Genomic DNA, 144179 nt, shown 5'->3' with positions numbered 1-144179 from the left:
CCTTGTTAGGAAAACTGTTTAGTTGAGAGACTGTAGCTCTTGATAAGACTGTAATAATAGACAATGATAAATGAAACTATTAAAGCTTAAAATGGGATTAAGAATTTTAGAATATCCTGTTTTTGAATTTAACTAGTCTTGCTTATGATAGCAAGGAAGCTGACTGAAAGATTTGGACTACACCAGTGAGTTTAAATTTTAGTCATGTGTTTGAGATTGTATCGCTAATCCATTTGTATTAATATTATATAAATCCCTGTTTCATTTCACAAAGACGTGTTAATACAATTACATGTTTGATAGAACAAAGGGACAATGAGCTGCATAATATGACCTAAAACTGAGAGTGGGAGAAGCCGCCTGAAACATGAATTTGAGATCCCTTGACCAAATTCCTTCTAAAGTCTCTTCCTGATCTAAGATTATAAGAGTCAGTGATTCTAGCTAAGCTTTCGTAGTGTGATCAGACATACATAAATCTGGTCATGTCTCCCCTATACACAAAATCCTCTATGGCTCCCAATATCTTACAGCAAAGATTAAATCACATGTTTGACGTAGAAGAGCTTCCACAAGCTAGCACTACCTTATCTTTCTAAATGATCTTTAAGAACAACAAATAAAACCATATTTAACAAATTTCCAAGGGGAAAGAATTTTTGGTTATCATTTCTAGTTCTGATATCATTTTTCCCCTAAGAAAATATAGTGCCTATTTTATAATTTGTTACTATTCCAAATAAAACAAATTAGTTCTTTTTAAAGAATGAAAAAAGGGGCAGCTAGGTGGCACAGTAAGTAGAGCACTGGCCCTGGAGTGAGAAGGACCTGAGTTCAAATGCTGCCTCAGACACTTGACACACTCACTAGCTATGTTACCTTGGGCAAGTCACTTAAACCCAATTGCCCTGCCTTACCCCCTCCAAAAAAAAATGAATGAAAACCCCTTCTAATTCTATGTGGAATGTTTCTTAATTGAAAAAAAATATTTTTTCTAAAATTAATTAAAAAGAAAAATTGAAGAATTGATTACCTAATTTTAATATGTGCCCTGATCTTCTAATTCTTTCCAGTAAGTTAGATTCCAATTAAAATAACTTTTATATTAAGGTTGTTTAGCTTTGATTTTGTATCATTAGTTTAATACTAAAACACAAACCATGTCATTATTAATAATTACATTAGATCTGTCAACTTGGGCTTAGAAAGCTATTCTATGCAAATAAATTAGCATAGAAAACTATAGTTGGAAAGTTCTACAGCACACAAAAGTAGGGAATATATTAGTATAAAGGAATTACATCTTTGTTATATTACCATCTTTGTTATATACCAAGAGCATAATGCATGATATGTTCAAAGATAGAATGTCCTAGGCTTGCACCTTCTTATTAGTGAACAACTTTGCACAATATAAGCTTTCTCTGTAGGCCTTTACCAAATACTGACTGACAACTACCAGGTCCCTTTTTTATACAGTTACCAATAATATGCCCTCCCAAAACCTGTGCCTCATGACTCCACTATTTCCTCTCATTGGCATCATTCTTACCTGGTCTCCCATGTTTGAAACCTTAAGAATAGTTTTTGTTCGTCTCTTTCCTTCCTCTCTCATAGCTGATCACTTACAAAGTCTGTCCACTCTACCTTAACCCCAACTCCCATTTATCACTTCCTCTTTATTCTCACAGCTGCCATGCTGGTACAAGCTCTCATTACCACCCACCCTGACTACCACAGTCATCTACTAAAAGGCATTCTCTCATTCATCTTTCCCTAATTCTAATTCCATTCTTCATGTCATTGGTAGCTTTTTTTCTATCACATAGATTTGGTCATGACATTCCTTTGATGAAAACCATTCAAATAGCCTCAAAGTACATACCAAATAAAGTTTAAATTGCTTTACTTGGCGTTTAAAGCCCTTCACGATCTGGTATCACCTGTCTCGTCTAGTTTTATTCTGTTGCCGTGTTTGAGCTAAGCTGGACTATGTCATGCCTTCTGTGATCTCACATCCTCTCTCTTCTCTATCATTTTGCTCTTGTTAGGCAAAAGGATGAGGTTTGGAAATGGATGCAATGAATATTTATGGAGTGACTGCTTAATTTCTATGCCTTCCCTTCATCTCCACTTATCAAAATCCTACTCATCTTCGAAGTCCATTCTTATTCCCAGTCATCCTCCCCTTATCCCTCCCATCAGTAATGACTCTCCCCCTACCCAGGCTTCCCACAAACCTTTGTGTGCAGTCTTCTTTTTTTGGAGGGGGAGGCAGGGCAATTGGGGTGTGCAGTCTTCTTAGACACTCATCAAATATTATTCAAGAGGGACACTGGACTATCATGGATTGTATTATCTACATTACTGAAGGAAACACCCACATAAATGAAAGCACAGATCCATCAGAGTATCAGTACTACAATTGCATAGGTTGTTGTGTTTTACCTTTTTGGGCTAAAAGCTTCATGAGGATAGTGCCCTATTTAAACTTAAAAAAGTAGCTCCCCCAGTATCTAGCAAAATTGTCTATACATAGTACCCACTTTATAAATATTTATTGAATTTCATTTATAAACCTCATTCCATTGTCTATTTTCAAAGTCTATTTTAAAGTCCTTCCTTCCCCCCTTTAAATTGAGACTATGTTGGAAAAACCCAAGATGTGGAGTTGTCAAGTTTGCTTTAGAACATTTGAAAAAATTAATTAAATAAAGGAAACCTTCCCTGGATTGATGTGAATTAAGTTTTTTTTTTCCCCATCTCAACCCATTTTCTTGGTAGAATCCATTAGAAAGATTCAGACTAGAATTTTCCAACTTCTCAGTGATTTAAAAGTAATAAGTGAAAGCATTAACTTGACTACCTATTCATCGCAATATTCTAACAAGAAAAAAATCTCAGATGCCATACAATTTTTGAACTGAGAGGGATGTAAGAAGTCATCTACTCTCGTTCTACTTATGAGGAAATTGGGAGCTTGGTAACAGTGCATAGAACACTGAGTCTGTAGTCAGAAAGACTCTAATTCAAATCCAGCCTCAGATGCTTACTATCTATTTGACCCTGGGCAAATCACTTAACCTGTCTGCCTCAGTTTCCTCAGCTGTAAAATGGGGATAGTAATAGCACCTACCTCATAGGGTTTGTTGTAAGGATCACATGAGATAACATATGTCAAGTGATTAGCATAATGCTTTGGCACATAGTAGGTGCTATATAGATGCATACCCCCTTCCCTTTCTCCTGGAACCAAGAGGAGAGTAATGTGCTAAGATCACCCAAGATACTCATGGTAGAACTAATACATTTTATATTGCTAATAGTTGCTATGGTACTTATGACCAGCGGCTCCTCTGATTTAGTTTTCTGTGTCTCTAGCCAGTAGCAACACGGCAATAGAGACAGCTGGTCACATGCCTCCTCTTTTCCCTAGACTTCCTCTCAATAAGCTGATCCCTGAACATGAAGAAATGAAATAATAGGAGAAATAACAGCACACCAAAATATCATGTGACTTCATAGCTTAGATTATTTTGCACATTCATTCCAAACATCTCAACATGTTTTGATTTATCTCCATCTCTATAGATGCAAAATCCCATTACGTCAAATCTCATTGCTATTACCAAGAATAGTTCTATATACAAAGTGGTTTTCACATCCCAGCTGATGGTTCATGCAGACACACTTTGATGATCTGTTTACCATGAATTGTAGACACCATAATCCTATACAAGTGTTTCTTCTGGTCCCTGCCCTTGAAATAGTCATGCTTGGTAAAGAAAGAGCTTGATTATGCCCTGTTTGCATTCAGGGAGAGAATGAAGATGAACACATCTTCCCAGATGTTCAGTCCAGAGAACAAAGGACTTGGAGAGACTTGATAGCTATCTTCAAGTAGTTGGAGGGCTGTCATATGGAAGAGGGATTGGGTTTGCTCTGATTGACCCCTGTGAGTAAGGCTAAGAACAATGAATGGAAATTGAGGAAAGGTGGGTTGATTTGGGCTTGATAGAAGGAAACATCTCTCAACAATTTTAGCTGTCTTAAAATGAAATGAAAAACTCAGGAAGTTGTGGGTTTTCCTTCACTAAAGTTTGTCCAGAAATGGCTAGATCACTACATTAGGGTAAATTTGATAAGCTGGCCTCTGAAGGTCCTTACAACTCTGAAATTCTGTAATTTTCTGAAGTGGAAATTTAATTTGTTGTCTTTATTTTATTCTAATCTCTCTTTATATTTAAGAAACTATCCTTTAAAATTTTCCTAACACTTTATTACTTCAAATATTCTGATTGCCTTAAGCAAAACCTTCCTAAACTGGGCTTGGTGGCACAATGGATAGAGTGCTGGTCAAGATAGCACTTAGTAGCTATGGGCAAGTTGGTCCACTTCTGTCTCAGTTCCCTCATCTGTAAAAGGGACATAATCATAGCAATCATTTTCTAGTGTTGAAAACAAAGAGAGATAATATTTGTAAAGCACTTTGAAAACCTTAAAGTGTTACATAAATGCTAGCTGTTGTTGTTATTATTATTATAATTTCTGTTTATATCAAAACAACCTAGAAAAATTCCAGGATTTGGGGAAAGAAATGGAAAAGGATAAAAGTTTAAATCTGATGCACTGTGGAAAAAATATAAAGTAAACTTCAAGTCAAAGGAGCCAGACTCCTTACTGTTGTGATCTGTAAAATAAAATGATTGAGCAATATGATCTTTGAGGTCCCTTCTGGTTCTAAGTTTCAGATTCTATTCAATTTCAGTTCAGCAGGCATTTCTATATGTGTCAGATATATATTTAATTGGGATACAAAGACAAAAACCAGCCCCTATACTCAAGGAGCTGACATTTTTTTTTTGGGGGGGTTAAACAATATATTCACATATAAGTAAATAATATAGATCTACATCTATATGTATGCAAAACAATTTCTGGGAAAGACCCAGATGAAATGTGTGGGAATATTTATTAACAATAGAACAGGGGTTCCAAACAGTTCAGTGGAGTAGAGGATAGTGCAGCGGGACATCAGAGGGATAGGATTGACATGGAGCAGCATTCTGGAGTAGAGAGAAGTCAGAGAATGAAGGCTATGCTTCCCAAATACTTCTAAGCTTTGGGCATTCTACCATGCTCCTACACTCCAGGCTGCCCTTAAGTAATTATGCATTCAAAATCTATGCAGGGTAGATGGGAGATCGTTTCAGAAAAGGAGGCATTAGCAATTGGTAGGACTGGGAAAGACCTCCTACAAGAGATTAGATTTGAGCATAATCTTTATAAAGCCAGGGGAACCAAGAAGCAGAGGCTGGGAAGCAGAGCATGCCAGGAATAGCCAGTGAAAAGCCATGGAGATGGGAGATGGAATGTCCTGTACAAAGAATAGCAAATTAGCCAGCCTAACTGTAGAGTGCATGGAGGGAAATGAAGTATTAGAAGACTAAACAGAAAGCTGCCTAGTTTTAGACAGCTTTAAATGCCAAACAATGAACTTCATAGTTGATTCTGGAGCTAAAAGGAAGTCACTAGAGTTTATTGAGTTGAGGAAGTGGGGTGGGAAACAGGTGATGACATGTTGTATTGTTAATGTATTATTAATGCAATTTGAAGATCTTCCCAGCCATTAATAGGCCCATGTGACCTGTCTGAGTTGAATGAGTTTGAGTCACATGGAAGCCTGAGTCACATGAGTCTGGTGGGAGGAGCTTGCTGAATGAGTGGAGCTGGGAGAGAGATGGTGGGAGTTGCAGCTTGAGGAGAGAGAGAGGAGGCAGTCAGACAACAGAGCCACTAGCGTGGGTGAGAGAGGGGCATTTTTGCCTAAGGGAGCTTGGTTTGTGGGAAGGCTGGAGGAGGGAACACTTGGGGATATTGGTGCCCCCTGCATTGATAATGTGTATGGATTTCTTTGCTGCTGTGATGGATTTGACTTTCTGGTGTTTGAATAAATGTCCTGGTTCTGTCTTCCACGTGGAGAGTCAGTTATATTTTGTGATTGAGAGCTATGCCAGCATATTCATAGCAGCCATAGCTGCTATGGGTTTCACATTGGTGCTACACATTTAGGAAGATCACTTTGTCAGCTGAGTGGACAGTGGATTGGGACATAGGGTGAGACCTGAGCAGGGAAACCAATCGGGAGGCTATTACAATAATCCAGGTCACGAGGGCCTGAACAAGGGTAGTTGGTACCTGTGTAATAAGAGAATAGATTATACATACGGAAAGTGTTGTGAAGGTGGCAAAAAGGTTTGGCAGCAGATTGGATATGTGGGGTGTGAAAGTGATTCATTCATTCATTCCATTCAGAATCACAGTGATTCTAAGAGCAGTAGATTGTCACATCCAGCACAGTAGCAAAGGTAATGTTTGATTATAATCCTTTAATAAAATTGGGGACAGGGTATATATTGAAAGGACAGATGTCCAGGCAGGGTGATCATGCCTGATGGTGGAGTCTGGAGTCAGTGGAGCCCTGGGAGCAGGATGGCTAAGGTATGCTTTATCAGCACAAGCAACTTAGTCACAGGTCTCACTGGTAATGTTAAGTAGATTATTAAAGAGATTTTTCTCTGCCACTTTACTTCAAATATTCTGATTACTTAAACAAAACTCACCTAAGCATACTTGTCAGTTGATAAACTAAGAAGCAAGATATGCAGTTTTTTTAGAATGTCTGTGTAAGAAGCAGGGCTTGAACCTAAGTGTAGGTTCAAACTCTCAATCCATTATGCACACTGCTTCTCAGAGAGTTTGTGTGCACAAGAATATGTGTGTGCGTGTATGTATGTGTGTGTCTGTGTGTGTGTGTGAGTGTGTATATGGTCCAGGGAGAATAGGAAATGGACCTGTGACTTTATGGGTATGGGGAATGCCAAGATGATGGAACACTCTATCAATACAGGTTAGCACCTTTGCTTCAGTCTAGAGTACTAAGGGATGAGATGATTTGCTTAGGGTTACATAGCCAGAATTTGCTAGAGTCAGGACTTGAACCCACATCTTTCTGTTTCCAAGCTAAGATATCTATTTGCTATGCTACTCCACCTCCTACAATAAGGTCATGTCCTGTAAGAAAGGGAAAGCCTTTTATAGGAGCCAGAATAGTCAGTGATAGGGCAAATATGGGAGAGAATTGAATGAAAAACAAAATTGTCAGTATAGCAGTTAAAGAGGGAGAATAAAGAAAAGCTACTATAGCTCAGGTATGTGTAAAGAGCTCTTGTTTCTGAATTGCGAGAGAGAGTAGGTTAGAAGTAGCGTGCATTGGAAAAGACAGCTGCATAGAGACAGCAATTGGAGGGAAGTGAAGAGCTCCCTTGAGACCCTAGGAGGCTTCTTGCCAAGAAACACAAGATTGTATTTCTTGGCACCCTGGTTTCTCAACCTCCACAAAGCAGGTTATGACTGCTTCTAGAATGCTGCAATGCATGCTATTCATTTTCAATAATCAAGCCTGTTTGAAGCCTTAACATACTATATCAATGGCAGTTTGAGGATAATTAATTTGGTGCTGGTGGTGTGAATGGAAGCAACCTGAGGGTCAGTTCTCCTTATGTCCTCTCAAAGGACCAATCATTATTTGCTGAATGGAATTAAACAGATAGCCAGGATCTCCAGTTAGTAGAAATGAACTAGGGTAGTATCTCAAGAGAAAAACATTCCCCAAGAGCTAAGCAAGAGATAAATTCACATCTTCCAGTTTTCAAGCCCAAGTTTTGTAACTCCATTTTCTATTTGGTAAAATATAGTTGATGCAATAGCGTATTTGCCAGTGTACCCAGGAACTCCAGGAGTATATGAAGAAAACCATATTTACTTATGACTCTCCTTATCTAACCTTTGAACTGTATTCCTTTCCTGACTACCCTCATGTTGCCCTATGCATGTCCTAGCAAAAAAAATCTCTAAAGACCCAAGGTTAACTATACATTCTACTGTACCCACAGACTGTTTTCAGTGTCTAGAATGATCTTAAACTTGTGCAGCAGAATTGAATTCAGAGGTTGAGCAAGCAACTCCAACTCTCACACAAATTCATTCAATAAATATTTGTTAACCCTGGAGAAGAGATGAGAAAATACCCCTCCTTCCCTTCTCTGCCAAAACAAAGGTGGGGAGGAGGGTTGGGGCGGGGAGGGGGCAAGGAGGAAATGTGTGCAGAACATTGCATGTGCTATCAAATGTGGCCAATGTACTCGTTTTGCTGAACTGTCTTTTGTATTTCTTTTTTTTTTTTATTTTTATAAGAGATGGCTAACTGGTTAGGGAACATAGGATAGATTCAGAAATAACGTGGGTATTAAAAAGACATTTAGAATTACGTGCAAACACATGCACGTGCATGTACGCATACATACTCTTTTCAAGCATCTGTAATGTGCAAAGCACAGTGCCACGCACAATAAAGAGCTACCAAGGCAAATAAGACATGCACCCTGCATTGCAGTAGTTTATTGTGTGTGGCACAATGCAATGGAAAGAGCAGGTTTTATGTCAGAAGACCTGAGTTGAAATCCCAGCTGGCAATTTGTATAACCCCTCTGGGCCTCAATTTCCTCCTCTATGATTCTATAAACTTCTAGGACCAGTTCCTAGAAGGCAAATTAATTAAGTTTGTCTTATGTAAAAATTCCTTATTCCACCCTTCTCTCCAGATATTGGGAACTCACTTTATATTCCTCCAATGTGGATATCTCTTGCAAGAAAATTTTCAATATAACCCCAAAACAGTCTATTAATTGATCTCCTTACATCAAGTCTCTCAGCACTCCCATGCATCATATACCTTGCTACTAAGGTGCATTTCTGTAAGCACAAATCTGACCATGTGACTTAACCAACTCCAGGAGTTTCCTACTGTCTCTAGGATAAAATCTAAACTTTTTTTTAGATTTTAAAGCCCTATACAGCCTGGTTCCAATCTATCTTTGAACCTCCTTGGATCTTAGCCCCAACCAACACTCAGCACTCTGTGATATAAATATACTGGCCTTCTCTCTGGTCCTCACATACAATACCATTTATTTTTGGCCTTGATGCTTTTGCACTGGCTGTCCCATATTACTGAAATGCACTCTCACCTTTCTTCTCCATCTTTGAGTCTTCAAAAACATGCAAGAAGTCTTTCTTGATATCTCCATCTGGTAGCACCCTCCATCCCAAGTTGTCTTATATTTAACTACTTTGTACATATTTGTATTTATTCACTTTATATTTATGTTAAGTGTGGATATGTATGGGATATGTGTGTGTTGATACTTGTATCTCCCCCTCCTTTAGAATGTAAACTCTGTGCAAATAGGAGTTATCTCACTCTATGTATGTGTATGACTAAGACCTAGAACAGTTCTTGACATATAAGAAAATGCTTAATAAATGCATGCTAATTGAAAGATTGATTCCTTCCCTCTCCCCCATTACTTTTCAAGTTGACTAGTCTCCTTGAGACTAAAAATGTCATCTAAGAAATCTGAAAAACAAATACTGCTAACGTGTTCATAGAAGAAGGGGTAAAGGCTGTTTGCAAGTTGTGGAATCACAGAGTTTAGACCTAAAATGGATTTTAAGAATCTTCTAGTGACCAGAATATTATCTAATTTACAAATAAGGAATCTGAGTCTCAGAGAGGTAATGTGATTTATCCAAGGTTATAAGAACTCTAAGTAGCCCAGCTAGGATTTGAACCCAGGTCAATTCTCCGATTTCAGAGGCATTAATCTTTCAATTACACCATGCTGTCTCATTGTGCATTTGTCCTTAGGGATAAGATTGTGAAATATGGACTTGAGAGTACTATTAAGTGGATTGGCAGCTGGGTGAATAATAATATTCAAAGAGTATTGTTCTCGGAATAGTGTTGACTTGCAAGGAAGTTTCTATTGAGGAATCAGAAGACTCTGACCTTGACCCTGCTTTTCCTGCTCAAAGTCTTTATCAATCTCATGGAGGAAGAAATTATAATAATAGCTTTTATGTAGTTTTTACAGATGATACAAACCTGTAAAGGATGGTTAATACAGTAGATAATAGAATCAAAATCCAAAATTGTCTTGCTAGGCTGAAACCTTTAAAACTTAGCAGGGATAATAAATGTGCAGTTGACAGAAACCTTAGGGATTATCTGATCCAACTCCCCCCACCCCATTTTAAAGATCAAATAACTAAAGCCTCAAAAAATGGAATGACTTTTCAAGGTAACAGCAGAACGTGTCAAAACTGGAGATTTAACAGAAGTGTTCAGGCACAAAAACCCAGTTTTCCCTCCACTAATCTGTATAAGTGCATAATTTAGTATCAAAAAATAAATTCTATAGGTATATTTTGGAGAGACCTCACTTCAAAAAATTATCTGGGGGATTTTGTGGGCATTAATATGAATATGAATTAATACTATGATGTAGCTACTGTTTTTAGAAAAAAGCTATGTAAATTAGGTTCTATTAATAGAATATAGTACCCAGATTATGGATCTTAATACTCCCACTGTACATTATGCTAGTTTGAGAATAGCTAAATAGGGATTGTGACTGGACCTGTGAAATCATTAGTATATGGAACTCCCAGATGAGGAATCCCTCTCGACCACTGCATGTTGGTCTGCAATTTATAATCTTAGGTAATTACCTAAGGCACTGAGAGGTAATGACTTACCCAGAAGCACACAGCCAATAGATGACAGAGATGGCAATTAAACCCAGGTCTTCCAGGCTCAAAGGACAGTGCTCTCACTTCATAATGTCTTCTTACTGCTAGATATAGATATTTAAATAATTTCTTTTAATTCCAGGTGCCACATTTAAATATAAATATGCAAATAGCCAAAATTGCAGCTTTTTTCTTCCACAGAAGTAATATAGTCAGTTCACATCAGGATGAGGTAGATAAATGGTTATCTTAAATCAACCAGCAGGTGGCGATAATACTCTATGATGCATATCTAACATCCTTTCCCATTTGCCAGAATGTCTTTTGCCAATCAATATTTTTGATCCAGCCAGCTATTGGCAACTTGGGAGGGGAAAAAAAGCCAAAATGTCATGATACCAATATGTATGTGCAACATCTTAAACAAATTCCAAACAATCATAGTTTCTTGCAATTGTAGAAATGGGCTAAAATATAAAAGCTTTGGGAAATTGGCTATATCTTTCTAAGTTCTAGGTTAGCAAAAACAGAAGTTTGCATGTCATTGCATCCAGCTCTTACCTAGGAAATACTCAAGCTTAAATTGTTTTGTGCATTCAACTTTATGAGATGTCATTGTACTTTTCCTTACCATAAGTTGAGTTAATTCCTCATTACCTAGTTTTATCTTACTGAGTTATCTTTCTCAACAGATTTAAGCCTTTCTATTTATCCCTAATGTTTTCAACAGCTTTCTTTCCTTTAGGGTATGAAAGAAAGGTGTTGCATATGCCTGTGAATTCCTTAGCAGTACATCTAACATGAAATTCTTTAGGGAAGGGGTGGGAAACGAAACGTTTTGTGAACTGCTTTTATTAATCCAAATAATATTGGAGCCAACTGCTTTCCATTATCTTTACATTAAGTGACTGAATATAACTCCTCTTCACTTCATTTCAGCAATGGCAAAAGTAAAGCTTCTCCTGGTCATTTCTTCTTTGTGACACAATTTTCCAAAAGTGAAGAAAGAAAAGCCCCTTATAGCAATACTTAATAAAATAGAAATTTCAAGTTACGCTGTAATCAACTAATTATAGGATATGGTCAGTATTTTATTTTTCAAGGCTTATTTGCCTATCTCATTTGCCTAATTCAAATCATAAAATAGTTCTTAGGGAAGGAGAGAGAAAGGGAAAAAGAGAAAGAGAGATAGTAAGAGGGAGGGTAAAGGGAAAGAATGGAAAAGCAAGAAAAAGCTGATGGAGATTTATAGATATATATTCCATGTTTTAGATATATTCATAGTTATATGTGTATGTACACATACTATATGTGCCATCTATAAACATAGATACATATGCATAATTATATATATAACTGTGAATACATCCACACATACTATGTATATACACATATTTGTTTATACTCAAATTATGCCTATGAAATATATCAATTTCCGTTTCCTCAGAGACTGTAGTGCAGTTGTATGGAAAACTTACATGTATCTTTGACAGAAACTGCAAATGGACAAAGAACTGAGCCCAGATTTTCAAAGAAGTGTGAGCAAATTGACCTTTGGAAAATGGGCATTCCTTTTATTAACACCAAGCTACGTTCTGAAGCAAAAGCCTTATCTGTATATAATAACAAAGTACATATAGTTATTCTGTATGACTGCAAGTGATGGCATAGCACAGTGTTGGAGGAACTAAAGTTTGAATCTGCTATAAAAACAATGAAGAGATGTATGTATGGCATGTATAGGCTATAATGTATTATATATCAAGAATTGTGCAGGAGAAACAGTGTAAAAGATTTCATCAAGGAAACGCATGAACAAAAAAACGAGGGACCAGTCATATAGAGAAAGAAAGAGGGGTACCTAATGATCAATTTGCCTACCCTGTTGGATTACATACAATTTAAAGAAAATTGGATAAAGGCTGCAATCATATGGGGTGTATGCATTGTTAATAATAAGTCACATCAAAAGAGAACACTTAGATGGATTATTATCTGCCTTGTTTGAAGAATTCGCATCAGTGATCCACCCAATTAGATCTCAGATCCACTGAAGTACTTCAATATACATTTTTATGAAACCAAGAAAGAGTATCCACAATTTCCAAGATAATATTGCTATTAATGATAGTAATAGCTAGACTTTAATATAGCACTTCATTTATTTTCAAAGTGTTATTATGTCATTTGAATCTCACAATATCCTGGGAGGTAGGTGCTATTATATCCCAATTTTACATATAAGGAAACTGAGTCAAACATAAATTAATGACTACGTCACACAAATTTTAATCTCAGTTGTCTGAGATAAGATTTCAATTCAAATCTTCCAGTGTTCTATTCACTATTCTGCCTCCTTCTTTAAAGATAATTCATGTGAGGATGACCTCTGATATCATTTATAAAACTACTTAATTGTGACTTTACAAATGGCATACAAACTATTCCACTTTTTGGGCAAACCGCCAAAATATTCAGGCACAACTCCAAATGAACTATTTTAAAATAGTTTCAGAATTTAACAAGAGGATAGCACATCCATCACAGAATGAGTTGATAGCAATACCAATGGCAGTAACTCACATTTTAGAGAGGGGTGGAGAGGAGAGGGAAAGAGACCTCCTATTTCATTGGTATTGAAAACCTCAACTAAGGACATTTCCTCTACCAATGAAGATCAGCAACTACTCTGAGGCACTTAGAGGGAACTTCTGCCTTGAGGAAGCTTTCTCTGCCAATGTAAATTGGCATCCTTCTGAAACTTATACTTCTGCAACTTATATAATTATTAGTCTTAGAAAATTGCATAGAATAGTGATGTCAAAGTCAAATAGAAACAGGGAGCTACTAAATGTACATAAGGACACCTGAGAGTACATATTGACTTAGAAAACCGCATATTAACATTAACATAAATCGGTGATGTGTTGTATTTTTATTTATTTTGTTATATATTTTGCAGTTATATTTCAGTCTGGTTCAGACTTCACTTGGGAATGTTGGGGGCTCCATGTGGCATGTTTGACACCTCTAGCCTGGGAAGCACAGTGCCTAGATTTAGTCAGCAAGCATGTATGGGTTTCCTGACTCTGAGGCCAAGGCTCTCTAGCTTACAGAGTATTTTTCTCATTACAACCCAGTGAAGCAAATAGTACAAGTATTAATATCCTTGGTTTACAAATGTAGAAAATGAAGCTCAGAAAGGATATGTGAATTGCCCTAGAACATATAAGGAATAACTATCAGGTATAGGATACAACTCATGGAGGCCTTCTGACTCCAGGCATGACCATTAACAGGGGAAAAAAGTAATATGGCCCTGATATATATGGAACCAAAAATTCAGGCAGCCAGATTCACCAAGGATGTCTTAACAATACATTGCTGATGAACTCTGATTTCAGTCCCAGTAGCAAAATGTATTCATTTTTTAAGCTTCCCCTGCAGCTTCCAGTCAGAGGTGGTTGGAGTGGGGGTGGAAATAAATATGCACCTATATTAAATACTGAGGACTCAGTAGATGGTGACATCATCATGGACACAAATGATGATGTCATTATTTGCATTACCTCTTCCACATTTTGACACTGCTTAGTGTTTTAGTTTTAGGCACTGGGATTGGCAGAAGCTGTCCCTGTGCCCTCAATCCAGCCTCTGCCATCTTTTTTGCAAACTATATTCAAGGCTACTGCTCACCATGTCCATCCCTGGGCACAGCACCATGCAGCTCCACTCAGCACCCAAGCAGCAATGAGAAAAGCCAGTGGCCACCTGCCATAGCTCTCACTTAGCTTGTCACTCAGAAACTATGCCAGGGAAAATAAGTGGAAACTATAGCAATTCTCTAGATAATTCAGACATCATTTTAAAAACCCACTTTCATTATAAATAACCTGATAACTGAGACAGAGGGGATTTGCAACCAAAATTATCTCAAATCTTGCCCATTTATGCAATCTTTGTGTAGATTGTATTTCCATTCTTGAGAAATGTAAGAAAAAACTATACTTAAAGCAGGTTAACACCTGAGTATTTTTACAAATGGAGTATTGGTGTTAAGCTCACAGTCAAGAATGTCTTCATTCAGACCTCACTTCTAACACTAAGCCACATGGCCACAGGCAGGTCCCTAAGCCTCTGGGCCCCAATTTCTTCATCCGTAAAACAGGGAAAATAATACCTGCAGCACCACAACATTGTTGTAAACCTCATGCGAGATAACATGCATAAAGCCCTTTGAAAATTTTAGATTGCTATACAGATTCCTATTGTTATTATGCATTATGACTACAAATTTCCCATAACAAATTAAACTTTTGTCAAAATTGAAGTATTTAATAATGCAATATACAAACAGGGATTTTTTTGTCTAGACTTCTGCCAATTCATCAACTGTTCTGCAACTTTTAGTCTTAGTTGATCAAAGGCAACTGAGGGGTTAAGTGAATTGCCTGGAGTCACAAAATCCGTATGTGTCAGATACAGGACTTAAACCCAGGCCAAAGCCAATTCTCTATCTTCTGTCTCCTACGTTTATGAAATGCTTTCTAGCTGATAAAGTATTTTCCTCAAAACCCAGTGAAACTGGTAGCATAAGTATTATCATTCCCATTGTACAAATAAAATAACTGAGGCTCAAAGATAAGTGAGTCGGCCCAGGACAAACAGGGATAATTATCAGTGCTAGGATAGAACTCTGGCCTCCTGACTCCACACTTGACTATTAGCAAGAGAAAAGGTAAGAAAACCTTGACAAACATAGGACCAATACTCTTTCATTTGACATGAGATGATGGGAAAGAATCACATGCTATGTTTCACTCTTGAATGTTTAGGGATATACCTCAAATACCTGTAACTTTCCAGTAATAATGCATCATGGATTCATCATGCATGATCTCTAATCTTATATATAAATACATATATCTGCATGTATCCCCCACATACTATTTTGAGGGACTTAAGAAAAAGGAAATGGAAGAATCAGTAGCAAAAAATGGGATTAACAAAGAGAAACTAGGTCATTAGCATACTTTCCATACATATGTCTCTTTGATTTCAGCTTTCTTCCCTCAAAGTTTTCAGGGATAGGCAAACTATACAAAATATATGAATATTACAGTGACAACTTGAAACAGAAATAAGAATAAGATGTATCGGTTAAAAATGAAAATTTAATAATTATAATAATTTAACCTCCATGTGGATTAGAATCACCTAATTATAGGATTTAGAACTGAAGTGGTCCTTAGAGATGGAATTAGTGAATGAATAAATGGATGAATGATCATTTATTAAGTTCTTAGTAGTCTTACACCCTCATTTATAGATGAAGACTGTGTGGCTGAAGGAAGTTATCTCAAGATTCAAAGAATTTTGTATTGTAAGAGGCCTCAGCAGCCATCTAGTCCAACCCATTAATGAAAGGAATCACCACTATGTAACATACCCAACAAGTGGCCATCCAACCTCTACATGAAGACCTCTAGTTAGAGGAAACCACTCACCCCTCAAGACTGTTCGTTCCACTTTGCTGTATCTAAAGTTGATAAGGAGTTATTCCTTATACCAAACCTAAATGCATCACTTTCTAGCACCTGCATATCACACCTGGTTCTCCCCATAGGGTCTAAAAAGAACAAATTAGATTCCTTTGAAACATGGTAATTCTTCAAATACTTGCACTTAGCTATCATATACGAATTGAATCTTCTTTCCTCCAAGCTAACCATCCCCATTTTCTTCAGCAGATTCTCAAGAGACATGGACCCAAGGCCCTTCATCATTGTGGTTACCCTCCCCTATATGCTTATCATCTAATGTGGTATCCAGAATGTGGTACCTAAAATGTGGTACTCACATTTGGTGAATATGGTGTACATGATACACCATATTCAGTCTGATAGGAACAAAGTCCAGAGGGAGTATTAATTCCTTATTCCTGGAAGCTATGCCTCTTTTATTGCAGCCCAAGATTTTATTGTGTTTTTTTGTTTGTTCATCAAATCACATTGCTAACTCATATTGAGTAAGTGACTCGCTTAAGGTCATGTAGCAAATCTGTGATCTAGTTAGGACTAGAAGCCACCCCTAATTGCCAGTCCAGACTACCCACTAAAACATAGTTATGCAGAAAATTACAAATAAATCACAATTCACAGAAGCATTCTGGAATGACTGTCTGATAGAGAACTGAACATGTCAAGAATATGTTGCTGGAGTACAAACGTTATCCATTTAACTCCTCAGCCTGTATTAAGAGCATTCCATTTCTGTCTTAGAAGATTTGTCCCATCTTCCATCTTATTTCTGCCCCACACAGGAGAATGTGGTCATTTCCTTATATAAAGCAGCTGGGCATCACAATCCAAGTACATTCTATATTGTTTCTCTGCTTAGAGAATCCATTCTATTTATGCCAAAAAACACTGAATTAAAAACTTGAACTTAGAAATAAAAGTCATCAAAAATTTTACTGTACAAAAAATAGCCCCCAAAAGATTATTTTTTCCAAGGTGAATTTTTTAGTGTTTACAAATCTTTACTTTTGCTATTAGTAGTTCCTAACATGAAGAAAGCAGTCAATTAATTAAAAAGATAAAGTGACATTCTATATCATGATAATATCAAGCCTAGTAAGATTTTAACAGAAATATATTTAATGGGCTTAGCTCATTCTTGAATGAATAGTGCTCCACTGAATTTGATAGCATGTGACTGGGGGAAAGATTAATAGGAAGACAGATAACGTTCTTTTGTAAAAGATATTTGCAAGAAACCATTAGAAGCTGAATAGGTACAGAAAATCAATAACACTCCAGTACCAATTTCAGCAACATTAAAATTATGGTGCTTTTTGATATTTATGATGATATAGGTACCAAATCATTTCATTTTATCTCCCATTGCATAGTCATTTTTCTTTGTTATCCAGGAGCCATTGGAAACCTTGATCAGTTCCTTGTACAAGTATTTTATCGGTGCTCTGGGTTTCAAAACAGCTGTTCTCAAAGAAGATCTTTAACTTTAACAGCCTATTCCTGCCAGTTTAATATGCAGATGGATTAGTAAAGCCCTTTCCTTTTGGAAAAGACATAATCACTGCAAAAGATTAGGACATTCAAAAGCTACTTAGAGACATCCAGGTAAATACGACAATCTTTGCTAGGCTTTTTTTTTTTCATTAAAAAAAATCATGTGTAAATCTCATCATTTTAAATATGCTTCAGAGGAAAGAGTGAGGCTGGAAACTGCACAGACCTACCTCACTTAAATCTAATTTACTTGCAAATCATGGCATCACTTTGCCGATTTCATGGTCCTCTTCGAGAACAAAGGACAAACAACAACAACAAATATGCTAGGTTCAAAAGGTAGTTTCATCAAAGTAAAAAGGTCATTATAGGATGAAGGGATGAGGCTGTTTCAGGTCGCAATTTCTTTACTTTTTGTCAGATATGATCATCTGGGCTCTTATCCAAGGTTACCCCACTTATCACAGGTACAAGGTTAGAGATCTTGGCTTCTAAAATAATCCTCCAGTTTCTGTTTTAATCTGCTTTTTAAATTATGCAATTTTTTAAAAAAAATTATTGATATATATATTATTTTAACAAAGAAAAGGAGGCAGGTAGGAGTGGTTGAAAGAGACCTTTGTTGAAAGTCACAGGGCCTGGGTTTGAATTCTAGGTTTGTTTTTTACTCCCATATATAAGGGAGTAAAGTATATTTATTCTCATATATATGTATATATACACATACATACATATATATGAGTATAATCTTTCACCTCATAATCTTTCACCATCTATAAACTGAGGAGGTTGAACTAAATGACTTCTAAAGTACATTCCTCTCCAAATTTATGGACTTACGATGACACACTATATGATTTCCAACAAATACCCTCACAAACCCCTCCTACCAAGTACATTTTTCCAAAAGTTTTCAAGTTCCTAACAGGAAGGCATGTCTTATAATGCTAAGATGGTACTACCATTGACCAAAGTAATTGACCAGAATTATGTCATTTCTCCATGCCGACTTTATTTGATAGTCATTGTGCCTATTGTCCTTTTGCCTCTCGTCTCTTCATTTTCATCACTTCTTACAAATCTTCCCATGTATGGATTTCTTTTATTTTTTCACATATGTCCTTTTTTAAGAACAAATTCATCCCATTTTATTCATATATCATCACTTACTCAGATATTCTTCAGTCGTTGGGCGCTAATTCTGTTTCTATCTTTCTTTGACACCACAAATAATCTGCAGTTAAATTTAAATAAAAACACAGAGTTAGAAAGAAAAATAGTATTGCTAGAATAGAACTTATTTCCCCTGTATTTGCTAAAGTAGCTTTCTCTACAAACATAAGAGAGAAGTTTAGAAGATTAAAAGTCTCAATTATCAACAAATAAAGCTTTTCCCAGAAGAGGAGACTTCTAAGGTGTATCATCAAAGGTTTGTCCACAAATAAACTGTATTTAATATTGAAATAGATAAGAAGTTTAATAACTTCCTAAATAGATAAGAGGTACCAAAATGGCAGCTATCCATGGCAAAGGTTACTTGTTACCGTACATACACACATGCATGTATGTTTATATATGTATATATGTGAAAATATGTATGTATATACACACACACCATAACAAAAGACGAGAAGCTAAAAGAAACCTTTCAGCTATTTAAACTAGGCTAAAGCTCCATGCCAATCCCTCATTTTCTATAGAAATCAATCTGGTACCCTTCTTAAACACTAACACAGCAAAATGAAAAAGACAGAGAATATTCCCACCAGGCCCAGGAAGCCTTGGTAAAGAATGAACATACTGGCTACAGAAATTTTTAGCAACTTATATTGATTTCTGTGGGACTTGATTTTTAGACAGCTGAATAAATTTAGTTGTATCCCTATTACCTCTCCAATTTAGTTTTTAGGGCAAAAGACTATATCCTTATTCAAAGCCTGCTAGGAGCAGGCTTTCTTGCTCTCATCATTCAGGCAAAACTTCAGCCAAATATAATTCTGAAGAACACATGCAGTAGAAATACATGCATACAAACCAGCTGAATTATTCATATTTGACCCTGCTTTGAATTTTTGTTTTTATTCATCTCCTCTGATTGGATTTTAGTAAATTAGGCACTGACAATCTTTCCAAAATGGGCCATTGGCCAATAGGCAATGATAGGTAAACAATTGTCACCAGTTTCCCCCTTCCTCACTATCATCACCAGCCTCAAATTGAGTTTCCTACTTGAGAGGACAATGTTAGGTCAAGGGAATAAACAGAAGCAGCATTCATTACATCTCATTATTGCTACCAGCCTTCCTTGCCTCACCCCAGAATGCCAAAAGAAAAGGGAGAAGATTCCTGGGATCATAGATCTAGAAAAAGAAGGGATATCAAAGGCCATATAGTCCAACCCCCTTCATGTTATAGATAAACTGTGACCTAGGGGTTTGTCACATAGGTGAGAGTCTTCAGAGGTATTTGAACCCAGGACCTCCCACTCCAGTACTATTTTTCCCCACTATATCACACTGCCTTCTTGGCTCACCCTTTTGAAAATGGTGACATTGTATATGACAGACCTTACATATGACTCCGTGAACCCCTTTAAGTGAGACTCGTTAGATTTCCCATTTAATTCTACTTTCCTTCATTTTCTAATGCTTAGATTCTTTTTGTTCAATTTTGATACAAAGAACTATTATACCTTTTAATTTGATTTATCAAAATTGTTGAAAATGATATTCTGCACTTCTGCTAAAAGTTGGCTCTTGCGTTTCTTTGATAAAAAACATGGATTCTAGCATCAGCAGAAAAGGCCCACAGCGGCAACAAAGGAAAAAGAACAAACCACCAAAAACATGGTTAATTAGGTGAATCTTATACTCATGTTTATCAGTGCTGCCTCCTCCCTGAGGTCTAGGTCTTAAGGAGATCATAATATAGCAAATGTTTCCTAAATACTGTATTATTTGAATCAGTCTTTAATAACCTAGCATTTTCAAAGCTTTCCCACATGTCTTCCCTTATTTTATTTAATTATCTGGAAATCAAGGAGCTATGTATCTCACATAAGTCTAGATGCTTTTGTAACTATATTTTTTCTTACTCATCAACATCAAACATTTATTCAGTTGCCTATTTTGTGGAAGGCCCTTGAAGGCATTATTTCCTATGCTGGATTCTAGATTTTCTTTTCCCCATTGTCAAACTTGTTTCTGACCTTTTGTTTGGGTCCTATTTTTCTACTTTTGGGTCCCATTTTTATTACCTTTGCAGAGGCCATTTCATTTGAATGATTGCGATATACCATGGGTCCAGGATATAAAATCCCGATAGGACCTTGGGGGCCATCTAGCCTAAGCCCTTCACTTTTTACAGAAGACTATCTTGACTTTTTCCATAGTCTCACCTCCAGTGACTCAACTCCATTCTGCAGATTACTGATGCCTGGTTTCAAAGGGATAAATCACCAAAGCCATGTTGAGGTTTTTACAAATGAAGGAATGACTTAGCAGACTGATAAATGTTCGGTTCTGATGCTTATGCTTGATTACTTATTTGCCCTCTCAATAAACAATTGCAGCCATGATTTCATTTGATTTAGGTGATGTAGCATACACTGACCCAAAGGTCATTGGAACCTAATACATAGTATCCCAAATGTCTTGGTGCAACATTAAATTATTAGAGCTGAATTAATACTGCACTAAGACTTGGCACTCACGCTGTATCACTCACCCTTCACATCTATTCTAACGGATTCCAAATCTAGAAAGGACCTCAGAGACCATCTAGTCTAAACCCTACCTAAACAGGAAGACATTCCATAACACTTCAAATCGCTTTCTTCAGGTATAGATCAGAAGACGTTATGGAATATATTCCTGCCAAAATTTTCCTATTTGTAGTTTTCACTCATTGTTCCTGGTGCTGGCCTCCGAATCCAAGAAGTGTGAATGTAGTCTCTCTTTCATAAGACAGTCCTTCTAATACTTGAATTCACCTATAACGTCTCCTCTAAGCCTCTTCTCCAGAATAAATTTCCAATTATTTCAACCAGCCCTCATCTGGCATGAGCTGGCAGCTTTCCTTCACACTGGGTACCCCTCTCTGGACACTCCTGAGTGTTAAAGTCTTTTCTAAAATATGATGTTCAGAACTGGACATAGTACTTAAGATGTGGTCTAACTGGTGCAGCTGCATTCAGACCATCACTTTCTAAGTCCTTGATGCTCTGTCTCCTATCCTAATAAATTCCTTTAAAGGCCCAATCTGCATCACTTGATGAACTAACGCCATCAAAAATAGATATTTTACTAATTAACTTGTGATTAATAAGATGGCTATTTCTTTATCTTTTATCACTTGAAAAAATGTTGACAACATTTCGTATCACCTTTCCACAATTAATTTTAAGGAAAAAACAAGGGTTTTTTTCTGCCCTTTCACCACAAAAGCCTTTCCTCCTTGTTGACCTTTCTTCAGCACAACTTTTTACCTACCCCATTTCTTCAAACCTCTCAACAAATCACTCAACAAATTCCTATCTATCTAGCTATTTAGAATCAATATAAAGTGTTCAATTGTATTCACACCACTGAGGCTCAGTAACTTCCAGACTCTCTAAAGTTTTCATGCTTATTGACTCTTCACTGTTCTCCAGTGGCTGGTACATGTGTACCATCAGCATATGCCAGCAGAATTGATGGATGAAAAAAGAATGAATGGTACGGAGGCTGCCCATTAAGGACTCTAATTTACTACTTCCTTCTTAGGACACTGTGCATGTAACTGAGACTAGGAAAATCAGAGAGGGAAAATATCAGAGTTTGACTTTCGATTTTTCCATTCTAGAATAGATTATGTATGGTTCTTTGTTCAACTTTTTTTCTTGATCTCTTCCTTCCATTTTCACAAGTAAATTTTTTCATTATTTTCTGTAAACCCATTTGGATGATTTCATGGCACTCAATTGCTGTCCTTTTACTTTTCCCCTGATTCCCAACTTTCTTGTCTCTGGTATCATTAGATTTAACTTCAGTGACTGTGGTTATTAGATATCTTTGAATGGTGTGGGTTGTTATCCTTTCTTGGTTGAAGAGGTGCCCCAAATTATTCTCTCTTTTTTTCCTTAGCCGTATTGTCTAATTAGATAGATAGGTAGATAGATAGATAGATAGATAGATGTATAAACAAATATACACATATATAAATACTGCTGTAATTTAGAAAATGTAGTCAGATAAAGTAGAGCTATGCAGACGTCAAGATCCCTAGCTACAAAAAATGAATGGACTAGGTCAAGGTTCATAATGTTTTTTTTGTGTGAGTCATGGGCCCCTTTGCTTAAGAATCCCTGAACTAGACAATTACTAAGATCCCTTCCAGCCCTGAAACAATGACTCTGTTATCTTATACACAGACCTGGGCACAAGTCATTTTCATTTGTCATTCAAAACAAGTTGACTTAGTAATAGTAAGAGAAAAATGGGTGCCACTTTAAAGGCCATCAAGAAATTTGTCACTGGGAAAAAGTGAAGCTGAAATCCATTACAGAAAATGCTGCACAGCCTGCCTACACAATAGAGAACTCATATTTGACAACAGTGATGAGGAAACGTAATAGTTGCCTAATCATCTAAACTTACCTGATATAAATAAATAGCTCCCTGGCTGTTAGGTAGAATATACTTCCAATATAAACTCAGACTAATAATGCCTTAAAATTTTTCAAATATAGTCTAATTTATTTGAAAAATGACTTTCTTTAAAATATTAAAAATTAATTAAGAAATGAAAGATAGCAAGGATCTTGATTATGAGCATGTATTTCTTCTGTGAGTATCAATAAATCTGTTTGCTGTGGTAACCTGGCTTGTTTTATATTTTCTTACAACCTTTTCCTTCTCTCCTGCCTGGCTGTTTCAAAATACTCAAAAACATAAGCTTTTACAAATGTGCTAGTTTAGTGATACTGGGATGAATATGAGACATGCCTAGGAGCCAGCTAAAAAAAGATTTTGGGAAAAGGGGCAATCTAGTCAAACAATAAAGGTTTCTAAAGCACAGAGGCAGGAGCAGCTTGCTATGAAATCCTGACTAATAAAATTTGTCCTCCTGAAATTCTGATTTTTTTTAAAAGTCACTAGAATAGAGAACCTTTGTTGGGAGAGTTGGGAGACAAAGAGTCTAGACCTATCATTTCATTAGTTTAGAGAACATGTTGCCTCCCTAACCTTCCATAAGATTCTACTCTCCCATCACTACCACCCGTAGAATACAAGTTTTTGAAGACAGGGACTCTTTTGTCTTTGTCTCTGTATCCCCACCACCTATGAATGCTTATTGTTTTGTAAATTCCTTTACCATTACAGATCTTACACTGTAGTTAATCATCATGGAGTTATGGTTCTTAACCTAGGGACTACTCACTCCCAAGGGTCCTTAATAGATTTTAGGGAGTCCATGAACTTGGATGGGGGAAAAAAGCATCTTTCCTTGAATTATAAAGATATGCACAAAAGTAGTGATGCCATCAGTACCTGTGACTTTGCCACAAAATCTTAGATATTTTCAGTTGTCATAGCTATTTCAAAATATTATTTTAACTCATCACTACTTTGAAATTACTGTGAGTACTAGACCTAAATCTAGCCCACTCATTATTGCATTATTCTAATTTAGAAATTATATTTCAATGTAATTGGTTTCCACTGTAATACTATGTGTTTTGTTTTATTCACTAAAAAATATTGTTCTGAGAAAGGGTCCATGGGCCTCACTAGACTGCCAAAAAAGTATATGACAGCAACCAAAATGTTTAAGAACCCTGGTCTCAGAAAGATATCAGAGGTACAAGAGATTAAGTGACTTGCCCTCACTCAGGTAGCTAGTATATGTCAGAAGCAGGATCTAAATCCACGTATTCTGACTCACAGGTCCCAGCTATAACACTACTTCCTGTCTAATCTTGGGCAATTCATAACCTCTCTGAGCATCAATTTTCCTCATCTGTAAAATGAGAGGGTTGGACTAAATGTTCTCTAAGGTCCCTTATGGTTCTAGATCAGGGCTTTCCAACCTTAGGTTTTTATTGAAACAATAGACAATATATTTTGATTTGCCATTTTAGTGATAGCTCTATGGTAGCTCAGCTTCATTTACTAAAGCATTTATGTAAATTTCTATGCTTGTAGGCAAGCCACATAAACCACACTGTGGGCTGCATTTTGCACAGCCCTGGTCTAGATAAGCCCTGGGTTCACTCTAGCACCTTTCTGAAGACGATATAATCAAGTAAAATAAAATGTTGACACTTCCATTCTGGGGACCACTGATTGATAGGTAGCAAAGCTTATAGGATTCAAGGCCAATGAGGAAAAAGAATGTCACTAATTGACTTGACCAGTCCTAAAGAATTATGAAAATTGGAAGATGAAAGTACCTAGGATTCTGGACTTAAGAAGCCCTAAGGGAAATTTGAAGCAAAGCAGAAGTTGCTTGAAAGGAGGGTATCTCTGGGACCAAATAGAATAATGAGACTGCAACTGGCACCAGGATGTCTGTAGCAGTAGAAACCAGATCCTAGGAAGAAAGTCAAAGTATTAGGAAGAAGCAGAAGACAAGGGCCAGAAATTTAACAAGGACTAGGAAGACACTGGATAAAATTTTTTAAAGATTAAAAAGAAGAAATTCACATTAGGGGGAATGGTCAAGTCTCTGTACAAAATCCACAGAGGCAGAATTAGCTATAACTGAAAAAAGTCTCCCCCCAGAAGGGAGAAGAGACAGGTTAATGGACTAAAATGATATCCATCTGCCCCCTCCTAAATATTGTTAGTCTAGGGGAATGTTTCCCCCTCCTCCCCTTAAGTGAAAGCCACTTACTTTCCTAGCTGCCTTTGCCTAAGGAAGATTTGACTCTTTTGCACCAAATGCTAGGTAGATAGACAGGAACATCTTGTTCCCACCCAAGAAAAATTACCTTAAAGTCTCTAGGGAGGCATGGTGGAAATCACTGACATTTTGAGGAACTAGCTTTCCCCTATATGTCTCCATCTCTCTCTCTCTCTCTCTCTCTCTCTCTCTCTCTCTCTCTGTCTCTCTCTGTCTCTCTGTCTCTGTCTCTGTCTCTGTCTCTCTTCAAAAAGAATGCCTTTCCTCTTTCAAACTTGTATTCCAACATGCCTCAGGTAGGCATGAAGCATCAAGTTATCTTTCTCTGTACCAATGGAGAGAGTCTTATACAAATGCTCCAGTTTTGAACCTAGGTTACTTTTAATTAATGAAGGGCCACTGAATGAAACTGTCTCTATTGTTTCATCTATCCAAGAATCTTATCTGTTCAACACATGCATGAAACATTTTTGGAGTAGTCATCATTGAAGTACTTCACAATCTCATATTCTCTGTACTATTTAATCACATGTCTGACTAGAATTAAATCTGTTAATTTTATCTATGAATGACCCACCTGTACACTCCTCAGACCTTTGTCAATGTCCTTAGTATGTATATAGATTATTCTCATAAAAAATTTATAGACAAGGTTAGGAAAGGACATGAGTTACAATGTAAGGATAATTTTTATTAGACTTTTCCATAATAATGTCCATGACTTTTCCAAGTCTTTGGTATGCTTCTCTCTTTAACATACAATGATAATCAATTTTCAATACCCTCACAATTATGTCACCTCCAAAATGATGTCTACATGATCTAGTCTAGTTGTTATCTCATCATACTTTTTATGATTAGAATCCAAATGTGGTAGATTCTGCTAGCAACTATAACCAAAAATGTTTGTGATATATATCTTTACCTGGCATTTTCCATTTATTTTTTGCCAGTTCATTATCTTCCTTCTAGTTTTATCCATAAATACTCTCTGGATGATCTGGCTTAATTGGATCTCTTGCCAAGCTTTCTTTAAGCTTATTTTTCTTTCTACTGCTTCTCACTGTTTTATGAGGCAATACTGCTCAAAATCTTCATTTTCAAGATTTTACAAAAAAAAATTGTATTCTGAATGGCTGGAGCCCATTGCTGCTCTACTTTTCCACTTGGCAAGGGAATCAATTGTTCCTGGGTAAAATTATGTCTAGACTTTTTTTTAAAAAAATCTCTTTATTGTGCTGATAAGTTTCAATGAGTTAAGCTTCCCTAGGAAATAGTGATTGTATCTATGTCTGCTTTATCCATTCTTCTTTTTCTTGTCATAGCCTGTTTAATTTGGTCAAGTGGATATTGCCACAATTTCTTACTGTTTTATTTGATTTCTATTATCTCTTTGAGTTTGGCATTGCTTTTTAGCTTTACTCCAATACGACACCAGGTACAGCAGAATAACTGTACAGGTCTCCACATTGGTGACCAGGCAGTTCCTATCTGGTAGAATATTATCAACGTCATTGTTTTGATGTTGCTCAGTGCTACCTTCATCTGATCAGTACATCTCAACTTTCTTCTTTACAAAGCATAGATGGCATTCATCATATGTATATATCATGACATTCATGATATTATGTTACTATTATTCTTTCTAGAGTCTTTGACCTTTCTCATTTCTTGTTCCCACCTAACAGTCGTAGAGAGTCACCTGAGTCACTGAAGTGTAAAATGATTTGCCGAGGGTGACATAGTCAGTATGTGACAGATGTGGACATATTCTGAAGCTAACTAGACTATGTTAGTAAACAATCCTAAGATCTTATATAAGTATGATATAAAATAGAACTAAAATTTTAGTGGAGAAATGCTAACCTCTTCTATAGCATAGTTATTATGGAAAGAAACTACAACATAAAGAAATTCTTCAATTACTAAGCTGGTAAATTTGTGTGCTGAAAGATTGTGTGTGTACACCACTGGGACAGTCTGTATATTTATAGCCAGTGTTATTTTAGGGTTCATGAAACCAATCAGCCGTCCATATCGTTTAATCAGTGTTCCATCTATATCCTTTACTTAGAACTCGATCATTAATTTGCGAGCCATTTTTGTCAAGTTGTCAGGGCAGTAGATGGTTTTAGTGAATTGAGACTGAAACTGATCTTCTACTCCATTTATGGAAAATATGCCTTATCTGAACAGAACACATGCACTCTGTTAGCATGGTCTATATTTAAACTTCATTATGAATCTCCAATATTAACTCTAAGGTGACTCCTAGTACAATTCTGACCTTCACCAGAACATCACTTTCATTTACACCAGCAACTAAATAAGGGCTATGTATTTTTTCATTTCCATCTCCATCTTCATGTGCACATTGAATTGGTTTCCCTTTTATAGCATAAGATTTGGTAATATAAAAATATGTATGACTTTTATTCCCTGGAGTACTCATTTGAAAAATGTAAATGTATCATTCTTCTTTTTCTATGAGAACTTACTGTGGGTATATAAGCCTAGATAGATACTTTATTTGAAATGGATATGAAGACATTTAAAATTGGATCCAATTTAAACCCCACTCAATATTTAAACTTTGTACTAGAACGATACCATTATCATTTGGTCTCCATTGGATATTAAGCCCGTGGGATGTGTTAAATGTCATATACAATCTATAGAAGGCATGGTCTATCCTGCAGTTACATAGCTTATAGAGCCAGCAATGTTTACATATTGGAATGTATTTTATGGTGTATATACTCTTCCATCTGGTAGCCTGCCCTGAGGCTTGGTTTTATCACTTTGCTTGTCCTGTAAAATTCCTTGAGATTTTTATTGAAAGGAACCATGAAAATGCTAATTAGCTTTATTTTCCATCATGATCTTTTTTTATTAACAGGAAGATTCCACTGCCTTTCTGTTCTTGCTTATCCACTTCTACTTCCAATGAGTTTCATTGCCCCAAAGCTACCATTTTCAGACTTCTAATATTTTTTTCTGTGCATTGGGTTTAATAACTATTTATTTTCCTAATGGATTCAGTTTACCTTTGAGGCAGGTATTTTGGAGAATTCAGCTTATATTAGGGCAGGATTAAAAACTTCAATGTGGCTTTGGGGTCTTCTTGCAGAAAATAAAATGGCTTGATCATTTGACTGAAAGAGGTATAGAAATAATTTCTTTTAAAATGAGAATCTTGGAATTGGAAGCGAAGCAAAGTAGGAAATTTCTTCCTTAATGGATTTAAGTGTATATTGTGCAACCTATAAAAAATGGTGTAGGTATCATTGGGTTAATAGTAAGGTTTTTGCTCAAATGTGGGCAGATACTTGATGTTCAACAAAAAGTAATAAAAATGATGGTTTGGGGGGTATATATCATTTAAGACTTTTTTCCTTAAAAATAAGCAAATATGAGGCCCTTGATTCTTTATGTGTTCATTCAAAGTCAAATACTTTGATTTAAATTAAATAGTTCGAAGATGACTGCCATATACCCAGGAGATGCTCAGTTCCTCCAACAAATATTAATTGAGTGCCTATAGTTTTTATAGCATTATACTAGGTATGTTGGAGATACCAAAACATCTAACCTCAGAACTCTTACAATCTATTAGGGAGATGGCATACACACAAAAAATTACTCTGTAACAATGCAATATTAACTACATAGGGCTAAGTAAGAGGTAGAGACAATAAGTAGAATTGTTTTTTTCACATCTCTATATTCTCCAAACCATTCTGAATACAGTTGCATTTCTTTATCAGTTCAAATCATTCCATTCCATTTCTCCCAGATGAAATAATCACCTTTTTCCATTAAGCCTTCTGTAAAACCCCCAGATTAAATTCATAGATGACATTTGTAATCTCTCATAACCTTCATTCAGTCATTGATTAGGTGCCTACTATGTGCCATGTAGGATATAACCCCGAGGCTTCCTAGCTGACTGCCTACTATACAATGCTGCCTGTGACACATGCTCCCTGGGCAAATCACTTAGCCTCTTACTGCTGTATGAAGCTCTCCAAGATTCTAAGTTGCAAAAAGGGTGCCAACCTGCCCTGAACTGGCAGAGACAGTTTCCTCACCAGGGAGTTCCCTTTACCAGTGAAACCACAGATCTAGTCCCTATAGCCCTTAATGCTAGTGCCTTCCCTCTGTTGATTATCTCCATATATTATGTATATGCGTGTGCGTTCATGTGTATGTGTCTTGTGTATATATTTTATTTGTTGGTATGTATGTATATCTACCTATATTAATTTCTATATATAGTACAAGTGTGCATGTGTATATACACATTCATATTGTTTTTACATAGATTTTTGCACTTTTATCTCCTCCATTAGACTGTGAGCTCTTGAGAGTAAGACTGCTTTTACGGCTGTTTTTGTTTTATTTTATTTTTGCCTTTCTTTGAATCCCTAGTGCTTAATACAGTGACTGGCATAGAGGTCTTTAATAAATGCTTGTTGCCTGACTGCCAGGCACTGGACTAGGCAATGAGAATAGAAAATCTAAAGAAAGACTAAAGCCTGCCTTCCAGGGGCTTACATTCTAGTGTTGGAGAAAAGAACATCTACTCAGATGGGTAAATATAGAGTACACGTAGAGTAATTGATGAGGAAATGCTAATAATTAAGGAGAAATGAGGAAAGGCTCATGTAGAAGATAGCCTGAGCTGAGCCATTAAGGAAACAAAGGATTCCAGGAAGCAGATGCAGGGAAGGAGATTATTTCAGGCATGAGAGACAGCCTATACAAAGGCACCTGGGCAGGAAATAGAATGGTATGTACCAGGATTCGGAGAGGTGAGATCAAGAAAAAAAAATGGTTTCCAGGTATGGGAAATATTGTGAATACAGCAGAGAGACAAAAGTAAAGTTCAAGAAACAGCTAGTAATCAAGTGTTGATAGATTAAAGAGTGCACACAACAAAATGATGTGACATAAGGGTGGAAAGATAGGTTACACCCAGAATTTGGAAAGTCTTAAATGCAAGGCTGAAGTGTTTGTATTTTATCCTCAAGGCAAGAGGAAATCATTGGAGGTTTTTAATCACAGGAGTTAAAGTCAGAGGTAATAAAATTATTTTGGCAACTGTATGCAGAATGGTTTGGAGAATGGAGAAACTAGAAACTGGGAAACCAACTAGGAGTCTATTACAATACTCCAAATGAAATCTATTAAGACCTGAACTGCAATTGTGATCATATGAATGGAGAAAAGGATAGAAATAAAGAAGGCATTACTCTAATTAGGCTTTGCAAAATATTAAAACTCAAGAATGAGAGAGAAGGAAGAAGCAAACATAACTCCAAGGTTACATATCTGAGTGATTGGGAATATGATATCACCCAAGGTAGAAATGGGGAAGTATGGGGGATATTAGGATTAAAGATAAAAATGATGAGTTTTATTCTGGAAGTGTCAAGTCTTATCAAACATCCAGGCTTGTATATACAACAGCCTGTTGGCAATCCTTAAGGTACCATGGTGCAATAAAAAGACTAGAGATGAATGAATAGATTTGAGGGTCATCCATATAGAAATGATGGTTGAACTCATAGGAGTTATTGTGATCAACAAGGGAGAAAGTGTAGAAGGAGAAGAGAAGAGGAAAAGAATAGAATCTTGAAGAGTATCCATGTTAAAGTGGTGATGATGGATTATAAACCAACAAAGGCACCTGACTGGTCAAAAGGACTAGTTAAATAGCTAGAAAGAGAACCTAGAAAGAGAAAAAAAAAGTATTACAGGAAGTATTAGATGGAGTGGTAAATAGTATGAAAAGCTTCAGAGGTCAAGGGGGTTGAGGATCGAGAAAAAGTCATTGGATTTAGCAGGTAAAGATTGTTGTTAACCATAAGGAGACTTATTTTAGGAGAGTGGTAAAGTCAGGAGTTGGTTGGTTGTTGTCCTTCATTCTCAAAGAGGACCGAAATTACATCACTATGTTACAATCAAGTTATAATGTGTCCGACTGTGGCTGATCAGATCAATATGAGCTCAGACTGTTCTGCCACAGGTCGGGCACAAGTAGTCCATGTGAACATTTTGGGTGAATTCTCTAAATCTGCACATCTCATGTTTCTTTTGAGCTCCTTCGATTCTGCCTTGCTCATAGAGCACAGCACCTTCTCTGATGAGGGCATGCCATGCTGGGCAGTCCTTTGCCAGTGTCTCCCATGTCACAAATCAATTCCAAAGTTCTCAAGAGAAATCTTGAAAGTGTCCTTGTATTGCTTCTTCTGACCATCATGTGAGCACTTGCCCTGTGTGAGTTCTCCATAAAATAGTCTTTCAGGCAAGTATATATTTGGCTCTTTGATACAGTTGGTTGAGTCAGGAGTTAATAAGGAAGTGAAGGCAGTGACAAGAGGGTAATGTATGGTGATGGAGTCCTATTAAATCTGCCCTCAGCCCCAATATTCCAACTTCTTTATAGGCAGCAGGCCCACTGTACCTATTCTGCCCCCCACCTCCACCAATGTCCTAACTTAATCTTCCCTGCTCACTAGAATAACAGGCGTGTCCCTGAACTCTTAGTTCCCACAGAAACAGAAACCCAGCACTGTCTCACAGACCCTTTCCCACGAAACAAGTGGGTGCAATCATAATCACATCATCTATCTTGACCAGACAGGACCACAATAGCTAGCCAATTGGAGGGCAGCATGACCAGAATGCTTGACCACTAAACCATAGAAGGGACCCACCCTACAACAGCACCTTCGAAGTTCCACTGAGGCTAGGACCCCTCCTCCATTACCTCCTGCCTTTTTGATATTAATCATATTCCTATATTCTATGTAAATTTTGATTTTGTGTAATCAGCATCATATTCTCTACAAAATTGTATGTCTTGCCTTACTGAAGTTGCTAGTTCCTCCGGGAGACTTAGCCACTTGCCAGAGTGTGAAATCTCAAAACTATAATAAATCCTTCCAAATGGCTTGGAGTTGACCTGAGTCTTTGTAATTTTTTAGAGATGTCCCACTGCGACTCTACCTGAACCTCATCATATGGGTCTCACAAAGTGCTTATAATTCTAATGATAAGAAATACCTGTAGAAAGTTTTACACATCAGAAGATATACGTGATAGGAGGGATAATTCCATAACCAAATAAATATCCCTAAGGACGATTTAGTTCAGACATGTTGTGAGGTTTTTCTTAGCAATTCACTAATTTAAAAAAATATGTCCGAAGACAAGGAAATCCACCACATAACAATGACATAGCCAATATTGGAGTCTTCATAGACTGTTGGAATTGGAATCAAAAGCCCATGGACCTCTTCTACAATTTTTATCCAAATAGCATATGCACAGGAGTATAATAACGGCAATAATAATTATTTGTCTTAAAATGCTTTGAAAGTTTTACAAAATGAGTTGCATACATCATTTAACATGTACGTAATATACAAACACATAGTGTACATGAACATATACACAATGGAATGTAGAGCTAGGACAGCCCTTAGGGAATGTGTCCTACCCTTTATTTCATAAATCAAAACATTAAGGGTCATGGAGGTTAAATAGCCGGCCCCACTTTACACAGGTTTTGATTTTAACTCAAGTCTTCTGATTCCAAATCCAGTACACTTTCCACTATAACACGCTATCTGATGTATGCACACCTTCAGAAAGAAGGTAGATCTGAAATCAGAAAACCTAGGTTCAAATCCTGATTCTGCTACTTTCTATCATGTGACCTTGAGCAAGTTTTTCATTCCTAGTCTCAGTATCTTCATTTATAAAATGGAGTGGAGAGAGGTTAAGTACGTGAGCTCTGAGGTCCCTTTCAGCTTTAAATGTGTGAACTATGATCCTCTGAATACATTACTAAGACTTTTCTTTTTCTTTCTTTTTGATACACCTTTACACTTTTGCTCCTTTCTTTCATTGCCTCAGTCATTGAAAGATATGAACCGCAAAGGAAAGAAAACTTAACATGCCAAAAACTCTAATCAGCAGAATAACAAATCCAAAACAATATATTAAATTAAAGGAAAGCAAGGTTTTTTTTTTCATATTGACAAGATTCTATGTTGCTGTACCACATAGATAGATTCATTGACTTTTCTTTTTTTTTTTAAAGACAATCAGGATTAAGTGACTTGCCCAGGGTGACACAGCTAGTAAGTGTCTGAGACCAGAGTCCTTCTGACTCCAGGGCCATTGCTCTATCTACTGCACCACCTAGTTACCCCAATGCATTGACTTTTAAGGTCCATTTGAAACTCTTTTTATTCAACATGAGCTTGACAGGTTTAACCAAAAAAATCTGATCCCAATATGAAGAAAATAAAATGAAACTGCCAAAAGATGTAGCTAAACTGTAAATGGATAAAAGCAGAATTGAAAAGAGAATGTCAAAAATCATATAAGACAAGCACACGTATGAATCTAAATTAGCTGAAATAATGGTTTATTGTCACAATTTCAGAAATAATACATATTAAACACACAAAAACAAGTTAACATAACTTGAGGCAACAAATATCTTTATTATTGTAAACTTCCTTTCTATTTTTTTTCAGAATTGTGTGACTTGAGGGTAATTTAGAGAATAATCTTTGTTTGGGGGAAGTGAGAAGTTATTTCTGTCAGAATAATACTCTTAGCAATGTAAAAAAAAGAATAAAAGACAATAGTAACAAACAGAAAAGTTAATATATCACTTGCTATAGAAATGACCTAATTTCCTAATTGGTATAATAATGAAATGGATTAAAAACTGTAAGGTTCTCTTTATTGCAAAGCAGAGAATTGCACATATTTCATATTTACTCATATCTGTATATATTGTTTCTCTGATCAATGGAAGGGCTTTCCTTAAGGGCTGTGTCATTTTTTGTCCTTGTATTCCCAGCGCTAGCACAATGCCTGGCACATAGTAGGCACTTAATAAATGGTCATTGATTAGTCACAGAACAGCCACAGATTTAGAGCTAGAAACTACTTTGGCACATCTAGTTAAATCCCTCATAATGAATCCTTGAGTTGCTGACTGGAAGCTGGACTAATGCAAACTCAAGTCATGACATTATTGATAGGATGATATAACTTAGATCCTTTAAACTACTGGTTTTTGTATAGAAAGGGGGTAATTTCTAAAAAAAAAGGGATTTAACTAGATGTTATGTGGCTTAAATGAGGTAATATGAAAAGCTATATAAGTATCAGTTATCATTATTATGATTTGTCCAAATAATTCATCAATAGGAAATGGAATTAAGGAAGAATTAGAAACTTCATGTTGGACAAATCTGTAAGATGCTAGTCAGAGGGAGGAAGGAAGGAAGGAAGGAAAGAAAGAAGGAAGGGAGAGGGGAAAAGAGAGAAGAAAAGAGAGAGGGGGAGGGGAGGAAGGAAAGAGGGAGGGAAAGAATTGAAAAATATTTGGAAAATTCTGACATTTTCTATGGTGAATCTGAACTTATTATTGGTAATTTGAATTACTCAAATAACAATCATAGCAGATATCTCTTTAAAAATATAAGATATGATTATGTATATCAGGATTAAGAAATATTATGCCAGAATTTTTTAAAAAGTTGATTACAAGATCTGAAAATTTCAGAAAGATGCTGCAATCATTGATTAGAGCAAATCTATAAGTTTATTTAAAAAACAGAGTGAATGTATAAAAACTTTAGGTGAACCCCTGCATGCTAAAATAGGGAAGACTAGAATTTCCAAAAATCTTTGAAGAGTTTAATTGCTTTTAAAGTTAAAAAAAAGCATACAAATAGCATTTCAGAAACCATTGGAGAGAAGTGTTTATAACTTGAATGCTAATAAGACAGATGAATAACAGGAATAACCCCGGAAATACTGATAACAATTCCAGAGAAGCTAATATCATTTCAGCCTCAAGTAGTTGCCAGAATGTCCTTTAGCTATGAATCTGACCTAGTCTGATGAGTCTATCTGGCTACCTGGGAAAAGTTAACAGTGACATAGAAAGGGGTGACTTCTAAAGAAAGAGTCCTTAACTGCATGTAAACTCATTTTCGGTAAAATACTATTTAGCAAATGTTCTAGCTAGCTCCCTTACCCTCCATGCCTCAAGACTTAGTGGTTCAGAAGGGCTGCTTGTAAGTAAAAGTTATTTTCAAGATAGCTGAGATACATCAAAAGGAAACACTGGAGGTGACAGTCCCAGAAAAACCAGATGTATTTTTCCTTCACAGATAGTAATTACTGTGGTGGCATGGATAATGTGCCACTAACCCTGAGTGTTGGCATCTGCTTTTGATATTCAAAGTTGTTGGAGGCTTATGCCATACAACCTGACATCAGGCTCTCTACAGCCTCCAGACTGAGACTGATCTGCCTTGGAGTCTCAAAAAGATCTTCAGGCAAAGATTGTAGAAAGCAGCTCGAGTATCTGTCCAGAAAGCAATAATGCTCCCTACCCCGCTAAACTGAGGCTAAAAAGTAATGGACTCCTGTCTCATGCTCAGCACCATTTTGGGATTAACGATTATTCTAGAATTGAATATTGTACATTGGGCTCATAACTAATCTCTGCCTCACACAGTGAGGATTAGAGTCTTTGATGTGATCAGGGCAAAGATGACCAATTTGTCTAATAATTTCACTCATGCATGCATTTATCCAGATCATTGGCAGATACTATTTTCTTACTATTAGATGTATCATGTTTCTCACCACTATGCTGCTGATAATAGGCAGCCTAGCACTACTTTTTTAGGCATGTGATGGTTATCAGTGTATCCGACACGCTCAGGAGCTCTTTAAAGATAGAGACAAGCGTAATGCATAATCCACTGGACTTAGCATCAGGAAGAATTCCATCTAAATGTCTCCTCAGTAACTTACTTCCTATGTGACTTTGGGTAAGGCACTTGATCTCTCTCTGCCTTGGTTATATCATCCATAAAATCAGAATAATAATAGAACCTATCTCACAATTATTATAAGATTCAAATTCAATGATATATATGGAATGCTTCAAAATCCTTAAAGCACTGTATAAATGTTGGCTATTAATGATTACCGTGGCAAGTGTCAGATTGTCCAGCTGACTCCTGACAGCTGCCATTCTCAAATGGAAAACATCCCCTAAAAGGAAGCAGAGGAAATAGCTATTTCTGTTAGAAAATATAGTTTCACTCTGTGGGACCATGCGAATCCCTATCTGCTGTCATGAAAACTATTCTGAAATGTTGTCCTGTTCAAAATAGTCTGTGATGTAAAAGATACAGGAAAAAAAAAAGAGTTTTTGAAGGACTTTCTCATTGAGTTCACTGAATTAGAACTCTCCTTTAGAAAGAACAAAGTGGAAAGTCAGCTCCTATTGATGAGAGACAATCTAGTCCTAGGTGATTTATTATTTCCTGAGGAAAAGACCTAGTGGGAAATTGTTTGGTGCCACACATGGGGAAAGGAAGCAAAAGTTCAGAGAGTTACAGCAGGAATACTGAGGAGGTTGAAAAGGTGAATTAAACTGATTTCTATGATTAGCAGAAAGGAATTATAAAGGCCTCTTTAACATAAGAAAAGACACTGTCAGGAACCAGATAGGATGGAAGCCTTGGGCCCAGTTATGAATGAGAAGTTTTTTTAAAAAAAAACTCTAATGTAAGGAGAACAGAATTTTAACATATGAAACAGATATGTAGATAAGGTCTAGAAGAGGGGTGGGGAATCTGCAGCCTTGAGGCCACATGTGGCCTTCTAGTTCCTTAAGTGCAGCCTTTTGACTGAATCCAAATTTTACAGAACAAAATCCTTAAGGATCTAGAAGGCCACATTGGACCTCAAAGCTACAGCTTCCCCGCCCTGGTCTAGAACAGAAATGATAACAGTTATAGGTTAAATTCATAAGGGTTTTATTTTTTAGTCTCGAAGGGAGCCTACAGATCAGATAATATATCCCTTTTCATTTCATCAGTGAGCAAATTGAGAGGGCTGAAGTTACTTACACAAAGTGATACCCAAATCTCTCAGTACTTTGTTTATTCCATTATATCACTCTATCTTCCTAAGTGAGAAAGTTGCTAAATAAAGCAATTGCGTTCTATTGTGGTTACCACATGCAATATACTATAATAAGTATATGTTTCACCAGTTAATATTGCTTAAATTCATCTGTTGTATATGCTTTGGTAATGTAATAAGTAGAAATAAATTCAAAGTTATAGCTCCAAGGAACTAAAGTTGAAGGTGGATGGATCTGAATCAACTAGGCTTACTGAGACATTGGCTGTTGGACATTGTAGTCTGACAGCTATCACCACCTACTGGCAGTCATATTGCAGGGTGACACAGAGTTTGAATCTGCAAAACTCCAACTAGGCACAACCATGAAAGGATTATACATAATGACTATCATGACACAGATGAAAATAACAAAGAAAATACTAAGACAAATCCAAATTGGATAGTTGTAATACGCAGTCATAGCTAGGGAAAAGAGATGAGGAAATGAGCCTCCCTACTTTCCTTGGCAATGAGGGAGACTATGGATGGGTATGGTATAATGTATATGCTAAAAGATATAGTAATAATATTAATTGCTTCTGTTTAGCTGTCTAACTTTGTAATAAGGTACAGCTTACTTAATTGATATATTTAGGTATATTTAGAAATGATATAAAAAAAAAAGTAACCAATAAAACCTTAATCTTAAAAAAAAACTTCCACCATGACATGACACCAAAAATCACCTTTATATAGTTTGTGTATAGTCATTGCCACTTTTCCCAGATCATTTTAGAGCCTATTGTCTTGTTGTGCAATGATGCTCTGATATATGGTGACAACTTTCTTTTAATAAGGTAGGTTTCCATCAAGATTTTGTCAAGGTGATAATTCCCAAGACAGTAAATATTAACATTATTTGGCTCCCTACTCTTTTGTTTGGCAGCCAATGATTAGAATACCTAAGTATTAAGTGGTTTACTCATTCTTAAGTGACATTACTGGCCTATCTGGTTTATCACATGCTTCCAGTTAGCTTGGGACATTACATTTGGGACTTCTAGCCACATATGGGAGAGATGCACAGTGGATTTCCAGAATGGATATTAAAACAGCCATCTTCTTTTACCACAGAATTGCAGGAACATTATTGGTCAATCTGTTGAACATATACTGCCAAAAGAATCCCCACTACAACAAACCTGATATGGTCATCCAGCCCCTGCTCAATGACCTCCAGTGAAGGGAACTCCAGTAGGTCATTGGGCAGTCCATTCTGCCTCCTAAAGTAATATATTTCACTTTTCAGTGATTATTGTTAGAAAATTTTCTTGACCTGAAGACTTCTGCCTCTGTCCCTACCCTTAAATGCCTCTGAAGGTTCCAATTATTACCCCTAGTTTTTCCTCTGGAGTAAACCCAACAAAACTCTTTTCCCCATGATACTTTGACAGATACTTTGACAGCTCTCAATCCCCTCTCCAACACACACACGCACACACACACGCACACACACACACACACAGAGTCATGTGAAAAAAGGGTGAGGGGGCTGTCTATCATCACAAAGAGTCTATATTTCCTCTCTCAACAAGAATGGAACTTTTTGATTCTACTTGTAGAGTGACTCTATCACAGTAATCAGGATAGTATGAGGAATTGTGTGTATGTGTAAGAGAGAGACAGACAGAGAGACAGACAGACAAACACAGATAGGGAGACAGAGAGAGAGAGAGAGAGAGAGAGAAATAGAGAGATAGAGAGAGAGAGAGAGAGAAATAGAGAGAGAGAGACTTTATTTTCAGCGAAAGAATCCATATCATCAACTGGTTGAAATAAAAGCCCAGTTACAGCAAACAGAAAAGAGAATTCTGAGACATATACATCTACAGGTTGACTAGGTATATTTCCTTCATGTCCAGGACTCTTAAAGATATTTTCTCTTATAAGCATCCCTATTCTCCTCCCACCCAAAATGGTAGTGACTTCTTTCCTCATTCAACCCAACAGTCAGATACTGAGATTTTTTTCTTTAAAGAGATATTTATTTTTGTTCACAGAATGTAAATTAATGAAAAAATTAGGGAAAAGATATTGTAATGTCAGTCCACTACACTAAACAATAACCAGGACTCTCTATGCTTTAAAATCTCCCTGATATTTTAGAGAGACTTACCATGGCTGATTAATAAAAATGAATATCACTATTTTACCAGTCAGAAGGAGAGCAATCTTGTCTTAAGAGGAATGAAACTATGTTCAGAGATTTATACAGTAGCTGGCAAAACGATAGTTTCTCTTGCCACGCAATACAATATTTTCACTCCAAGTAAAAGAAAAATGTAGCCCAAGCAACAAGAGCTGAAATATTTTGCAAGAACAGTATCTGGCTAGGAGGAGACAATTTGTTTCCAATTGCTATTCAGTTCCTAGTTTTGATTCATAGAGAATTTTAGAGCTCTGTAGATGAATGAACAGTGGGTTGAAAGTTAAGGCATCAGGGTTCTAGTCCAGGCTCTCAATTTCTGTGTAATGTCATGCATATCATATCATTGGTCTGGGTTTCAGGTTCCTCGTCTATAAAATGAAACACATGGAATAAGTTACAGTTAAGGTCTCTTTCTATGGCCTAGCATTTTATGTACTCATGACTACTAAAATATATGTCACATTATAATTTCCATTTTTATTCCTTAATCGTCACTATGATATGCCCCTTAAACACTACAAAAGTTTGGTAACACATTGTTTATCTTTAAACTCAAAAATTTCTAGTTCTGTAGTCTGTTTTCAGATTTTTTTTCTACATTGCTGTCCTTTTAAGAGGTAATTTAAGAGAGATAGATCAGGATAGATAAGATCCTAAGATCGTAGGTCTAGAGTTGAAAGAGATTCGGTGGCTACCTAATCCAACCCTGTCATTTTACAGATGAGGTAAGGGAGGCCTGGGAAAGAGGAGTTACTGACTTACACCCAGTCAGACAGGGAAGACCTAGGTTTGGATCCTGCCTCAGAGACATGCTTGATATCTGGCCACAGGCAAATCACTTACCCTAAAAATCCCAAATATTTCATATCTGATTAGACAAAGGAATTTATGTACTGGTAGCTCCACACACTAATGAAATCATAGGCTTAAGGAGAAAAATGGACAGTTATTACTCTAAATTTTACCATCTAAATAGTTGTACCCTAACATTTATTTGAAATGTACTTTAATAGAGAATCCACCCCAAATGTTCATATGGACTATTTATGTCTGACCTGTGGTAGAGTATTCTAAGCTCGTATTGGTCTTATCAGCTGGTTGGACCCATTGAAACTCGACTCTAGCATAGTGGTGTCATTTTGGTCCACTTCAAGAATGAAGAACAACAACCAACTTCAATATTAAACTCTCAAATCATAGTGCTTATGTCCTATGAGAGGTTTCCAAACTTTCTCTATTAACAAGGCTCTATGTGTCTTAGTAATATTTTAACAGGACTCCTAGACCAAAAGTAATGTCTAATAGCTGTATTAAGTAGTTAGGTTGAAATGTAAATACCCCAAGGAGCCCCTGTGAGTTCCCTTAGGTGCATCAGGGCACCACTGTGCATATAGTTTGGACATAGATTCTAGGTGGTCATACACATTGTCTTCACTAAAGGTCCAAATGAGATATATTACACCAAACAACCTTATTTTTGATAGTCAGAGTAATCATGAGATGCAACAGGATATAAGGGACATTGTACAACATTTGGAGTCATGATCCTTCATTTTAAACCCACTCTCAGACACTTTCAGTAGTATGTGATCTTGAGGAAATCAGTTAACATCTCAGAGCTTCCGTTTCCTCATCTATGAAATAGAAATAACTCTATTTGTACTACCTACCTCACAGGGTGGCTGTGAAGAAAGTTCTTTGTAAACCTTAAAGCACTAAATTATTACTATGGTTCTCTTCAGTCTTTGTTCATCCAACAGTCATTCATGGAATAAGGAGAAGGAAAGGGTGAGGAACATCTGATGTTGAATTATGTAGCATCACATAAGCACAAAGGGAGAAGTAAGAGCATCTGCTTAGTGCAACAGAAACCTCATTCCCCAGTTAGAGCTAACAGAGGAAACAAGAAATACAACCTTCCCAAATAGATTTCTTTAAGAAACCAGTGAACATAGGCAGGCACTCAAAATTCCGGCAGGGAACTAAGCTCCTGCAAGGTGAAACAAGATAAGAGAAAGATTATCCAATAAGAGAAAAAGTTTCTTGCTGTGTTTTAGCCACTGGCTCCTGCCTTCTGTCTTCTCAGTGGGAAGGGATGTTTTCTAGTCAGGAGTTACAGGGCTTTGGGCTCCCACTCTTCTCCCCCTACGTGGCATAGGGGGGCCCCATCACCCACTGGGGATTACCCACTGTGTAGTGGTCCTAGCGCTAATCATTACCACGAAATTCCTCTTCAAGAAAAGAAGTGTGCTTTTCCACTGAGTGCCTGTAATCGAATCAGACCTGTAGTTTCTGGGTGTCCTACTGTTTCAAATGCTGTACTTCATATTCCCCAAAGGAACAAAGGCATCCACTACTCACTTAATCAAAGGAACAGTAAGCTTGTAAAATACACTACTAAACAACCTTACAAAAACTGTGGATGAGAGCAGCAAACAATAGGCCTTATTGGGTTAGGTGAATGGTGAGCCTTTTTCTCTTGATTTTAAGTCTCAAAACACACACACACACACACACACTTTCAAGCCTCAATTCACAAGAAATACTTATTTTATAGAACAGTAAGAACACAATTAGAGATGCCAGTAATTTACGGAGAGGCAAGAAATGTGGCAGGGGGGAGGGGAGTTGTAAATATTTGAATTTAGAAAAAATTCTGCTTGTAATTATGATATCATTCTGTATAACTGGATTGTTCAGGGCCAGGAACCATCCATATACTGTACATGAAAATTCAAGGAGTCCAGGCAGACATTTCAAAACTCTTAGGAGAGAGCCTAGATATAATAGGGAATAGCAACAATAAAAATAATAATTTATATTTGTAGACTCTCTTACATTTACAAAATTCCTTCCTTACAACAACTCCTTCAGGTAGGTGTTATGCCCATTTAGCACTTGAGAAAACTAAGACACGGAGAGGTCCCCAGTCACGCAGTTAGTAAACACTGGGTCTGTAGTGCAACCCAAGTCCATTAGTCTTTCCACTAGAGTACACTGCTTCATGAGCAGACATCCTGGGACTTTACCACCAATCAGAGAGCTCCAGTATTAAGTCCCCTTTTCTAATCAAAGGGATGAAAGACATTCATCTAAATTCACATCTAAATATCTGCACTAAAGTAGTGCTGGGAATAAATTTCTCATTATTTAATTTTCCAGATATTTTAAATAATGACTTTCCCCCACAGAGGGCCTCTATTTTCCAAAAAGGAAGTCTCTGAAACTACAGAATAGGTGTTTCTAGAAGTCTGAAGCTTCTCTCTATATATATACACAGACCTAGATTATGCCTTTTCTCTGTATTCAGAGATTGGATGACATTGTTTTGAAATATGTTGCTTTTGTTCAACTGACACTTGATATTCAATCATCATTACTCAGGTACAGCAATAAAGTTTGTTTTCAGACATTGAAAAAGGATTAACAGGCAGATGAACTGATGTCATTGTAAAAGCTAGTATGCCTCTGAATATGTGTTTGACTTAAAATCAGGGGGGATTGAAATTTCTCTGATATTGATCTAGCCTGCCAAGATCACTAAATTTCACTGAATATGTAGCTCCAAAGCTCTAGGTTCTTCATGCATGCCTTTGGGTATACAAAAATGCATAAGTTGGATCCATTAAATCTGACCACACACCAATGTATTAGGAGGGCAGAGTTTATAATCTCAAAGAGGATCATAAACATGTCTGAAAGGTTCGGAACCGCCGGATATAAGAAACTCTCAAAGTAGAAGGCAGAAGAATCAAAACATTTATTTAGGCTCCACAGTAACCAACCCATGATCCAGCAACCCCATTTTGATATATTGATCAAAAGCTTCCAGGCCCAATAAGTACGCCTTGAAAGAGTAACCAGGAGGCTACAGAGAAGCATGATTGCGTAAAGCAAAATCATGTTTCCCCCTCTATGGTAATAAGATTACCCACTGGACTGAAGTCTTTGTTCAGCTTCCTCCCGTAGGTCAGCTCTGCTACTGGCAGCTCCTGCTTCAGCTGTGGCTGTGGCTGTAACTGTGACTGCAACTGTAACTGTCGCTGTAACTGTCGCTGTAACTGTCGCTGTAACTGTCGCTGTAACTGTCTCTGGCTCCAACCGGAAAAGGAAAAGAGGATCTTCAAGCTGTCCTCTCCCCTCTTATAGAGTTTTTGACATCATCAAGCACCGCCTGAACGACCAGGGCCAATTGGTTCTTGACTTGGCCCCTCCCCCTAGCATAGCCGTTAACACCTCCCCTCAGCCAGCCCCATGACTCATCACACAGGAAGTTGTCTGCTTCCTGGAATGCTCTTTGGGCTTCCTGCCCCGGAAGAGCAAGCCACAGTGTCCAGAGGCTCAATGAGGTAAGCTGAGTCATTCAAAGAAAACAAAGGCCATTCTGGCTACAACCATAAGATATGGTTTCCCCCCACGTGTAACCTATTGACTGTCCATGCAACTCATAATGAAAGGGTGATATAATGGAACATACCTACCTTAACTTCTCAAGGAGTTTGGTCTAAGTCCATTAATAGGAATATCCTGGCCTTTAAGTTAGTAGCATATTGTATATCTTAGATTATAAATTAACAAAAGGATAGCCCAGCTGGAAAAATGACCAAAGAAGTGGAGGCATGTATAGGAATGACTCAAGGCAAAAAAAATGCTATCTAGTAAGGCAGGGTGGGAAGAATGTTGAATTTGGTATGAGAAGATGTAGGTTTCAACCCCAGCAATACTAATTACCAACTCTTTGACCTTAGACCAGTCATTTAACCTCTGTGTATCTCCGTTTTGCATTTGTAAGGTGAAAGTCTTAGACTAGATCAGTTCTCTTTTAGATCTAAACCCTAGGATCCTAAGTCGGTCATTGATACCTCACCCTGCAAGTAGCTTTCACCTTGTCTCTTAGGTACTTCTGTATATCCTTGCTTTCTGCTGGTTCGTTACCCATGAGCTTCTTTTATTACAAAGCTCTTTCTGTCATGTTAGGGGATTGTAAATTAGGAATCAATAAGAACATGCAATAGTCTGAGATAGCCTATTTATTGCAAATGAGAAGGGTTCTGCATAGCATACGCCCATTTTAGCTATGCAAATTCATCTCCCACTTCTTTCCAGTATTCACCTTCCTCAGCTAAGACTGACCTTCACATCATCTTCAACATTTATCTTGATCATTCCCACCCATGTTCCTTTGTTCTTTTGTTCCTACTGTTCTGTGTACCAGAAATATCCCTGTTCTTCTTTCTACTTATCCAAATACTATTCATTCTTTAAGAGCCAGATTAAGTCCTGCCTCTTAGGTGAACCTTTCCTGAATAATTCAGCCTACGTTTGTTTTTCTATCTTCTGAACTTTTATTATATATGTTTTACCTAATTCATTATAAAAATGTCCTTTATTTTAATCTAACACTATCACCATAATAAGACTATAAGTTATTTGAGGGCACAGACTTTGTTTTATAGTTCTTTTATATCCTCCATTGTGCCCAACATATTGATCACATGTTTACTTTGATACTTCAAAATATTCCTGATTTCATCAGGGTGTGTACTCATTCCACCAAAGTAAATTATAGTTCTGCCTCTATAGATGGTCTTTGTGTGTTTCCATGGCCCCACTTTTCATCACCTAATGAAATTACACTGGAATTTATAGATTCCCTCCTTGGATCATGATGTGTATTTTGTGATGCCTGGAGTTTTCTAGCTATATCAAAGCTTCTATTCTGCTGAGAGACTTCAAGAAACTGGTCATCTCCATGTCACACTGAGTCATTAGAACTTAAATTTAGAAGAGATCTAAATAAATAGGTGTTCAATTTTAAAGCTTGTTGAGTTGAACTCAATACCACATTGCCACAATTCCCCTGTTTTTTGGTATTGTCTATGAGAAGAGGGACCAGGTCTTCTTGGGCACGTAGGGATCTAGGATACTAGAAGAAGATAAAGATTTTGATCCCTATGGGTATAGAGTAGTTTTCAAAGTAAAGCATGTTGAAAAACACAAAAATAAGATTATATCTGATTGTCAGGTCAGACCTATTTATGGAAGCTTAATACTAAGGGTAATATAAATAGGACTTAGAAGCCCCATTTTTTGCCAAAAAAGTGGACCTTAAGATCACAGTATGGGGAACAGATTCTTACCTGAGGCTAAATGAGAAAAAATAATGTAAGAGGTAGAGAAGATGAGATTACATCAATGGAATAAACGGAAGAGATTTTAAGATCTATTCCTAGCAGAAGGGATCTCCATGCGTTTGTGTATGCTAATGATTGATCACACAGAATCACAGTTTTAAACCTGAAAGAGAATTTAAAGGCCATCAAGTCCAGAACCCTAACTTTATAGATGAGAAAAATGAGACTCGGGTTAAGTGGTTTTGCCTAGAGTCACAAAGCTAAAGATGGAATTTGAACATGGGTGTCCCTAACTCTCAATCCAGTTCCCTAAACACTACACCATACTGCCTCCTTCACGCAAATGAAAAATTGTTCTACAGCATTGGGGTAGAATGTGGAGAAGAGGCTTAAGGAGAGTTACCAATATGTTTGTGACAGATCCCTGATAGTATATGATATCCCTCTTGCTACACAAAGAGTTGAGTTTTAGAGAAGAGTGGGTTCAAACCCACTCCATCAATAGGCTGTATACTAAGTTTCAACTAAAGGTGAACATAGTAGAAAGTGTTCACTAGGGTCATGGCTAAAGCTGAGGAGGCGAGAGAAAGAGAAGCAAGAGCTAACATCATCCATGGGAATAATGGAAGATTTTGCTAAGTAAGCAAACCATTTCAAATAGCAAATTTCCATAATGTTACATGTATTGTTCAGTTCCATTATGAAGAAACTAATATGAGTACCCAGAAAAGGGCTTTTACTTTCCCACAATAATGTTCACCTCATACTGACACACACTTTAGGCAAAAGACTTGACCAAAGTAAAATCACTGAGCCGTAAGAGTCCTTATTTTCTTCCTTTCCTGCAGTCAGAAAAAAGTGTTTTCTATATGCTTGATAAAACTTTCAAATTTATGTCAGACATTTTTTACAAAAACTGTGCCAGTGAATTGTCAAATTGGCTTATATTCCAGTGTGCTATCTACTGCTTTTTAAGTAGGCCAGGCATTGGACTAGAATTTCAATTAGCATGGTTTTTAGTAATTCATAAATTCCAATGCCTCCAAGTGAGACTGTAATGAAAAGAGCAGTAACGGGCCAAGAACATACAGAAACTTAACAAATACCATTTGATGATGATGATGATGGTGATGATGATGACAACGACAATGACAATGATGTTTTTAACATTGTAGTTCCTTGGACTTCTTTCCATACCCCTCCTATGAATGTCATGTCTCTGAGCTTTTGGCCTTTTAAATAAACATTATACTTTATTAAGCAAAGATGTCTTATCCTATTTATCTGAAACATGTTTTAGATAGAAACATGTTCAACAGTTTAAAAGAAATGGATTAGTGGACCTCAATGAGGTATATAGTATTTCAAAGAAAAGGTACAATTAAATGAGAAGGCAAATCAATGAGCCAACTAATCCTTACACAAGGGGTACTCTTGACTTGAATAGGATGTCACATCAGCCCTTTTATTTAATAATCTCACAGGGAACTGCAGCTAAGAACATCAAACCAGGCAGACAGCCAGAAGTATCACTAGCCCAGCCAACATTTCTGAAGCTTAAAGCCACCTAACTCAAACTGCAATTTATTTTTAGAAAAAGTACCTCTGTGATTCTTTCCTGCAACCTGATATAATACAAATCCCAATGGAAACAATATAGTAAAGATGAAAAAAATCTATTTTATGCTGAGTAGATAAACTATAAGGGTGCTATCTTTATGAAAACATTCTATTTTTTCCTTTTGTTTTCTTTCCCTAATAATGTAAGAAACCTAGGTAGGTGGGTGGCATGGTGGATAGAGTACTAGGCCTGGAGTCAGGAAGAGGAGTTCAAATAGAACCCTTGGCGTTTTCTACTTTGTGACCTCTGGTTGTCTTATTTTCCTCAACTGTAAAATAGGGATAATAATAGGGCTTGCCTCACTAGGTTGTTAGGATTACATGAGAGATAGTATTTGTAAAGTGCTTGTGCCTGGAACATAATAGACATTTAATAATGTTTGATTCCCTTGTTCCCTGCATGAAAAGATATTTTCTCAGTAAGAAAATTTTGACTTACCCTAAGGTCAAATTAGCAGTCTACCAGGAACCTGAGGGCCAAAATTCAATTAGCTACCTTTTTACTTATACTATGTTGTTGTAGGCCCCTGTTAGCCCTTCTCAGGGCATTTCATTCCAGCATTGACGTACATTGATGTCAATTTCCCTTGATCTAAGACCTTGTTCTCCACTATTGAGACCTTAGTTCTGGCTTTCTTACAGCCACTTAACATTCAACAAGCATTTATTAAGCAACTAATATGAGCCAGATACTTGAGACACACAAAAAAAAATCTATGCCTTTGAAAAGTTTACACTCTACTGGGATAGACGGGTGTGTACCTATATTGTTCTGTACAAAATAGTTACAATATGTATAACCTGGGAAATGATCAGTGGGAGACCAGTCAAAAAGGAAGTAAATATAATTATTGGGAAATTAGGCCATATAAACCCAGAAGTTTAGTTCTGGGCAAAGGACTATAGAAATCTGGGGTAGGCTACAAAGAACAATATAGGATATTTCTTTGAAAGAAGGATTTTATAAATTTAAGACAATCTTTGGCAGTACTAAAGACTGGATATCAAAAGGTTTATGGCTTTGTATGCCAAACTTAATGCATTAGATTGAATTTGTTCTGTCTGGTGGTGCTTTTAAATCAAGGCACCACCAATAATAATGTATGTAGATTATCAAGTAGCAAACCATCTTAATGTTGATAAAACAAAACAGAAGTAGGTTTGTTTGCAGCTAATTGCTTTACCAATTCAAATAAAATTGAGGACGTTGTACTTTACTCTCCTCTTGAATTGCTGAATCAGTGAAAGAAAGATTTACCATTTTTCACCTAGGAGAAGTATGTGATGAGGGGATCAATCTTCCCTGGGCACTGATAAATGAGTGAGCTCGCATTCTAATTACAAATATGGTTTATGTGTTTTCTATTTTCAAATGTGACAACTGGGAGATAAAGCAATCAGGGTATAACATTTTCTTCACTATAACCTGTGCTCTTTGCGTAACTAAGTTATACATCTTTTTTCCTGCAGATTTCTTTAATGATACTTTTAAAAGTTAATATTTATTCCTGCCTCCATAGGCAGGAATAAGTTCTTCCTTAGATTAATGTTGATCATCTTTAAGGGTTTTTTACAGTAATTTGTATCTGTTCTAGAAGTTGTCATTGAATTGGGGGTCTTTAAAAAGAACACAAAAATACAATAAAGAGATACCAGTCTGCTATGTTGAGTAACTTTATAAAATTTATAAAATTTTGCCATTTATTCTTAGTATCACAGTTGTACATGAGATGTTTTTACAGATTAATCCCTCTAGAGTGGTGTCATAGAAGTGTGTGAGAATATAAAATGTAGAAAAAGAGGGAAGAAGTAGGATGGTCATTTCATAGACCAATAAAAAAAGAATAAAAAGTCTATGTCAAGACACTGATGGAATGATAATGGTACCTACTACATTTAGAAAAATTTGGAAATATGGTTAAACTAGAAAAATTTAAATGGGTTTAGTGGTTCTAGGAACTTAATAATAGGTTTAGCATCACTTATCACTCAAATATTAGACTTTTAAATAATAGAGATTTTTGTTACTCATTCAACAATTGTATCTATCATTTCAATATTTCAAGGATCCATGATTTCAACAGTATAGATACTCCTTCCATCCATAAAGATTGCAGCCTTCTTTCTTTCTCAAGAGATCCTATAATTTAGATCAGAGGGATCAAACAGAGGCAGGCTGGATTGTGACAAGCAACACTCCCAAGTACAACCTAATAGATTCAAATGTAATTGGGAAATATTTAAGAAAATAATAAAAATACAATAGAATGTAGATAAGGTTAATATATGGTTTTCTAAGCCAATGTGTCATCCATATTGGTATTCTTATGTATGGTTTAGTGGCCCCCATTTGTATTCAAGTTTGACACCATCATCATAGATCTACATCTGAAAGATACCTTAGAGAACTTCCATCTCCCATATTACACATAAGGAAACCAAGGGGCAGGGAGCTTACGTGACTTGCCCAATGGGAAATAAGCATCAGAGGAGGGATTTTTTCTATTATGCTCTAATTCCAGACCCAGGGCTCATATTCATGAATTGTTGTGATTTTTTAAAAAATGAATCTGGAGGTGAGCCTTCTTTCAGTGACTTGCTATAGCTTGGTGAGGTTAACCCATCATATTTGTACTCAATGTCCTTCAAGCTTAGATGGATCTGCAAGAATATATGCCCCATGGGTATTGCATTCAAGAATCCAAGGTCATCTCCATGCCATGATAATTAAATTGACCCTTTAATGGAAGAACTGTGTCCAAGAGTGTTTAGAATAAAATAAAATGGTACAATAAACTTAAAAGATTGTATATTTGGCTTACAATATTTCCATATTTCAAGAAGATATGTTTGCTTAGAAAATTTTACATATTTGCTCACACATGTATTCCTCTGAATGTTTGAGGCCCTCTTTTTAACACCTTTGACCATCTTTGACCAGGAATCTTGACTTTGGCCAGGGGATTACTTACAGGTCCTGGTACAGGAACTAATTTTACTACCTGTAAGTAGGCCACATCATCATTGGTCTTTTCCATGTATTCCAGCACATCAATAAAATGAATAAGATATTAGCCTCTGTAAGTATAATCATTAAGCAATGCTTTTCTTTCCTAGAAAGACATTTTAGTGGGGGCCCCTTAGTTGGTGATGTATATCATAACTCTCCTGTGGAGGGACAAAGTGTGTTCTTTACAATCAAGAGATGGATCAACAAGAGAATAGTACTATAATTCTTATGGAGTGCAGTCTAACATCTACAAATTTGTTCATTTCTTTTCAAACTTAAGACTGCCAAGACGTTTGGGACATCCTGAAGTTAAAGAGAAATCTAGACTGGGAGGGAGATGATTGAGATCTAATAGATGTGAAACGTAGTGAGATTGAATTAAAGTCCATTTCATGAAGGTGGAAGGAAGATCTGCCAAATGTCTGCTTCCTTCACATACTTGTGAATCTGTGATGTTGTGGGTAATTTCTTTGCCCATGCAGATTACAAGGCTTCTACAAGAGCTGGTGTGATTGAAAGAATTAATCATCCAAGTAGACACCGTTCTAGTGATGAGACAAACTGCTCCTTGGATGACAGACAGCCCATTGCAGGGGGCTCATCCTAGAAGCCATTCTAACCCAATAGGACCCACCACAGCTTACTCTGCTGCCTGAGCCTTCAAGAATTCACAAGCAAGGAGGATCAGAGAAAGGCTTTAATGGAGGAAATACCTATATCAATTTTCATTAATTAGCTATTGAAAAAATAACTGTGGTGACATGTAACTGCATCCCCTTGAATGCCACTGAACACCATGGAATCATGCACAGTATCCTATCACAAACTGGATGGTTCCTTTTAAAAAGTAATTTATTAAAATATATTCTAGCAATCATGGGTATAGATATGATATGATTAATGTATTACCTCTTAGTTTGAAGTCAAGCTTCTGTGTAGATATGATCTGATGTGAGCTTACAACCATGGTGCTAATCCTAATTAAAATACAAACAAACCTCTGTGCAAGCAGAATTTCAAACACAAGAACTAGGAAAAGGGATTATGTTAAAGTCCTCCATTCCAGTTGAGACGACAGTTTCGATCAGTTTAGTACATTGAAAGGTGACCAAACAAATGTTGAACCCAATTTTCCCCATCCTTTGGTGAGGAAACAGCTGTCTGAATGATACTTTAAAAAAGATTAGGTGTCCTTCCAGAGTCTCACACAGGGAAGATAATAGCTTCACATACATGGAAATGAAGACTTCAGAATACTCCATTATAGTTCCATTCACAATGGAGCAATGTCAACCCCAGAAGCTCTGTTCCAGAGGCCTGAACTAGAAACTCTCTGGGCACTAAATCAGTAAAATGACTCCTTTTGATCACTGTGCCCTCCTTATATTAAAATATATAATTATATGAGGTGATAACACCCACCTCATTCTCCTGGTAGCCAACGTGATAGGCTGCCATCTGGCTGGAGGAGAGAATCAGAAGGCGAAACAGGAAAGAAGAGACATGAACTGGCTGATCTACATGCAGAGGGACATTTAGCTAATATTTCTTTGTACACAAAAGGAGGGCTCACACCATTTGAGATTCATTTCTTTGTAAGTGAATAATTGTCAAGCCAATTTTAGGAGATGTAATTGAGTAGATTTTATAATGGTACAATGTTTTTTTATATAAGTAGAAAATAATAAAACAGCCATATGAGAAATGGAAAATTGTATCCAATGCTCAGGAATATAATCTATACAATGCCAAATACCTAGGTCTGTGTTTTTTTACAAATATAACATACATTGGTGATTAAGAATTTGTTATTTGGAATATTTGGATATTTCGCATCATATAAGTATACCAAAAATGGTACAAGGGATTACGTTAACTGACAAATGGGCTAAGCACTTCAATCACTAAGATCCACGTCTAACAATATAAGAAAGCCATAATCAGCTACAAAGCATGTTTCTTCCCATGAGATCCTAAGGAAGGCATTAATCCATCCCACCCCCTCCACATTTCTTATCAACAGTCAACTAAAAATCAGCATATCAACACCTTGCTTACAACAAAAATAAATGCCTCTGAAGAAAAGGGGCTAGACCCTTGGAACCTAACTTCAAAACATTGCCAACCCATAATGCACTATGCACCTGAATATTGTACTCAATTTTTAAACTTCTATAATTTCAATATTTGGAAAAAGCAATAACCACTGGCATTTACATATCTTTTTATTGCAAAACATTTTACATATAACATTTCATTTTATTGTAATAAAAATCCTATTAGGTGAATGCTATGAATAATATTATACTCACTTTGCTGCTGGGGAAACTGAGCCTGAGAGAGGTTCATAGACTTGCCTAGGGTTAGACAACTATTAAGTGTCTAAGGGATAATTTGAACCTAGTTCTTCCTGACTTTGGGTCCAGGACAATAGCTATTCTACCATACTCTCTTCCCGAATATATTGGCTCAGCCTTTGAATATATTGGCTCAGCCTTTGACTGCTCCTGGTCCCAAGACTTCCAAAGGGACGATGCAGAGGGAATAGTACTATATCAATTGCTAAAAATCTTCTGGAAGATATTCATCATACAGCATCATGTCTTAAATGAAGGAAATTTGTGAAAGTGTGGGACAGTCTTTGGAGACAAAGAGTTGGTTCCCTGCAGGTGGCAACAGATATATGCTTGTTATAGCAGTGTGAAATAGGGCAATCTAGACTTCTACAGTAATGGACAAGGGCTTTGACTTTGCACACACAGTGCAATAGAAGACACAAGACATTTAATAATTAAAAATGCTTCCTATAACTATGTAGGACAAATTTTACAGCACTAATAAATCAAAATTAGTGATCTCAAAGATCAAATGATAAGATACCATGCCTACACACCTCCTTGAGGATGTCTGGTCGATTTTGCTACAGATGTTAGCCAAACTGTTTATCCCACCCCACTTACTTTCCCTTCTTAACAGATCAATAGAGTGGAAGAAAAAAATCTAGACAGAGAACATTACCTTTTATAGCCTCTAACTATTTATGCAAAAAGGACCAAACCTATGCCAATGTTATCACTGTCCAAGACAGAGCCAAGAAGTCATTTTTAAAAAGCAGCATTTTAATATGAGAATTTCACATAAAATCATGTTTTATTTTCAGAGTGCATATTATGCAGCTTGATAAACTTCTCAGAATGCTTTTTTCCCTGGAAGATTAAGTAAATCCTCAAAGTCCTTGAGCTACAAGCTAAAATTCAGCCAATGACTTTGAAGATCATACAGTTATGAATATCTTGATTGTTTCTCTGCTACTTTTTCTTTTCCTTAAATAGACACCCACTGCACATCAAGAAAAACCATACTAGACCCTCCAGTTGGTGCTTATGTTCTCTGATTTCTACCCAAGGAAAATCCATAAGATGTTGACCAGATGTTTTATCTCAAAAACAAACACTGATTATTTCATAGGGAGTAATGAAAGAGAACTGAGAGTTCAAGGAAATAGATGAAGTCATATATAAATGCCTAAAGCAGTTGGCATTTTTAAAAAATCAAGCCTCTTTAACATAATAAGCAAGTTTCTCTTTTTTAAATATATTACAAGAAGTTTTAAGAATATCTAACAAAACGTGTTCCAGTGTGTCGTGATTGCCTTTCGGGACTTCAAGTTTCCACAGAGAAAGCAAAATGGCCAGAGATGCTAAAAACAATAGGTCTTTATTTTGGTACGTTTTAAACCCACACAAAAGAAAGGGTTGTGGTTAATCTGAGGCCATGAATTGGTGGTCAAGGGAAGAGGAGACAAGGACACATTAGCATCTCTGTCACTGTAGCTCTGAAGAGGCAGGAAAGGTGGTGTGGGGGAATCCAAGTCTCAGGTGAGATGATCTTTCAGCCATGGCTGGATAAAAAAGGAAATCAGTTATTCAAACAAAGGCAACTCTCCTCATTTTTCATCCAGGTTATGCCCAAATTGTATCACACCTAGTTTAGTGCTGCCACACTTAGGTTACTTCATACAATACAGTTCTTCAGGGATGTGGAGGAGCACCAGAGGGGTTTTGCATGGATGGGTACAGTTCCAACCTCATGATTTGTTCCCTACCCCTGATATCCCCAAGCAGGCAAGGATAATGGAATATTCCAGGAAAGACATTTCCAAATGAAAGGAGTCCCAGAAAAATGAAAAGAGCTACATATCAGCCAGGAAGAGGGTATATGTCTAGAACAGAAAAAGTCTATCCAAAAAAAAATTAGGTCAAGAAAACCAGAGGGTTTTTAGCCAGCCACATGACATAAATCTTAAACAGTACTTTCCAGGTTTGATTTTACTATATCCTGTAAGGTCTCCTATTAGCATTAAATTGAAGAAGTATCTTAACCTCTGATTAACTGTTAATTTTGCTTTGGGTACAAACTATATTTAGACCTTCATAGGTGCCAAGCAAAGACTTTGAGTAGGATACATTATCAGCATGTCAACAGAGTGTCCAACTGTGGTCCAAGAAACAGAAAAATGTGACAAGATGTTCAAAAAGAATTAAGGTGGCCACAAATCTTATGGAGCCAGATTTTCTCATTTAGGTGGAAGGAAAGCATTCATCTGCTTTCCTAGGCACATTATAGATAAACTCAATACATTATAAATGTAGGCATGATATGTACTCCAAGAATGTTCTTCCCTAGCAAAGTTCTATCCTATTATAACTTACTTTAAGAGCTAGAAAAGATGAAATCTTGGCCTATCAAAGCCAAAGGAGCAAGGAAATGAACAAGAAATGTTCTATTAATAGCCAGTTATTAACAATATCACAGAATTTTCAGAGGTGGAAGAGACTTTGGACAGACCCACCCACCAGCATTCTATTGGAATAGTCTAAGCATGAATTGATGAGGACCTGCATTAAGTGATGACAGAACCAAAGGAGAGAAGGGGGCATATTGGAGAGATGTGGCAAAAGCGAAATTGACAGGCCTTGGCCACAGATTGTATATGGGGGTGGGAGGGGGGCGAAGAGAAATAGAGGATTCAAGGATTGACACCTGAGTTGTGAGACTGAGGGACTGGGAGGATGGTGTTTCCCTCTACAGTAACAGGGAAATTAAGAGGTGGGGAACATAATGGGTTCAGTTGGAACATATTGAGTTTAAGATATTTACTCAACATCCAGTTGGAGATGTTCGAATAACAGTTAGATATGTGAGATTGGAAGTCAGCAGAGAATTTGGAGCAGGATAGGTAGATCTGAGAATCATCAGCATTGATATGATAATTAAATCCATGACAGCTGGTGAAATCACCAAGTGAAGTAGTACAGAAGGAGAAGAGGGAAGGAAGCAAGAAGGTAGGAGAATGAATAGAATACCTTACTCATAGTTAGGAAGATCTGAGTTCAAATTTTGCCTCTCACAACTACTATCTGTGGAACCCTAGATAAGTCATTTAACCTCTCTGTGCCTGAGTTACCTCACCTCTAACATTAGGGGATTAGATTTAATGGTCTCTAAGCTTCTCTCTGGCACTAAGTCTATGAACCTCTCATCCTCTCTGATAGTTCCTGAAACAGGAATAAATGTGTTAGTAGAGAGAAGCATTCAAGGCAATATAGGTTTGGCTTTGATCATGTTGAGTGTGAGATGCCAGTAGACATCCAGCTGAAGACACCCATAGGCTGTCAAAAAATAAGAGTAACAATAGTAATAAAATATTTTATGGTACTTTTTATAAGGCTTTTTCCTTACAACAGCCCTGTGGGATCCATAGCGAAAATAAATGTAGCACTGGAGCTCAGAGGAGAGACGGAGTAGAGAAAGGGCTGGAAAAAAAGAAGAAGAAAAGAGTCAGTGACAGGGAAGTCAGTCTCCAGTAAAGAAGGAAGTCCTGCAAGTACCTCATGACAATTGCTAAAGGAGTGAGAATGCGAAATACATTTCCCTTTGGCCAATTTGTTGGGACCAGATGTTGTTTCCATATATTCCATCTTCATCAGGCCCTAGAAATATCGATCTCATCCCCCATGGTCTTTTAATTTTCTAATACAGTATTCTAATTTTTTTTTCTGGTGTGGGGAGTGCACTTTTAGATAGAAATGACGACCATGAGAAAGGAAAGCTCCGAGGCTCTCTAGGCCTTGTCTGTTCACCATAGAGGTTGGTCCCTTATGAGTGTCTTCTGCTACCCCAAAAGGTTGGAAGGCTAACTTTCTTGCCTCTGTAGCTCAGGAAAGACTTGTTGGTAAGGAACCTTTTTGTATCTCAATGAATGGCTTACCTCTTCAGGTGGGGCATAGGAACCCCACGAAAGGCAGTGAGGCACCTCATAGAAAATTATCTGTGGCTAATGTGAAAAAGAAGTCTAGTATTTAACTCTATCTTGCCCTCTGCTAATAATATGTGATGCCAAATAGAACAAAGTTGGTAATTTCATATATAGCATCTTCCATTACAACATTAGCTTCTTGAAGGAAGGAACCATATTCTGTACTTTCTTTACAATCCCAATGTGCCTGGCACATAGTAAATGTTTTATAAATGCTTGTTGACTGGTTGACTTACAGGCTTCAGAAAGCACAATAGGGAAGGGAGTTTGGGGCAGTAAATGTTATTTACTCTCCTTGGAGACTCTAAGGTATATAATAATTCAAGAGAGCAAAAATTTGTTGATTACTTACTCTATACAGAACTCAGTACTCCATGATAACTACTTCCAGAAATGAGTGACTAGAATGATAGGAGGTTTAGAGAATATGTTATATGTGGATCAATAGAAGCGGGACTGATTAATTGGTCATCAGGAAAAGAGATTCTTAGGGGTTGGTTGGGGAAAGATGGTAACTGTTTCCAGGTTTCCAAGTAATGATCATAAAAGCCGACATTTATGTGATATCTTAAGTTTTTGTTAGATACTTTATACACATTATCTCCTTTAATCACTCTAATTTAGTGCTAAGTAGAAGAACCTTCAGTGAGACATTTTTTGGCTTGATGTTAGGAAAAATTATCTATTAAAGCTCTCCAGAAGAGGAGCAGGTTTAACTCCTTATTTTGAAGGGGAAGAAAATTAGGCCCAGAAAATTAAATGACTTATCAAAGGTCACATAAGCCAGTAAACAGTGGAGCCAGGATGGAAATGTTAGAATTTTGTGCCTGTGGGTAACTGAACCAATCCCCCAGCAAAAGAGGGAGATTTGTACTTTGGTTTCACGATTTCCTCATGAAATAGTAATGGGTTTTTGTGCATTTGAATGTACAGAGTGTGCCATACTACAAGGAACATGGAAGTGTGGAAAATGGTAAGACGGAAGAAAATGAACTAGGTCAGAAATGATCCCAGAGGCATGGTCTTAAAGGGGAAATTCTACCATATTCCCTTTTTTCCTCTGGAAAATTATGCAATGCAAATGGTTTCAGGAATAAGGAGAAAATTAACAAAAATAGCTGATCCAATGTACACTATTTTATTACAAGTCATAAGAAGGAAGATCCTGTGAAAGAAGACATATATGTGTGTATGTATACCCACACACATTTCAGAGAAGTTGCCTATTTTGTCAGAGAAAGATGTTTCCATGTTGAGATTTCCCAACACTGTTGAAATCATAGGTACAAATCAATATTAGATACACATTACATACATACATACATACATACAAACGAATAATATCGGTGTGAATCTGTGATTGCATAAGTATAAGGAACCATCAATGTAGAACCTCCCTCCACTGACCCAGAGCAGCATCTTGTCTACAACATATAAGTTACAGAGACACCCAGATTAAGTGAATTCCATGTGGTTACATAATTAATGTGTATCCGAGGCAGCATACAAACCAAGGTCTTCTTAACTGGAAAGAGATTTCTCTGCACCAAGCTGCTTCTCACAGAAGTGTTGGGGACAGTAGTGTATAGGAAAGGGACACTCAGAGGAAGAGAAGGAATAAGAAGGATAAATTAAGGTCAGTGAATGTCACAGATAAAGCAATAAATATCTAGTAGTAATTTTAAGTTTTATCATAGTAAAATATTATACTCTGCTTTCTGAAAAGGCCTAATGCATCAATTTAAACTAATGTAATACATTTTTGGTTTTTTAAACTGTGTAACTTTCTTGAGGACATGTTTCAAGAAAATGGAATATTTTTCAGCTGGAAGGGACTTGAGAGATCATCTTAACCAATGATCTCATCTTACAAATGAGGAATCTGAGGCTTAGAGAGGTTATGTGAATTGCCCAAGGTCAAAGACAGGAATCTCAGTCTCTCTGGATTTGATCTAATTTCAACTTGTTGACGTATGAGGAACCCTTCTGGGGCACATGTAGAAGTTCTGACCCCAAAGCAAAATATCAGAAAGGACAGACTCTCTTGCCTTTTGTTAATTGCAAAATAAATAGATTTGTGCCTATGGAGAGAAAAAAGGTAGAAGCAAGCAAGGAAAATTTAAGTATTCTGTTTTTATATAGCTTAATCTGCCTCACTTTTTGTATTTTCCAATTGGGCCTCAACATCCCAAGCTGTTGAGTACTCCCTACAAATTTAAAGGCTTACTTGACATTTTAAATACAAATGTAATGATATTTAGAGCCTTAAAAGATTTCTTATTATGACCAGGTATAATGAAAGAAACACAAGACTTGAGTTAGGAAACCTGGTTGCTATCCATGGTTCTGCCTTTTACTAGCTATATAACCATTAGAAAATTGCTTGATCCCATCTACGCTTCTTTTTCCTTGTCTGTAAAATGAAAGGGTGGGTAAAATGGCATCTAATATTTCTTCTATCTCTAAACCTGTGATTATCTAGATTTTAGCAAAACATTTAACAAAGATTACCATTTAGCAGAATTTAGAACTAATTAAAAGATAAAAAAACAAAGATTACTCATTAAAGGCACAATGTCAACTTGCAAGGTCTCCAGAAGAATGCCCCCAATTATGTGTGCTTGTCCCTGTGCCATTTAGTATTTTTATCAGTGACTTAGGCCTTGAAGTGATAATTAACTCTTTGGGTGACAAAGTCAAACCCATAAAGTTTTGACATGTTAGAATGAGAAAACAAATCTAAAAAGATGAAATTTAATAGGAATAAATATAAAGTTTTACCTTAGTGCTCAAAAAATCAATTTCACAACTACAGGATAGAAAAGTTTTGGACAAACAGTTGTTTATCTGCAAAAGATCTGGGGTTTTCATAAACTGCAATTTCAGCATGAGTAAATAGTATAATATGGCAGCCAAAAAGAGATCTAATGTGATCTTTGTATCAGGAACACAGAGTACACAGATAAAGCGAGGTAATAGGGCCTCTCTGCATGCAGCAGACAAAACCTGAAGTATTGCATTCTGGACACCCCAGTTTATTTTGGGCATTGATAATCTGGGAATTGTCCAGAGAAGGACAAACAGAATACTGAAGGATTTTGAGATATGTTACATTCTTAAACTCCACATATATTCATTAAATAAAAAGGTATTTATCTAGCCTAGGAAACTGTACTAGATGCTAAAGACACAAAGACAAAAACAAAAGAGATCCTACCTTCAAAGACTTCATATTCTACTTTGAAGAATCAGTTGAAGGAACTGGATGTGTTATCTGAGAGGAGACTTAGGAGAGACATGATAACTATTGGCAAGTATGTGAAAGGCTATCACATGCAAGAAGACACTAATGCATTCTACTTTCAGGGTGGAGCCATGGGTGGAGATAGAAAGGGGACAAATTTTATCTTAAATGTCTAAAATTAGAGCTATCCAAAAAAATAGAACTTCTGAGGACTTTCTTACTTCCTGGAAGTGGGTTCCCACTTCCTGGAGGTCTTCAAACAGAAAATGGGCAGTGATCTAATGAAGATGTCATAGAGGGAATATTTATTCAGGTGTTTGTTAGACTACTATCAAGAGCCTATGATTGAAAGTCAATTATTTCAACCAGATCATTTCTCTCTGAGAAATAAATGAAGGTTTATAACAACAATGCTACTTCCAGCTGCTGTGTCTGTGTAAGGCCAAAAACACCAGCACACAGGAGGGCTGCTAGCACAACTCCTTTGATATGCTTTTCTAAGGAAAGCCACTTTAATCTTACTTTAATTAAACATACATATACCATTCATTTAGTTCAGGGGAAAAAGCCAACACCCTGAATTTCAGAGCAAATACAAACAGAAATTACAAACAGATCAACAGACAGGCTTTTAACTGTCTGACCAAATCATAATACATACATAGCCAACAGAGAGAAGCATCAACATCTGGGTTTTCAAAGCAGGGGCAGGGGGCTGCTTCAACAGCTACCCAGAGTCTTGTCACCAATACTCTTTCAATGAGTATGCCCCCAAAGGCGAAATGCTAACCTCTGAGTTTATATACACTTCGTCAGGGTCAAAGAGCATCACAGCCATTCGACTCAAACCTCCATGACTTAGGCCTTCTTGTGACTTAAACACTTGCTCAAGGTCAGAGGGCATTACAACCATGGGACTCAAACCCATACGAATTAGGCCTTCCCTTGACATAAGCAGGTCATCAAAGACTCCAGATTCAGTCAAAGATTCCTTAGTGCTGAGAAGGACTCCCAAACAAAAACAACAAACGTCCACTTTGCTTGCTATTGTATTTGAAAAGCAAAACTCATCAAAGGTACTTGATTTTCTTGATTACCTCACAAGTCTTTGTAGAACATCTCCTCCCCCATTATGTGTCAAATAAAATATAAATCTTTAATCTAGCATTCGAGGCTTTTTCCATAGCACTTTTTCCATAAAGTCTTCTTTGATTCCCCAAACTAGTAATGATTTCTCCCTCATCTGGATTCAGAGAACTTTATTGTTTAATTCTCTTATCATATTCCAATTTGTATTATAGTTATCCGTGTATGTGTTTGATTTTCCCTAATACACTGTAAACTCTTTGAGAATGGAGACCTTGTATTGTTTGTATTTCTGCACACAGTAGGATCCAAATAAATGCCTATTTAATGTTATTGGAATGCAAGTGTAACTAATTCGCTAAATATCCTTACAAACTTCCAAGGCAACTAATAAAGCAGGCAAGTAAATATGTTTAAAGAACAGGGAGAAGACAATAACTTTATCTGCAGACAGTTATAATTGCTTTGCTAGTGCCTGCACCATTAAATATTCAAAATCTAGGCAGGGAGCAGGTAGATTTAGTACTATAATTTTTTTCTCCCTCATTTTACTGTACAGTCCTAGACTGAACTTGATCTTTAAGAGTAAACAAAACATCATAAGTATTAAAAAATAGACAATACACTAAAGCACATAAGAGTTTAATTAACTTAGTCAGAAATATGTTGTGCCTTTCAGGTTCTTCAGAAGGGAAAGAAGAACAAAGCCAGGCCTTGGGTCACAAGGCCTACTTTTTGTTTTACTGTTTGTGTGTGTGTGTGTTTTTTTTTTTTTCTGGGCACTATTTTTCTTCTTTTTCCAATTTTCTCTGACACAGAGCCAAAGTTTTGGTACCCACAAGAAGGGTAGAACCACAATATCAAGGGAAAGTTTCCAGATCACCATCACATCTTGACTGAGAGGCCATTACAAGATTGCCAGGGATACTGCCTAACTCAGTGGAAAGAACAATGGTTTTGGAATCAGATGTGTCTTTGAATCTCAGCCCTGTAATTTCTTTCATCTGAGATTTTGAGCAAGTCGTCTAACCTCTCTGGGCCTATTTCCTCATCTGTGGGGAAAAAAATTAAGATGTTAGATTAGGCAACCTTAGATGTCCCTTCCAGCTCTTAATCTATGACTTCATGACCCTATAAGCTGACAACAAAGGGACAAATGGAAGAAGATATGTGGAAACTGAGGACACGCAAGAAGTAAAAGGAGTAAGTTACATAACACTTGTGAGTTTTCAAGAGTATGTCCCAGTCAGAAATACATTTTCTTAAATGAACTATTTGTTTTCAAAGTACTCATTAGATTGAATTATCTGGACAATTATTGCCATTCTCCTTTTCACTCAGATAGCCTTAGATCCAGCCTAGTTTTCCTGGGTCACAAACAAGACAACAACTAATAATGAATGGCAGTCTCTTCCAAAAAGAATTAGATTAAAGTCAAATGCCAAGGGATGAAAGGTTCCAGATTCTATTACCAATCCAAATCCATCTAATCTCCCAATTTTTTTGACCAAAGCTTTATGCATTGCTGCCGAGTTTTCTATTTTCCTCTTTACATCCTCCTTAATAAGGCATTGGTCTGTCATCCTCTTATGCATGAGGGAATATATTTGTATTCTACCTACAGTGTTTCTCAAATCTTTCCCACTTTTCTGCCCCTATGTGCTTGTAGAAGGAAGTTGCCTGAGTAGAGTTTCCAAAACCATGCTGTTAAAACTGTCACAGTTCCTCAACAGCAATCTCATCCCAGCCCCCAACCCATATGCTTGTGCCTGAAATACACAGATAATTGAATCAAAAATTGTGGCGTAGAAATTGGCTTAACTTCTCTGGGTATTTGCTTAATTTCTTTGCTCACTTTCTATTCACAGATGCCAATCTCATTATATACATCACACATAATGCTAAGTTATTGAAATTTATCTTTTACATGTATGTAGTGTTTTAGAGTTTTGAACATGCTTCAACCTGTATTATTACCCTATATGACCTCCAAAACAGCCCTGTGAAGTAGGCAAGGAAGATGTTATTATTCCAATTTTTTTCATACAAAAATGGACCTTAAAGGTCAGCTAGTCCAATTTCCTCATTTTACAGATAAGAACATTGAGACCAACAGGGGGTGGGGGTGGGTGGGAAATGATTCTCCTTCAGGGCACGTTAGAAGGCCTACTTGTTCCTCATACACATTCCATTTTCTGCCTTTTTTTTCCTTCCCACAGATCTCTGCCATATCTGGAATATTCTGCCCCCCCTTCACCTAGCTTTCAGAATCTTAACTGCTTTCATGGCCCAGCTGAAGTGCTACCTCCTTCTGGAACAAACATTCTTATCTGGTAGCCCATGAACTTGTTTTTAAAAATATTTTGACAACTTTATTTCAATGTTTCCTTTGTAATCTATATGGATTTCACTTAATTCACTTAAAAATACTATTCTGAGGAGTTCATGGGCTTTGCCAGAGGAGTCTATGACACACACAAAAATTAAGAACCCTTGCCTTTCCTGATTCTCCAGGTTGTTAGTACTACCATCCTCCTAAATACAACTACTTTGTATATATTTTGTTTTAACTTATCTGTTCACATGTTTCTCCCCAGTACCATATAACCTCCTTTAGGACAAATGTTATTTTGGTTTTGTCTTTGTATACCCAATGTCTAGGCTTTAATAATTGCTTATGGAAGAGAACAGAACAGAACAGAATAGTGTCGGATCATACAACCAGTAAGCAGTAGAACCAGTCTTCAAACCCAAGTCCAAATATACTATGATTTCCTCTGAACCACACAGAAACTGTGGCTCAGAGAAATTAGATAGAATGAGACTAGAACCTAGGGCTTCTGAGTTCCAATCCAGTGTTCCTAAGCTATGACATGTATATTCCTATGTGTAGATATAAATTATCATAAATAACATTCACCTATTTACCAAATATTAAGATTCTGTTATTATGAAAGCACTGACTCATGTGTTCTCTGACTTCAAAAGGTGGAAGAAGGCAGTGGCTGACCATTATGGAGATAGCCTCTCTAAACCTAGTTTAAGAAACACACTCTGTGTGCTTGCTCTCAGAAACAAGGAACAAGTCAATGTATCGATCCATTTGATGTGCATGAATAACAATTCAACTAGGGATGGTTTGGAGAGCAGTCTATTAGCAGCTTCTAGGCGGCTCAACAGATAGAAAACCTGGGACCTGAAAAGCAGGAAAATGTGAATTCAATTCAGATCTCAGACACATCGTAACTATGTGACCCTGGCCGAGTCACTTCACCTCTGTGCCTCAACTTCCCTATCTGTAAAATGTGTGTCATCATAGCATCTTCTTCCAAGAGTTATTTTGAGAATAAGATAACATTTGGAAACCTTAAAGCACTATGCAGATGTTAGCTATTGTTGTTGTTGCTGATATTACGATTGATGATGATGGTGGTCATGATGATGATGGTGGTGATGATGATTTTACTCTGGTAGTGTTCTGGGTCAGGTAAATCCAGAGGAAGGCAACTCAGATAGTAAGAGGACCCAAAACTATGTCACTAGAGGATTTTTTCAAAGCATTGGAGAATATTTAGCTTAAAGAAGAAAAGACTTAGAAGATTATCACAATCTTCACCTTTGTGAATGGTTATGACTTGGAGGAGTGATTCTCTTTGCCCCAAATGCAAAAGTAGGATCAAAGGGTAGAATTAATGGGAAGGGGGTGTGCAAATCTGTGACTTCCTCAAAATTAGAACGGTCTACAATGAACAGACAATATCACAGTAAAGGGAATTTATTTTTCAGATAAAGATTGAACTGAATCTCTTCTTTGTTCTCTCCCAACTGTAAGACTCAGTAATTCTAAAATTTTATGAGCAGATGCAGGCTCCAATATGGTTCAAAAAAGGTTCTAGAAATATGAGTAGTTTGTGAGGTTGGAGGTATTTTGTGTTTTGTTTTTAGATCTGTTAATTCAATGTGTAGTTAGGTGAAATGGTGATGAGGAAGACAAGAGGCAATATAGTACTGGTTAAAAAGCACTGGATTAGGGGCAGCTAGGTGGTGCAGTGAGTAGAGCACCGGCCCTGGAGTCAGGAAGACCTGAGTTCAAATCTGGCCTCAGACACTTGACATTTGTACGAGCTGTGTGACCTTGGGCAAGTCACTTAACCCCAATTACCCAGACCAAAACAAAACAAAAAAGCACCAGATTTGTGGTTAAAGGACCTGGATCAAATCTCATTTCTGTCACTACCCATATGACCTGGAACAAGTCACTTAACCTATCTGACTTTAATCTCCTCATTTGTAAAATAAGGGGACTGGGCTCCATTGCCTCTAAAGCAGATTCCAACTCTAAATCTATGATTCTCTGGTCTTGGCTAGAGATGTCAAATACATGGCCTTCAAGAATCCTTATGAATAGATTAGTTTTCCTCTTTGTATTTGAGTAGGACATCACTGGTTTGGGGAATATTCCAGAGGCATTCTGAGTCAGAAGATAGGCCATGTAGTGAGGAATCATAGGAATCATTAAAAAACTGGCTGGGAGGGACTTTCTGTTATTGTTCAGTTATTTTCAGTCGTATCTGACTCTTTGTAATTCCATTTAGGGGTTTCTTGGCAAAGCTATTGGAATGGATTGCCATTTCCTTCTCCAGCTCATTTTACAGATGACAAAACTGAGGCAAATAGAGTTACCAAGTCACATAGCCAGAAAGTGTCTGAGGCCAGATTTAAACTCAGGGAAATGAGTCTTCCTGACTCCAGGCCTGGTGCTTTATCAGCTGCACCCCATAGCTGCCCCAAAAGGGACCTTAGAAGCCATTGAATCCAACTCCCTCATCTTATAGATGAAGAAACTATAGCTCAGAGAAATCAAATGACTTGCCCAGGGTAACACAGCTAGCAAGTATCTTAGGTCTTCCTGACCCCAAGTCCAATATTCTTTCTGTTGTTCCACCTAGCTACGTCAAAATGATAAAGATGAACATAATGGTGATGACATATGAGTCTGGCTTAGCTCATAATTCATCTAATCAACACAAGTGATTCCATGTTAGGGCTCAAGGTCAAGAATCTCCTTTGACTCAGGCAAGTAAAAGGAGCCAATCAAAATGGTGCACAGGAAAGGAGTAGCAGTTCTGTTTATCAAAGTGCCAAATCTCACTGCCTTAGATATTTTAATGAAAAGTAAGGATTCTCTGACTAAGGATTTATCTGCTTCATTCAGTGGATGATGTCTAGTGAAAGCGGTGTCTCCTAAGTAATAAAGAGGGTGTTCGCTCCCACTTAAAAGATTAAAAGAAAATGATAGTGAAAGAGAAACAAATGTGATTGGCCTCAGCTGGAAGTACTCACTGTGTTCTACGTCAATAGCAATTCTAAAAAGCCTGAAATAAGAAAATTCTCTTTTCTGGTACTCTGGTTCTCATTTGTACTAAAGCATCTCTCAGACTGGGACGTACATTTAATTTAGGGGACTAAGCCTCTATAGTTTTCCCTAAAATTCTAAATTCAAGAAAAATGCCCTCTCTTACATGACTTAAACTGTCCTTGGAGAACTATAAATGAAAGACATCAGTGTGCTTATGCAGAGAGATTGGTTTGAAGTCAGAGTGTCTGGGAGAAATCCTTCCTCTGCTATTAATGGAGACTGTATGCCCCTGAGCAAGTCTCTTCGCTTCTGTGCCTCAGTTTCCTCACCTGTAAAATGAAGGGATTAAACTACAGTTATCCCTTCCACATCACAGGGATTGAGGCATAGTGCCCCTGTGATCTGGAAAATCTGCATAAAGGTTTTTGGCCTGAGAGAAGTCTGAATTATTATGATATTAAAAGATGAAATATGTTCATATCAAATAATACTATACATATATTTTGCGCATTTCTGAGCTTCTAAACTTTTTCTGTGTTGTCTACTTGCCTTTGTGTGTTGTCTGTAGCTTCTGCAAAACTCCCCAAAAATTCTCATTTAATTTCTTATGCTGACCTGAGATATATGGAAACCATGATGAGGAAAGTCACAATGTGGAAGGGATACCTGTAGATAATCCTTCTAAGGTCCCTTCCACTTCTGAATCCTGATCCTAACAGTATCCCATACATAAAAGCAATCCTGCTTAACATAGTAGTTTTCTTTATCATTTATAATGGAAACAAGATGAGAGTGAGTAGTCCTTTTTTTTGGTGAGGCAGTTGGAATTAAGTGACTTGCTCAGGGTCACCCCGCTAGTGTCAAGTGTCTGGTCTGAGGCAGGATTTGAATTCAGGACCTCCTGACTCCAGGGCCAGTGCTCTATGGACTGTATTGCCTAGCTGCCCCTAGGGAGTAGTCTTCAGTATCATCCCATCAATGAAAATAACAGTTTGTAGTGGTAGTACTATACAGTGCCATACCTAGGGGTGAGGGGAGAAGGGTGGTTTGACCCAAGACACTGAAATTTTGAGGGTTTTTGATAGTACTTGCACTGCTTCAACAGTGCAGACCCAACTGGCTACCAAGCATAGAAGCAACTGGATTGCAAGAATAATTAGTTAAAATAGGAAGCTATCAAATAATATATATTTCCTCTCTCTCAGCCTTCCCTACTCAATAGCAACATTGCCAACATCTGCCTCACAGTACCTTGGGGCATTAACTTAGAGATACTGATGACACAGAGTATATTTCCACCCCCACATATGGCCATGTCTCAGAGACTTTCCACTCCAAACTGAAGTTTTCTACAAAAATGCCAATCAGCTCCCATGCAGCCAAACTGTGATTTACAGCTTTAGTAACAATTGACCTCACACATGACTAACCTTCTCTGTGGCTGCCAGGCTGGACATTCTATCCAGATTCTTATATACATTTTACCTTTTAATAAGCACACCTGTGAATTAGACTCAACATGAAGTCACATTAGTGGTAAATGTTAGGAGAGAAGAGCTGAATAACACCAATCCTGAGGTCCTGGGAGAGAGAGAAACAAACATTCAGGGGCACTGAGCAACACTCATCACAACTCCAACAGTTGGAAATGGGTATTCAGGGACATCATAAGCCAGGTGCCCAAGCAATTGTGCCATGGTGATCTAGAACAGTAAGAAGAAATAATTTAAGACACACTGTCACAACTTAATTAGCAAAGGTGAGATTTAAAGCTTGCCTTGACAGTTTCTTGGAATGTTCTAATGAGGAATTTAGACTAAGGTTAAAAGTTAAGTCACTCTAAACAAAGCTTTCTTTTTCAAAATTTTCCTTACTAAAAGTCAAAATACTCAGTCGATCTGTAGAGGTCATTTAGTTACATGGCTTTAATACATAAAATGAGAAAAACAGTAAAGCATGGACATAAAATAGCATAAATTGAGACTTCTAAAGAAAAAAAATCTGATTTTAGTTGGTATTTTGTGGTTCTTACAGATTTTAACTTCATAATTATATATCATATATCACTTTAAAGTAACATATATTATATTAATGTGTTATTGTGAGAGGCAGTGTAATATGGCAGCAATTCATTACTGGTTTTTTTCTTTTACTTTCTTCCTTCTTTCAGACTAGGTCTCCCTATCACATTCATGCTAGCTAGAATTGCCATAGCCACTCATTGGCTCCATCCAAATATTTTTCAGCAGGAAAGCTTTAACCAGCTCTGTTTTCCCAGCGTGGGTCAGTTCTCCCCTCCTTCAGGCAGCCTGGAGGTCTTCTTCTCCCTGGGACTGACCATTTTGGTACCTGACTTGATACAGGTACACTGAGCTTTAGCCCTGGTTCAGCTCAAAATTTCAGAGCTCCAGTGATCCACCAGTCTCAGCCTCCCCACCAGGAGGGAATACATATGTGAGCAGCCACATCTGATTGAAATTCATTCTTCTGGACTTAGAATCAAGGAGATGGGTTTAAATCCCATATCTGACAATAGATATACAAGTTTGGATAATTCAAGGTTACATGGCAGACGGAACACTAGAATTAGTCGGACTCGAATTTGAATCCTGTCTCACACACTTATTAGCTGTGAAGCCTGGACAAGTCACTTAACCTCTCAATCTCAGTTGATAGAAAAATTAGGAAATAAGATAGAGATAATAACATCATCTACTTCACAGAGTTGTTGTAGAAATCATATATATATATATATATATATGTATATATATTAACATATGTATATACATATACGTATGTAAGTATGCATTATGTATATACATACATGCAACGAGTTTTGCAAACCTTAAAATACTATATTCTACTACTATTATTATTATTACCCCCCACTGAGCCTCAGTTTCCTCATCTGTAGAATAGGAAGGATGATATAATTTGCAAACTATAAAGTATACTAAAAGTGAGTTAATAATAACTATTTCAAATATTTACTACCAATTTTATTCTTCCTCCCAAGAGAAGAAAGGATGATGTCATGATCCCTATTGATATGCCCATGGATATTGGTGGCCTACGTGGCAGGAAGAATTCATTTGCAAATACGAAGGACTGCAATACAGTACTACTAGAAAACCCACCTGTGAAGGCAAAATGACTGTGTGTTTTAAAATATAGGTAGTATTTGAGGGTTCCCTGAAGAAGTCAGCATCTACCCTTAGCCTTCCCTCAGGCCATTTTGGGATCATAGGTCTAAAAGGGACTTCAGAAACCATCTAGACCAGAGATTCTAAAATTGAGAATTACTTTTTTAAAAAAAATGATAGCTACATTTCAATATAATTGGTTTCCTTCATAATTCTATGTATTTTTATGCATTGGAAAACATTATTCTAAGAAGCGGTCCATAAGTTTCACTTGACTGCCAAAGGGATCCATGATGCAAAAAAAGGCAAACGACAAAAGGAAACTGATATAGACCAATTGCTTCATTTTATGGATAAGGAAACTTCAGCCCAGGGAGGTTGAAGCACTTACCAAAAGCCACCAATCTTTTTAATCCCATAACGAGAAAGGACCTCTTGCTAGCTAAAATTGGCTTCTGACCAAACTGGAAGCAGCAAAGTTAGTGCGGAAGCCCTTAGATTCTCCTTTATCTGCTTTTCCACCCTTACCCTCCCACCCGCACAGGCCCTTTTCTCCTCCCCTTCTTCAATACATAGTCACCTCTGTTCATCCATCACCCCTTTAAGCCTGGCTTAGGAACAAATATGATAGAAAAAAATCATCCCCCATGAAAATGACAGAGGAACACAGGATTCGCACATAGTAGGTGCTTAATAAGATGCTTGAATTGAATTTAACTGAAAAGAATCATATGTAGAGTTTGAAAACAAGAACTCATATCCCAGTCAACTCTTTTGTTTGTCGTGAGAGCTTGAGAAACTTACTAACTTTTCGAGAAGCCTCAGTTTCCTCATCTGTAATATGAAGAGGTTGGGCTAGATGATTTCTGAAGTTCCTTCCAGCTCTGAAATTCTACCATTTTCTAAGTATATAATGACTAAAGTTATTGACTTAAAGTATAGTCATGCTCAATGCTAAATTCGTGGGATCGGAATCAAAACATTAGAACTATATTTATATTCAATGTGTTATATAAAAACCTTTTTAAATAGGGTGGCCATTTCTTTCTCTTATCCAGAGTATGATACTCTAATCAGACATATAGCCATCACCTAGTGGCAGCTACCCAAGTTGAAAAAGCGGTCCATTGGAGGTATAAAAATGTCTCTATAGGACTTGACCTGAAGCTTTGAATATCTCTGTGACAGAAACAGCTCTGTGTTTATCTTTTAAATATGATTATAAATATAGATATACTCATGCTATAAATTATCATGGTATAAAAATTGCACATATTAATAATATCGACTTTGAGAACAATCACAAAAATCAGTCTTTAAAAGTCAAAACCTCACTATAAACAAACACCAGACATAATATGTTTCCATTTTATTACTTAACTGTTCAGCCATAATCTTGGTGCGTTGATTTATGCTTTTTTTTCTTTAATTATCATTTTTCTCACTTTAATTTCTACATCAAAGTGAAGCCTTGACATTTTAACTACAAATGAAAATGTATCTGTATTTTGATAATGGGAAAAAAAAAGTTGTCTAAAAGTCCCTGGTAATATCTTCAGACACTGTTAATTCTTCAAGGCAACTCTTTTGGGAATATCTTAACTTTCCCTTAAAAGATTAGCTAATTAGCAATGGCATTTAGATAATGTGCTCCAGGATTCGATTCAGCATATGTGCCTACTATGTGTGAGGCCCCTATGCAAGGTGCAGGCTGCAGCCCTGAAACATTTACTCTCATTAGTGGTCACTTGTCAGCACTTAGTCCCCAACAGCTCGGGATCTCCAGGGACCAGCTCTTATAACCACTTACAGTGCCTGTCTCAAGCAAGTAGAACAGTTTGCAACTGTCAGAGCTAATTTGATATCTTTATAACATTGCTTCATGTTTGGCATTTTTTCTTACTCTGTCAAAATAGACATTTTCGGTCCTTAGCTGATTATCATTTTACCTTGGATCAAAATAGGGATTTTTGACAGAAACGTACTTGCCTACAGCTTACAAGCAAGCCCAGATTTTTCCCTTGGTTCTTCAACTCCTTCGACTGCCTTGCTTATCAGGCGTATTTAAATAAACAGTGTAGCAAGAAGTTGCTAATACTTCTGCTTAGTCAAGAACACTACGTATCACTGCTGTGGTCTCAGGTCCCCTACAGAACAATTTGGTGAAGTGACAAAGCAATAAAACTAATATTTCTGTGCTGACTAAGGCCCCAAACCCTCAAACAAATTAAAGAACTTCTGAGTTGGAAGGGACTTTGGAGATCATCTAAGTCCAAACACTTCTTTTGGCAGATTGAAAAAATGAGGTAATCGATCAATCAACAAACAGTTAGTTGTTAAATGCCTACTGTGCGCCAATGTCTTTGCCAAGAAAACCCCAAATGGAGTCGAGAAGAGTTGGACATGACTGAAAGTGACTGAACAGCAACAATTTTGTGCCAGGCACTGTGTTAAATACAGGGTATGCAAAAACAGGCAAAAGACAGTCCCTGCCCTCAAGCAGCTTATAATCTATTAGGGTGGGGGAGGGGGGGTCAACATACAAAAAAATCTATACAAAGCAAGCTATATACAGGATAAATTTTTGTTATTTGGCCATTTTTCAGTCATGTCAGACTCTTTGTGACCCCATTCGGGGTTCTCTTGGCAAAGATACTGGAATGGTTTGCCATTCCCTTCTCCAGGTCATTTTTTTATAGAAGAGGAACTGAGTCAAACAGTGTTAAGTGACTTGCCCAGGATCACACAGCACTGTTCAAGGCCAGATTTGACTCAGGAAGATGAATCTTTCTGACTCCAAGCCTGGCATTCTACCCACTGCACTATCTAGCTTCCCGGGAACCGAATAAATAGTAAGTAATTAACAGAGGGAAGGTCCTAGAATTAAGAGAGGTCCTCCAGGGAAATCAGGGATTTTAGTTGGAACTTAGAGGAAGCTAAGGGGGTCAGTAGGCTGAGCAAATGAGGGAGAGCATTCCAAACATAGGGGTCAAGCTGAAAGAATTCCCAAAGCTGAGAGGTAAAGTATCTCATACATGGAATAGCCTGGAGATCGGTGTCACTGGAATAGAAAGCTCAGTGATTTGTCCAAGAACATATACCTAGTTTGTAGTAAAGGGAAGATATGTATTATCTAGGTCTTGTAAGAACTAATCAAGTTTTTTGTTTTGTTCTGTTTTCCATTGTCTCATTGTTTAGGAAAGGTAAGATTAACAAAATTTCAGAAGTTGCAACAAAGGACCTTTATAAGAGTTCATTGACAGTGAAGAAAAATTTTAAAAATTAACAAATTCAATTCAGAAAACATTTATTAAGGACTTACTATGTGCAATGAACTGTGTAAGTTATTCTGCCTTCGTGGAGCTTACACAGGGGGAAGGGAGTAATAGACATAATTATTATGCAAGATAGCTAAGTATACAATCATGCATATGTAACATTTAAGGTGTGGAAGATACTTTTATTTGGGGGAATCAGGGAAGGAGAATGTAACACCAAAGCTAAGCCTTGAAGAGACACAAGGTTGCTGAGCATCTGAAATGAAGGAATACATGCCACTCCAAAAGGGAATTTAGTCCGGTACTGAGATCAAGAAAGGAGTAGTCATTTTGGTCACAGATTGAGAATATTGGGACAGATATTAGGAGAAATATTTACTGACACCATTGTTCAAGAGCATCTATTAATCATCTACACTGAGCATTTATTAAGATTTACTCAACAAAATTCTATTAAAAATATCTAGATGCCTACTATGTGCACAGTCACTCTACTGGTAGCACAAAGATAAAAAGCAGCATGCTTCTTGCTCTCAAAGGGCTTATAACATGATAAGGCAGAGAAGACAAATAAGAAAATGAATGTGCTAAAAAATGAGACGTAGTTATGGCACAGGTCACCACAACAAAGTATTCTAAGAAATTTTGAGGAGGTAAATATTACTTTAAATTAGAGAAACAGTAAAGCCTTCATGGAGGAGGTGATAGCTGAGTTGAGACCTGAAGGGAGAGAAAAGATTCCAGCAGACATAGAAATGGAGGAAATGTGTCCCAGGAATGAGGAATAAATGAGTGAGGTATAGCTGTGGGAGTGGTGGGGATCAGGTAGGAGGATGGCAAGGAATAAAACTAGTGATTCTGTCTGATTGCAACATATGATATGTAAAAATGGAGTAAAGTAAAATAAGACCGAAAAAGTAAATTAGAGTCAGATTGTAGATGAGTTTAAATGTAATTTTGTATTTCATCATAGAAATCTTGGGGAGACACTGAAATTCTATTTTGTTTCTGATACATTTTATTGATATTTTTATTTTAACATCAGCTACATTTGCCAACAGATCCTCCCTCCACCACATGCACGTACACTCCCAGAACAATCCCTTATAACAAAGAATAAAAAGGGAGGGAAAACAGTTCAGAAAAAACAGCCAGTATTTCAAAAAAGTCTGCCATTATATGCAATAATCCTTACCTAGACTCCCTCACCTCTGCAGAGAAACAGAGACAAGTGCCTTCTCATCTCTTCTTTGGAACAAAGCTAGATCATGATTCCACAGCATTCATTTTCCATTGATTTGCGGTTGTTATTTCAACTTGCATTGCTGCTGTCACTGTGTATATTGTTTTCTTGGTTCTTCTTACTTCATTTTGCATCAGTTGATATGCTTTTCCATCTTCTCTGCATTCATCGTATCCATCATTTCTTACAGGATAGTAGTATCCCATTGCAGTCACGTTGCACGACTTATTTAGCTATTTCCTAAGCAATAGACATCTATTTTGTTTCCAGTTGTTTCTAATATAAGAAATGCTACCATAGATGTTTTGGTTCACTTTTTCTAAATCAGGGAAGTATGTGACGAGAAAACTCAGGGGAGAGATTCAGACTGGATTTGGGAGCCATTTGCATAGATGTGAGGAGGTTGTCAAGGAAGATAGCCAAGAAAAAAGAGATGTGTGTGTGTGGAGGGCAGAGCTTTGGGAAATACTCACATAAGGAGGAAGATGAACTAGTCAAGGCAACTGAATAGAAGTACTTAGAAGGAAGGAGAACAATGAGAGGTCTGTTACAGAAATCAACGGAAGGTGATATGAAGGAGAGGATACAAACTGGTATTAAATAATAACAATAATTAGCATTAATATAGTATTTCCTACTATGCCTGGTAGTATTCTAAACATTTTACAGTTATTATCTCATTTAATTCTCATGGCAACCCTGAGAGATGGGTGCTATTATTATCCCCACTTTAGTGATGTGAAAAATGAGACAAACTAAGATTAAGTGATTTGCCCAGGGTCACACAGCTAAGAAACATCTGACACTAGATTTGGACTAAGGTTTTCCTGACTCGAGTCCCAGTGATCTGACCTCTGTACCACTTAGATGCCTCAGGACAAGGTCAAAGTCAAGGAGGAAGATCCAAGAAAAGGTCTTTGGATTTGGTGATCAAATGATCCCTGGTGACCTTAGAATCAACACTTTCAGTAGAGTGATGATGACTGAAACCAGGTTACAGAAGTTCAGGAGTAAGCAAGTGATGAGGAAGTAGAAGAGGCAAAAGTAGGTTTCTTTTATTAGAAGGTTAGCAATGAAGGGGGAAAGTGCTATTGTATGATAACTTAAGAGAGGGGTAACAGGTAAGAATAAAACAGTCTGTGGCATGTTTCTAGACCATGAGGAAGGAGTAAGTAGAGGGAATATGACTGAAGATGAGAGTAAGTGGTGACCGGTCCCAGGATGGATGGTGAGGGGATGGCACCCATATTACAAGTGGAAGACTTTATCCTGTGAGACCAGGAGGAAGAATGAAAGAATAAGTGAAAACAGATTTTGAGTCATGAGGAAGTATAAACAAGAGAGCCTATGATGGATGATCTCAGTCTTCTCAGTGAAACAGAAGGCAAGGTCAACTACTTAGGGAAAGGTGACTGAGGTAAAATTGGGGGCTTAAGAAGAAAGAAGAATGTTTAGAACAAGGGTGGGGAACCTGTGACCTCAAGGCCTTGGGTGTAGCTTTTTGAATGAATCTGAGTTTTACAGAACAAATCCTTTTATTAAGGAGATTTGTTCTGTGAAGTTTGGATTCAGTCAAAGGGCTGCATTTGAGACCTAGGTCACATGTGGCCTCAAGGCCCCAGGTTCCTCACCCTGGTTTAGAAACTGTGTGATATAGGGCAGGCCTGTACAACATACAGCCCATGGGCCACTTGGGAGTTGACAAAGGATTTCAGGTGACTGTCACATGACCCACAACATAGCCGAGGGTCACATTACAACCACCCAAAATCCTTTCTCGGGCCTTATATTATGCAGGCCTGTGATGGGGAGTTAATCACAGGTGAATAGAACTATTAATTCTTATTCAGCAGAGAATAAATAGCATGAATTCCTAGGAGACCTATTCATCATAGATTACAGATTATAGATTTAGAGCTAGAAGAGACCTTAAAGGCCATTGAGTCCATCTATAATTTGACACATATAGAAATGGAAGCACATAGAGGCTAATTGATGTGCCCCAGGTTATACAGCTATTAAGTGTCTGAGGCAGGATTTGAACTTTGCTCCTCCTAATAACGAGTCTAGTGCTCCAGGCACTCTGCCACCTGCCTACTTTCCACTGTTCGGTGACTTCCAAACGCAATGCTTTGTAGCTTGAGAGGAGGCTGACAGAAGGCAAATTGTAGCAGTAAACTCAGCGTTAGGGACAAGGGGAAAAAGACTTCAAGAATGGAAAATAGCACCCTGCTGAAACACCCAACTAAAATGTCAAGATTGTAAAGAGAAAGTCGGGAAGCCAGAATATATATGATGAACTAGAAGAAGAGAATGGGAGCAAAGATCAAAGTAATGAAGAGCAGGCTCATGAGCAGTGAAAGGTGGCAAGGCAGGAACTTGTGAATGACGGGAAGAATTGCAGTATTAGGGCTCTCAGGGGTATACCAATGTGAAGGCAGGTCAATGTTGTACCCATCTCTGGGAGTCTTAAGTCAAGTGACGGAGGAGGTCATGACTCAGGAAACAGACATTAGAAATATCATCATGATGAAGATTGAAGTCATCAAGAATGAGGAGAGGTATTGAGGTCAAGAAAAATGCTTTGATCCGGGTGCCGAAGCTATTGAAGAGAGTAGGGATGTATCCCAGAGGCTGACAGATAAGAGTGACAGAGGTCTGAGCAAAGTCATATAATCCGACGGTGGAGAGGTGGAAGAAGTGATGCTCACTGAGTAAAGGCCTGGAAGTAACAGTGAGCAGCACAGAATATGCTACCTCTTCATGGCCCAGTGAGTGTGGGTGGATGTGTGAGCAGGGAGCAGAACAAATGACAAGGAGAAGCCTGGTTAAGGAATACCAAATACAAGAACAACACTATTATAAGAACTGTAACACTTAGAATCATTCCCACAATGTGCTGAGAGATTTATAGAAAAAATAACCTTGTATACAATTTTTTATAAACTATACAGGCACCCAGAGTATTTCTCTTACCTTCTCAATTTCCATTTGGCTCATCTACATGGATTTATGTCTCTAACCCATAAGATAAGAGAAAATAAGTACAGCAAAAACCTGCATTAACAAGATTGTTACAGCAGTAAGATGATCTCATTAATTGAATTCTCCAGTTAACTGAAGGATAACCTCAATAGAAAAAAAATTCCATTTCTGCCCTTGTTAAAAAACGAAATCTTTCCAAAATGTATTTTTCTGTTTTCCTGTTTTAGTTCAGTGCAATGAGTTTAATTGAATCATTCCTTGAAGATGTTGCAATGCTTCTAAGGTTGCTGTTTTGAACATCAGACCAGAGATATATGGATAGAGGGGATCAGTAGCTGACTATACACTAACCCTGGGACATATTGTACAGGATTATTGTTTGACTTACTCCCTAGGATGGCCTTCTTTCCTCTCTGTATCTTTTCTTCTTAAAATGAAAGGAAAGAATCTGTTTTATCAAGTTCATTCAGATTTTTCCATGTAAAAATTTAACATATCAGAAGTACCTGTAGCTCAAAATTATCAGTATCTCGAGTTGGGAGAAAAGAAAAGTACAATCTCACTTCTTTTTGACTCAAAACTCCCAGGTCCTCTGGAGAAAAATCATTCTTAAACAGCCTGGGAGGCTGGAATGAACACTTCACTTACCTTTCAAGCATACATCCTCCATATGTAATAACAAATAACAATAATAATAAAGTACTTTAAAGTCTGCCAAATGCGGATAGGATCTTACTGGGATGTCACAACAACTCTGAGGTCATAATGGATCAAAAGAAAATTTTGATCAATCAATCAAAGGTCCTTTATTTTTAATAGATTTTATTGATCTTTAATTTTTTAACATTGCCTCGATTTCCCTCTGTCTTCTCAATTGTCATTCCCGAAAAGCCATCCCTTACAATCAAGAACAACAAAAAAGTAAGAAAAAGATTCTTAAAATACTGCAAAACTAATCAATATGTTGGAAAAGATCTGATGTTTTATTCAGTGTTCCACATTTGTTGAACCTCTCACAGTTCTGCAAATGAATGAAGTGGGAGGAGATATCCTATTCTTTGGAGCCAAAGCTGTTCTTCATAATTGGCAACATCTATTTTCAATTTTTTGTGGCTATTTCCATTTCCATTTTTTTCATTCATCGTATATATTATTTTCTTGGCTCTGCTTACTTCACTTTGCTTCAGTTCATGTAATTTTTTTCTTGTTTCTCTGCATTTATCATGTTCTTTTCATAAAACATAGCAATATTCCTTTTCATTGATGCACCACAGTGTGTTTAGCCATTCTTCAATTGATGGGAATCTACTTTGTTTCCAATTCTTTGATACCACAAAAAGTGCTGCTATGACTACCTTGGTGTATTTAAAAGCTTTCTCTTTATTGATTGACCTCCTTGGAATATGTATCTAGTAATGAGAGCTCTAGGTCATAGCTTTATTTGCATAATTCAAAATGTTTGCACTAATTGACTACCCCACCAATGAACGACCGGTCTCCACAACCCCTCCAACACAGACTATTCCCATTTTTTTTTTCATCTTTGTCAATTTGCTGCATGTGAAATAAAATTTCAGGATTGTTTTGATTTGCTTTTCTCTTATTACTAGTGATTTGAAACATTCTATCATATGGTGGATTAACAGTTTACAATTCTTCTGGAAACTGTTAATAACCTTTGTCCAATTTTTCTATTGAGGAATGGGCCTCGGTCTTACATATTTCTTTTATATCATGGATGCCAAACACTTATCACAGATATTTGTTACAAAGATTTTTCCCCAGTCATTTTATTACTTTTTGTCTTAAATGCAATACTTTTTATACGAAATTTTTCAAAGTTATGTTACCAGAATTACCTGTTTTATCTTTTGTTATCACCTTTATGCTTCTTGATTAAGAATCAATAGACATTCATTAATCATTACTTCCCAAATACTCCGCTAAACTGTGGGGGAATACAAAGAGATGCAGAAATAGTCCCTGCCTTCAAGCTTACATCTTCCCTCTCAAAGCTGGAAGCCAGAAGCACCCCAAGCGACTTGATGCTTTAAGGACTTAAAGCTTGAAGAATACCCAAAGAGGACTGAAGAAGGCTGGAGCTCCCCATTATTGACACCTCCACCCCACCCCTCAGGACATTTATTTCCACCAATGAGGAGAGAGTTCCATACCAATGGGCTTTGGGACAGGGGTAGCAATTATGTCAGTGTAGCTTTATTTTGTTTTAAAGGATAGTATGAATCTCTATGATTCTATGATGTTTATTCATTGGGGTGGGTTTATTCTCCTAGACTATCCATAATTAAATATGGCCTTATTATTTTTTTTAAACAGCTAGGTGGCACATGGGATAGAGAACTGGACCTGTAGTCAGGAAGACCTGAGTTCTAATTCAACTTGGAAAAAAATATACTACCTTTATGACTCCGGGCAAGTCATTTAACCTCTGCCTTCCTTGGTTTCCTCACCTATAAAATAGGGATAATAATAGCAACCACCTCCCATAGTTGTCATGAGAATCAAATGAAATAATATTCATGAAGCATTTTGCAAACACTAAACACTACATAAATGCTAGCTACTATTATTTTTAAAAGGAGATTGTTACCCAAGAAGTAAACACATAGAAATAGAGTAACACCACAGCAACCATAAGCAGAGATTGAGAGGGGAAAAAAATGGCTCAGGCATATGGATAATAAGAATGTGTGGGGTTATTAATGGTAATGAAAAATATTGAGAGAAGAAAGAAAAATAAGCATCAATGAAGCATTTGTAAAAATATATAGGATATCAGAAGGTGGTTCATAGAGTGATATAGATAAGGGAATAAAGGACTTACCATGTTGAATTTAATAGGTATTTAACATAAAAGTGATAAGTAAAAAAAAGGAGATTGGTTAGTGCCAAATAAGCCTTTCTAGAGTAAGATGAGGTTGAATTATGTATTAGTCTCTTTTTTTCATAATTTCTAAGTGGTTTTGTAATACCAGATATGTCAAGCCTCTGGTATTCATTCTTTTTGTATTTAGACACATGACTTTTGCGCTCAAATGATTTTAGAACTTCTGAGATAAATATGCAGGGATTAATGAGGAATTAAGTAATGTGAGTTGCTCATTAGTCACAATAGGAATGAAAAAGTAAGGGAGAGAAATTACAAGAAAAGATTCAGTTCTTGGTTTGTTGTGCCCAAAGACTAAACCTCCTAAAAAGGAAGGACGTATTCAGAAGATCAGAAAGATAGAAATGAGAGCCCACTACTATTTATCAGTGACCAGTTTAACAAGCTGGAAATGAATTAGGAAAAAAAAACTCAATCTTTCAGTCTTACCCAGTTATACTGGGTCCTTGTTGATATAAATTCATTCATTCATTTGTTCATTCATTCATCTTGAAAATAGACTCATCTCAATAGACATGGATCTCAGAATTGAGACTACCATGACTCAAATTCTAGAATTTCAATCAGCAAAAGTTCAAATCTTGTTTCAGATACTTCCTCAGATGCATGCTTGGTGTTGTGGCTATGAGCAAGGTACTTAAACTCTGGGAATCTCAGTTTCCTAATTTGTAAAATGCAAATAATAATAGTACCTGTCTCACAGAGTTGTGAGAATCAAATCAAATAATGTGTGTACAGAACTTCGCAAGACATAGTTTTATATAAATAAGACCTATTATTATTCAAAATAGCATTTTTCACTTGGTAAAAAAAAAGTAGGGTGAGTATTTTTTTTTCTGAGAAACATAGGCTCATACAGACACAATTTACAAAAGTGAAAATAACCTGGAAAATTGTATTAATGAATGTCTGCAACTTGATTGTAACCATTTCAGTAAGGATGTTTTTCTCGAGCTTTTAAATTAGTGGCTCTGACACTTAATAGCTGTGCCACCTAGATATTTAGCCTCTGTAAGCCTCAGCTTCCTTATCTGTAAAATAGAGAGACTGGACCTTGAGGTTCGTTCCAGCTTCCTTCCTTTCCTAATCTAGGAAAGATTTCTTGCTGTAGCGATCATCTTTCAAAGCATCCTTCTGCCTCTGTGTTGGCCAAAACATGAAATAGCAGAAAGAAATATAGCTTTAGATTGGAAAGGGACTTTGGAGGAGATCTAGTCCAATGCCTTCATTTTACATATGAGAAACTGAGGCCCAGAGAGATTAAGTGGCATCTAGTAAATGTCTAATGTAAATTTGAACCTTGGTCATCCTGATTCCAAATCCAGCTCTCTATTTACTACACCATAATGCCTCTCCCTCCCCATCCCAATCCCCCACCACACACACACACACACACACACACACACAGAGGGGAAAATGTTTCAGCTTTTACAATTGTTACAAATTCTTGTCTAAGTGGCTAAGCTCAACTTAAAAATACATATTTTAAATAGTTCCTAAAATGTCTCTCTTTCTGTTTCTTTCCTCCTCCCTTCCTTCCTCTCTTCTCTCTCTCTAATCCTCTTTCCCTCCGTCTCTCATTCTTTCTCTTGCTCTCCCTATGTCCATTCCTCCCTCTCTCCTGTTTCCTTCCCCCTTTCTCCCTGTTCTTCTTTTTTCTTTTCCTCTCCCTCCCTCTCTTTCTCCATCTACCTTCCTCCCCTTTTCTGTCCTTCCCTCTCTCTACTTCCTCCATCTCTCTCCCCCTTACTATCTACCTCTCTCCTTCTTCCTCTCTCACCTTCTCCCTCTCCCTTTCCCTCTCTCTTTCTTATCCCTTCCCACAATAGGAATCCTATTCCCTGAATGTCTCAGATGAAACTATATTAAAGTTTTGCAATGCAGAAATTACTCCATTTTAAAATAAAAAGCAAAATATTTTAAAATAAACAGCAAGATGTCTTCTGGATTGTTTGCATCTCTTCTTTAAGTGGAGAAAGAGAGACAGAGAGAGAGAGAGAGTTATTTTTGTTATTTCACTTTTTTTTTGGAAAGAAAAGTTGCTCCAAATACCTCTAAAATGTTGTGTAGGTCTAGATAAAAGATAAGGAATCAGTAAAGCAATTTAATGGGAAATACTTTTCTCCCTCTCCAACTGTGGAGGACACCTCAATAGACAGTAAGTAGTGTTTGCCAGCAGTAATTTAGCCTTTTCTGCCCCCTGGTGGAAATGTTTTGTTATTGCAGCTGCAAAATACTAAGTGGTGATGTTATTTCTTTAATGAGGTGTCTCTCGGCAGACTATTTATATTGACCATATGTACCATTAATCATTCACCAAATACTTAAATAAAAGTCTGTCTTCCTTCCTAATTTGGAAGAAATTGTGGTCATAGTTCTTAGTTATGCTTCCCTGATTTCTTTGTATTTTTTCATTTTGCATCTTTTTTTTTTTTGGTGTGTCAATAATTTTTGTAAGATAAGCAGATTGTGACACTCCATTTGATCACCTTTAAAGGGGAAAGAAAAATGGTGTTTTTTTTTCAAACTAAATTTATTAATGTCCAAAGTAGCCAAGATACTATGATGATGGCTTCCATAGATGTGTCCAAAAAGAGAAAGTAAAATTCCGAGAGAGAACAAATACCAATTTCCAAATAAAACATATCTATTACAGGTGACATATGAGGTTCTTTCTCATATGGAATTTCTGTTAAATAGGCATCCCTGCTATATCACTCTCAAGGGAAAAAAACTGGTCTGTTTGTGAACATGGACCATCAGAGGCTAATATAAAAATTGGTGAAGTAGATAATATCATCCTAGAAAGCCAAAGTGATTGGCAGAAAAGTCTGAAGTGACACAGTTTCCAAGATCATTGGGGGTTAGAATTATTAGTTAGTAAAGTAAGCCAGCTTTTAGATCAGTAGAACTGGTCCGGAGCTCACTTTGACCTGCACTCAGAAATTTCTACTGACCTAGTTGCAGGAAAAGAACTCAAACATAGAATCAATACTTGTTTTTAAAGGAAATACAGACAGCTAATGGCTTTCCCCAGGGTGTTATACAAACCCCAGTCCCCTTCATCTTTTTTAAAGACATCTTTTGTTTGAAACATAATATAACTACACCCTCAAAATAAATGATGTTTTAGATGCCATTGTAATCACTGAAATAAAGAGTATATTTATTATAGCAGCACCTGCCCTATATAATGCACACACCATTTCTGAGTTTCAGAGCAAGTGTTTAGAAATCCATTCACTGCTCTCCCTTCTACTTACTAATTTGGGCTGTGTTAATTCTAAGAGGAAAAGTGAGTTAAAAAAAGCATCCAGGCTTTATTTGAAATTAGCATTTTCTTGCTTTTGCACCAAGATCTAGGCTATTTTTATGGCTACTTGCAAAGTACTTGGTTTCCTTTTTTTCCTCCTTTGGCGCCTACAATAAAATAACCAAACTCAGTAAGTAGCAGGCTGTGTCTTATCTAATGATATAAGCTTATCTGCTCTTTTCTACAATCAAATGAGGAAACTGAGGCTCCAAGACGTTAAATGACTTTATAGAACTTTGGGGGATAGCAACTGGCAGGGCTAGGATTTGAAAACAAATCCTCTGACTGCAGATCCATCGTTCTTTTTTTTTTGCAGGGGGAGGGCAGGGCAATTGGAGTTAAGTGACTTGCCCAAGGTCACACAGCTAGTAAGTGTGTCAAGTATCTGAGGCCACATTTGAACTCAGGTCCTCCTGACTCCAGGGCCAGTGCTGTAGTCACTGTGCCACCTAGCTGCCCCTAGATCCATCATTCTTTTAACCTTAGCATGTAGTTCAATAGATTGTTCAGTCACTTTGTCAGTCATGTCTGACTCTTCCTGACCCCTTTTGGGGTTTTCTTGGAAAAGGTACTGTAGTGGTTTACCATTTCCTTCTCCAGCTCATTTTTCAGAGGAAGAAACAAGTAAACAGGGTTTAAGTGTCTTGCCCAGGGTCACACAGTAAGGGTCTGAAATCAGATTTGTCAAAAACTGTAACCTCTTACCATGTTTTTAATAAAGCTATTTGGGATTGTTCAATTAGTTAAGAATTTAAGTGCCTACCCTGTGCAGGTACTATATGAGGCCCTAAAGATGCAAAGATAATAATGTAACTATTCCTACCTTAAAGGAAACATTCCACTGGGAGGAAACAATATATATACAAATTTTAAAATATACACACACACATGAAATACCAAGTAATAACAAAGTAATTTCAAGAGAGAACAAGTACTGATAACTGGGGAGATTATGGAAAATTTCATGTTGGAGGTAAAGATGGCAAAGGATTTTATGAGGTATCCCAAGGAGGAAGTAGATTCCATATGTAGGGTTAGGCATAGGCTGGGAGATTTGATGTTTGCCAGGTGAAGAGCTAGGAGGCCAATTTGACTGGAACAGAAAGTATTTGAAGGGGATTCTTATGAAATAAAACTGGAAAGGTACTTGGCAACCAGGTGAAGGACTTCAAATAATTTCACTAGATTGTGAGATCCTTGGAGGAAAGGGACTGTCCTTTGCCTCTTTTTGTGTCCCCATCATTTGGCACTATGTCTGGCACATAGTAGAGACTTAATAAATGTTTATTGACTGACCAGAATGGGGATTGTGTATTTTGTCCTAGAAGAAACAGGGAGAGAATGGGGACTGACACTAGGGAGAATGGGTTAGATCAGAAGGTCCTAGAAGTGATGAGATCAATTAATGCCCTGAGACCATGTCAATATGGAAACACAACCAGCTCACACATGAAAAATTCAGAAAAGCAAAACTGTTTTTTGAGCTTTGAGATACAAAATTACTATGAAGCCCATACATGTTATTTCATACAAGCAGCCTTAAGCCATGAAAAACCATATCTTTCTCAAATTACCTATTCTTCTAACACATTCAGAAAATTTACCACTTATTTTGGTATCATATGAGAACCCATGAGAAATTTGTGGGAGAAGGTACCCTAAGATTCTGTGTAAAGTTTCTGAAGAATTTTCTAGATTAAAATATTGACAAACCAAAGTTTAAGTGTTTTATCAACAATTATCAGTCCTCTTCTCTGCACTGCAAGGGTCTGCTCCTCAAGGAAGTTGGGACTTGACCTATGATTTCATTGCTACAAAGAACTCTGTGTGAGGAACATCCTGCTCCCAAAGCAAGATGGCACTTTCTCTGAAACTTGTAATATTAGAGAAATGCCTAGAATACTAAAAGGTTAAGTGATTTGTCCAATACCACAAAGCCAATATTGGGCCAGAGATTTGATCCTATGTCTTTCTGGCTTCAAGGCTGGATCCCTATTCATTATGGCACACTGTCTCTCAATCTTCAAGACCTAATAGCAAATGTAGAATTTGAGCCTAATATTCCCCAGTATAGCTGTACATATTTAAATTTGTTATTGTGATCTACTTGTAACTTCTTTATAGCACTTAGCTAATAGAAAGTACAAGAAGAGGGCAGACATAACAGTAGTCCACAATAGATAAGGATCAAGGAAATAATGCTTTAATTTCACTCACAACTGGTAAGAATAGGAGAAAGAAAAGAGATAAGAGGAATGGATGAAAAGATATCTTCCCCCAAAAAATACAATTCTTGTCTCTAGTTTGCAAAAAAAAAACCCCAACAACTCAATACATGATTAAATTCTATTTTATTTTTTTTCTCTATAAAGGGTAATTTGTTTTTCTATTAAGTTGAGTTGAGTAAAATATTTCTTTTCTGTAAGACCTTAGAACCATACATGGTCCATGGATCAAGTCTTGAATAAAAAACATGTAACTTCTACGAGTTTTTGAAGGAATTTTAGAATAGACTAACAACATAAGATCAAGCATCTAAAGGACAGCAGGAAAAAATGGAATTTATAATACTGCTAGACTTAGCATAAAATTTAAGAACACAGAATGTAAGGAACAAACTATGAGGAGCCAAACTTGTATAAGTAGTTTTGCCAAGGACGGAAAAAGATCATCATTTAAAAGCAGGCAGTCTTAGAGGCAATATCTATAAATTTCAAAAGTTGTCAAATTCATAAATATTGGTAGTCAAAAATCTTTGTATCCTAAGATATCTCTTCATTTGATATTGAAGGAAATTATATTTTTTCATCATAAAGACATTTTACTTCTTTCTGTAGGAAAAAAATATAGATGAGATCTCTAGTGAATAGTTAATTTGGTGAGCAAAAGCAAGACCCCCACCATGGCATAACTAAATGAGGTAGCCCTACCTACTGCCCTTCCCCTGAGCAGGCTGCTGTCTCATCAGTCATTGGATCAATTAATCAATCAATATACATTTATTAAATGCGTCAGGCACTGTGCTAAGCACTGTCTTAGCTGGATCTCAAGTTAACATTTACTGCCCCTACCCAAAGCTATCATAATATCATAGATTTCAAGCTGAAAGTGAGCATAGAATACTTCTAATCCAATCCTTTATAGACAGTAAAACTAAAGCTCAAAGAGGTATATGACTTCCCACAAATAATACAGAGGCAAAACCTGAACCCAAGACCTCTGGCTCCAAATCCAGTGCTCTTTTTGTCATACCATCCTATCTCTTTCCTAAGGAAATTCAAGGCCCAGTGTAAATCATACTGGGGCCCCCACATCTTCAGCTACCAATCTGTTAATAGACGATGTGTTTAAAACGAATATCAATACTGCCTTTAAAGAGAAAGAAATATTATGAAAGAACAAGAGTATGTGTAAAAGGAAGAAAAGCGTGTTCTAACAGCAATTAGTCCCTGTCTCCACGTTGCCATATTTACATGTTAATTGTATGTATCTTCACGAAAGTGCACCAGACCTAAGTGGGAGTCATGTCAAGTCCCAATTACGGCAACAATAAGTTGTCCCAGATTATTGACTTATGGTCCAATCCACACTCAGACTAGCAAGTCAGTTACCAGATGGTGGTTATTACATCTCACCCTCAGGGTTCTTATGGTAACCCTGAGAAGTTGGGCATAATTATTTAACACTCTACCTCACAAGCCCACACTGGTGCACTTTCCCCAATAATTCTCAGCCGATATGAATTAGCCAAGGATATTTAACTATTGTAAAGAAAAAGTTGGTCTAAAACGTTTCCCCCAAATGTGTGACACACCCTCACACCAGTACATGTACACTCCAAGGTAAAATGGGCCCACACTTAGAGCTCACGTGCTGATTGGGTAACATATCTCCTAGAAGTCCTTTTTCTGGTGTCCTCAGATGTTTCTGTGTGTCTTTCTTCAATATGTCTTACTCATTCTCAGAGCCTAATGCTGACACTGCCATCACTCCCTTATGATTGTATTAAAACACAGTTGAAAAGTCCAAATCCTCTACTCCCTCAGCTGTGCAGGTCCCAAGTCCTCCTCATAGTAGTAGTAGTAGTAGTAGTAGTAGTAGTAGTAGTAGTAGTAGTAGTAGTAGTAGTAGTAGTTGTTGTTGTTGTTCTTGAGTCGCTGGGTCATGCCTGAGTCTTCATGACCCCAGGGAGGATAGCTCACCCGGCCCTTCTATCCCCTGTGATCTCTTGAAGTCTAAGTTCATGGTCATTGTTTCCATGATACTATCTACCCATCTCATCCTCTGCCCTCTCCTTTTCCTTTTGCCTGTAATCTTTCTCTACATCAGGGTCTTTTCCAATAATTCCCATCTGCTCATTATGTGGCCAAGTATTTAAGCTTCAGCTTCAGTATTGGACTTTCCAGTGAAGAGCCTGAACTAATTTCCTTAATTATTGACTTATTTGAACTCTTTGCTGTCCAAGAGATTCTCAAAAGTCTTCTCCAGCACCACAACTCAAAAGCATCAATTCTGCATTGCTCAGCTTTCCTTATACTCCAACTCTCACAGCCATACGTTGCTACTGGAAAAACCATAGCTTTGACTATATGGACCTTTGTCGACAAGGTGATGTCTCTGCTTTTTAGCATTCTGTTCAGATTTGTCATAGCTTTCCTTCCAAGAAGCATCTTTTAATTTCATGGCTGCAGTCACTGTCTGCAGTGAACTTTGAGCCCAAGAATATAAAATCCCAAGTGCTTCATGCCTTCTCATTCTGCCCAATTCTTGACCACATCATTCCATAAATCCTCCAGAAAGGATCCACCCAACAAACTAGAGACCCTTACTTGTGTTCTGGTAATAACTATGGGATCCCACCTCTGTCACTTTTTACCTATGTGACTTTCAATCTCCTAGTGTATAAAATGAGGGGGCTGGAAAGGATGATGTTTGAGGTCCTTTCAGTTCCAGATATATTTTCTTATGTATTTCTCAAGCTATCTGTTATATCTCATTCTCGCCACATTACTTTGGTCAGTATTAGTGGGGAAAGTACCTACATCAATGAGATCAGAGATCCGTTAAAGTAGGAACAGGTTGAACTGGAGCTGCTGTCTTCTCATCTGGTGTTTACTTTGACTGTTGATCCAACTAGCCTAGCATCCGACTAAAGGTACATACCCACAATGGAAGTTTCCTATATGCTTTTCTTTTCTGTCTATTAAGATAATATCAATTTCAAGTTTATGATGTCATTTGATGCTTACCATATCCAACACTTTTAGGCTCAATAGTCTAGAGGTGCAGCCCTTTGATTGAATCCAAATTTCACAGAACAAATCCCTTAATAAAAGGGTTTGTTCTGTAAAAGTGGACTCAGACAAAAGGCCACACCCAAGGACCTAGAAGGCCACATGAGGCCTCAAGATCTCAGGTTCCCCATCCCTGCTCTAGACCAGAAGACAATCTTTATGATCTCCAGCCATGAGGCTTCTGACTAGACTATGAGCCTTTAGCTCACTCTATTTCTTGATCTCCAAGCAAAATATTCATAGTTTTTTTTCCCATTTTTCACTATACCGACATTTGCCTTGAAGTCACTAGCCATCAAGTGAAATAACCATTTACTTTGTAGTATCATGTCAAGTTCTTCAAAACATTTTACCACTTCTTCATTGCCCACAAAAGATTTTGAAATATCAGTTTCTAATTCTACACCTAATTCTCATGATGGAAGAATTCTCTATTTTGGAAGAAGAATAAATATCTCATGAAGTAGTATTTCCTGATGCCTTTGGGATTATGAGCCAACTAACTCGGATAATATTGGGACTGAAAGGGTCCTTTATAGGTCCTATAGTTCAACCCCTTCCATTTAACAAAAAAGGAAAGTAAGGTCTAAACAGGCAAATCCCCAGCTGCTTTGTTCTTATATCTCTGCAGCAAAATAGGTTATTGTTTTCCTATCATAGTAGCACCTTGGAAAACTACCCATTCATTACAGTGAGATTTCCATTACTTATTATTTGTCTTTCAAAACCTGGGAGGTATTTTTCCCATTTACTTGAATTTCTTTGTCCTTGGTTGCAATTATCATGAGAAAATCAATATGAATGTGTTCCAAGTCCTTCAATAATTTGTCAATTTGCAGCAATAATGGACTCACTTCTTACTTCTTCATTTTACAAATGAAGAAACTGAGGCACAAAAAGTTAAATGATTTGTCTAGGGTCACATAGCTAGTGTCAGGAACAAGATTCAAACTCTCCAACCATCTTTCCAGGAGGCCACCAAACTACCTTACACCTCAAGAGAACCAAGAGTTAAACTGATATATTTTAATGCCTGTTTCATAATCTTTTTCATATTCCGGCCCCTTTTACAATATTCCACCACCATCATCAAAGATGTAGAAGTGTGTCCTAAAGACTGAAGGGTAATTTTGTACTTTTTTCCATTTAACAGCTTTCTGTGACCAAGAAAATAAGGCACAATTTCATTGCCTGGTGGCCAACCTCCTGGGGCATGGCTACCACCTTTTTGTTTATAAAGCCCATCTGAATTTCACAACCTACTCAATTTGGAAAACAATGATTTAGGAAATATTTCATATGATTTACATTGCAACTTTCAGCACAAAAATATAAAATACCAGTTGCAGCATTTTAAAAACTCATCTTGATAAAGTAATAATTGAAGAGTTACTGCTGTCCTTTCCATTTTTGCCTTCGAGTATTTTCCAACCAAAGATATCTTTAAAATTTAAAGTAAGTTTTTCATGGTTGGAATATAAATGTTGATATTCATATCTGCATACTTTATGGCTATTAATAAGAATCAGAAATGGTCTATGATGAAGCCATAAGTTGTAATAAATCAGCAGAAGCCTGACACAACACAGAAAGCATTGGTCTGGAATTCTGGAGACCAGTTTTCTTGTACCATCTCTGTCACTAAGTCACTCTCTGACCTTGAGTGAGTCACTAAAATGAGGAAGCTGGATTAGACAGTTTTTTTAAAGTCCTTCATAGCTCTGATTCTGTGGAATAATATTTGTGGGGACAAAGAGGAAACTTGTCTAAGATGCTAAGCTTCCTTTTAATTCTAAAATTCTATGCATATGAAAAAGATGTTGGGCTAACAGCAGAAAGTAAATTTTAACCATTGTAATATTTCTTCTGATATTTCAAAGGCAAGTTTGTATTGGATTTTTAAAATTACATACTTATTTTTTCTTTCTTTCTTAGGTATGGTGACATGGTGCCAAAGACCATTGCTGGAAAGATCTTTGGTTCCATCTGCTCCCTGAGTGGTGTCTTAGTCATTGCTCTGCCTGTTCCTGTGATTGTCTCCAACTTCAGTCGAATCTACCACCAAAATCAACGAGCTGATAAACGGAGGGCACAAAAGGTATGCAAATACAGGTTCCTTTTCATGCATATATGAAGTGATTAAGAGTTATGTCATATGATGTTCATTTGAAGGAGCTACAATGGTTTAGCCTGGAAAAGAACATATAGGGAGGGCACAATCACAGTGGTAAAATTTCAGAAGGGCTGTCACATGAAAAATGGAATCAATCCATGAATAAACAAGCATTTATTATGCACCTACCATGTGCCCTGGAACTATGGTAGGCAAGCAGGATGCAAAGATTAAAAGAGAAACATTTCTTCCCCTCAAGTAACTTACAGTCCATCAAAGAGACAGCATCAATAATTACGTACAGAATATAAGATAAACTATAAAACATTCTTCTTGACTCAAGAGAGAAGAACTAGAACTAGTGGGTAGAAGTTACAAGGAAGCAAAATGCACCTAATAATAAAAAAGAACTTCCTAAAAGTTATAAAAATGAAACATATTGCTTATGTTGTAAGGTAGTGAATTCCCACAAATGGAGATATTCAAAGACTATCTAGATAGCCACTTATCAAGGGAGTTGTAAAAATGATCCATGATCAGACAATCAGTTGGATTGGATGAATTACAAGTTCCCTTCTTACTCCAATTCTGTTATCACTATCTCCAGCTTTGTTCGAAGGTCTTAAACATACTTTATTACTGATTTAATGTTCTAAATACGCCATGTAGTGAATTCAAAAAACAGCTCTTGATCATGTTCCATCATGCTCCATCAAAATGAAAAGGCTAGTGATTAGCTTTGTACCCTGAGAAAGGCAATCTCCTTGTGTTTGTCAAGGTCTAGCTTGGCTGCTAAATGCAGGTACTTCTCAGCTCCCATCAGCAATGGATAATTCTTGTTTGCTTTATAGCATTATTACTTGAAGCAACCCATTTTCCCCTCCTTGAACAATGTTAATAGTGTACAGGAAGGTATGGAAAGATGCCCAAGACATTGTGCCATGACTAATGCAGAGAGGAGGAAGGGTATATAGCTTAGAGAATCATATTTTGTATAAAGATAACAATCCTTATATATTGTTTGAAAACTATACAAGGCAATAACTGAAAAGCTAACTCTACTTATGGGACAAGAATGAGATGATCCACAATTTAATTCTCTCCTGTCCCTGAATTGATGGGCTGCTTCTGGAAATCTGGCATTGCTGAAGTAGTCTGGGAGAGGAAGTATGAAAGATCCACTTGAAAAACTGTGCCACTCTTCTCACCTGTCAGAAAGGCAATAAATAGAATGTTATCATCACCCTAAAGTTATTGATCCAACATCAATTCATATCATTTTTTCACTTTTCATGCTTTATATAAATGAAATATTAACTTATTGTCCATGTTCTTTCCTGCACTGGATTAAGGTTGTAAGACCTATGTCTCTCTTCCCCTCACCCTCCCTGGTGTGCCTAGAAAACCCTAAGCTCATTTTATGGGAACAAGCAAGGAACTAAAGGTAACATATATAGAGTCTTTTGTAAAACAGTGCAGAAGATGAAGTGCAAAAAATATATCTCAGTGGAAAAACCCTGCAGAAAACATTAAAACATGTTTGTAATGTAATTCTTTTCCTTTTAATCATTAAAAAAGTTTCTTTTGGGGGCAGCTAGGTGGCGCAGTGAGTAGAGCACCGGCCCTGGAGTCAGGAGAACCTGCTCAGACACTTGACACAAAACTAGCTGTGTGACCTTGGGCAAGTCATTTAACCCCAATTGCCTTTCTGTCCCACCTCCAAAAAAAAAAAAAAGAAAAAAGAAAGTATAAAAAAAAGTTTCTTTTTAATGATTAAAAGGGAAATAATTTCTCCATGGTTCCCAGCTGCCATAGACCATGAACAGGGCTGCTCATTCCACTTAATATGCAGTAACAAGGTAATCATTTTCTTTGTAATGGGTCACAGAGAATAAACAAGTTGTGAGCATCAGATTCTTTATAAAGAAATATACATCAATTTACATATAAAAACAGAACCGTGCCTAGCAATTTTGGCAACCAGAGTAAATTTCACCAAAAAGTCACCAGGTTAAATAGCATGACATGTGGTATAGTGGAAAGAGAACTGGTTCTTGAGTCAGAGGATCTAGGCCCAAATCTCACCACCGATACTTAGTATTCATGTGACTTTGTCACCAACTCCCTGGGCCTTGGTTTCCTTAACTGTAAAATTAAGGGATAAGATTAGATTACCTCTAAAGTTCCTTCCGGCTCTAGATCTATGATTCTGTGATTTTGTCAGCCTATCAATACCCTCAAATGAGTTTTTGTTAAGAAAAATTCAATGGAAAAAATGTGAAGAAAGACCCTGGGACACAAGCCTCTGTTAATGGAAAAGAAGACAGAGACCATGGAACATTGTTCCCCATGAGCAAAGACACAAGGACATCCTGAAGGTACTGCTATGGAGGCCATTCCTGGGGATTTGAGGGTGTAAGGATAAGGTGTGGATGAGGATGATGTTTCCTCTAGGAAAAGAAGTATACCATCTGATAACTGTATTATGATGAATTGTTATTTGAATTATTCTTACTAACAAGATGATACATTTGGTTATCTAGTTGTCTAAGCTAGTTATCTAGTAGCTGAAGGAGTGAAAATACTATCAATATAGTCTAAATTTTAGTGCCCTGGGGCAAATCCCCAGTTGCTTTGTTCTTATGTCTCTGCAACAAAATGGGTTGTTGTTTTCCTATTATAGTAGTCACCTTGGAAAACTATCTGCTTATTACAGTAATGTTTCCATTACTCAAATCTTTTTGTAGTCAGCTAAAACATATTCAAAGCCAAGTCTGGTGAATGAAATGAGGGTGACTAATATGAGTCATATTATTTGGGGTCAAAAACAGATGGAACTACAAAGTGAAAAGACAGATTTTCTTGTGTGGCTTAACAGACTTTGAAGATGATACCAAAGATGAGTTCCAAAGCCATTTTGATCAATGGAATAAGTTTATAGCTTTCCAAAGAGAATTCTCTAATGAATGGAATGTCTTTATCCATAAAATAGGTGTTACTATTATTAAGAAATCTAAGCTTTATTTGCTTTGGTCAAAGAATATCTTTCACATTTCATCAATACTGCTTTTCATCAGCAAATGAGGATAAGGAGAGGGGTCATTGCTCAGTTGTAAAAGAGAATTCTCCTTCAAGCTCATGATGAATCACCTTATAGAAGCCTCAGTTCTTGATAAATACTCAAGACTGGGCAAATAACAAGGTTTTCCATGTGATAAAGCAACATTGTCATAGTCCAACTAAATTGAATGTATAAAACTTGCTCTTTGCTTAAAGGTATAAAAAACCTATAAAAATTATAACTGGACCTAGCTCCCAGCTACCCGTTTTTTTTTGGTTTTAATAATTCCTCCTTGAATATAAATAAAAGCTGCCTAGTTGAATACCATAAGGAAAGAAAATACTAAGAACTTAGACCTGTTTTTCAACTGGGAGTATCCCTAAAATAATCTCCACTTCCCTAAATTCTATTATCTGCAAAAAATGGAAATCAATACAGAAAAAGCAAGAAACATTAGCTCCTTTGTTGTTAAATACACAGAACTATTTTCAGTTTCCTTTTTGTTAAAACAAAGTCGAGTATGCAAAAATCAATCATCAATCAAATTCCCTAGAAGACAACTACATTGAAAAATATCTGTTCCTTAGATGTAGAAAAGAAGATTGGTAAATTTAAAATATCTGTCAGGTTCTGTGTTTCAACACAACAGACGCTTAATGTAATGAATTTTGTATATTATGACTGCTGGAGAATTTTTTTAATAAATGTAATAACCTAATATAGTATGACGAGTAAATACTCTGTGACCAATAATCTGAATATGACAGGTGAGGACAAGAACGGCAGAGAGAGGATAGGATGTTACCAAGGGACTTGGTTGATTTCTTTTCAGCAAAGACCTTTAAGTCTAAATAGCCATCATTCTAGGATATGCCTACCTTATGCCTTCACACTAAAGGAGTTAGTCCTCCCTAAACACTCCATACACCCTTTTCAGGGATGCTCATCCATCTTTGGCGTCCACCTGTCACCCAACTCCCATCTGTGGCTCCAAGAGCCGTAGCATGTACAGTAGGCACACCCTGGTAAAACCATCTTGGGAGACATGATAAACAAGGTTGAAGGTAACCGTCAGGCCTCAAACCTGTCAGTGAGTTGGTGGATGTCTACCCCAAGTATGTAAAGACTTCCCTGGAAGAATGCGCAGACAAGAATGATTTATTCCAATAGCGATGAAAGCACTGAAGCAGGCACCATAGAGCACTTAGAGCTTGATCAGACATTGAAGACACCAAGGTCATTCACTTCATCCTGGGCCATTGCCAGTCACCTTGACTTTCATCCTGTCCCTGGACTCTAACGACTCTGGAAGAGAGAGTGAGAGTAAGGACTTTGTACAACTCTGCCTCACTTAAATACAATTCACATGCAAGTCAAGGCGTCACCCATCACCCACTATTTTACCCCAACATCATGATGCCATTGCTCCTCTTTGAAAAGAAAGGATGAACAACATTATGTCAAAATAACTCATTAATGCAGGAAAACAGTCCAGTCCAATAAACATATATTAAGTACCTATTATGTGTCAGGCACTGTGCTAAGTGCTCAACACCTGGTTGATTCAGGAAAAAAAATCAGAGCTAGTAATTTTAGGGTTGTGTGGTCTGATGGAAAAAGGAATCAATTTTGATAGCAGAAGATCTGGGTTTGAGTCCCAGCTCTGATATTTACACCATCTGTCACTTTGGAAAGTCACTACATCTCTTTGGTCTCAGTATTTTCATTGCAAAATCAAGAGGGTTTACATTAGTAATCTAGAGTATAGGTTTACTTCCAGTAAGTAAAATTGAGAAGTTGAAATTCTTAATATCTTCACAATTCATTTATCAGTGGCTACTTCATCCCTCTAAAATTTCCTACCCCTGGCTACTAATTCCCAGTAGGGTGTTAACTGACAGATAAATTGTTAGTTGTTAAGGGCTTAGACAAGACCTTTGTCAGGGATGTTTATTTGCATTTTGGTAGACTTAAGAATTGAGTTAATTGAATTTAACAGCCATTTATTAAGAACCTACTCTGTATAGTGATATATAATGACAGAAATAGAGATAACAGAGATATGAAGATAGAAACGATAAAAAAAGCACAATCCAAGTTCTCAAAGAATTTAGGATAAAACAGAGGAATGAGGGGGTGGAGCCAAGATGGCAGCTGGTAAGCAGGGACTAGAGTGAGCTCTGTACCCGAGTCCCTCCAAAAACCTATAAAAAATGGCTCTGAACCAATTCTAGAATGGCAGAACCCACAAAACAGCAGAGGGAAGCAGGGCTCCAGCCCAGGACAGCCTGGATGGTCTCTGGGTGAGGTCTATTCCACACGGAGCTGGGAGCTGGGAGCTGGGAGCTGGGAACGGAGTGGAGCAGAGCCCAGCCTGAGTGGCGTGGACCATCCAGACCAGAAGCCGGGCGTAGGGGGCCCTAGCACCCTGAATATGTGAGCTGTGGCAGTTACCAGACCCCTCAACCCACAAACACCAAAGACTGCGGAAAAGGTTAGTGGGAAAAGCTGCAGGAGTGGAAGGAGTTCGCGGTTCTGCTTCCAGCCCCAGGGGCAGCGGAGGTGGGGCAGCTACAGCTGTTGTTACTTCCAGCTCCAGGCCCACCAGGAGTGCAACAGCCTGCTGAAGATCTAAGCCCAGTCTGGACTGGGGGTTCTTGGGGAAGGAGTAGTGAGGGTCTGACAGAGCTGGCACCTCCCCCCCAAACGTGGAACATAGAACTCATTAGTCTACAAGCAGTCATACCCCACTGAAAAACTCAAGGGTCAAGTTAGATGGTTGGGAATATGGCCAGGCAGCGAAAACGCGTCCAGATTCAGGCTGAGACTTTGGATTCTTTCTTTGGTGACAAAGAAGACCAAAACATACAGCCTAAGGAAGACAACAAAGTCATAGAGCCTACAACAAAAGCCTCCAAGAAAAACATGAACTGGCCCCAGGCCATAGAAGAACTCAAAAACGATTTGGAAAAGCAAGTTAGAGAAGTAGAGGAAAAATTGGGAAGAGAAATGAGAAGGATGCGAGAAAACCGTGAAAAACAAGTCAATGACTTGCTAAAGGAGACCCAAAAAAATACTGAAAAATACACTGAAGAAAACAACACCTTAAAAAACAGACTAACTCAAATGGCAAAAGAGCTCCAAAAAGCCAATGAGGAGAAGAATGCCTTGAAAGGCAGAATTAGCCAAATGGAAAAGGAGGTCCAAAAGACCACTGAAGAAAATACTACTTTAAAAATTAGATTGGAGCAAGTGGAAGCTAGTGACTTTATGAGAAATCAGGATATTATAAAACAGAACCAAAGGAATGAAAAAATGGAAGACAATGTGAAATATCTCCTTGGAAAAACCACTGACCTGGAAAATAGATCCAGGAGAGATCATTTAAAAATTATTGGACTACCTGAAAGCCATGATCAAAAAAAGAGCCTAGATACCATCTTTCAAGAAATTATCAAGGAGAACTGCCCTGATATTCTAGAGCCACAGGGCAAAATAGAAACGGAAAGAATCCATCGATCGCCTCCTCAAATAGATCCCAAAAAGAAATCTCCTAGGAATATTGTTTCCAAATTCCAGAGCTCCCAGATCAAGGAGAAAATACTGCAAGCAGCCAGAAAGAAACAATTTGAGTATTGTGGAAACCCAATCAGAATAACCCAAGATCTGGCAGCTTCTACATTAAGAGATCGAAGGGCTTGGAATGCGATATTCCGGAGGTCAATGGAGCTAGGATTACAACCTAGAATCACCTACCCAGCAAAACTGAGTATCATGTTCCAAGGCAAAATATGGATTTTCAATAAAATAGAGGACTTTCAAGCTTTCTCAGTGAAAAGACCAGAACTGAATAAAAAATTTGATTTTCAAACACAAGAATCAAGAGAAGCGTGAAAAGGTAATCAAGAAATGGAAATTAGAAGGGACTTACTAAAGTTGAACTGTTTTGTTTACATTCCTACATGGAAAGATGATGTGTATGATTCATGAGACTTCAGTATTAGGGTAGTTGAAGGGAATATGCATATATGTATATATATATATATATATATATGTGTGTGTGTGTGTGTGTGTGTGTGTATGTTTATGTATATATATAAGTGAATGTGTATGTATGTTTATATCTATGTGTATATGTATGTATGTGTACATATATATGTGTTTATATATATATGTGTGTATATATATATGTATATATATATATAAATATATTTAAAAGAGAGAGAGCAGACACAGGGTGAGTTGAAGATGAAGGGAAGATATCTAAAAGAAATAAAATGAAATTAAGGGATGAGAGAGCAACATACTGAGAGAGGGAGATAGGGAGAGATAGAATGGGGTGGATTATCTCATATAAAGGTGGCAAGAGGAAGCAGTTCTGTGGGAGGAGGGGAGAGGGCAAGTGAGGGGGGAATGAGTGAACCTTGCTCTCATCAGATTTGGCCTGAGGGGGAATACCATACATACTCAGTTGGGTATCTTACCCCACAGGAAAGAAGAGGGAGGAAGATAAAAAAAAATAAAAGGGGGGAGATGATGGAGGGGAGGGCAGATGGGGGTGGAGGTAATCAAAACAAACACTTTGGAAAGGGGACAGGGTCAAGGGAGAAAATTCAATAAAGCAGGATGGGTTGGGAAGGAGCAAAATGTAGTTAGCCTTTCACAACATGAGTATTGTGGAAGAGTTATACATAATGATACATGTGTGGCCTAGGTTGAATTGCTCGACTTCTTAGGGAGGGTGGGTGGGAAGGGAAGAGGGGAGAGAATTTGGAACTCAAAGTTTTAAAATCAGATGTTCAAGAACAAGAAAAGTTTTTGTATGGAACTAAAAAATAAGATACACAGGCAATGGGGCATAGAAATTTATCTTGCCCTACAAGAAAGGAAGGGAAAAGGGGATGGGAGAGGAGGGGGGTGATAGAGGGGAGGGCTGACTGGGGAACAGGGCAACCAGAATATAAGCCATCTTGGAGTGGGGGGGAGGGTAGAAATGGGGAGAAAATTTGTAATTCAAACTGTTGTGAAAATCAATGCTGAAAACCAAATATGTTAAATAAATAAATTTAAATTAAAAAAAATAAAATAAAAATAAAAAAAAAATATGTAATATCCAAACAAAAAAAAAAACAGAGGAATGAGATAGTACACAAGTAACTATCACAGAAGGAGAATGTGACAAGGACACAGAAATGGTCAGGACAAAGTCTCACAAGAAATTTGAGATCCAGATATATCACCAGATATATCTCAGACAGAGTGGTTGAGAAAGGTGACTGAAGGAAAGAATCTCAAAGAACACCAACAATTGAGGAGCAAAAGAATAATGAGAAATCAGAAAAGAAAGAGAAAGCACAGTCAGAAAAGTGATGAGAAAACCACAGTAGTACACTGTCATAGAAGCCAAGGAAGAAAAGAGAGAGTCAACAGTTTCAAATGATGCAGAGGTCAGGAAGGAAGAGGACTGAAGATTCTTGATTCTTCCATAAAGGAGAACATCAATAACCTTGAAGGGAAAGAGATAGATTCAGTAAAAGAATAGGAACAAAAGCGAGATTGCAAAGGGTTGAATAATGAGTAGGCAATGAGGAAGCGAGAAACAAGAGACTTTCAGAAATCAAATAAAACTATAGGTGTTTGATGACAGAAGGTAGGACTGATATTTTAAGGCAGGAAGTTTGCTCCATGCTGACTAAAATAATACCACATATAAACCACTTGGTCTCTCTGAAAATTTAATAAAACCATCCTACAGAAACAGCGTAAGATTGAAAGACTTCTGGGAGACCTTCTAAGACAATGATTCTATGGAATCTTAAGCCTTTAGAGCAGATGATCTTATCCAAAGATCTATGAAATTGCCTTAAAATATTTTGGTAACAACATTTCATTATAATTAGTTTCCTTTGTAACTCTATGTATTTTATTATTTGCACTTAAACATATAACTCTGAGAATTCACTGGACTGCCAAAGAGGTCCAGAACACAAAAATAGCTGAAAAACCCCTCCCTACTCTAGAGATTTTCTAAGAAATTATTCTAAACCTATCTAGATGTGTAGAGTCATATCAAGTAGAAATCCAGAAGATACTCACCAAATATTGCCTTTTCATTCTTATTTCATAGTCTAGAGACCATGAGGTTTGCACAGCTTCCCAACACAATCTTTCAGCTTAAGGCTTATGGCCATACCCTAAGATTTAAGACTCGTAATCTGCTGGTGTTCTATTCGCAATGTTTTCATTCGACCAGAGGTGAGAGTCATCACTATGGAACAGATGATCTGTTCATTTTTCCATCTGTCTTTTGCCATCCATTAGTGAATCAAACATTGCCCAAGGCAAAGTTCTCAGATTGCTGACATGGAAGGAAAGAATAGCAAGTTTTTGTTGTTTTTTAATAGTCCATTAGTGATTATTTGAAAGTTGAAAATGAAAATATCTGTAGCTAATCTTCCATTAAATAATTTTTCAAGGTTTATTACTATAAACAAATATTAATATTAGTGGTCATTCATGACCTATTACTGCTAGCTATTACTGAAACTTGCCTCTCCCCACTCATGATGACCCAGCTTCCCTGGCTACCCATTCTCCTCAGTTCACTGGTATAGTGGGGCTGGGGAGGGGTTGGATATTCTTTGCTTCCTGTTGCCACTTTCAGGTTCTCCTCCTCCCTCCTTCACTCGGGAATATCTCTTCCTTTTAGGTTTATGGTATTCATATCTACAATCCACTTAAAATCCTAGTGCTTATCTACAGACCCCTAGATCATTCCCCTGCCTTTCTTGATGAGTTTGGTACCTAGCTTACAATTTTCTCTCCTCCTCAAGTCTTGTCCTAAACACTAGGGAATTTCAGCACACATGTTGGACTCTCCTTCAGACATACTAACCACTCATTTCCCATACCTACCCACTTCCCACGAGCCTTAGCCACACACAAATATAGACTTACACTTGATCTTGCCATCACTCACAAATGTGCCACCTCTATATTCAAGAATTCTGAAATACCCTTATCTAACCATGAGCTATTGGTTTTTCACCTCTCCCTCTCCCTTTCCTGGCAAAACCCTGCTTTTCATCCTCACCATGACCTCCAATTCCTCAACTCCTCAATTTTCTCCCAGGTCATCTCCTCTGAACTAACCACTCTTTCCTCTTTTCCCCATCTTGACCCATTGGACTCTATAGTCCTCCTCTCTTGAATTCCTAGCTCTCTTATCATATTGCTGGTTGTGCACAGACAACCCTCAACCTTGGACTCCCACTACTCACCACCTTTGCTTTTACACATGTGCTGCTAAACGAAGATGGAGAAAATCATGAAACCATTCTAACTAGCTCCGCTACAAATTTATGTTACACAACCTTAACTGGGTCCTCACTGCTGCTAGGCAATCTTACTATTTACCTCCTTTACCGACCCACTATCCCACTCTCCATAGGAACTCTTTCAAACCTTTCCATCTCTCCTCAATCTCCCATAGCTCTATCTTTCCCCATTTTCTCAGCTGAGAACCTAGCCTCATAATTTAGAGAAATTTTAGAGAAATTCACCATGAGCTCCTTCTTCTCCTCTCTTCATTATCTCTTATCACTCAGGTGCCTCTACCACAATCTCTTCCTTTACTCCTGTCTCACATGATGAAGTGGGCTTACTCCATATCAAGGCTAATCCCCATTCTATCCCATCTTCTCCAACATAATGTACGGTCTGTCATCCCCAATCTTTCACTTACTTTAAATTTTTCCTGTCTACCTGCTCATTTCCTACTGTCTACAAATGTGTCTATGTCTTCCACATCCTAAAAAGACCCTCACTTAATCATTATATCCCTGCTATCATCCCATATCTCTTCTGTCATTTGTTGCTAAACTCCACAAAAAGACTATCTACAATAGGTGCATCCACTTTCTTTCCTTTCTCCTTAACCCCTTACAATCTGGTTTCCAACCTTATCATTCCACTGAAACTGCTTTCTCATTAGTATCTAGAGATACTAATGAATCTTAGTTGTCAAATCTAATGGCCTTTTCTCAGTTCTCATTCTCCTTGACCTCTCTGCAGCCTTTGACACAGAGGATCGCTCTTTCCTCCTTGATATGCTATTCTCTCTAGGTTTTTAGACACAACCCTCTCCTAGTTCTCCTCCTACTTATCATATTGCTTTTTCTCAAAGTTCTTTTTTTTGGCTCCTCATCTAGATCACACCCTCTAACTCTAGGTTTCCCTCAGGGTTCTGTCCGGGACCCTTTTCTCTTCTCCCTCTATACAACTTTGATTAGTAATCTTGTTGAGGGTTTAGAGAGATGAGGTCCAGGAACCCCAAGATTGGAGTTCCCAGACAGGGTAGTTGAGGGGGAGTACCCCTCAAAGACCTGAGTGCTGGAGAGGGTTGGGGCCATCTGGAATGAATTCACAATTTCAAGCATTCTTTAAGTTAAAGTGGCAAAGATTTATTATGCTTTTCAGTGGGCAAGAGTTCTTAGGGAACCTGCAACCTTAAAGGGGTACAGGTAAAGGTTTATAGGAGATTTTAGGGTGAAACATGTTAATTAGGCATGGGATTAGGGAGTGGTTAAAGCGTGGTCAGTTCTTAAAGGAACATGCACTTTTTGTATCTCCCCAGAATTCACTGGGAAATAGCCCAAGGAGGGGCCACCTGGAGGTGTGGTTTTTGCCTTGAAATGTCACTAAATCAACTAATGGTCAGGGCTGACTGGAAATATCCATGTTGCTCTCATCAAATGTCTTGTTAGACAAGATGAATGTAAGGGAGTATACATATGTCTGGGTCTAGCATGCACATGATGGGCCAGTGAGTAGTGAATATCTTTATGACCCAGTACATGGCCAGTTCAGCACATACACGGGGAGTCCAAACTAATAAATTCTATAGGTACAGTTGGCCACAGTATCAAGAGGAGAGATAAGTGTTTTTCTAGGGCATGCTGCCCTTGAACTGGAGAGGAACTTCCTGAGATAGTATTTTGAGGCTAGGGAGAGATGTGATTTTAGAACTGGATGTGGTTTTGGAATTGGGGTCCAGGCATAGGCACAGAAGCAGAGGCTAAGGAGAAATGTGATGTTAGAATTAGGGTCCAAGCACAAGCACCCAAGCATCCCCATCAATCTCATCAGCTCCCATGGATTCCATTACTATCTCTATGCTGATGATTCTCAGATCTATCTGTCCTGCCAAACTCTGCTGACCTCCAACTTCACTAGTCTTTCAAACACCTTGAACCAAACATCTTAAACTCAACATGTCCAAAGCAAAACTCATTTTCTTTCCTCCTAAGCGATCTCCCATTCCTACCTTCCCTATTATGATAGAGAGCTATTGCCCTCTCAGTCTCTCAGGCTCACAACTTAAAAGTCATCCTGGATTCCCCATTTTCTCTAGCTCCCAATATCCAATCAGTTGCCAAAGCCTGTCAATTTCACCTTTGCAATATTTATCAAATTAACCTCCTTTTCTGACACTATCACCACTCTAATACTGGCCCTTATCACCTCATGCCTGGACTATTGTAATAGCCAGGGGGCAGGTCGGCCTCCTTCAATTCTCTCCCTACTCAATCCAATCAGCTACTAAAGTGATTTTCCTAAACTACAAGTCTGACCCTCCTACTCAGTAAACACCCATGGCTCCCTACTGCCTCCAGTATCCAATACAAAATCCTCCCTTTGGCATTCAAAGCCCTTTATAACCTAGCTCCCTCTTACCTTTCCAGTCTTCTTACACCTTATTCCCCAAAATATATTCTTTAATCCAGTACCAGTGGCCCCCTGACAGTTCCACAAACAAGACACTCTATCTCTCACCTCTGGGCATTTTCTCTGGCTATTCCACATGCCTGGAACACTGTCCCTCCTCTGTTCCACCTACTGACCTGCATGGTTTTCTTTAAGTTCCAACTAAAATCTTATCTGTTACTGGAAACCTTCCCTAATTCCTCTTAATTCTATTTTCTTCCCTCTATTATTTTCTATTTATCATGTTTATAACTTACTCTCTCTGTTTCCCTCTGTCTCTCTCCCTCCTCCCCTCTTTCTCTCTGTGTGTGTGTGTGTGTGTGTGTGTGTCTGTATTTGCACAACATCTCCCCCATTAGATTGTGAGTTCCTTGCAAGCAGAGACCATCTTTTGCCTCTCTTTTGTATCCCCAGCTCTTAGCACAGTGCTGGGAGCATGGTAGGTATGCATTTAATAAATGTTTACTGATTAAATGAAGAAAGGTTTTTTCTCTTTAGACATACCAAGATATTTTAGAAACTTCCAAGGGCAGCCCGCTATAATATTGTTAGATAGACAAAAAGATAGATAGATGGATAGATGGATAGAGAGATAGATAGATAGATAGATAGACAGACAGACAGACAGACAGGTAGATAGATAGATAGATAGATAGATAGATAGATAGATAGATAGATAGATAGATAGATAGAATTGTTCTGTGGCCTTTGGTGCCTTCCCTCATCTTCCTTCAGGTTCCCATTTTGATACTTCCTCATTTTTCCCAGAACCTAGAGTACTCTTGCTGTTTCTGATTCCCAAGAGCCTTCTGCACTGTTTCAACAACCTACGCTCTCAGCCCTGACCACCATTGTCTAGACCCTTCTCTACATTCTTTCTTTTATTCACTCTTACCATTTACATAACATCCTATAGAGAGCTCAACAGGGTGGGGAAAGGATGTGTTTAATTAATATACATTGAGTCACTAATAGCTGGCATTGTTTAATATGTTACTACAGTGATGTTGTTTAAAACATTCCTTAACCCAAGGAATGGCTCTCTAATGGTGGAATTTAAAGAGTCAGCAATGGAAGAGATTTAGGTTAAAAATCTTTCCTGGCATTTCTCCAATCACACCAGAGTATTTTCCTACTCTGCCTACTTATAAGCCTGTCCCTGGACACTTTTATTGTTCAATGGCAATGAAAACATATTGGGACTTAGGCAATAAAATGGTCCAGTAATCTCCCACATTCCTCATTTAGTAGGGTGAAATACACTTGAGGGAATTACCCTTTCAGAAGCACTTGCCTTCTCAATAGCTCCTTGATTGAATTACCTCAGATAATTTCAACCTTCTCTCCATTTAACCACAGTGTTAGAACATTCAGAACTAACCCCTTCCCCCTGAAAAATTGTAAACAGAACTGCTCCACCTCTCTGTCACCATCCACAAAAAAGTGACCTGGAGTTCAAGACTAGGACTAACCCTAATTATGACCTTTGCATACTATACTCATGGGTTCTCTTCCATTTGCATCTTCTAGATATAAACTATTGCTTTCTTTAGAGCTAAGACAGTTTCCCTGGTGGAAACAGTGCTTTGTAGGCTAACCAACTATCAGGTTCCCTGCATCCCACCTGTCCTTTTTTGTCCATGTCCCACACAGAGCAGGAGGGACAGTAATGGAGATCTCACATTGATATCCATAAGATGGCTTCATGTTGCAAAAAGAATTTCCCACACATAATAATGGAAACTAAATTTATGAGGAGGTGAGATGCCAATCATTGGTCAGTTCATAAACATTGATTAGGCACTTATGATTTGCCAGGCACAGTGCTAAGATGCCACAGGAAAACACTGATTTCACTTCAATGAACATTTATTGCTTGTCCTACTGTGTGTGAGGCATTGTGCTAAGAGCCAGGGATGCATAAATTTTAAAATGCTACTGTGCCTGCTCTCAGGGAGCAACTGGAGCAAACAGATTGATTTTCTTTTTTTTATTTTTTATTTTTTTTATAATTAAGATTTTTTTTTTTATTTTTAGTTTACAACACTCAGTTCCACATAACTTTGAGTTCCAGATTTTCTTCCCCCCCTTCCCTCTCCCTCCCCAAGATGGCATGGAAACCAATATATCTTCTACATATAACTTCACAGTGAACTTATTTACACAATAGTCAAGTTGTAAAGAAGAATTATGACCAATGGAATGAATCAGGAGAAAGAGGAAACAGAACCAAAAAAAAAAAAAAACCTCAAAAACAAAAACAAAAGAAAAAAAAAAGGAAAAAAAAAGGAGAGCATAAAGTGTGCCTCAATTTACATTCAGACTCCATAGTTCTTTCTCTGGATGTAGATAGCATTCTCCATCGTGAGTCCTTGGGAGTTCTCTTTGCACCTTGTGTTGCTGAGAGGAGCAAAGTCAGGGTTAGTCATCACAGAATCCATATATCTGTGGTTGTGCATAATGTTCTCCTGGTTCTAATCCCCTCTCTCAGCATTATATTGTATAGGTTTTTCCAGGTGATTATGAAGTCCGTATCATCCCCATTTCTTATAACACAGTAACATTCCATTACCTTCATATACCACAACTTGTTCAGCCATTCCCCAATTGATGGGCATCCCCTTGATTTCCAGTTCTTTGGTACTACAAAAAGAGCCGCTATAAATATTTTTATACATAAGGATCCTTTTCCCACTTGTGTGATCTCTTTGGGATACAACCCTAGAAGTGGTATTGCTGGGTCAAAGGGTATGAACGTTTTTATAGCCTTTTGGGCATCGTTCCAAATTGTTCTCCAGAATGGCTGGATCAGTTCACAACTCCACCAGCAATGTAACAATGTTCCAATTTTCCAACATCCTCTCCAGCATTTATCATTTTCCAAACAGATTGATTTTCAACATCAGTTATTATTCACAAAACACTTTTCCCACTTCTCTCACCCAGGTTTATAACCTTGGAGTCATCCTTGGTTCTTCTTTCTCCCCTCACCCCTTATATTCAACCAGGTGTTGAGTCTTCTCCAGTCTAGCTCCAGGTTCCTGAATCTTCCTCCTCTTCACTCACAGGACCATTACCCCTCTTCAAAGGCCTAACGACAGACGCCTCACTTAGGCTACTCAATAACCTCCTTGTTCTATAAGCAATGGGGATAGAAAGGCAAAAAGAGACCCTGCCCTCAAGGAGCTTTCCATCAGCTGGGGTGGGGAGAAGGAGGCACTAGCTTTAGGGAGGACTAGGAGAGGCTAATTGTAAAAAGTGGAATTTTATCTGAGCCGTGAAGGAAGCCCGGGAGAGGAGAAACCATTTTCCAGGTATGAAGGACAGTTGCCAGTGAAAGGTTTTAGAGTCAGGAGACAGAGTGTCTTATGAGAGGAATAGCAAAGAGGACTGGCCTGCAGAGTATATGGAGGTAAGAATGTTTTAAGAAGATTGAAAGGTAGTAAGAGGCCAGGTTATAAAGGGCTTTGAAAGACAGAGGATTTTAAATTTGATACTAGAGGCAATAAGGAAACACTGGATTTTATTGAATCGGAGGGTGACATAGTCAGACCTGTGCTTTTTAGCAAGATCACTTTAATAGGTGATTGAAGGATGGACTGGAGTGAGGAGAGATTTGAGGCAGGTAGGCCAACAAGCAGGTCATTAATAGTCTAGGTGTGAAGTGATAAGGGCCTACAGCAAGTCCCTTTACCCTGTTTGCTTCAGTTTCCTCATTTGTCAAATGAGCTGCATAAAGAAATGGCAAACTACTCTAGTATCTTTGCCAAGAAAACCCCATATGACAGAGTCAGACATGACTGAAACAACTCAACAACCAATCTACTTGCAGTGGTGGTGTGAGAGGAGAAAACAGGAAGGAGAGAAGGGATTTTATAAAGGTACATTTGACAAGACTTGGCAACGAATTGGATAAGGAGGTGAGGGAGAGATTGGAGAACTGAGGATGACACTTTGTTTGAGTGACTGGGAGGATAGTGGTGACCTCAGCAGTAATAGGGAACTCTTCCTAAGGCATTTTCTTGTTCAAAACCCTTCAGTAGTTCCCAATTGCCTCTGGGATTAAAAGCAAAAACTTTATTGTGCAATTTTCAGGCTTCCACAATCTAATTTCAACCTGTCTCACCAATCATACTCATATTCATATCAATAATTAAATATAGCACTTAAGGGGGTAGCTAGGTGGCACAGTGGTTAGAGCACCAGACCTGGAGTCAGGAAAACCTGAATTCAAATCTGGTCTCGCTTACTAGCTGTGCGACCCTGGGCAAGTCACTTAACCACATTTGCTTCAGTTCCTCATCTGTAAAATGAGCTGGAGCAAGAAATGGCAAACCACTCTAGTATCTATGTCAAGGAAACCCCAAATGGGGTCATGAAGAGTCAGACAGGACTGAAACAACTCAACCACAACAACAAATAACACTTTTTAGTAATAACTAATAAAGGACTTTAAAGATTGAAGGGCTTTTGACCCACTTTATCTTATTTGAGCCTCACAGCTATTAAAAGTCCTCACAATTACTAGTGTTTTCCCTCTCCTCTACTCCATATTTCTTTATCTATGGATATTGATACATTCTCCCAGTAAAATTTCATCTCCTCAAAGGCAGGGATTCTTGCATTTCTGTACAATTCTGTGTCCTATGCTCAGCATCTGGCACAATGCCCTTTACATTTGGCAAGGACTTATGAGGCATTTCCATCCGGCAATTTCATCAGTGTGGTAATTCCTAGAGTAGAACTTATTTTCACTAATGCAGATCAGCAACTCCTCTGAAACTTAGAGTCTTAGACAGTTGCCTTCAGCAGTTAAAGGTGAAATTGCCCATGTTCACAGCTGTAGGGCTTGAAACCTGTTCTCTCTGATTTCAAGGCAAAACCCGTCTTTTACCTGTATAACATTTGGCAAATATTCTAGCCTCTCTGGCCTCAGTTTCCTCATCTATAAAATTAAATGGCTGGACAAAGTGATTTCTAAAAAACTTTCAACCTTTAAATATATGAGCCTATAATCCACTTCTGCATGCAGTTTCTTGCCTTGTACATATTAGGCACTTCAGAAATAGTTGACATTGAACTTGAAATAGTGGTTGATTTTGTTTCAACTTTTGCAATCCATGCTACCAAAACTATATGCTTAAGGGGGGCAGGGATTTAGTGAATTTCTTTAGTATTTTTGTGAAATAATTTCCTTCAGTTACAAGTTGGACCAAAAGGCATAAGTCTTTGCATGTAAAAGGTAGCTAGCCTCCATTAACCAGGTGGTAAGGTGTTCCTCAAAGCCTATCAAAACCTATTACCTAATACAGTACTATAGTTCTGTGTGGAGGAAGAAGGGGTGAGTTATGGGTTTAAATTAATGTAGTTCATTTTTTAAAAAAATATATTGTTTATAACTAGTTAAAATGATTATTCTCTTATAAAACAACTGGTATTTTTCCTTTTGTGTCTATAACTAGTCCTATGATAGTGATTACTTTCAAATGCATGGCCTTGTCTTTGTGATTAATATATTTAATTTTCCTGTATTGGGCAGTACTTTGGGTTAAGGTATTTGCCTCATTAATACAGGGAAGCAATGTTTCCCAGTGCTATTACAAAGTGCTAAGACAGTAAAAGAGAGAAAGAGACATTCAGACACAAACACAGAAAGAGTGTCAGAGAAAGAGAAAACCAAAGAATTCAAAAAAGTAACCACAACATAGGCAATATAATTGCTATGGTGGTTGTGGAAAGTTAGTAGTACCTAGTGTGACCAGATTAACTTTAGGGGTGAATTTCCAGTCCAAGCCTATCTCTTTACCAATTAAAGGTATATTGAAGCAGAAATACACGCTTCTAGAAGGCATCCATTATTTTGGTTTTCGCTTTAAATCCCCAGTACCTACTATAGTGCCTGGAACAAAGCAGGTATTTAATTAATTGAAACTATTTTTTTTTCTTTGCACCTGGGTCTCCCTATCTTTCTTTACTCAAAGTACAATCGCTATTTAAAGAACTGCCCCTTACTGATATTTATGGGAATTGTGAACTATTCTGTTACCAGCCAGGGCTGGTTCACCTTTCCTTAGCACCTCCCACCACTCCTGGGGGGCTTGCTGGACTTGGTATGGATCTCCACCACCACCATCTATGGACCCTCACATGGCCAGGAACAGGGATCATGGGTGTGAGCTACCAGACCTGGGTTTGTTCGTTCATTCTTAAGTAGTTTATTTCAAAACACTAACCCTCTTTGCCATGTAATATCTTATTTCCCTTGGTTTAATGGAGGCATGGCTGAAAAATCTGAGACTTGAGCTCATCCACTAAACAAAAACATTTCATTTTTATTATCTTTGTTGTTGTTTAGTTGTTTTTCAATTATGTCTGACTCTTCCTGACCCCATTTTGGGTTTTCTTGGCAAAGATATTGCAGTCGTTTGCCATTTCCTTCTCCAGTTCATTTTACAGATGAGGAAACTGAGGCAAGCAGAATTAAGTGACTTGCAGAGGGTCACACAGCTAGTAAGTAACTGAGGCCAGATTTGAACTCACAAAAATGAGGCTTCCTGGCTTCAGGTCCAGCATTGTATCCACTGCACCAACCTACCTGCCCTTTGTATTACATAATTTTGTTGTTGTTGTTGTTCAATAGTGGTAGGCTTTAAAATAGTAAATTTTAATATATTTATTAAACATGAGCCAAGAAAATTTGGACCAATGTCAACAATTTTCAAAAGGAAAAAAATAGTGAGCCTTACAGTTTTTAAAATCATGAAAAGAAAAAATAGAAAGTATTAAAATGTCATTGCTAAAAAAAAAGCAGGAGCTCAGTCAATAGTTCTTTTTAATCTATAGTCATACCTTTTGTGAAGGTGAGTCTTTGAAAGAAAAGGAAGAAGAAGATGAAGTGAAAGCATCCCATCACCATGGTAATGAGAGTATCGGTTAATGTGATACTTAGTCTGAGATCAGGGAAGAAAAAAGTTGGAGGGAAATTCTTGTCCAAAACATCTTATCCAAACACTTTTACTCCTCATCTGAAGTACAGAGTTCCTATCACACTAATAGTATTGTCACTAATACAGCACTGTCTAGGAATCCATCAGCTGGCATCATTCTTTCATGGGATCATAGATTTTAAGCTGAAAAAAGACATTAGAGCTCTAGTCCGTGTCCTTCATTCTACAGGTCAGGAAACTGAGACCCAAGAAGTGACTTGCCAACTCATCACAGACAAGGACAGAGCCTGAATTTGAAGCCTCTGACTTCAAATCCAGAACTCTTTCCAATGCAACAAACTGGCTCCCTTAGAAGAGCTAGCACGTATGCAGCTTATTGTTGGTGTTGCTTTTGTTATTCCAAATGGCAGCTCTAAGCTCTCCCAGAACTAAAAAATGATTTCACATTTATGTAATGCCTTAAGATTTTTTAAGTGATTTACATGTGTTGCCTCTTTTGTGCCTCACTATTACCTTATCTCCTTTTTCCAGAGGAGGAAACAAAGGCTTATACAATGAATTGCCCTCATTCATACAGCTAATAAGTATCAGAGGCAGAATCTGAATGCATGTTTTCCTGACTAGCACACTATCTAATATGCTATATTCCCTCCCTCTTTCTCTGAAAAAAAAAAGATTCTCTATGCAAACCTCTCTAAGTAAAATGCACAGAATTTCTCTTATAAGTTTATTTTGGTCTTCACAAAAAAAATTAATCCAATATAGTGCAAGAGAAATTTCTTGCTTCTTGAGTTTGATCCACAGAAGGATCAATCAATCTAGAGGTGATTGACCTCCTGAATGAAAATGTCCCTTTCTGTGATGAAAGATTATAAGTTATTACTCTATCATAGGGTGTCTCTACATAGCACAGAATGACCCCTGAATCTGACAGTTACCAAGTTATATTGGTCAATTTTCACAGCTACAGCAGATAGATAATCCATAAAAGTAAGTAGAGAGGAAACAAATGTTTAGTCATCTAGTATGACCTGTGTAACTACAGAATGTGCAGGATATGCTTCTCTTTGGCCAGGAGAGGTTGAAGATCAACATTTCTTTGGTACAAAAAGACACTAGTCTCTTCGTGGCCCCTACTTGATTGTACATATTAGTTTAAATTGCAGGGCTTTTAAAAGGATTGTTGTTATTCCTCGACCACTGGGATACTGATCATTTTGAGTGAGACATTATCATTGAAATAAACAAAAATTTATGCACCGCAATATTAACTTCTTTTCCCTCTAATATGATTGCATCTTTTGGGGGTCCAGTGTTAGGATTAAAAGGTGGATTAAAGGTTAGGATTAAAAGATGAGGCAATTAATGCTGACATTAATGGGCCCTCCTATTTGAATATTTAAGTGAAAGCTACTTTCTCAAGTTTAAGTGGAACAGGAAGGAGGAAGATAAAACAAGGGAAGGATTCTGGGGCAGCAGCTTCTCCTCCCAAAAAAAGTGGAGCAACATCTGACACTTCTACACATGATACTCCCTCCCCTGTCTTTGTGCCTTTGTTCAGGCTGTCCCCCATACTTGGAACGCACCCATTCTGTAGCAGAGTTTTCCTGATTCTATTAGATGCTAGTTTACCCCCCCCCAAATTATTTTGAATCTATTTATATACCTATCCTTTGTCTCGGTAGATAACTCCTTGAGTGTGGAGATTGTTTTAATTCTTGTCTTTATTGCTGGTACCTAACACAACATCTGGAATATAATAGGCACTTAAGAAATGTATGTTTATTGATTAGTTGATTGGTAAATTTTGCCTGCCTATCATTCCCCCATGCTTGGGCCAGAAATGACACCTCCATAGTAAGACAAGGAGGGATTTCACTGGAGGTATTACTAGGGATCTTGAAGAATAATGGTCTTCAGACCATGGCCGGAAGAGGGAGTCCATAGTGGTCTTTAGACAGGATGCTTCTGGGACATGTTGCTTTAGCTAGAACTCCAGGGACTATGAGTCCTTTCGTTCTTCAGGACAGCTCATTGATATTATCAGGCCAATTTTAGATATTTTATAGGAATAGAAAGTATCCCAAATCAGATTCAATTAGTGCAAGAAGGCACTAATCAACCAGAAAACAGTAATTTTCTAACCTAGTGTCTTCCAGGCAAAGAAGATCCAGTTATGAGGGGTTTCAGAGAAGAGTCAGGAGACAAAAGACATACCAGACAGAAAGAGGGTGTATTTCTATGGGGCATATTGGATGATGAAAGACAAGGCCCTCAAAGCTAGAAATAGTTTGTTCATGTTTTTAATAGACTACCACACATCTGTGGTAGAAACATTAACAAAGGAAGAGAATTCAACGGAATAGAAAAAAATAACCATTCCATTAGAATATTAAAATAGATTTTTAAAGGGCACCAGTTCTTACTGGTACATTTATACTCAGGTAAGTCTTCTGAAGAGAATATTCCCTATTAAAAAGCTAAAATTTTGATACCCCAAATAAGTTTGCATATTTCCCCCCAGATTTTTCGTGTGTTAAAGCTACATTATTGGAAGGGCTGCCTATAATGATGATGTCACGTCTACACAAGTAGGGTAGAATCATATTTTCAAGTGTTATATAGGCAAAGCTAGAATGCTTTCAAAACAAAACAGTACTAATTCATTTCATTCATCGAAATGTGTTTTAGCTGGTTTATCAACAAGCTGGACCTAGCAAAAAGACATTTTTCCTTTCTTATCTTTTGATATAGAAAGCAAGGCTTGCAAGAATCCGGGCAGCCAAGAGTGGAAGTGCCAATGCTTATATGCAGAGCAAACGAAATGGATTACTGAGTAACCAGCTCCAGGTAATATCTTGACAAGTCCCTTCCTACTTGAAAAAAAATGTCCTCAGTCATTAATATAATAGTGCTTTAAAGCAACCTTACCCACTGGTTGCTTTGTTGTCATTTTCTTTTTCCTTTTCCCATACCTGTGACTTCTTTGTTGTAAGGTGCTCATCATGATGAGGAAACTTCCTCTACCAATACACAACAGCAACTGTTCAGCAATTTGTAGTCTTGGAGAGTTCCCTGGGACATTGAGCGGTTAAGTGACTTACCTAGGATGGCACCATCAGGAAGCATCAGGAGTAGGACTAGATTCCAGGGCTTTCTAGTTCCTAGGACAGCTCTATATCCATTAAACCATGGTGCTTCTTTTTCTAAAGTTGTATCATATACTGAATAATTACGAATAATGAAATAATAAAAATTTCATCACTTCCCCCCAACCCAGACATAGCTAGTTAGCATCAATGCCATGAGTTTAGAATTAATGGAATTTCTAGGGAACATATCTTTTCTCTCATATTGACCCTCAAACATGCTTGAGCAGTATTCTTGATAGACCCCAAAAGATATATAACTAGGGTAAGGCCATCAGGGTTTGAATAATGTCAGTACCCTCTATGTTTTGTTGCCCTGCCTGAAACAAAGTACTTCAGCAGTATAACAATAATGGAGTTCAGTACCAGTTAGCAAGAATAATTAGTCAACATTGCACTCTACCAGATGGCAAGCTGACAGTTATGCCCTAAACAACCTCTTCTCTATCCTGTTCCTGCTCTCCCTCCCTGTTCAGAGAGACTCCCCAGTGAGATTTGAGGGTCCTTTTGTACTGTTTACCTCAGGTGTGTTTCATGCCTCTTTCCCACCCATAAAAATTGCTCTTGTTTCCAGTTAACTTGGAGAGTGTCATAAAATTCTCCAAAAATTTTCAATTATTGAATTCATTTATGTGTGTTTTAATTTTTAAACCTCACATCATGAATTCTTAACCTCTGGTCTATGACTGTAATTTTAAAAATATTTTGGAAACTATATTTCATTATAATTGGTTTCCTTTATAATCTTGTATTTTTTATTTCATACCTTGAAAAACATTATTCCAGGAAGGGATCTATAGGCTTCACCAGACTGTACACAACAAGTAAACAAGTTAAAAGCTTTCGTCCTACATGTTTATCTATGATTTCTATCATCTTAATAACAGGGAAGCTTTGAGATCTGTAGTTTTGTGTATGATCTTTGTCTGTTCTACTAAATATTTGAAAATGCTCATTTTATTTGGCATTTGTTAAGCTCAGAATAAAAAAGTTTAAAACAAAGTAACTTTAATGTCATTGAAAAAAGTGAATTTTTTCCACATGTCTATTAAGTACTTATTTAAATTTGAAATTATATGATGACAGACTGATCCAGAGTTATAGAAATGGTTGAAGCTTCAAAAAATAGTTTAAATGTTCAAATTAAGAAGATAAACTAGTCATTTTGACTGATCATATAACTCAAAAAGCTATTTTTCTGTCTGTTGGGTTTTGCTGACAAACACTGCAATTATGGTCCATTGTAGCCTAGATCTGTCTTGCAGAAGCATGTGGCTAGCATTCCCGTTGTTTGCAAATAATATAGACAGCAACACTGTATTCTCTGTGTTAACAGTCCTCTGGAGAAGATGAACAGGGCTTTGTTAGCAAATCTGGCTCTTGCTTTGAAACCCAGCACCACCACCTGCTTCACTGCCTGGAAAAAACTACGGTAAGGAGCGAGCATCAATGCCTTCCCCCTGTACTACTGTGACAATCCCATTTGCTTTTGCAGAACCCTGTTGCTCCACATCACTCTTTTTCATAGGGTGACTCATCTACCTTGTGTACGACCCAATACTAAATTGCATTGGATGACTATGTTGAAAGTTCAAGTTGGAAATCTTTTCAGATATGCATTTGGGAAATGTTTATGTACATGGTATTCTGGCATTTGAATGAGAAACCAAACAGTTAACATGGAGCTGCATACAAATACAAGGTCACTCTGCTTTGACAAAAGTCTATAAGCCATGTAGTATATAATAATGGAAGATTTCTTAATCTCTAAATGTCCTCAAATGATTTTTGGAAATGCTGACCAAACAGAAGAAGATGGTCACTTTCCTGATAACCAAGCATAATGAAATCTATCAAAATAAAAAGTAAATAATAATGATTATATGTGTATGATGCTTTCAAGTTTGCTAAGCACTCCACATGTTTTACTTCACTTAGAGCCTCACAACAGACCCAGTAGGCACAATGGACACATTTCTTACCCTGGGGTTAGGTTAGATTCTGAAGGATGCTGATTTTTGTAAAGCTAAAATTACCTTTGAAAAACCCTTGAATCATTTAGAAAGGGCACTATAATATCTTCAAACTTGTATAGCTGGGAAGGAGCTAGGAAGGCTAGGGTCTTTTTAAAAAGAAGACAATCTGTTTTAGAGATCAGACAAAGGTGATGTGGTTGCTAAGGAAACAATTGAATGTAAACTGTATTTTTCATTATGCCCAGCTAAACTAAACCATTGATAAGGAGACAGAGAGGAAAAAAGACTTCTATTCAAACAGAAGAAAGCAAAAACAGCTTAGAAGAACCCATAGCTTTTAGGAAAATTGATGATTGGGGAGAAAATACTCATGAAAGGGCTTAACACATAAGCATGATACATATTAGATATAATTGTTGCTATGCCTTCTTCCCACGAAACAAAGGATACACTAGGAAGTTAAAGGGATCCTTTCAGGTATCTTAAGTTTGTTCTCAAACTCTATGAGCCTATGATGACAATGATATTCTAGAATCACAAGAAGGAAGGTGAGATGCTCACACTATGAGAGGCATGTGTGAATTGAGAAGACTGAGCAAACAACTGCTTCACATCTAACCAAGTTTACTCCAAGTGGAATGGAGGCATCATTGGAGACATTTAAATTGTACTTCACCTCACCCTCCTCCACTCGCTAGTGCTTATAGTTGAATTTATACGTTATATGTGCTTATGATGTAACTCCGTTGTACAGCTGATATTACTATCCCCACTTCACTACGCAAATGGGGACTTACATTCTAGGGCCATACAACTAGTCAAACTTGACTTCATGTCCTCTAGACTTTGAGACCAGCACTCTATCCACTATATGTTTTCTCTAGATTGGTGTGTGATTTCATGTTAAACCTTTGAAAAATGAATATAACATGATAAAATTAACACAATAACACAATCTCTTTTTGTCCTACCCTTTTTTTAGGTACTAAAGTTTAATTTGCATTATAGGTGATCCAGCTTGTTTGGTTTTTTTGCCCCCTGGGCATTTCATTCACACAGAGCCAATGATTTTTTTGTTATATGGTAGCTACCTTATGGTAACACAATGACTATCACATTCGGTTAGGTTTAGGCTACATGTGAAATTAGACATTTATTCATTTAACAATTATTATAAGATGCTTCCTACGCACAAGATCCTAGGATCATAGCTGGAGAGCTGGAAGAAATTTTAGAGGCCATATCTTCCATCCCCCACCATGATATTACAGATAAGGAAAATGAAATCCAATGAAGTTAAGTCATTCATTCAAAGTCACATAAATAGTAATAGAGCTGGAATTTGAACTCAGACCCTCAAGTTCAGCACTCCTTCCACTGCACTATGCTAAAAAAGTATATAAATTTTTTGATTATTGAACATGTTCTGTCTGTATTATCCCAGATTAGTCCTCTTCATAAAGAGTAAGATTTCCAAAATAAGAGGAAAAAAACCTTATCATAAGTAAATAATTGAGACCCTAAATTATTGCCTCAATTAGCAGTGTATTTAATGTAAAATTATTTTGATTTGGATCTAGATATTAACACTTATGGAAACAAATGCTAAGAAGGTACAGTTTTCTGAACAGACCAATGAAGAATTGCTCTCTCAGTCAAAATTCTTATTCATTCACAGGTGGAAAAAAATATAAATTTTCCCTTTAATTTTTTAAAATGCAAATAATACATCACTTAATATTTTTACTTTCATGTCATTTACTTGAAACTAAAACATTCTACTTCTTATGTGAAATTTAATATGATCATCCTATAGATGCTTGTGTTATTTAAGGCCTATTTCTGATACATTGGATGATTTTGTGTAAAAAATTTAACTTATCATGTACTGTTAGTATGTTTTGATCCATATGCCCTCTGAATTGTATTTTTATATGCTTAATGTATTTACTTAAGTAGTTTTTCTTATACATAGTACATTATGAAAATAAAAAGTTTGGATAATTCAAATGCAATTTATTCAAATAAGAACTGGTACAAAAAGTACATTTCCCAAACACGTTTGCCTTTTTTAAAAATGCAGGGTTATTTTCTCCTGTGGGGAATGCAATGAATTAATGCAGGCAGAATTGGTTATTTGTGTCTGAAGGTTATGTGATTATTCAAGAGTTATTGTGAGACCTTCCATGGCATTCATAGGCCCTGAACAGACTTTGCTTTTCCATTAGTTATAGTGAAGGTAGTTTGGTAGTTTCTTACTGGTACAGGGTTGGGGTAGAAGGTAGAGAGCAAGTAGGGCAGAGGGAGAGAGAGGGAAAAAGAGAGAAAGAAGGAGAAAGAGGGAGAAATGTAGGGTGGGAGAGAAAGGGAAGGAGAATTTCTTCAGTAGGGCAAGTCTAAACCATTTGCTTATTAAGCTATTCCACTTATTCAGCTAAAAATAATTCTACTATTCTGTAATTTTTGTACATCCCAAGATTTTAGATAAAAATATAAAAACCTAGAAAGTATCATAAGTATATAATTTCCCAGCAACTAATTCACAGAATTTTTGTCACTATGAAAATGTTCATATGAAGCAGAAAAACTGAATAATAATGATGATAATCATCATAATAAGTAGCATTTATATAGTGCTTTAAAGTTCGCAAAATGCTTTAAAAACATTTATCCTCACAAAACTGAGAGGCAGACAAGGAAACTGAGGTAGATCAAGGTCAAGTGACTTGCCCAGGGTCACATAGTTAATACGTTTCTGAGGTCAAATTAGAACTCATGTCTTCTTGATTCCAAGCTTACCCCCTCTATCTACTGTGCCACTTAGATGCCTCCAAAGTCCTCAGGACAGTTTCTTATGTATTTTTATGCTTGTTGAAGTTAGTTTTATTTTTAAATCTAGAACCTCCTGAAGACATTTCGAACCTACTTCTGCTCCCAAGTTTTGCATTTTTATCTTTTGACATCCAGATTTTGTATGAAGGTGTTGAGCAGATACAATTTCAAAAAGGATTCAGTCATCAAATTAGGGGTATATCAGTTTATGTTAAGTACAGCTGAAGGGTCAATGAGATACAAGTCAGAAAAGATTTTCCCAAAAATGCAAATTGAAAACATAAGTAGCTTTGAGATTTTACTTGAAAGCATGAATGTTCATGGGCAGCTAGGTGGCACAGTGGCTAGAGCACTGGACTTGGAAATAGGAAGATTCAATTGTGTGAGCTCAAATCTGGCCTCAGACACTTACTAGCTCTGTGACCTTGGGCAAGTCACTTGAACCTATTTGCCTCAGTTCCTCATTTGTAAAATGAGCTGGAAAAGGAAATGGCAAACCATTCCAGTATCTTTGCCAAGAAAACCACATAGGGGGTCATAAAGAGTCAGACAGGACTGAAACAACTAAGCAATAACAACAAAAATGAATGTTCATAGGATCATAGGATTTTAGACTTAAGGTTGGAAGGTGCCTCTTAGAACACAAGTGTCGAACATGTAGTCCATTCTCAAATGCAGCCCAAACTGGATTAAAATGTAATTGAGAAATATTTAACAAGATTAATAAAATTACAAGAAAACATAGATAATGTTAAAATGTAGCTTTCTAAGTCAATATGTGCCCACAGGAATCTTTATGTACAGTTTCATGGCGACCATTTCTATTTGAGCTTGACTCCATTCTGAAGTTTTCTAGAGGGAAAAAAGACTCAGTCTTGGTCTTTTCACCAAAATTAAGCACTGTGCATGGCCTAAATGAATGAGAGCAAAAATGAGTTCTGAATATAGTTCTGTAATATGCCTATCCTTTTTTTCCATCTATGCTTTCCACCCACATTCTTAATGGTGTTGGACAGAATCATGAATTTGTGGACGAACAAGTTTATGAAGAGAGCTGCATGGAAGTCTCAACAGTCAATCGCCCTTCGAGTCACAGCCCTTCTCTCTCATCACAACAAGGTGTCACCAGCACTTGCTGCTCAAGACGACACAAAAAAACTTTCCGGATCCCAAATGCCAACGTGTCAGGGAGCCGCCAAGGCAGTGTACAAGAACTCAGTACTATCCAAATCAGGTGTGTGGAGAGAACACCTTTATCTAACAGGTACTTGGAATGTTCAGTTTGATCTGAGCTGATGACATAACTCATCCTCACTGCCATGGCAGGTGTATGGGCTTGCATGTGAATTTATTCATTTACACGTGCCTGTAACACAATTTCACGCACACATACTACCAGAGAGGTACAGCTGAGACCAAAGCAGTCAATGTGATGGGCAGAAGGAGGTCAGGTGGCCATGCACATGTACACATATCTATTGAGGGGGAAAGTAGTAGGAGCGCCGCAAAGGAGAGGGAAAGAGACAGTGGCATTCCACCTTGGTGAGCACTCTTCCTTCTCCTGTATGGGCATGCAAGCAAGTGTCTCCACTCTCAGGAAGTCCTTAGATGCATTTTTTTCAAATTCAGGAAAATAGTAACATTTTTTCAGTGCCTTTGAACTAGGTGCTATGGAGACACAGCAAAGAAATTGAAGCTCTTCTATTCCCCCTCAAGGTACTTAAGATGCAACTGAAAAGATAGGATTAACACAAAGGAAAACATGTAAAAATACTTATAAAGAACTTACAGAATTACCAGTTGACTTGATAAAAACTAAGAGGACAGCTATACAAAGCCATTGACTCAAAAGTGAGATGTGGATCAAAACCTTTTTTTGGTACAACAAAAACATTATCAAGGGAAATTTTTAAAAGTTGATTCAAACCAAATGAATTCCAAATTTCTTTTGATGTTTTTCTTTTTGCACATGTATATGTGGGGAAGATGTTTGTGTATTTGTGTGTATGTGTGCATGTGCATGTGTGTGCGCATGTGTGTGCATGTGAGTGTATACGTGTGTGTGTGTGTGTGTGTAACAGCCTGTGAAGAGACTAAGCAAATAGTTCAGTCTGTGGCTATTTAAACATAGCAGAAGGCTTTGGAAACACAACTCAAGCTTCTAAGAGCTTAAAAGGCTTCTGTCTCTGAAGTCTGTCTTGTTTACACACAATACCATCTAGAGTGGGAAAGAGTGATGTACATTAGAGAATAATTCCATTCTCAAAACATAAACACCAGCAGCAGCCCTTGGCATGTGGTTTAAATCATTGTCTAGGTAGTCTTGAAAGGTTTTTTTTAAAATAATAATAGTAAAAATTGCTAAGGAACTTTTTAAATACCATTGACTTCAAGGGTGTTAATTCTGTAAGTGTTAAATCAGTACACTAGTGTTAGTTCTACTAAGAATGAAGCTGCAGGAACTTTGAATTATCTAACCAAAGTCAACTAGGTTTCAAGCCTCTGTTGAAGGTCTTTAGTTAATATTGACTGCATTTGCAGGTCGCACTATCCACTTTGTTATACTCTTCTTTTAAAATGTACCTAAAGTGATCACAAATATTCTTAGATTTAAAAATTTGATTCATGGAAACTAAAATATCTTCACCTCAGTTCTGTGGTAAAGGCATGTAAGAAAAATGTGGACAACTTACCTTTTTTCTAAATCCGTTCTTTCCCCATCAGCCGATCCAGTTTAAATGCCAAAATGGAAGAGTGTGTTAAACTAAACTGTGAGCAACCTTACGTGACTACAGCAATAATAAGCATACCGACACCTCCAGTAACGACCCCGGAAGGAGATGACAGGCCAGAATCTCCAGAGTACTCAGGAGGAAACATTGTCAGAGTATCTGCTTTGTAAAACAGTTGGAAGCAGGACAGAGGGCAGTTGAGTCCTGACTGTGAAAGGGCTCTAAAGAGCAAGAAGGAAGAAACATCCAGTCTTTTACATGTCAAACAGCAAAATGGAACACCGGTTGGTAGCAAAACCGAACATTGTTTCCAAACTTAAGGATATGCATAAAAGGCCACCATATGGCATTTCTGGGCATAAGGTTTGACCTATTCTACAGCGGAAAAATCTGTGATCCTTTGACTTTACAAATGAGCACAATGAAATGCCTCCCATTGATGCTTCTTAAGATAAGAACTCTTTTTTTAAAAAAATAAAATGAAATTTAAAAAACATCTTTGAACACTATGTTCCAGTTGAATGAAAAACAAATATGGAAAACATTTTGATAACATGTTTTTTCCTGTAAAAACAAACTAACACGAACATTGGCAAGTGAAGTATATCACGTTTAAAAAAAAAAACCTCATATGACAGGTTTGTACTGACTGAAAGGAATACCATCATAATGCATGCTGAAATTCTTTGGAGCAGTGATCTCAGTTTACTTATGTTGTCTTCAGATTAGGCATGATAAACTTTAACTGTAGAAAGGGGCATTTCTGGGCACTTACAACAAGCTGATTGTTCACATTCCATGGTAAGCTCTACAAATAAACTCTTAGCAATGCAGTCTTTCTGGCTGAGACGCTCATCTGTGAGCTTATAGTGTCCAGCTAGCTCAGTAATGATTATCATTTTACCTTGCTTCCTAGATACTGTTACAACTGCAATAATCCATTGTACACCTGTTGTATCAGGAATCAGGACTTTCTGTTTGTTTGTTTTAATTTTCCAGATCCCCTTAATAGTTAGTGCCACAGTCAGAGACAAAAACTCTGATGTAGCCCAAGTTTTTTTCAGTAAGTTTTCAATCCAAACTGTTGTACCATAGATGTGTTTTTTTCGAGATTAGCCTTCTCGTCCACTAGTCCTGTGACACAGTGAGTTGTCAATTCCTGTATTTCTAGCTCACCTCTCTATTGACATTTTAAAGGTTTCTCATTAGCAGCTGGGTTAACCTTTTTTGTAGTACCAATGGCTTTCCTACTTTTATATTAACTGACAAGGTCTCTTACTAGTGAAATATGATAATCAACCCCCCTTATCAAAACGTAGAAGGGGGCAAAGGAGTTATTTGACAAATGAGTACTTATCTTTAAGCCTCTTTGCTGTTAACAACTAGCCCAGCTATTGAATTTATCAGGAGGTGTTTTGTGCAAACAGTCCCAATAGGCTGGGACAAGTGCCAGAGCACCAAGTAGTGCAGCCGTACCTACCCATTTTTCTATTTCTTTTACTTTGGGTCTGATTAGATTACATTTTCTCAAATATATTTTGAGAGTAACTAACATGATTCTAAATATGGAGCTCAAGCTAAGAAGCTTTCTGTACCAATACTTAAAGAAAGATTGCTTTCTCCCCTATTTCAGGAAAGCAACGCAAATCTTTTCTAGAAAGAGATTCCTGTAAACAGCAGTTTCCTCCCATGAAGGAGGACAAGGTGTTTGGTGATGCAAACTTGATCTCTGTGTACATTAAGTGGAAACGTGTTTATATTTTAAAGAATATTGTATTAGCAGACATGTCTGCATGTACCAGTGTGAACAGTTTTATGTCAATCAAAAAGCTCTGTCCATTCCAAGATTCTACTACAAGGGATACAGTTTAACTTCTGTGTGTTTGGGGGGTAAAGATTATTGTTCCCCTTAAAAATTTTTTTAAATGTTTGTCATAAGAAGAGAAAATGTCGTCCCCTGTATGCCAAATAATTTGTGACTTTTTTTTGAAAGTAAGATTGTACTCGCTTTACATTTTTATAGTTGCCCCAAGACAAGGTTGTGTACACAGTAGGCACTAGATAAATGCTTATAGAATGAAAGAAAATAAGATAAACTCAAATTTTCCTTGGGAAGAACTAGCTTTACTCCTAATCTTTCCTGAACAAATTACTAATTTGCCAGCAGCTTGACGATTAATCATTCCTAGAGCCTGCTTCTTATCACTTTGTGCTTTGAGGTTGATTGTACAATGAAACTTCTTTGATAACAGTTAATGAAAATTTTCATTGTTGTTGTTAAACATAGACTAAGGAAACTGCAATGCAGGAATACTTAGGATTTTAACTCCTTAATTATCAGTCTTATTTTTAATGTCCTAAATGTTGGAGAAAATATGGCAAAAATTTTCCAACTGGTAGTTTGGCACCCTCTTCCCACTCATCACTTATGCAAAACTCTTTCATTTCTTCTGAAATTAAAAAAAGAAAACTTTTTTGGTGTTTTAGGTGATTTTCAAATACTGTGTTGGTAGTGAATGACTGTTGATGACTGTGTAAAGTGCATCTGTACTGTAAATGAAATGTAATTATTTCTGTGTACCATATGGAGCAACCAAGGTTGTTGTTTTTGACAATTTTGTTTGAAATTCGAATATCTTATTTTGGAGGATAGCATAATAACTGCGTTGTGCTGAAAAAGAAATAGACATTTGAGGAATAATAAAATAAAACATCTGCATGCTTGAACGGGACTAACGGGTTTTGCAATAACTAACTTTCTTTTCCTAGACTGTTTTCTTCAATTCCAAATTCCACAGACAACAGGTTTAACTTCAATAGGGATTGAACTTTTGCCAGGTCCTCTGGGAAGACTCTCAAAAGTCATACTGGAGAAGTGGATGGAGCCCTGGCTTTGGAGCCAGTAAAAGTTGGGTTATCATCCTGCCTTTGACACATATTGACTATTTCACCTCAGGCAAGTCCCTCAACTTTACCCACAAGCCCACTGGCAAATCTCTATAAGCTTAACTTTATGAAGAATTACTGACCTGTATTGGTGGGAGTTTCCACAAAATGTACTCACAAGTTCCAACCAAAAAGAAAACCTATAAAGTTAGACAGCAAAGAACCGTATTATTCTAGTCATGTGACATATAGATAGCCTGGGTCACCCATTAAAAACAGCAAATTGCTGTCAGGAGTTTGAACTTGAGTAGAGTTTGGTGCTGGTTTAGTGGTGGTAGTGTTGGTGAAGGTGGTGGTAGTGGTGGTGAAGGTGGTGGTGGTGGTGGTGGTGGTGGTGGTGGTGGTGGTGGTGGTGGTGATGGTCATGGTGGTCGTGGTGGTGGTGGTAGTGGTGGCTAGCATATGTCTCCACAGCTAGTATATGTCAGAAGGAAGATCTATGAACCCAGATGTTCTTTACTCTGAAGACAATCCTCTATTTTTTTCATATCACATTATCACTTGCCAAATGACTATTAGTTTGTATATATAATATATATATATATATATATATATATATATCATATGGATATTGGTATGTAATCTATATATCATATGGCTCCTACCCAACTGTAACACTTCAATTCCCAAGTAATTTTGCAAATATTTGAAAAACTACATATAAGCAGAGAGCAAGGAGAATGCCCACACCACACTATCATTGATTTCAATGATGTTATACCCAGATGCCTAAATATAATGAAATTAGAAGGGGGGAAAAATCATCTTGTGAGCTTTATACCACATCAGATGCCTGGAATTACTGAGTGATCCTGGGCTTATGTCCCTTAGTATTAAAATTTTTGTAAAGAAAATAAAAAGCTAATAAACAGGTTCCAAGATTCATGTCACTGATCACAGAAAGAATAATTAGGGAAAGAATATATAGAAGAATGGGAAGTTTGGAGAAGAATGTCACTTCAGAAAAAAAATAGTCTGAGCAGAAAAATGTATATTTTCACATCATTTAAAGAGATGTAACCTATCAAATGTCTATTTTTTTAGTTTTAAAGAAATAGGACAGTAATAGAAACTTCTATGATAAGAGAGTAAAGCTACATCTAGACAGGAGACTTTATCATACTTATATAAAGCTGCCTATTCAAGGTTTTAGTAACAAGAAAATGTAGATATGGACAACATCAGTTTCTTGAAGTGTTATCTTTCAGTAAATGAAGTTTCCCTAGTGATACTCATTCTATCCACGATATACCCAAAGCTAAGTCTTTTCCCAAGAAGACGCTGCTCAATGAATTATATATCAATATCTTTGTAAACAGCAGACGAACTGAAGGGTTTTCCCACAAGTGAAACACAAAGACAGGGCAGATGGTAAAAGGAGGGGAGAAAGGTGATAACTTTTCAGCACAGAAATTGCACCTGAAAAAGGTTAATCAATTTGTTCATCATTCATTCATTCAATAAAAATTTTTAAGTGTCTACCATGTGCTACATTTGCTAAAAACTGAGAGAGATACAAAGTTTAGATAAAACACGATTCCTGCCTTCAGGAAGCTTACAATCAATTAGATACACACAATAATACACACAATAGATACACAATAATACACAGAGAAACTACAATATAAAATATAATTTGATAAGTTACTTAGAGAAGTATGTGAAGTTCAAGAAAAAGGAAAGAATTCAGTGAAGATTTATGAAGAAGGTAACATTTAAATTGGACCTGAAAGAACCAGTGAATTCAATGGGATTCAACAAAAGGCAGAAAAACATTCTAGGGAAAATGAATCATGCATGCATGTGCACGCACACACACACACACACACACACACAAACACAAGAATTCCAGAGTTGAAAAGCCCTCTGTAGAATCCTCTAGGTTTCTACTTTCTTCTCTATTTTCTTCTTAGTCACTTTTTAAAATAATATTTTATTCTTTCCCAATTACATATAAAACAACTTTTAACATTTTTTTAAAAAAATTTGAGTTTCAAATTCTCTTCCTCCTTCCTTCCCCTTTCCTCTCCCTGAAACTGTAAGGAATTTGATATAGGTTATACATGTGCAGTCATGCAAAACATATTTCCATATTAGTCATGCTGTAAAAGAAAATACAGACCAAAAAATAAAAATCATAAAGAAGTGGAAGATGGTAGGTTTTGATCTGCATTCAGACTCCATCACTTTTTTCTCTGGAGGTGTATAGCATTTCCATCATGAGTCCTTTGGAATTGTCTCAGATCCTTGTATTGCTATTACTATGTAAAATGTTCCCCCGGTTCTGCTCACTTCACTCTGCATCAGTTCATGTAAGTCTTTCCAGATTTTTCTGAAAGCATCCTGTTCGTCATTTCTCATAGTACAATAGTATTCCATCACAAACATATGCTCGAACTTATTTAGCCATTCCCCAAATTGATGGACAGCCCCTCAATTTCCAATTCTTTGCCACCACAAAAGAACTGATCTAAATATTTTTGCACATATAGATCCTTTTCCCTTTTTAAAAAAAAATTTCTCTTGGATATGATCTCATAGTGGTGTTGTTGGGTCATAAGTTATACACACCTTTAGAGCCCTTTGGGCATAGTTCCAAATTGCTCCCTAGAGTGGTTGAACCAGTTCACAACCCTACCAAAAGTACATTCATGTCCCGATTTTCTCACATCCCCTCCAACATTTGTCATTTTCCCTTTCTGTCATAGTAGCCAATTTGGTAGATGTGAAGTGGTACCTCAGAGTTGCTTTAATTTGCATGTGTTGAGTCAGTAGTGATTTAGAGCATTTTTTCATATAACTTTAGATGGCTTTGATTTCTTCATCTGAAAACTGCCTTTAAACTATCCTTTGACCACTTATCAATTAGGGAATAACTTATATTCTTGTAAATTTGACTTAAATCTCTATACATTTGAGAAATGAGGACTTTATTAGAATTTTCTGTAAAATTGTTTCCCAGATATCTGCTTTCCTTCTAATCTTGATTGCATTTTGTGCAAAAGCTTTTTAATATAATATAATCAAAATTATCCATTTTGCATCTTGTAATACTCTCTCTCTCTTGTTTGGTCATAAATTCTTCCCTAATCCATAGATCTGATGGCAAAGTATTCCTAATTTGCCTAGTAGGCAACCTATTTCCTAATTTGTCCATGGTATAACCCTTTACATCTAAATCATGGACCCATTTTAACTTTATCTTGGTATGTGATGTGGGATATTGGTCTATACCTAATTTCTGTCGAGCTGCTTTGCAGATTTCTCAGCCTTGGTTCATTTTTCTGCCTTTATTGGCCCATATCTATTGGGCAGCTAGGTAGCACAGTGAGTAGAGTGCTGCACCTGGAATCAGGAAGACTCCTATTCCTGAGTTCAAATTGGGCCTCAGACACTTAATGAGCACTGTGACCTTGGGCAAGTCAATTAACCCAGTTTGCCTCACTATCTTCATCTTTAAAATGAGCTGGAGAAGTAAATGACAAACCATTCCAGTATCTCTTCCAAGAAAACCCCAAATGGGGTCACAAAGAGAGGAAAATGACTGAAAACAACAAATCTATTTAGGCAACAAACTTTTTAATTGTACAGACCTTTTTTATCTCTTAATTTCTTCAACTCGGACACAAAAAGGCATGAAATTTCCCCCAGCAGCTTACCTTTAAGATCTGGGCATATCTATTAGCCCAACCGCATCAGAGATCTGTGGGCCTTGAGATAACATGTTCTTGATTTCAAGTGGATGATGCCTGAATGTTTCTAAAGTTGCCATTGTTCCCTGGAGCATTGTTAAGATGTTTGTTTTGTTATTCATTCACAGGTGCAAGAGTGGTTATTGCCTTGTGATGAGTACTTCATAAGAGTTGATCATCATCATTTTGTAGGCACAATATAACAAACAAAGGAAAAGTTGAAATTGTATCCACTTCAGTTGGTTGTGTTTATGTTCATCTAGGCTTTCTTTTTTTTTTTGAAATTTTCTTTTTTTATTTAATTTTTTTAAAAATTTTATTTTATTTTAGACTCAAGGGCCAGAACACAAATACAGAATAGACAAAAGGAACAAAACATATCATAAACTTAAATATTGAAACTTAAATACAAAGTAAGAAAGAAAAAAAGCATGTTGTATGCATAGCAGAATATGAGAGGATTCAAAATATATAGCAATAGATTTTCATTTCAAGAAAGCCTATATGACAAATACACTTTGTGTTGAGAATTGTCCATCTTTTCTTTGCTTCTTTGTGAGTTTTCTTTTGTTCTATGCTGTGAACATTTTAACTTTGTTCTTTTTTCCCTCCCCCCATCTGAAGGCTACAATAAAGTTTAGATATGTTTCTCTATAGATACATACATACACATGTATATATACATATATAGACATATACTTTCCCAAACATATTCTACTTCTATCTTTGTTTTTATATTTGTGCATATCTCTTGTTTCCTATCCCTCCTGATTCCTCTACTTTACTTCTACCAACTACCTTGCTCTCCTATTACTTGCCTATCCCCCTCCAAAGATCCCTCCTCTATCCTCCCATCCCCATAAATGTAAACACCCTTCTGTACCTCCCTTTTACCTATTCCCTCATTCTCCCCTCTAAAAATCCCTCCCTTGTCCTCTCCCCACTGTCTATACCCCTACCATTTTATTTCTTCTAAATTTAGAAGACTTTTATACTCTTCTAAATATATATGTATTGTTTCCTCTTAAACCCATCCCTGATGAAAATAAGTTATCAGAACTACCAGCCCTCATCCCCCATCTAATTCCTCTGTATCCTTTCTTCTTCTTGCACCTCTTTTGTATAAAAGTTATTCTTTTTAGCTGTTTCTAAATGGTTTTACTTTTTAAATTCATTTCATAGTCATGTTTACCCCCCTCTTTCTTATGAGCTTGCCAACTATTAATAAGAATCACATATATATATATATATACATATATATATATATCTTACATTTTATGTTATATAAAAGTAAACAGTCTGTCCTTATGAATCCTTTATAGTCAGCCTTTTCTCTTGGTTCTTATATGTAGAATCTTTTATTAAGTTCAGGATTTTTTTAATAAAGTCTTGAAAGTCTGAGAGTTTATCAAATATCCATTTTTTTCACTCAAGATAATACTTAAATTTGCAGGATATGATATTTTCAGCCAGAGCCCCAGGTCTTTTGCTCTTTGATATATTGTGTTCCAAGACCTGTGGTCCTTTAATGTCTCTGCTGCTAGGTCTTGTGTAATTCTATTTGTGGCACTATCATATTTAAGTTGTTTTAATCTTGATCCCTTTAATATTTTATCCTTGAGCTTGGAGTGTCAGAGTTTGACTATGATTTTCCTATGAGTTTTCCTCATAGGATCTCTTTTAAGTGGTATGCGATGGATTTTTTCTGTTTCTACTTCTCTGCCTTGTTCTAATGCTTCAGGACAATTTTCTTTAGTTATTTCTTGTATTATTGTATCAAGATTCTTTTTTTAATCATAACTTTCAATTAGTCTGATTATTTTTGCATTTTCTCTTCTTGATCTAGTCTATAAATCTGTTGTTTTTCTCATGTTTCACTTTCTCTTCTATTTTTTCATTATTCATGTTTTGTTTATTTCTTGATCTCTTATAATTTCACTGGCTTCACTGTGCCCAATTCTAATCTTCAAGGTGTCATTTTAATTGGTTAACTTACCTTTCATAAACTTCTTGTTTTTCTTGGATTTTTTTTAGTTTATCCTCCATCTCTGTCATTTGATTTTTAAAATCTTTTTTAAGATCTTCTATAAATTCTTTTAGAGCATGTGACCATTTGTCTTTACTCTTTGGGGGTTTCTTTGCTTCAGTATCTTCCTTTGAAGATGAACCCCAGGCATCTCTATTCCTGTAATAGGTTTCTATGGTTGGATTCTTTCTCCTTTGCCGGTGCACTTTTGTGGTATTAGCTTGATTTGTGTAATCCCCTCTAGCCTTGGGGTATGGGAAATAGTGCCTCTGGCCCCAGATCTTCAGTTCTCCCCTCTAGCCTGGAGCCAAAACCAAACCTCCAACCTCCTTTAAATGACCACAGCCAGGGGCTTTCTGCCCCACTGCTTCTGCCTTCACTGGGCATGTGCTGGGTCCTTCTTGTCTCTGCCTCTCTCTACAGCATAGCTAAGTCTGGCGTTCCTCATCAGCACAATCTTCCTGGGCTCAAATGCCCAACTCCTCTCCCTATCCCAGGTGAAAAGTTCCTGTGGCTGGAGCTGAGGCAGCTTCTCAAACCAACTGACCCCAAGACATATCTAAGTGGCTTGCCACTTGTTAAAACGGAACCTAGCTTGTAGATGTTTACTCCTCCCAGGGATGGAACTTCATCCTGGGATTTTTCTTTTGATCTTCTCAAATTGTCCCAGGAAGATCTTGGTTGTGCCTCCATTCTTCTTTGTCTCCAGCCACACTTTGTTCACCCTAAGGTGCTATTTTAACTCTTTTGTGGGGGAAAATCTTGAGAACTTGGAATTTTCTGACCTACTCCACCATCTTCCCAGAATCCTCCCCTCATCTAAGCTTTCTGAAAGAGTTGAATAGAATCTGCTTTTAACAGAAAGGAATAAACTAATTATTTTTCCTGAATCCTAAAGAATTATGTAAAGTAACTACAGCAAAGGCTTTTTCATTGATATTGGTAATACTGTCTCATAACTAGAGAGGCAATATGGTAGGGCAAAAAGTCAAAGGGAATTATTAGCATGGAGAATCCTTCCTCTTCCTCCTACCCCTCCCACCCCCATCTTATTGTCCTTTTCTCCCTTCCTTCTTCTCAAGAATGACATATCTCCATTCAATCACTAAATATTTCCTCATCTTTCCTTCCTAGGGTTTCCTATTGATATTTATTAGATCTTTAGGCAACAAAAAAATCTAGTTTCCACAAACATTCTGACTACAAAAAGACCTTAATTAAGAATACCTAGAAGAATCAAATTGCATCAATTGACACAGTATACTATTTTATCTACAAAGTAAAGAAAATAGAGGTGAGATAAAAATGTTTATTTTTTAAAATTGTAATAATTTTTTTTGCATCAATTGACATGTCTGGTCTTTCTAGTGCTCGCATATAGCTGCCATTACACTTTTTCGTGAAATATTAAAAGATCCAAAAGAATCCATAGCTTTTTTTTTCACAACAGTACTTGTTCAGGCCAACCACTCTTGAATCGAGTGCTAGTTTATCAAGTGCTAGTTCTACTTCCCTTGAAGATTGGGGACTGAGGTTTTGGAGTAGATATGTAGTGTTTTTATCATCAATGATGAAAATCAATCACCATCATAGAGCCTGCATATCCATTTTGTTTCACATCAATTTGTTGCCCTCATTCCAATTTCATTTTTAAATGCTACTGTAAAGATATCTCCATGTCTCTAACTTCTCCACTATTTTATTCTACTCAGATATCTCATTCTCCTTCTTTTCTCCAGTCATTTTCTTCACTTGTTTTTTTTACCTACTCCTATCCTGTTCCCTATCTTGTCCCTCTCTTCAAGTCTGGGCCCATATTACTATCTATAATTACTACCCAATACATATGGATTAATGGACACAGTAGACCTCTGACACTATCGATCACCTTAATATTCTTTCCTCTTTCCTGGTTCTTCTCCTGCCTATCTGACCACTCCTTAGCCTCTTTTGGTGAATCTTTATCCAGTTCATGGCTGCTGATCATGGATATCTCACAGGGTTCTCTCTTGGGCCATCTTGTCTTCTCCTTCTATACTATTTCACTCTATGATCTCATCAACTCCCATTGGTGCAATTATCATCTCTATGCTGATGATTCTCATATCTACTTATCGAGTTTTAATTTCTCTGATGACCTTCAGTCTCCCATCTCTAACTACATATTGGACATCTTGAACTATATGTTCCATGAAAACTTAATCTCAACACATCCAAAACTGAATTTATCTGTTCTTCCAAAACCTCCCCTCTTCCTAACTTACCTATTAATGTTGAGGGCACCATCATCCTCCTAGTTAGCCAGGCTTACATCCTAAGTTTCATCCTCAGTTCCTCACTCTACCCCGCCATCCCCTTTATATCCAACGGGTTGCCAAGTCCCATCAATTCTACCTTTGTAACATTTTCACTGAGACTGCCACCACCTTGATGCAGGTTTTCATCTCTTCAAGTCTAGACTAGTAAAATAACCTGATGGTTGGACTGCCTACCACTGATCTCTCTCCACTTCAATCCATTTATCTATTAAAGTGATTACTCCTTACCATTTCCAGGATCACATACAAAATATTCTCTTAGCATTCAATATCCTTCATAACCTTCCTTCTCCACCTTCCCAGTCTTCTTATACCTTACACCCCACCACTATTTAACCCAATGGCATTGACCTCCTTGCTGTTGCTCTTACAAAACACTCCATATCCTGACTCCAGGCATTTTCACTAGCTATTTCCCATAACCAAGAATACTCTCCCTCCTTGTGTCTGTTGTCTGGCTTCCTTGGCTTCCTTCAAAATCCCAACTTCCTATAGGAGGCCTTTCCCATCATTCTGAATTCTAGTGCCCTCCCCCTGTTAAAATTTCCAATTTATCCCATATTTAGCTGGTTTGTACAATTATCTGCATATTATCTTTCCCATTAGATTGCTCCTCAAGAGCAAGGACTGTCTTTTACCTTTCTTTGTGTTCTCAGTGCTTAGCACAGTGTCTTGAACAAAGTAGGCCTTTAATAAATGTTTATTGACTGGCTAATGTAGGCAACATATATTGTTCATCCACTTGGATTTTCCTGTAAGGACTATTAGGTTTTGAATGTCCATGAGGAGAGAGCCAGTATTATATAATTTGCAGACAGCATCTGGAGGACTTCATCAGGAATCTCTCATTGATTTGCAGTCTGCATAGGACATCCTCCACAACAACGGCAAGTATACATCTTATTTTGGGCTTGCTTGACAATGATAATCCAAAATCGTTAGACAAAGTTATCTCAGTAATTGCATCTATCAGTGAATCTTTTATGATCTTAACTCACAGCATCTATCAGTGAATCTTTTATGATCTTAACTCACCTAAGAGACACTTTATTAGAGAAGAGATTAATATTTCTTCTATAGAGGGGATATAACTTTGCTTTACTAAATCAAGTGCTTTTTGTCATCAATGAACAGTGGACAAAATGAAATCTTTCATACAGTTGTGGAACTATGAAGATGTGGTCTCCTGTCAAAAATCCACCGATCCTTCATATCATCAAAAATGATACAGTTGAGGCGGCTAGGCAGCACAGTGAGTAGAGCAATGGCCCTGGAGTCAGAAAGAACTGAGTTCAAATCCAACCTCAGACACTTAACACACTTACCAGCTGTGTGACCTTTGGCAAGTCACTTAACCCCAATTGCCCTGCCTTCCCACCTGCAAAAAAAAAATGTAAAAAGAAATGATAGAGCTGTTATGCAGCCCAGGCAGATTACTAGCCATCCATGCTTTTTTATCTTCTGTGAAATTTGTGCATATCTTCTCACAGATCTTCCAGAGGGGGTATATTCTTGTTCTCAATCTATTGATATCACATAGACACCAATGAAATATATGAGCTGATCAACAATTAATCTTCTTGTTATAAAGAAGAATTCTGCAAGAGAAGGGCCTCAAAGGCTATCATGGGTATATGATTGGAAAGCAGTTATACTGTTCTGCAGTATTCTGGGTTTTGATGCGATTAGTAATGTATCATCTACAAAGAGGGGCATCTAGAGGACCTCGCCATCATCAAAAAAATATTTCCACTTGGATTATCCATCAGGCATCCTCTATGATAACAACACTTTGGATCAGTATAATCTATGTTTTTATGCCTTGCTAGACAGTAATCATCATATGCCATTAACCAAAGTTATTCCAATTGTTACATCTTTAAAGAACTCTTGTATAGCATTACCTTAGGCACAAGAGATACCTTTTTAGAAAAGACTTCTTAAGGCAAAATTTTGCTCTCCTGAGTAAGAAACAAATTAAATATTTGACAAACAATAAGCACAGTGGGATTTTGTATTTTCAGTATTTTTCAATCAACCATAAATATAAAGATGTGGTCTGCTATAGAATTATTTTGTAAAAAGCCTGCCTGTTTTCCTCCTGTGTTTCTCATCAAGAATGCCTTTAATGCCTTTGTAGAATATCCTTGTAATGATTTGGTAGACATGGGCAAGTAGAAACTATGTTGTTAAGTACTGATATTTTCTTGATCACCTTTTCCAATAATGAAAAGGTCCATCATTTTCCCATGCATTGAGTAATCTCTCCTATTTCAGATATATTGAGCAACAACATCTCAAAGATCTCAAAATTGTGTAATATCCAGCTCAGACCTTCTCTGTGCACACTTTGTCTAGCCCAGCTGCCATCCCCATCTTTGTTTGCTTTGGTTCTATTCCTCATGGAACACATTGAAAACTGAGACCACAGAGCCCAAATGTGGTGGCAGCACTGTTATTGATGGATTAGAAAAAAGGTTTTTTTTTTCCCTTTTAAATAGAAATCTTAACAGATTTGTTCCATTATTTGTTGTACTCCTTGAAGTTTCATCCTTAAATGCTCTTGGGATAGTCTGGATTAATTGAGTCTCTTGCCAAGCTTCTGTGAATTTGTTTTTCCCTCCCTTGCTGCTCAATTTGTGTGATATTGCTTATAATTACCATCCTCCTCCACAAGAATGTTCAAATGACTTTCTGTTCTAAAGTAGTATTTCAAATGCTTATTGAGATAACCCAGTCACCCATGAAATGATGTTCATGTTGCCTTTGGAAACACAATAAAACCAATTCATCCAACTCCTTTATTTGCCTCTCCAAAAGAACCTTTGAATCATCCTTCCATTTTGCTTTACCTTCCCTTTCCATAATGATTTCATGTATAATAAGAATTTCAAGATTAATATGATTTTCCCCTAATATCATGTTCTCTCATTTGCTGTTGGATAAGGAGCTCACTTTTTATAGTTTTATTAGGTAAGTTAATGTGTATAAGCAGTCTCAAAATTACAATGGTTCATAGTATCCTCTGTCTACTTTTCTTCCACTTTCCTAGCATCAGTGCTGGAGTAGAAGGGAGTCATGTAAGACTGGAGGCCATTTCATATTTTTCCTTATTACCTGGGTTCTATGGCCAAAGAATTCCTCACCTCATTACTAACATACTGATAAGACCCACTCCTTACTTGGGTAGGTTGACCCTCAAAAAGCAGTCCTGATTTGTTGCAAAGTCTTTTCATCATGGTAGAAGCTACCAGAGTTTATGACATAACATTTGAGAACCTAGATTTCTTGCCACACCACAGTGAGACATCACAGTAGTAGTTCTTTACTCAGTAAATGAGATTGTATTTTAAAATTGGGTGGCCTACATTGCCACAACTCTGCAATTGACAAAGAAATCAATGTTTTGGTGGCTGACTAATTTTCTGGCCTTCATATTTTAGTATTTTGTAATAGTTAGATCCCTCAGAAATGGAAGTAAAGAGAGACAATATCTTGATTTATAGCTATTCCTCATTTTTCAGAATTGATAGCATTTTAAAATATGTCACTGTTCTTGCACACAGTTTCTTTTCACATTTAAGATTAGAATTAGAATCATTTAATATTACAGATGACTCTTCAAGACTATCTTATAAAACTAATGGTGTTCACATTACAGAACAGAAAATGGAAGCCCAGAGAGGGAAATTGACTTGACCAAAATCACAATTCATCAAGGACCCAAGTTTCCTGACTTCTCATTCAACTCGCTTTACACTAGACCATGCTGCCTTGAGCAGAAAGTGACCACCTAAATAAAGCTCTTAACATTGATACTCTGAAGCCATAAAAACAAATGATTCTGAAAAAGAAGAAAAGGGAAGACTATTTACAGAGAACATGTGGGTGCATAAGGAGCTCATCATCTGAATTAGATTTCAAAAAATACATGGCATATGGAATCAAGAACGGGTAAAAGGATAATGGCAGTCTAGTTTTGTAGGAATAAGATCAGGAACAGCAGAGAACAGAATGAGCTGGATTTGACAAAAAAAAATAAGATGAATGAAAAAAGCCTTTTTAAAGTTATCTGGAATGTAGAGAAAAATCAAAGAATGGATAGAACTGTTGATTGGGATGAATGGAATTTTAAATTTATTCACACCTTTTGGGTAGTGAACTGAAGGTCTCTGTCAAAATACACACATTATATGGAAGGGCCAGACAACTAAGTCATAACCAGTTATTATGCCTTGGCCTTAGTTCATCAGATTAGTCCTCATAGAGAGCACTGAGAAAAGGTAATATAAAAATATAAGTTTTGATGGAGAAGCAGAGGCCTTGGGTTAAGAGGGCAAGCCTAAGTGTCATGCCTCAGTGAGAACTGAAGAGGAGGGCAGTGAGAAAGAATAGGAGTCTCTAGACATGTAACTGGAGGAAAAAATAAAATACTTAAAAAAAAATAATAGGAGGGCAGTCACAATCTTGATTTAGGTTAATTCTGTATGAGGCTTCAGCATTGACTGAAATCACCACTAGAGGGATTTTCCTATAGATTGAGACACTTCTCTTCTAGAGCACCTAACTAAAAATACAAATTATTCTACCAGGGAATAAATATTTGCTAATTATCAGACATTAATACTTTAACATAAGTCTTCTGAGCAAACCTAGCTTTTATATGGGAAAGCAAGGTAAAAAATGTAACATTGTCTATATAAACTTGAAATTTCAGGGTAAATGGAAGGATTTGGTGAAGTCCAAAACATAGATTGTTGCCAAGTATATTAGACTTAGTTTCCTATTTATTTCAAAATTTCTTTTTAAGGTAAAATCCTTATATCCTGAAGGGAATTTTCCAGACCAAAATCTCCTGATTCACAGTAAGTGAGTAATTTCCAATAAAATCATGCAAGCCTGGTAGATGGATCTTTGAAGGTAACTGTTCAATGATCTGCTTTATATACGTTGATGTAGATAGTGTCTTGTCTATAACTCGGAGTGTTTGAGAGTTTCCTTTTGCTCAGAGATGCATTTTATGCCATATTGACCTATTAGCATCAGCTGAGATATAAAATGGTGTTTGGAAGCATCACCAAAGATAGTTCTTTGTCAATTTCAAGCAAAAGACAAATTCCCTGTTGATGTTTAAGTTCTCCAAATGATTCTATTCACAGATGACATTATTCTTATTTCATTTATCACTACAAAGTTTCTTCAGGGACATCTACAACAATGTGAAAGAGATTGGTCTAGTCACCCACACTTGAAAATCAAAGTAGATGATATGAAGCTATAAAGCTTCACATCATTAGTCTTTATGTTCACATGCATATATATGTGTATACATATACATATGTGTGTGTGTATATATATATATATATACATACATATATAATTATATGGACAATGATCTGGAATCTAAACAAAGTAAAAGGGAGAGAAGTATAAAACTGTATTTGGGAGACAAAACAATGCTTTCATAACTGTTTAGTGTTGTAGAAGCACATCTTTCTGGCACCATTATTCTCCCATTGTCTCTCTCACTTAAAAAGAACTTCAAAAGTAATTTAATCCAACTTCTTTCTTATTTATGAATCACCACTTCAACATCCTTGTCAGGAGGTCATCCAGCCTCTGTTTGAACATTTCCATTGGTTGGAAAGGAACCTATTCTATTATTAAATGGCTATGATTATTATGCATTTCTTCCTTATAATGACCTGAAATCCATCTCTCTATAAATGTACCATTCCAGTTCTGCACTCTGGAGCCATGTAGGATGCATCAAATACTTTTTGTACATGTTAGCCCTTCTTTGAATATCATTGCCATCAAGTCTTTCCTTTTCTAAATGAAATATTGCCAAGTCCTTCCATTCTTGCATGGTGTCAAATCCCTTGTTCATCCCAATCACGCTCTCCAAAGACACTCCAGCTTATTAAGGTCCCACCTATAACTTGATTCTCAAAAGTGAACACAATAGTACATATATAGTCTAATCAGTGAAGAGTAGTATTAACTCCCTCATTCTGGACACTGTACTTCTATCAATTTAGCTTTTATGTATTTATATTAATTTTTTGATATTGATATTATTCTCTGCTATTGACTCATGTTGAGTTCATAGTCAACTAAAATCCTCAGGACTTCCTCATAAGAACTTCCTGTAGATGGCTATGATTCTTTTATTTCATGCTTGTACAGTTGAGTCTTTGAGCTTAAATCCATTGCTTTTCTTCAATGATACATACGTACAAGCATGTTGACTAGGTCTAAAGATGCATATTCTCTAGAATTAACCCATCCTGTGATAGACACAACTAAAATAATGGATCTAATTTCCAAATAGCCCAAATTATTTTAAATTATGTGGTACAGTGAAACTATATCTGATTTTTTTCCAGCATTACAAATAATATTAAAGTTTGCTATGGCTTATTTTTTAATATTTAATTTCTACTGAAATAGGAGACTTCAAGAAAAATATAAACACAGACACCTGATTTATATAGAACTGTAGAATAGTTAATGGACCTTTGAAAATAGTGCTTGGTATGTAACTACTTTCCATAAAACCTCTTCTTTGGTTTCCATCATTTGCTTGTTTTATGTTCCAAAATAACATGAAACTGTTAAGAATATCATTTCACCTTCCTCTTCTCCTCCTTTCTTGCCACAAAAGAGGTAACTGAACTATGGAAAATTATGAATTTGTTAAGATGTTTGAAGCTATTCTTTATTATGATAATTAAGCATTCAACATAATTACCAATGGTTTTATTAGAGAGCTAAGAAAGAAATTTGAGTGGTTTATCATTACTTAATGCAAAAACAAAGCTTCTAAGGAAAGAAATTATTAATATAATTTGTGTGGATGATTAAATAATGAAGTTCTCTTTTATTTTAAACATATCAAACTTTTGTGTAGGTAGTTCAAAAAATAGTCTCCATGTTTATTACACAAAGGAACCAATGTTAAGTAAATGCAGCTTTTAATCCTTCAAATATCTGTAACTTTATCAGTGTAGGCTCAGAGCCCCTCTAGAATTTAATAAGTGGTCTTAAATAATGGCATCTTAATAGCAGAGTAGTTGTTTTCTCCCTGATCCCCAACATAAAAACCTCAATAGGAGGTGTTGGGTCAAATATACTATAACTAAAGTTGAATCCACTAGATGAAAATCAATCAATAAACACTTATTAAGCACCTACTTTGGGTTCAAGGTGTTGGAGATACCTGGACAAAAGCAAAAGTCTCAGACATCAATGAATTTCCATTCTGATGGGAAAGACAACATGCAAAACAAACAGGGTTAGTAGATGAGCCTGAAAGGGATAGCTACTAGCAGCTGGAAGATAAGGATAGAGCACATTAGAGAACTGAGGACAGCCAGTGCAAAGGCACCAAGGCCTCAGATGGAGACATGCAAGGAAGAGCACAAGGTAAAAAATCTCATGAGAAATTGAAGAGCTTAAATATTCAAGTTTCTCACTCCCTCTCTTCAATACCATCAGCTCAGCCCTATGCACCAAGTAAGCCAGCATCAGCCACCTCATAAGGCTGTGCTCCAGGGTCCAGACGTACTGACTTGCTGACCTTTGGTTGTGACTCACTCTTAACCAAAGTACAACCCACTAGAGGTGGGAAACATTGATTCTACTCAGCCGCTGAAAAAAAGGAAGTGCAATGTAGGGATGGGGGTGGTATAGATAGAACACAAAGCACCATAAATATGGCTAAATAAGGTAAGATTTTCATGCTCGAGGGAGAAAAGACTAGAAACTTCAATGGAGTCACTCCTCTCACCATAGAATTTACTCTGAACAGCAATTCAGCCAGTTTCCCAAAACCACTAACTCAGAAGGCTGAGGAAAACTAAATGAAAGGCTCTATGAAGTAGAGAAGATGCCTTCCATAGCATTGGGAAGGGGAGTAGCAAAACAGTAAGCAGGGAAGGTTGAGGCAAAGCATTGGGGATACAAGAAAAAGGCTAAAAGATTTTTTTAATGCCTAAGAGAGAAAGTTTGGACATAAGCCTAGCTCCCACACAGATAAATGTGGCTCATAAAGACAGAAAAAAATTGAGTAAAAATTCCCCCAAACAGCTATAACACAATAAATGAGAATTAGACTATGAAGGGATCTGAACTAAAAATCCCCAATGAAAAAGATAATTTTCTGGATTTTCCCAAAGATTGTAAAATAAGAACAAAAAAATACCCACAATAATTCAACAGAGAAATAAAACTTTTAAAAGAAAACATAAAGATAAAATTAGGTTGAAAAGCAGAGTTCCAAAAGCAGAAATAACAAAGAAAAACAAGAAATAGACAATCTAGAAAACACAATGGAGAAGTAATAGAGGTTCTGAAAAAGAGAATAACAGGTTTAGAATTTAAAAATTCAGAGGCAGAAGGAAATTTGACAAGAGAAACAGACAACAACTATGAATAACATATGTAGTCTGTACAAGCCAAAGCAATTGACCAAGAAGACCATGTGCCTAGAGATAACAAGTAATATAAGTCTGAAGGGTTGAGAGTGGAAAAGAGAATTAAAAAAAAACTACATATCACCCTAGAGGAAATAATAAACTTTCTAAAACTTTAGAATAGAAACAAAATGGATTTATCAAAACCATAAATCATTACCAAGGAAATACTTCAAATTTAAAACTCTAAATTTAATTTCAGAATTTTAATGTCAAAAAATAAATCTTGCAAGCATCCAGGAAAAAAAGTTATCAGCCTTAAAGGAATCTCAAGTAAATAACTGATGGATTGCTCAGTAGTCACAAAAAATCACAGGGGGTAAAATGGAATATGATATTCCCCAAAACAAAGTGATCAAGACCTTCAATGAAAGAGAAACATTTGAGGTACTCCTGAAGATTAAACAAAAGAGACATAATATTCAACTTGCAAACACTCCAAATAAGAGAAACACAAGAAAAGTTTTTTAAGAAGTGTAATAATCAAGAAAAGACAAAGGAATTAAATTAATTTATCACATTCCTAGGGTATTATTTAAAGAAAGGTAGATTGATCAAGGGGTCCAAGAAAGGAGGGGTAGGTTCATCAGGGGGCAAAAGGGATTTAAGGAATTAATTATTTAGAATCATAAACAATCAGGAGAAAGGAAGGAGAGTTAACTCAATACATTCACCTATTAGTGAATCATTATATCTTGTGGGGGTGGAGAATAACACAGAATAGGACCCTTGAGCAGGCAGAGTGAAATCAAGAGGCCAAAGGGAGCTAGAGATGCACACCCATTCAGTCCACAGATGAGCAAAGAAGGAATAGTAATTTTTTCAGTCTTCCATCAAGCATATAGGTACAGTAGGCAGTGGTGTCAAACTCAGGTAGAAACAGGGTCCACTAAACCCTTTCTAAGGACTCCTATGGACCACATATTGACTTAGAAAACCACATATTAACAAGGCCACACTCAGAAGTGTTACGGGCTGGGCATTAGACATCTTTGGATTAAAGAGTAAAGCAACAATAGGAGGTAGAGAAGGGAATGTGATGGGGAAGGAGAGTTGGAAGGCAAGTCAAGCCCTGGAAAGGGAAGGAAAGGGTGCTGTTAAAAATGTTCCCAGGTGTAGAAGGTAAGTATTCAAGTACTGAGAGTGGAGAGAAAAAAAGGTCTTATTAATGGGTTTCACCTGGGTGGAATTGGTATAGTAGGAGACCACCCTCTCTGAACAAGCTCTAAGCCTTACAGGAACGCATATCACTCAAGGAGAGAAGGATATATATTCCCCAGCATGACCAGCACCAAGGTTTTGTGGCAGTTCATAAATCAAAAGGTAAGTTATTTTGGCACTGATGGGGTGAATGATCAGGAAAAGAAAAGGGTTTAGGATTAGACCTTCTGGCTTGGGATTTGGAAAGACTTCCACAACATTCCACTGCTTTATTCATGATTTGGGGTTTTTAGAGGTGAGGTACAGTAGAAAACTTTACCAAAAACCAACCAAAAATAAAATAGAATAATACATAACACAAAATAGAGAATGAGATAAGATTTATAAATGAACTAACATAGATATGGGATAGAAGGAATGTAAAGTTGATACTACAGAAATAATCTAGCCCATAAAAAATATAATTCAGAATTGGCTAGAAGTTGACAGAAATAAGAAAGAATACAAAATAAATGAAACTTCTTGGAAAAGAATACAACAAAAGAAAACCACTTGAGGTGGGGGAATTGAATGAGGAGGGGTAGACAGAACTTTAGATCAAATAAATCTGGAGCTGGCAGGGATCTCAGAAGCTAGCTAGTCCTACAGATGAGGAAACTGAGTTTCAGGTATGCTAAATGATTCGTCCATGGTCCCACTTGGAGTAATTGTTAGACATAGGATTTCAATCTAGATCTTGATACTAAAGTCAATTCTGTTTCCACTATGCCACACTCACCTGAGCAGACAAATGAATGGATGGAAAGATGAGGTGAGAAAGTAACAAAGTAAGCTCAAGGAAGATGGAGAAGGCAAGTAAATGGCAGAGGGATGTACATAATATGTAGCATAAGTATAACTAATTTGAAGGACAAATTGCTGACTAAAAGGGGGAGGGATGAAAATTAATACAAAAGGAAGAAATAGAGAAAAACACCAATCTAATAATCATCACAGAAAATTCAAAAGGTTGTGCACAAACAAAGCAATGAACATAAGATGAGATGTAGAAAGCTAGCAGGGAGAATCTTTGTAAGATGTTTCTTAAAAATGATAAAAGTTTTCTAAGATATAAGGGATTGATACAAATTTGTTAGAATAAGAAGCATTTCCCACTGAATAATTGGTTAAAGGATATATAAACAGATAGTTTCAAAGGAAGAAAAACACACTATTAACAGCCATATGAAATTGGTCTAAACAACTAATAATTATACAAAGACAAATTAAAATAACTCCAAGGTTCCATCTTACATCCAACAGACTGGCAAAGTTGACAAAAAGGAAAAATAACAAATATTGTTGGAGCTGTGGGAAAGAAATCAGGCACCAGAGAAACTAAGAAATTTGCTGAGGGTCAGACAGATAATAAATGTCAGATAAGGAATTTGAACCCAGATCTTCCTGACTCTAAGTCCACTTATCTTTTCAGAGTCATACTTTAGAGAGCGAGGGAGGGAAGGAGAGGGAGAGCTACCAATAAATCTAGAGATTTCTATTTGTGTTTTAATTTGCATGTATATTAATGTTCATTCTCATAAATCTTATTTTCATAAGGCTTTTCAGTTATATAAAATGAATGGATTATATTCAAGCCCAATATTCATGGCTGCTGAAAAAGAGGAGGTCAAAAAGGCTAGCATTTTTAGAATATTGCTTAAAACCAATTAGTGTCCCAGGGACAATAGACTGAGTATTACTTCATTATACTACTGCTTCTTCAGCTTGACTCCAGAGGCACAGACCTCACGGACAACATTACCAGGATTCCACCAAATAACTCAATTATTTTTCTGTGTATGATCATTGACAGATTTGACTCATTGACAGGATTTGTCAATATAGTAGGGAACATGAGACACTTCAGCAGTGATATCCAAACTCAAATAGAAATGCGGGCCACCTATTGACTGTTTTAAAATGTGATATTATCTATATTTCACTGTATTTTTTATTTATTTTGTTAATTATTTCCCAGTTACATTTTAAGCTCGTTATGGCCGCACTCAGAGTGTTGCGGGTCTCATGCTCCACCTCTGCACTACAACATTCTAAGGCAGAAGGCACAGTTGCCACTTCCATGCAAGATATAGGAAATCACCCGGTGCACTCTGTATTGAGAAGGTAGGAACAACTGGGTCATTGTAGAGATTGATGGCCCTGCTAGCAACTAGTTGGTCATTAAGGGAAGATAGGCAACAGCACTGGTATATCAACCTATATATGTAGGAGAGTAAAAAGAAACTAGGACAGGCCAGGTAG

The 144179-nt window shown here is 37.1% G+C and overlaps 1 protein-coding gene across 1 annotated transcript; it reads left to right on the top strand.

Moving 5' to 3' along the window:
* Positions 1–64543: 64543 nt before the first annotated feature.
* LOC118851054 (potassium voltage-gated channel subfamily D member 2-like) lies at positions 64544–123990 on the top strand. Its single transcript, XM_036760630.1, has 6 exons — positions 64544–64647; positions 90619–90781; positions 113324–113419; positions 115055–115150; positions 119543–119790; positions 121251–123990. The coding sequence occupies exons 1-6, from the start codon at positions 64544–64546 to the stop codon at positions 121426–121428; spliced, it is 885 nt and encodes a 294-aa protein (XP_036616525.1). The 3' UTR covers positions 121429–123990.
* The last annotated feature ends 20189 nt before the right edge of the window (positions 123991–144179 follow it).

This window comes from Trichosurus vulpecula, chromosome 5, assembly GCF_011100635.1.
Source record: "Trichosurus vulpecula isolate mTriVul1 chromosome 5, mTriVul1.pri, whole genome shotgun sequence".
Lineage (NCBI taxonomy): Eukaryota > Metazoa > Chordata > Mammalia > Diprotodontia > Phalangeridae > Trichosurus > Trichosurus vulpecula.
Note: the sequence above shows the minus strand (reverse complement) of the source record. Positions and strands in the feature narration are given on the sequence as shown.

What these genes read in the sequence shown, in the direction of transcription:
- LOC118851054 (XM_036760630.1), top strand. Translation starts at nt 64,544, where the DNA reads ATGTTAGCTATTGTTGTTGTTGCTGATATTACGATTGATGATGATGGT. An exon ending in TACTGAGTAACCAGCTCCAG is followed by an intron (nt 113,420 to 115,054) that starts GTAATATCTTGA and finishes CTGTGTTAACAG; the next exon opens with TCCTCTGGAGAAGATGAACA. An exon ending in AGAACACCTTTATCTAACAG is followed by an intron (nt 119,791 to 121,250) that starts GTACTTGGAATG and finishes TTTCCCCATCAG; the next exon opens with CCGATCCAGTTTAAATGCCA.